This window comes from Amblyraja radiata, chromosome 1 (genome assembly GCF_010909765.2).
Source record: "Amblyraja radiata isolate CabotCenter1 chromosome 1, sAmbRad1.1.pri, whole genome shotgun sequence".
In the NCBI taxonomy this organism is placed as follows: Eukaryota; Metazoa; Chordata; class Chondrichthyes; order Rajiformes; family Rajidae; genus Amblyraja; species Amblyraja radiata.
The window spans coordinates 140,513,127-140,657,305 of NC_045956.1; the positions used below are offsets into that span (position 1 = coordinate 140,513,127).

Sequence of the window (144,179 nt, forward strand, 5' to 3'; positions counted from 1 at the left end):
AGGTCATAGATAGGAGTTACAGGGAGGTGGTCACTCCAAGACCACGGGAGACAGAAAACTGGGTCACAGTTAGGAAGGGCAACGGGCAGAGGCAGGGACTGGTGAGTACCCCGGTGGCTGTACACCTTGAAAATAAGTACTCATGTTTGAGTAAAGGTGGGGGAGACAGCCTACCTGGGGGCAGCGACAGCGGCCGGGCCTCTGGCATAAAGACCGGTCTTGTTGCTCAGAAGGGTAAGGAAAAGAAGGGGAGGGCAATTGTAATAGGGGACTCTATAGTCAGGGGGTCGGATAGGCGATTCGGTGGACGCAGACAGGAGACCCGGATGGTAGTTTGCCTCCCTGGTGCCAGGGTCAGGGATGTGTCTGAACGTGTCCAAGAAATCCTGAAATGGGAGGGAGAGGAGCCCGTGGTTGTGGTACATATAGGTACCAATGACATAGGTAAAAAAAGAGAAGAGGTCCTGAAAGAAGAATTTAGGGAGTTAGGTAGAGAGTTAAGGAGAAGGACTGCAAAGGTAACAATCTCAGGATTACTGCCTGTGCCACGCGACAGTGAGAGTAGGAATGGAGCGAGGTGGAGGATATATGAGTGGATGAGGGACTGGTGCAGTGGGTATGGATTCAAGTTTCTGGATCATTGGGACCTCTTGTGGGGAAGGTGTGACCTGTACAGAAAGGACGGGTTGCACTTGAACTCGAGGGGGACCAATATCCTGGCGGGGAGATTTGCAAAGGCTACTGGGGAGACTTTAAACTAGTATGGTTGGGGGGAGGGACTCAAATTGGGAAAGCTAGCAGTCAGTGTGTGAGGCAGGAGGCAGAGAATGGTAGCACTCTGACCCAAAATGTAGGGGAGAGAGAAGAAAAAGACAATAAACAGAGAATAAGAGAGGGTGGGTTTCTTAAATGTGTATATTTTAATGCTAGGAGCATTGTAAGAAAGGTGTATGAACTCAGAGCCTGGATTGACACCTGGAAGTATGATGTTGTGGCGATCAGTGAAACATGGTTGCAGGAGGGCTGTGATTGGAAACTAAATATTCCAGGATTTCGTTGCATCAGGTGTGATAGAATTGGAGGGGCAAGAGGTGGAGGTGTTGCATTGCTTATCAGGGAAGATATTACAGCAGTGCTTTGGCAGAATAGATTAGAGGGCTTGTCTAGGGAGGCTATTTGGGTGGAACTGAGAAATGGGAAAGGGGTAGCAACACTTATAGGGGTGTATTATAGACCGCCAAATGGGGAGCGAGAATTGGAATAGCAAATATGTAAGGAGATTGCAGATATTAGTAGTAAGCACAAGGTAGTGATTGTGGGAGATTTCAATTTTCCACACATAGACTGGGAAACACATTCTGTAAATGGGCTGGATGGGATGGAGTTTGTAAAATGTGTGCAGGATAGTTTTTTGCAGCAATACATAGAAGTACCTACTAGAGAAGGAGCGGTGCTGGACCTCCTGTTAGGAAATGAGACGGGTCAGGTGGCAGAGGTATGCGTTGGGGAACAGTTCGGGACCAGTGATCACAATACCATTAGTTTCAATATAATTATGGAGAGGGTCAGAACCGGACCTAGGGTTGTGATTTTTGATTGGAGAAAGGCTAACTTTGAGGAGATGCGAAAGGATTTAAAAGGAGTAAATTGGGACATTTTGTTTTATGGGAAAGATGTGGAAGAGAAATGGAGTACATTTAAAGGTGAAATTTTAAGAGTACAGAATCTTTATGTCCCTGTTCGGTTGAAAGGAAATAGTAAACATCGGCAAGAGCCATGGTTTTCAAGGGAAATTGGACACTTGGTTCGGAAAAAGAGGGAGATCTACAATAATTATAGGCAGCATGGAGTAAATGAGGTGCTTGAGGAGTATAAAGAATGTAAAAAGAATCTTAAGAAAGAAATTAGAAAAGCTAAAAGAAGATATGAGGTTGCTTTGGCAAGTAAGGTGAAAGTAAACCCAAAGGGTTTCTACAGCTATATTAATAGCAAAAGTATAACGAGGGATAAAATTGGTCCATTAGAGAGTCAGAGTGGACAGCTATCTGCAGAGCCAAAAGAGATGGGGGAGATATTGAACACTTTCTTTTCTTCGGTATTCACCAAGGAGAAGGATATTGAATTATGTGAGGTAAGAGAAACAAGTAGAGTAGTTATGGAAACTATGAGATTCAAAGAAGAGGAAGTACTGACACTTTTGAAAAATATAAAAGTGGATAAGTGTCCAGGTCCGGACAGGATATTCCCTAGGACATTGAGGGAAGTTAGTGTAGAAATAGCAGGGGCTATGACAGAAATATTTTAAATGTCATTTGAAACGGGAATAGTGCCGGAGGATTGGCATACTGCGCATGTTGTTCCATTGTTTAAAAAGGGGTCTAAGAGTAAACCTAGCAATTATAGACCTGTTAGTTTGACGTCAGTGGTGGGCAAATTAATGGAAAGGATACTTAGAGATAATATATATAAGCATCTGGATAAACAGGGTCTGATTAGTAACAGTCAACATGGATTTGTGCCTGGAAAGTCATGTTTGACTAATCTTCTTGAATTTTTTGAAGAGGTTACTCGGGAAATTGATGAGGGTAAAGCAGTGGATGTTGTATATATGGACTTCAGTAAGGCCTTTGACAAGGTTCCTCATGGAAGGTTGGTTAAGAAGGTTCAATGGTTGGGTATTAATGGTGGAGTAGCAAGATGGATTCAACAGTGGCTGAATGGGAGATGCCAGAGAGTAATGGTGGATGGTTGTTTGTCAGGTTGGAGGCCAGTGACTAGTGGGGTGCCACAGGGATCTGTGTTGGGTCCACTGTTGTTTGTCATGTACATCAATGATCTGGATGATGGTGTGGTAAATTGGATTAGTAAGTATGCAGATGATACTAAGATAGGTGGGCTTGTGGATAATGAAGTAGATTTTCAAAGTCTACAGAGAGATTTATGCCAGTTGGAAGAGTGGACTGAAAGATGGCAGATGGAGTTTAATGCTGATAAGTGTGAGGTGCTACATCTTGGCAGGACAAATCAAAATAGGACGTACGTAGTAAATGGTAGGGAATTGAAGAATGCAGGTGAACAGAGGGATCTGGGAATAACTGTGCACAGTTCCCTGAAAGTGGAATCTCATGTAGATAGGGTGGTAAAGAAAGCTTTTGGTGTGCTGGCCTTTATAAATCAGAGCATTGAGTATAGAAGTTGGGATGTAATGTTAAAATTGTACAAGGCATTGGTGAGGCCAATTCTGGAGTATGGGGTACAATTTTGGTCGCCTAATTATAGGAAGGATGTCAACAAAATAGAGAGAGTACAGAGGAGATTTACTAGAATGTTGCCTGGGTTTCAGCAACTAAGTTACAGAGAAAGGTTGAACAAGTTAGGGCTTTATTCTTTGGAGCGCAGAAGGTTAAGGGGGGACTTGATAGAGGTCTTTAAAATGATGAGAGGGATAGACAGAGTTGACGTGGATAAGCTTTTCCCACTGAGAGTAGGGAAGATTCAAACAAGGGGTCATGACCTGAGAATTAAGGGACAGAAGTTTAGGGGTAACATGAGGGGGAACTTCTTTACTCAGAGAGAGGTGGCTGTGTGGAATGAGCTTCCAAGGAAGGTGGTGGAGGCAGGTTCGTTTTTATCATTTAAAAATAAATTGGATAGTTATATGGACGGGAAAGAAATGGAGGGTTATGGTCTGAGCGCAGGTATATGGGACTAGGGGAGAATACGTGTTCGGCACGGACTAGAAGGGTCGAGATGGCCTGTTTCCGTGCTGTAATTGTTATATGGTTATATGGTTATATGGATGCTATGAGAATGCAGGGTGACTTGGACATGTTGGGGGAGTGGGCAGATGCATGGCAGATGAAGTTTAATGTGGATAAATGTGAGGTTATCCACTTTGGTAGCAAAAACAGGAAGGCTGATTACTGTCTAAATGGCGTCAAGTTGGGAAAAGGGGAAGTACAACGGGATCTAGGGGCCCTTGTACATCAGTCTATGAAAGTAAGCATGCAGGTACAGCAGGCAGTGAAGAAAGCGAAAGGCATGTTGGCTTTTATAACAAGAGTAGTCGAGTATAGGAGCAAAGAGGTCCTTCTGCAGTTGTACAGCGCCCTAGTGAGACCAAACCTGGAGTATTGTGTGCAGTTTTGGTCCCCTGATTTGAGGAAGGACATTCTTGCTATGGAGGGAGTGCAGCGTAGGTTTACAAGGTTAATTACCGGGATGGCGGGAATGTCATATGCTGAGAGAATGGAGCGGCTGGGCTTGTACACTCTGGAGTTTAGAAGGATGAGAGGATATCTTATTGAAACGTATATGAGATTGTTAAGGGTTTGGACACGCTAGAGGCAGGAAATATGTTCCCGATGTTGGGGGAGTCCAGAACCAGGGGCCACAGTTTAAGAATAAGGGGTAAGCCATTTAGAATGGAGATGAGGAAACACGTTTTCTCACAGGGAGGTGTGAGTCTGTGGAATTCTCTGCCTCAGAGGGCGGTGGAGGCCGGTTCTCTGGATACTTTCAAGAGAAAGCTAGATAGGGCTCTTAAAGATAGCGGAGTCAGGGGATATGGGGAGAAGGCAGGAACGGGGTACTGATTGGGGATGATCAGCAATGATCACATTGAATGGCGGTGCTGGCTCGAAGGGCCAAATGGCCTACTCCTGCACCTATTGTCTATTGTCTATTGTCTATATTATGTTTTGCATAGACATTGTGGGCCGAAGTGCATGTTCCTGCGTGATACTGTGTGATACTGCGTGTTCTATGTTCTCTGTTCGGTAACGTGGAAACTATCAATCAGGCTGAACAGTAACATTGTGGACATTGTACCTAAGGGAAAGACATAGCGTTAGAAACTGGTGTAATTTTAAAGTTGAAATTGCATTGGGATCAGAAAATCAGCACAACATCCTACTTCAGTGACGTGTCACCCGTTAACTAATAATTCCAAGTAGTAGTCTAATACTTGGAATGGACATGTTGTTCCTTTAAGAGAGGTTTATATCTACTAAAGTTTAGAGGGGAAACTTAATTAAAAATACAAGATCCTGAGGGGACTTGACAGACAGTAGTGGAGAGGATCTTTCCCCTTGTGGAAAAATATAGAACTATGGGTCACTTTAAAGGAGGTACAGTGGCGCAACAGTAGTGCTGCTGCTTTAGATCAACAGAGACCCGGGTTCAATCCAGACTATGGGTGCTTGCATAAGAGTTTGCATGTTGCCCCTGTGACCGTGTGGATATTCTCCAGATGCATCGGTTTCCACCCACATTCCAAAGATGTGCAGGTTTATAGATCAATTGGCTTGTCCCTGGTGTGTAGGATAGAACTAGTATATGGGTGGTTGCTGGTCAATGCGGACTCGGTGGGACTTAGGGCCTGCTTCCATGCTGTACATCTAAATGAAACTAAACTGGTGACCTGAGTCCCCGTTAAAGTGAAGGGCAAAGCAGTAAGGAAGCTTGGCTGACGAGGGAAATTGAGACGTTAGTCAAAAACAAGAAGGATGCATGTGACACGTATAGGCGGCTGGGATCAAGTGCATCCCTGGAGGAGTTTCGGGAGCTAAGGTGTAAAATAAAAATCAGAAGGGCAAAAAGGGGCCAGGAGATAGCTCTGGCGGGTAGCATTAAGGACAATCCCAAAAGATTTTATAAATACATAAGGGGGAAAAGGGTAACTAGAGAGAGAGAATGGGATCTCTCACAAATCAAAGCGGTCACCTCTGTGTGGAGCCACAGGAGATGGACAAGGTCCTAAATTAGTATTTCCCCTCTGTATTTACCGAGGAGAAATACAGTAGGATGGGGGAAATTGGAGCAGTCACTGGAAGTGTCTTGTGAGCAGTCAGTGTTACTGTCGAAGAAGCACTGAAGATACTATCGTGTTTGAAGGTAGACAAATCTCCGGGGCCTGATCAGATATATCTGAGGACATTGTGGAAAACTAGAGAGGAAATTGCCGGAGCCCTGGTTGAAATTTACGAGTCGTCCTTTAATACAGGAGAGGTGCCGGAAGACTGAAGGGTGGCAAATGCTGTGCCTCTTTTCAAGAAGGGCTGCAGGGAAAATGTTGGGAACTATAGGCCGGTGAGCTTAACATCTGTAGGTGGTAGGTTACTGGAGAGTATTCTGAGGGATAGGTTAAACAAGCATTTGGATGGGCAAAGGCTGATTAGGGATTGTACATGGGAGGTCGTGTCTCACAAATCTGATGGATTTTTTTGAAGACGTGACCAAAAAGGTTGATGAGGGCAGAGCTGTAGATGTTGTGTACATGAACTTCAGTAAGGCGTTCAACAAGGTTCCGCATGGTCAGCTGCTCTGGAAGGTTAGATCACATGGGATCCAAGGAGAGATAGCTGAATGGATAGAAAATTGGCTCCATGGAAAGAAGCAGATGGTGATGGTGGAAGGTTGCTTCTCAGACTGGACGCCTGTGATTAGTGGTGTGCCTCAGGGTTTGGTGCTGGGCCCGTTACTGTTTGTCATCTACATGAATGATTTGGATGAGCACATTGGATGGTGGTTGTGAACGAATGCAGCAGGATTTGGATCGATTGGCCAGGTGGGCGGAGGAATGAGTTGATGGAATTTAATACAGAGAAGTTGCATTTTGGGATGTCGAACAAGGGAAGGACCTACACAGTAAATGGTAGGCCTCTGGGTAGTGTTGTAGAGGAGAGGGATCGAGGAGTACAGGTGCATGGTTCCTTGAAGGTCAAGACGCAGGTTGATAAGGTGATCAAAAAGGCTTTTGGCACTTTGGCCTTGATCAGTCAGAGTATTGAGTATAGAAGTTGGGAGGTCATGTTGCAATTGTATAAGACATTGGTGAGACCGCATTTAGAATATTGTGTTCAGTTCTGGGCACCATGTTATAGGAAAGATATTGTCAAGCTGGAAAGGGTTCAGAAAATATTTACAAGGATGTTGCCAGGACTAGAGGGTGTGAGCTACAGGGAGGGATTGGGTAGTCTGGGTCCATGGAGCGCAGAAGAATAAAGGGTGATCTTATATAGGTGTATAAGATAATGAGAGGAATAGATCGGGTAGATGCACAGAGTCTTTTGCCTAGAGATGGAGAATCGAGGACCAGAGGACATAGGTTCAAGGTGAAGGGGAATACATAGAAACATAGAAAATTAGTGCAGGAGTAGGCCATTCGGCCCTTCGAGCCTGCACCGCCATTCAATATGATCATGGCTGATCATCCAACTCGGTATCCCGTACCTGCCTTCTCTCCATACCCCCTGGTCCCCTTAGCCACAAGGGCCACATCTAACTCCCTCTTAAGTATAGCCAATGAACTGGCCTCAGCTACCTTCTGTGGCAGAGAATTCCAGAAATTCACCACTCTCTGTGTGAAAAATGCTTTTCTCAAAAATATTGTTCTCAATGGAGAGAGATGAGGAGAGAACAGGGTTACAGGCACGGAGGAAACACAGGTGAGGGTTTAGTCATAGATGCAGTGTAGAAACAGGCTCTTCGGCCCAACTTGCCCACATCGGCCAACATGTCCCAGCTACACTTGTCCCACCTGCCTGCGTTTGGTCCATATCCCTCCAAAGCTGTCCTACTAATGTACACAAAATTGCTGGAGGAACTCAGCGGGTGCAGCAGCATCTATGGAGCGAAGGAAATAGGCGACGTTTCGGGCCGAAACCCTTCTTCAGTACCTTGGTACTCCCCAAATTATGAAGTGAAAACATATTCAAAACAATGGAAGAATATTTACATACTGTATATCATCTGAACTGTTTATACAAAATACTGGTCTTAGTCAAAACACAAACAACAGGCACATGAGGCAATCTGCAGAACAGCACCTGCGCACATTGCAACTGCATTCACAGGGAACAGGTCTCTCCTGTATACTCTCCATCCTGTTGCGATTTATTGCTTGCTGACAGCGGCTTCAACCATTTGTACGAAACTAGCTACATTCTTGGGTAACCTGAGATTCTGACCAATAAGTTAGAAATAAAAGGTGCAGTTATTATGGAACCAGCTGACTGGGAAACCAGGTACGCCGATGTGGGCAAGTTGGGCCGAAGAGCCTGTTTCTACACTGCATCTATGACTCTATGACTAAACCCTCACCTGTGTTTCCTCCGTGCCTGTAACCCTGTTCTCTCCTCAACCCTGTTCTCTCCTCTCCTCTACTAATGTACCTGTCTAACTGTTTCTTAAACGATGGGATAGTCCCAGCCTCAACTTCCTCCCCTGGCAGCTTGTTCCATACACCCACCACCCTTTGTGTGAAAAAGTTACCCCTCGGATTCTATTAAATCTTTTCCCCTTCACTTTGAACCTGTGTCCTCTGGTCCTCGATTCCCCCACTCTGGGCAAGAGGCTCTGTGCATCTACCCGATCAATTCCTCTCATGATCTATAAGATCACCCCTCATCCTCCTGCGCTCCAAGGAATAGAGACCCAGCCTACTCAACCTCTCCCTGTAGCTCAGACCATCAACCACAGGGTCAACCTGTGGTCATCAATGGTCAACCACAGTGGAGGGAAATGTATATCACATCTTTGCTAGCTATTCTGAAATTATAACTGAGGAGCAGTGGCAAGAATAAATAAATGGAATGGCCTGGCAGTTTCCCAGTCAGCTGGTTCCATAATAACTGCACCTTTTATTTCTAACTTATTGGTCAGAATCTCAGGTTACCCAAGAATGTAGCTAGTTTCGTACAAATGGTTGAAGCCGCTGTCAGCAAGCAATAAATCGCAACAGGATGGAGAGTATACAGGAGAGACCTGTTCCCTGTGAATGCAGTTGCAATGTGCGCAGGTGCTGTTCTGCAGATTGCCTCATGCGCCTGTTGTTTGTGTTTTGACTAAGACCAGTATTTTGTATAAACAGTTCAGATGATATACAGTATATAAATATTCTTCCATTGTTTTGAATATGTTTTCACTTCATAATTTGGGGAGTACCAAAGCCTCCAGTCCAAATAAATGTTATTATCCTCATATTTTCTAAATTTATCATACACAAATGCTGCTTGAAAGACACAGTTAAAGGAAAAACCTTGGGCATATCTGGCGTGCAGTGCAGTGACCCAAATACAGCACCATATGACAAAAATAGAATAATAGATTTAGAAAAAGAGAAAAATAAATTTGAAAAGGGCAATTCATTTTCAGAGCAATTCTTTAGTTTTTGTACAAGTTTCAATGAGAAGTCTGTTGCTAACGCGGTCTGGGCACATGAATCGAACACTCAGAAAGTTTTGCATTCGGTTTCTAATGTCCACTGAGCTAAATGATGTTGGGATGTGATCACTGACTCGTGGACTTAAGAAATAAAAATGAACCATATTACCCACCATCTAAAGAATACATTTGGAAAATATCCCATGTTCATCGTCTGAGTTCATCTATAAAGAGTTTCTTACCGTACAAGGTTTTGCTGCACAGCAAGTGTCTGTGGATCTGGCTACGAACAGAAAAACAAACTGTTCAACTAAAGACAGACACCAAGTGCTGGAGAAACTCAGCGGGTCAAGCAGCATCTCTGGAGGAAAGGAATAGTTGATGTTTTGGATCGCGATGCTTCTTCAGCTAAACCTCTCTTTCTCATGGTGGTCGAGCAGTATAGTTGCTGCCTCACAGCGCCAGGGTCTCAAGTTCGATCCTGACTACCGGTACTGTCTGTACTGAGTTTGTACCACGTGGGTTTTCTCCAGGTACTCCGGTTTCCTCCCACACTCCAAAGATGTAGAGGTATGTAGGTTAATTGGCTTCAGTAAAAATTGTAAATTATCCCTTCTGTGTGGGGTAGTGTTAGTTTTCGGGGATCGCTGGTTGGCGCGGAGTCAGTGGGCCAGATGGTCTGTTTCTATTCTGTGTCCCTAAAACTAAAAATCTAAATATGTTATGAGTATTCTGTAAATACACAATTGATTTTTCACTAACAACAGGCGGCCACATAGTATTTCAGTGGGTTTCAAGATGGCCAATGCAATTACATAGAACATAGAACAGTACAGCACAGGAACAGGCTCTTCGGCCCACAATGTCTGTGCCTAACATGATGCCAAGACCACCCCTGGCAATGCGTTCCAGGCACTCACCACACTCTGTGTAAAGCGTGTGCAACAGCGACACGGTGGCACAGCGGTAGAGTTGCTGCCTTACAGTGAATGCAGCGACGGAGACCCTGTCACGGGTACGGACCTCCCCACCATCAAAGGAATCTACAGTTGCCACTGCCTCAAAAAGGCAGCCAGCATCTTTAAGGGCACCCACTCCACCCTGGCTGCACTCTCATTTCACTCCTGCCATCGGAAATAAAATATAGGAGTGAAAACCGTAATGTCCTGGTTAAGGAGTAGCTTCTTCCTATCAACCATCAGGCTCTTGAATACTATGGACACCAACTAAACTTTGAACTATGAACTGTCTTAGTTGCACTGGGGACTTTGGGTTTTTGTTTTGCTTTGCACTGATATTGGCTTTCTTAATTAATTGTATTTATTTTTGTTTGTTTTATTATGTTTTATCGAGTACTGTGTTTACAGACCTGCTATGCTGCTGCAAGTAAGAATTTCATTGTTCCGTTTTGGTACAAATGACAATCAAGCACTCATGACTCTTGACCTCTTCTGCACCCCTTTCAAAGCCTCCACATCCTCCTTCCTGTGTTGGGGTGACCAGCGCTGCACCAAAGTGCTGCATCATCCTGACTCACACCCAATGAAGGCAATGAAGACAATGAAGTCCTCTTTATCACTTTATCAACTTGTGTTGCCACTTTCAGGGCATTATGGACTTGGACACCAAGATCCCTCTGCACATTAATGCTGTTAAGGGTATTGTCATCAATTGTATATTTTCCCTTTGCATTTCAACTTCCCAAAGTGCAACACCTCACACTTGCTCGGATTAAACACCATCTGCCATTTCTGTATCTGATCTAAATTCTGCGACCCCAGCAGTCTTAGTGTCATCTGCAAATTACTAAGTTTGCATAGTTCATTTTCCATCACGCATTGTCCAGTTCTTTCTTAATGGGTGGAATTGTCATAGGGTCACAAGGTAATAAGGAGTAGAATTAGGCCATTCGGTCCATCAAGTCTATTCTGCCATCTAATCATGGCTGATCTATCTCTCCCTCCTCACCCCATTCTCCTGCCTTCTCCCCAGAACCTCTAATTCCTGTACTAATCAAGAATCTCTCTATCTCTGCCTTCAAAATATCCACTGACTTGGCCTCCACAGCCTTCTGTGGCAAAGGATCCCACAGAGTCACCACACTCTGACTAAAGATGGCCATCCAAATATAAAGCCAGCCACTGAATGGCAGTGTGCTTAGTCATTGGATGAATCCACCAGCGGAACACTTCCGTACCGAGATTACGAATGCCTATGCTCCTCGTCCACAGGAGTCCATGAGGCTTTCAGTAAGCAGGTTTGGTCTTCCAGATCTCAATCGGTTACTCGTGGGCAACAGGTAAAGGCAACTGGCCTCATTCTGCAAAATCTGGGTCAATATTTCTAGTTCTCGTCCTCTAAATTTGTCCACGTGGTGATAAATGAGTCTGAAAGCAGAGCTCCACCTATATTTATTTTGTGAGAAAAAGCTAATTAGTGAGAGATTTACTTGCTGCATCTCCTCTGCACTAGCGACATGGGTTGGTGGTGAAAGGTGAGGACCAGGGGAACTCTTATCCTGGATCCGTCTGGGGGGAGGGGAAGCAACAGCAGAACTGCGGGACATGAGGGGTTCATCCTCAACAACTCAGGGGAATCACTCACGAAGGCGGACATCTAACCCTGTGAGCAAATGCGGCGGAGTTGGAGAGATTGAGTACAAGGGATGGCATCATTGCAAGAGGCAGGATGGGAGGAGGTGCAGTCTAGATAACTGTGAGAGGCAATGAGTTTGTTGTGGATGTCAGTACATAGTATGTCCCCTATGATGGGGGCAGAGAGATGAAGAAAGGGGAGAGAGGGTCAGAGATAGTCCAAGTGAATTTGAGGGCAGAGTAGTGGAAGTTGGTAGAAACATTGATTAAATCAATGAGTTCTGCATGGGTGCAGAAAGCATCCCTGAGCCTTACAAAGAGCAGTGAGTGGTACTGGAGTATGCTTAGAATAAAGGATGTTCAGCATAAAATAGGCATAGCTGGGCACATACAAGGGCATGTTTAAGAGGGAGTTAGATGTGGCCCTTGTGGCTAAAGGGATCAGGGGGTATGGAGAGAAGGCAGGTACAGGATACTGAGTTGGATGATCAGCCATGATCATATTGAATGGCGGTGCAGGCTCGAAGGGACAAATGGCCTACTCCTGCACCTATTTTCTATGTTTCTATGTTGCTACACATTTGACCTGAAGAAAGTTAGGAGCCAAAAGAGAAGTTGTTAAGGGTGTGCACAAGGGCTCCATCAGGGGAAGGAGTCCCACAGAAGGGTCCTGACCCAAAACATCATTTGTCCATTCCCTCTGCAGATGCTGCCTGACCCGTTGAGTTCCTCCAGCAATTTGTGTTTTGTGCATTGGTGATCACTTCGCAGACCACCTGCATTCAGTGACCCCAGGCGCCCAGTTGACCACCGGGTTAATTATCCATCCCAGTCCCACAGCGTTGCAGCTTTCTGTGGCCTTCTGCACCCTCATACCAAGGCACAATGCAGGCTTCAGAAGCAGCTCCTCATCTTCCATCTGGGAACAATGCAGCGTGTAGTACTAATAATGAATCCTCCTACTTTATTCTCTGACTCTGGCCATTTTGAGCAGCCGACCGCATGTGATTTTGTGTCACTGTTGCCCCACTATTGGAAACACTTATCACAGACAAATGCATTCTATTTCATATTGGTCATCCCTATCAGACTATTCCCTTTGATCTACCCTTCCATTCCCTACTCTGCTACTGAAAAATAACTTGTTTTCACTTTCTCTCTGAGTTCTGATGAAAGGCTATAGCCCTGAAGCAATTACCTGGTTTCTCTTTCCACAGATGCTGTCTGACTTGCTAAGATATTTATTTTTACATATGCTCTGCGTCTCGTATTTTCTGTTTTGATTCTCCGTTTTCAGCATCTGTGGTTGTTTTGATTGTAATCTCCAGATTTGCCATTTTCTCCAACTGTTTCAGAAACCTCTACCGTGTCTTTTCTCACTTTTTATTTTGAAAAGCTCCGCTTTCATCAGGTTTCCCTTAAAACAAAGATCGCAGGCACTAGCATGCGGACCAGCATCCTTGACATGGATTGGAATATAGCTTTTACTTTTCAGTAGATTTGATATTTAGAATATGTGTTTTACTTTGAGCTATGACGGTGGGTTTGTTGGCATTGATTTGTATTGTTCATATTATTCTTGTAAATAATTGATCCAATTTATTTTTGGTTAAAAAAAAGGATGTGAACCAGCATCCAGGACACCCAACGATGAATGAATGGAGTCAGTCCGCCCCTCAAATGTGGCTGAAGGCTTTAAAATTATAAGGGTAATTTAGTATTTTTTCAAATGCCAGTGGCAGTCGGGGAGACTTAAAGTCACAATTTAAGTAATTTTAAAAAAAACTAGCACTTTAACATAAAAATTAAAAGTCTCAACCAAAACATAAATAATTAACAACATTAAACTGGAGCAAAATAATTAAAATAGTTTACCTCATAAATCACAGTTCTATAATTCCCACTGAAATCACCAGGGTCTCGGTCGTGACACAAGGTCAATGAGTTGATTCATAGCTGGACTCCTAGCGAATTGTAATTAGATGGAGCAACACAAGGCAGCATGTCTGACGTTCTAAATCTGTCAGTCAATACCAGACTTTTGCTCTGATGGTGCTGGTGTGGAAATGCATAATTTACAACCGTTTAAGTGACGAAACCCTAATGGCGCTCCCATTTTAAATGGCTGGCTGCAACCAGTGAGGTGCAGCCCATTTACTGTAAGTAAAAGTTACCCTTGGATTAGTCACTTCTAAGATCTGCTATAAATCACTGACAATTGCAAACAGCCGGCAGGATGTGCTGTTTCATTGCCTTCATCTTGAGCACGGGGAGCAAATGGAATGTTGGCATAAATGTGTGATAGAAATTTGTTACACTCTAAATACAAAAATCTGTAGCGTGTCAGATATGTTACTGAATAGTTAGCACCTTAATAATAACAGAATTTCAAACTGTTCCAGGTACTTTAAGCCACTCTAAATAATCACAAATAAATGCTAGGGCATTTTATTTTAGTTTGACATTTTCTGTTTTTTTAATTCCATTAATTCTTTAAGTGTCAGATTTCAGTATTAGCCTGAGCAAGGAGAGTACAGGGCCTATAACACTGGTTGAAGCTGGGTTGCTGACAGCATTTATGAAGTGTCTAGATGGACACTTGAATCACGGGTACAGAGGGCTATAGACTAAGTGATAAGCTCTGGGGGTTAATACAAAAGTGTCTCCACTGGTCTGTATTAATGAGTTGAAAGGCCTGTTTTCATGCTGTATAACTGACTACATGCTAATTTTCAGAATAATACACCACTGAATGCAAGTATTTGAGAAGGAATATTGTGATCATGTTTAGTTTAGGGTTATATTCCATTTTGCAGCTCCACCGAGTATTGAAGGAACTTACTTTGCAGGGAAAATGTTCCCTATATTGGGGGACTCCAGAATCAGGGGTCACAGTTTAAGAATAAAGGGTAGGCCATTTAGGACTGAGATGAGGAAAAATCTTTTTCACCCAGTTGTGAATCTGTGGAATTCTCTGATACAGAAGGCAGTGGAGGCCAATTCACTGGATATGTTCAAGAGAGAGTTAGATACATCTCTTAGGGCTAACGGAATCAAGGGATATGGGGATAAAGCAGGAATGGGGTACTGATTTTGGACGATCAGCCATGATCATATAGAATAGCGGTGCTGGCTCGAAGGCCCCGAATGGCCTACTCCTGCAGGAGTAGGCCATTCGGGGCCTTCGAGCCAGCACCGCTATTCTATATGATCATGGCTGATCGTCCAAAATCTTTCCTATTTTCTATGTTTCTATTGACAGAAATATAAACAAATGCCCTTCATTGCCTTCAGGGCATTTTTAGTGATCTAACAAGAGTTTTTATAGCTTTCTCTATCCGAAAAGAATAGAGAAAATTGTTAGCTATTATCTAATTGTGAACATCCTTCCTGAATTTAAGAAGCATGCCAAAGAAAACAAGGATCTTCTTTGTCAGAAAGAATGGGTCGGAGCAGCAATTTCTCTTTGATTGCTCCTACAGCAGTTGTGTTTTATTCACTTCAAAAGAAACATATCACACAGATTACACCGATAACCAATTTTCCAGTTTTCTCACTAACACCTGGTATCCTCTTCCAGAGGACATGTTCAGTAAACATCTGCTTTGGTGCTTCCATAAAATGAGTGTGCCTTTTTCCCTCTTCTCTCATTTGAGACTGCAGAAACCAACAGCAGGTGAAAAAGAGACTCCAGCAAAGGCCTGAAATTGTCCTGTTTTATTCCAAGTTTGGAATGTACAATGCACAGATTGAATATGGCTGCTTCACTCACGATCAATCCACTTTTATTGTTGTCACTTAAGCGCTGTAGGTTGCCCAATGAAACAGCCACAATTGACATCCACCACCAACGATGGACACCAGGCAGAGAAAGATGCAGTGATGGAGGAGGCTGAAGGAAGAAGCACACACTGCCTTTCTTGGGTGCCAGAATTTGGCAAATTACAAATTACAAAGAGACTTAAAACAGTTGATTTAACAGGTTTAAATAAGACAGTTATTTTGCCGAGTTTGCATGTTGTGGTTTCTATCAACACAAATTGTGCAGGATAAATGGATGCATGCAAGATTTACTCTAAGATGGCGACAGCGGAAGGTGAAAGGGAAAAGGCGGCAGTTGTGAACGTTTCGTGAACCCATTTCCCGCATTTCCTGAAAGCGCCCTGAAAGAGGCTCTGTGATTTGCTCAGGAGGTGGGGCATGGTGACCTTGGTGCACGGAAGTGGACAGGTGGCTACTGAAAGTGGTGTACATCGCCGTTGCAGAGGTCGTGGGGTTGGCGGATGCAGTCACAGGAAGCCACAATGCAGCTGGATGAGCGTGGGGATCGAGTGCAGCCTGCAGCAGCAAGCAGGGAGTAAAAGTGGATGGAGCCAATGGCCAACCCCTGCTTCATCAATCCAATTGCATGACAACGTGAGAATATAAGTTAGGGTGGAATAGCGAACTTCCAACCTACCTCATTGCAGGCGTTGGACTTTTTTCTCTGGAACTATAATGCTACAATGGTAAGCAATATTCTGCACCCTGGTATTTTTCTCTTTGCACTACCTGTTGGTATCCGATTTGATGGGATAGTGCACAAAAGCTTTTTATTGTACCTCAATACAGGTGGCAATAACAAACCGAGATTGGACTTTTCCGAGACTTAGAAGTTGCAAGATGGCACTAGAACAGGGCAACTCTGCTTGCTATTTCTTAAGGGGATCTCGTACTCGTGTGTAGGATGATTTGACCAGATAGAATAAGATTTTCACTGATAATAAACTAAGATAAATAAATAGCAGTTCTCATTTTAGTTTTTAATACAAGCCCAGTTCTAGGAATTTATAAAACCAAGATAGCAGTGACATGTGTTCCATGGAATTGTGACTAACAAAACTATTTTATTTTTAAATCTTTCATAAATTAATGGCTTTGGCTGCTTTTAGTTTAGTTTATTTAGTTTAGTTCAGTTTAGAGATACGGCGCAGAAACAGGCCCTTCGGCCCACCGAGTCTGCACTAACCAGCGATCCCGCACACTAACACTATCCTACACACACAAGGGACAATTTTAAAAATATTTTACACCAAGCCAATTAACCTACTTGGTGTGTGGGAGGAAACCGAAGATCTCGGAGAAAACTCACTTGGTCGCGGGGAGAACATACAAACTCCGTACAGACAAGCACCTGTAGTCAGGATTGAACCCTGGTCTCTGGCGCTGTAATGCAGCAATTCTACCACTACGCCATTATGCCGACCTATCCAGCAATAATCATCAGAATCAACTTTCAATGAATGATAGTCTAAAAGTGCTTGTTTACATTAATAAACAAAGATAGACACAAAATGCTGGAGTAACTCAGCAGGACAGGCAACATCTCTGGATAGAAGGAATGGCTGATGTTTCGAGTCAAGACCCTTCTTCAGACTGAGAGTCAGGGGAGAGGGAGACAGATAAGGAAGGGTAAAGTGTGTGAAACCAAGACATCAAAGATACTGATCAAGGAAAATGTAGAATCGATCATTGTTAGCCAGGAGGTGACAACAAAGCAAACTGAGATAAAATGTGATTGGGGATAGTGAGACTGGTCGGAGATTGGGGAAGGGGAGGTATTGAGAGGGAAAGGAAGGGTTACTTGAAGTTAGAGAAGTCAATATTCATACCGTTAGGGTGTCAGCTGCCCAAGGGAAATATGAGGTGCTGTTCCTACAATTAGCGCTGGGCCTCACTGACAATGGCCGAGGCACAGGACAGAAAGGTCAGTGTGGAAATGAGAGGGGGAGTTAAAGTGTTTAGCTACCGGGAGATCAGGCGGGTCTAGGAGGTGTTCAGCGAGACAATTGCCGAGCGTTTACTTGGTTTACTGAAAAGACGGTCATGATCCTTAGACAGAGTTGAGGGGGGAGGTATAGGGACAGGTGTTGCATCTTCTGTGGTTGCAGGAGGAAGTACCTGGGGAGAGGGTGGTTTGGGTGGGAAGGGACAAGTTAACCAGGGAGTTGCGGAGGGAAAGGTCTCTGCGGAAAGGGGTGGAGAGGAAAGATGTGGCCAATAGAGGGATCCCATTGGAGGTGGCGAAATTGTCGGAGGATTTATGTGCTCCGGCTGCTGGGGTGAAAGGTGAGGACTAGGGGAATCCTGTCCCCGTTACAACTGGGGGGAGGGGGAGCAAGAGTGGAGATGCCAGATATCGAGGAGACCCTAGTGAGGCCTCATCTATGAAGGAAGAGGGAAACCCTCATTCCCTAAAGAATGAGGACATTTCAGATGTCCTATTATGGAACACCTCACATTGGGCACAGATGCGGTGTAGATGGAAGAATTGGGAGTAGGGGATAGTCTTTTCAGGAGAGGGTGGGAAGAATTGTTGTCTAGATAGCTGTGGGAGTCAGTAGGTTTAGAATAGATGTCAGTCGATAGTCTATCTCCTATGACGACGATGGTGAGAAACAGTAAGGAGATGTCAAAATTAGTAGTGAAGTTAATGAAGTTGGTGACTTCACCATGGGTGTAGGAGGTGGCATGTAGCGGAGATCGAGTTGTCATCCAGAAGAAACTCATGCGGTCACAAGGGTGAACGTGCAAACTCCAAATATGCATTTTGAAACAGCTTGGAGAGATCAGTGCACTTTCTTAAATTCAACTCCAATTACCATCAGTAATGCTCTGGAAATAGTCAACACTGCCCATTGTACAGGTATCTGTACTATAATAAAAGCAGCGGAGAGCTGCTGTTTTGACTGCATGTTTTGGAATTCACATCAAATAATAAACTCAATGTAATCATTATCATGGTGACTAAACCAAATTAATTACTGTTTGGATTCCTAAACTCTTAGAGGTATTCACAGAATTTGTTCAAAGTTTTTCCCCCCTAAGGGCACAATTATCTTGCCTCTTTTACTGCAGTTAAAAGATGTCTGCAACCTTTCTTTTTGAAGTTCTGTATCTCTATTTTTAGAACGATCAGTGATTTATCACCTTAATGGAAGCATATTTTACATTGCATTGTTGACTGAAGAATTTCAAACAGTTTTTCCATATTTAGAGAATTCTAGAAAGATGGATTTTTCACATGAATCAAACTGACAAAGATTTGAGAATAAGAGTGAAAATTTTAATGTGTGCAAAGCAATTTTTTTGTAAAAGGCTTACGTTAGGATGCAGGGAAACTCATCAACAATGGACATTGGACAAATGAAATGCACGAATTACAGGAAAGACTGGAAATGGCTACAAAGTTTACATTAATAAAACAGGATATTAAAGTGGTTTTAACGGCACTCAAGACAGCAACAAATGATGGATTAGAGTTACAAGATGACAGGCGAATTCCTTGGATGCAATAAAAGAAAAAACGTAATTGAGAACTCAACTATCTTTTGCGCCTCAGCGAAGCATTTCAATTACAGTAATAAAAGGCTTTAATATTGTCCAGCCTGAAAAGATTAACTTACTATCAGCTACTGATATGAAACAATTTTGATATGCACTGCATCTAATCATGTACTTTGCAAGCAACCTCCTGTTTTCAGTTGAAAGTTTGCCAGTTCTATTTATTTAACTTTTAATATCCAGATATTTAACTTTATATATCAATATTCCTTTAAACAACCGGTGTAGCATGATTGATGCAGTATGTCAAATAAGAATGCGTTTATGCAGAAACAAAGAACTGCAGATGTTGGTTTATACCAAAGATAGACACAGTGCTTGAGTAACTCAGCGGGTCAGGCAACATAGCAAATTTATGTTACTTAAGCATTCAAAGAATTTAACAGAATTATTCTGCTGTGGGGAGTCACTGAGGAGACTACAGAATCCTCACCTTTTATGATAAAACCAGCTGATATATTTCAACTTTTTTCTCTCCCAACATCAGCTTTTCCCATCGATGATTGTTTAATGAGAGATTGCATTTATGCTGACCGACGTTTGATGGAATTATACAGGCTGCAAGTCCCAGATACCCCGGATAGACAGTCCCTTCTAAACCTGGACATTAGCAAGGTTGCTTGATTAGCCTCAAGCATCTCCCAGTTCTGAGAAATGGTGGAAAATGAGCCTGAAGAGGGGCACATTATGTTAATGGTGCACATTGTCATCAGAAAAAGCCTACTGGAAACTTGATTTACATAAACTAGATACTATGGAAGTTATATAGAAGAGCACTTAATTGAAACATTTATCATAGCACAGCTATTTTACGTAATCAGACATCAGCTTATTTTATTTAGCCTCACGTGATTGTTAGCCATTTAGCAGCACTTAATTAAATCAATTATCTAGTAATCAAGACACTAAACATGTTACTTATTTCTACTTTTGCATCTTTGTATTCTTAATAAATACATTTGTATCTTTGTACTAAACTTATAAACTAATATGTAACATTATAATATGGTGTGTGTAACCTTGGCAGTAGCTAAAATATAATGGTGGAAAAGTAAACATAGCTGGGAGATGAGGGTAACAGTTGAAATTTAAGGGTGGCAAAAGAGGAAGAGATATGAGGGGAAATGTAAAGTTTAATAAGACTGAACCAAGGTCGGAAGTTAATGATGGCGAGACAGAGAATATTAGAATCGAAGATAGATTGATGCGAGAGGAGTACAGCATGCAAGATAGGGTAGAGAAGATATGGCTGGAAAACTGTAATAAAAAGCTGCCTGTTTCTGTAGTCGGAGGGCAATTAGGGAATGGGCAGGTGGTGTCATCTCTGAATGTTCCAGCCGATGTTTGCAAATAAAGGTTTTCGTCTTCTTGAAGAATTCTCCGTGTCTGTGTCATCTTATCCAACCCTGAGTCCCTAAACCACGATAAAATTGGCGCTGCGAGCAGGGTCGATAAGAGATCGTTAATTAAAAGACAAACAGCCCTGGGCGCTTCCCAGCACCTCTGTGGCTCCTAAGGACAACAGGCAAAATGGTTAGCCACCCATAAAAATTATGCGGTTTTCCACTTCATTTGGACTAATAACCTGTTGTACATGAGAAGCCATTGGGGACACAGAAGTGCCTAGGTAGTTAGAAGGTCTCTCCGACCCAAGAATCTGGCACTAAATTGTTCTAAAAAGGGAACCCGGAGGATTGTCCGAGAAGGCTGCGCTGTGTGGTGAGTAATAATATTTGTGATAAGAAAGTACAGCATTGCATTATGTGATATTATTAAGAGTTTATTGAGACCTCGTGGATACCACCCTGAGAGATCAGGGGTTGCACGGATGAGGCAGGTATTAAAACCTCGTGGATACCACCCTGAGGGATCAGGGGTTGAATGGACGAGGCAGGTATTCTGTGGACACCACCCTGAGAGGTCAGCGGTTTGTAATAAAGTATTTTGTGGATACCGCCTTGGGTGACTAAGGGTTCGTACGGGCAAAATACGGATTTAAGGTAAGTGGGTAATGGAAACAATGTACACGGTGATAACATATTGTAGAATAGCAGAAAGTAGAATAGCAATAAGAATAGTGTAAGGTAATATAGTGACAAGGACGGAGGAGGTGTAAGGACTGAGTTTCTTAACTGTTTGTGGAGACAACTTGCTGCATTCTCTCTGCTGCTTGGTCTCTCAGCATTCTCTCTGCTGAGAGACCAAGACGAAATGTGCTCCCTTTGTCTGGAGATTGATGGGAGTGGGGTGTGGTCAGATGTTGAGTGACTAGGAGTTTGATTGGTTGTGATCTTAGTGGGGTGTGGTTAGAATTTGTGTGACGGTGAGTCTGACTAATCATGGCCTGAATCAATGTCCAATCACAGCGCTCAGGATCATGACTGATAGGGGATTAGACCATCCTACTTTAACATAAAAAAAGGGAGATAAGAATTATATAAATGTGTATTTTGAAACTGTAATGTGTGTCGAAAATTGCATAATTTCTTTGAAGAATGAAACATGTGATTTGTGTGTAAAAACCAGGTTTGAATGAATGCAGAAGTTCATATATGTGATGTCCTTTTTTTTGTTGTAAACCACATGTTGTAAGGGTAGGTGTGTGTGTCCCTTTACGAAACTGTAAGCAATGGGGGAGGTTACGCACAGCTGTAAGGTAACGCTTAATGCTCTGTTTCCTCTCAACTTAAAAGGGGAAAGTTGGAAAATGTAGGTTGCTTGGTTTTTGTGATGTTTCTTTTATATTTCTTTTCACTAAGTTAATTTGGAAAATTGTTACTAGAGAAATGGAAATTAAAAATAGTGGTGAGAATGGATTGAAATAATTGGAATTAAGTTAATTGCTGAAACACGACCAGCTTTTATGGTTTGTTTAGATAAACATTCTGGTTGGAGAAGGGTAATAAATCAATGGAGCCCAGGAAAAGATGCAAACAGTATCATGTGACAATCCAGCTGAGACGGGGACACTGAGGTCTTTCGAAGTGAATTGATCTGATTGTTTGCTGAGATTTTCAGAAACAGACAGTGTATAGGATAGTATGGAGAACTACAGAAGGGGGGCAGAATAAGAGTACGAACAACGACTGGATTGATTGATAAAGTGCACAACACAAGATAATACAATAAGTAAGGTTACTGCAGTTGAATTGCTAAGTAAAACGCTTCCTGTATATAAAGAGGATATTATAAAGCACTCTGAGGAATGAGGAAAAAGGAAGGAACGTTGTGAGGAAGTAGCCCAAGGAAGGTACTCTCAAGATAAATGTGTGACAAGATGGAAGTGTTAATTATATGCCCACAGATAAGTTGGAAAGGTGGGAAAAGCGGAGAGGAAAGGAATTAGATGCACTTAGGCAGTTTAGAGAGAAAGGGGAGCGAGGCAGTGAGGCGGCAACAGAAGTAGGAAACAACAGGTGTGAAAGTAATGAATGAATGAATGAATACGTTTATTGTCATTGCACAATACTGTGCAACGAAATTCCATTACATCTCCTCCGGTTAAAAAAATACAAACACGACAACCATTAACACATATGTACACTTATTAGTAAAAAATAAATAGGTATTTTAAAAGAATTTAAAAGAATTTGGCGGCATTTCTTAGAATTACATTTTGCTTCCCCAGCATTCTCTGTTGGAATTTAGCTCTTTTATCGCACATGGGTAGAAACTATTCTTTAGTCTACCGGTGCGAGCCTTCAGAGTCCTGAATCGCCTCCCAGAGGGTAGCAGAGTAAAAAGGTGGTTGGCAGGGTGGGATGTGTCCTGCTTGATATTTGGAGGAGTCAGTGGAAGATTTTAAAAGGAAGGTGAATGAATTTGCAAAGGAGGCTAGAATATCTGAGAAGAAATTGAGTTTAGAATAAGAAAGAAGGCATACCAAAAAGGATTAAAAGTGGGTAGCAGAGGGATAAATTGATTAGACCGCTTTAAAAAGAAAAGAGCAGGACAGACACAGATTATCCTTTGGGGCACCCATAAACTGAGAGGGCTAAAAAATACCTTACCCAATATTCCTGATGGAGTAAGAAATGGATTAGGGCTTTGGAGGAGGAGAACACTGGACACTTATTGGCTTTGGGAGATTTGAAGGCACTGTTGGTGAAAGTGATAGGAACCACTAAACTGACAGAACTCCGGAAGATGGCTGATATAAAAATGCTGTGAATAATGCAATAAACAATGGCATGCTGTTTGACACAGTCAGGCAGAGGGTATGGCAGGCCCTCAGACAATGTTACCCACTTAAGGTGGACCCCAAGGAATAAAGGGGAGATCCACTGGGAGAGGCAACTAATCCAGCAGCCTATCTGGAGAACCAGCTGAAAAGGTGGAGACTCGAAACTGAACAAGAAATAGAAGGCAACCAGTTAATGAACACAATATTCTGAACCACTGTGGTGGTTGTCATTCCTCCTCAAGTTAAGTCTAGATTGGAGGAGGTGGTGGGATTGTCATCTATGTCCCACCCCCGATTCACCGATTATTTGGTCAATGCGGTCGAGAAATATCGCAATGATAGGAAGACACTTGCAGACCAGCAGGAAGAGGTGCAGAGAAAAATGATGCAAATGTAACTTGAAGAGCTCAAAAAGGAAAGATAATGTTGTCAATAACAACAGACCTGGTTGAAAAGACTGAAATGTGATGCACCGACAGTGAGTCCGATGACAGAGCCAAACGGGGGCCAGAGAATTCTATGACAATAATAAATGTCTTTGGGGGAGCGTTTCCTCAAATGCCCTATCAGGAGTGAAATAAATCAGGATATAAGCCCAGACAGGACTGGGGTCCCCAAGGGAGGGTGGGATCTCAAGGAGGAGGTCAAGAGAGGCTAGTAAGGAGGCAGGTAATGGATAGGTGTGTTGGGGATGTGAACATGTATGGTAATCAGGAAATAATAATTATTATATTAAGATAGTGGAGAACATAGCTATGGTAAGAACATTAGGTTTTCAAAGTCTACAGAGAGATTTATGCCAGTTGGAAGAGTGGGCTGAAAGATGGCAGATGGAGTTTAATGCTGATAAGTGTGAGGTGCTACATCTTGGCAGGACAAATCAAAATGGTAAATGGTAGGGAATTGAAGAATGCAGGTGAACAGAGGGATCTGGGAATAACTGTGCACAGTTCCCTGAAAGTGGAATCTCATGTAGATAGGGTGGTAAAGAAAGCTTTTGGTGTGCTGGCCTTTATAAATCAGAGCATTGAGTATAGAAGTTGGGATGTAATGTTAAAATTGTACAAGGCATTGGTGAGGCCAATTCTGGAGTATGGTGTACAATTTTGGTCGCCTAATTATAGGAAGGATGTCAACAAATAGAGAGAGTACAGAGGAGATTTACTAGAGTGTTGCCTGGGTTTCAGCAACTAAGTTACAGAGAAAAGTTGAACAAGTTAGGGCTTTATTCTTTGGAGCGCAGAAGGTTAAGGGGGGACTTGATAGAGGTCTTTAAAATGATGAGAGGGATAGACACAGTTGACGTGGATAAGCTTTTCCCACTGAGAGTAGGGAAGATTCAAACAAGGGTACATGACTTGAGAATTAAGGGACAGAAGTTTAGGGATAACATGAGGGGGAACTTCTTTACTCAGAGAGTGGTGGCTGTGTGGAATGAGCTTCCAGTGAAGGTGGTGGAGGCAGGTTCGTTTTTATCATTTAAAAATAAATTGGATAGTTATATGGACGGGAAAGGAATGGAGGGTTATGGTCTGAGCGCAGGTATATGGGACTAGGGGAGAATACGTGTTCGGCACGGACTAGAAGGGTCGAGATGGCCTGTTTCCGTGCTGTAATTGTTATATGGTTATATGGTTAAGAAGAGGTATTAGATACACCTAGGCTAGGATGCCGCAGGGATTTAAATACTCGCCCCATGTTTTTAATCAGATGTTAAAGGCAGATTTGTAAGGTGTACCCTTAGAAAGTATTTGATACAGTATGTGGATGATTTGTTGGTTTGATCCACAAGTGAGAAGCAATTTGAGCGAGACATTTTAATTTTCTTGGAAAAGATGGCATAGGAGGTCATAAAGTATCAAGGGAGAAGTTGATTTTTGTCAGCAGCAGGTAGAATATTCAGGACGAGTAATGTCTAAAGAAGTAAAAGCTATAGCGCAGGATCAATACAATACACAATACAATACAATACAATTCAATTTATTGTCATTTGGACCCCGTGAGGTCCAAACGAAATGCCGTTTCTGCAGCCATACATTACAACAAATAGACCCAAGACACAACATATTTTACATAAACATCCATCACATTGCTGTGATGGAAGGCCAAAAAAACTTCTCTCTCCACTGCACTCTCCCCCCCCCATGTCAGAGTCAAAGTCAAAGCCCCCGGCGGGCGATGGCGAATTGTCCCGTGGCCATTAAACCACGCCGGGTAATGCAAGTTCGCGCGCCGGGTCTTGGTGTTAGAGCCCCCGGTGCGCGCTCGCAGCCTGCCGCCATTCCAAGCCGCGCGGGGCGGTGCTGTAAGGCCCCGCTCCAGGAGCTCTTCAACCCCGCAACTCGGGCGGGAGAAGTCGCCGTTGCGGAAGCCCCGAAAAGCGGTCTCCCCCCAGGGACCCGCGGGCTCCCGGTGCCGTCCGCCAAACCCGCAGTTGCAGCCACCGAATCTCCGGGGGTCGGGCCGCAGCAGCGTCCACCACAGCTCCACCCGCTCTGGACTCGGCCAGCTCCGCGACGGTGAGGTGAGTGTCGGCACTGGAGCCCCCGGTTTTCCTGTTGGAGGCCGCTCCTCGTTGCAGCCCCAATGACAACGGAGACCCGACAAAGAAAAGGTCGGGTCTCCCGTGCAGGGAGAGATTTAAAAGTTTCCCCCTCCCCCCCACACCACCCCCACCCCCCCACACACATACCCCAACAAAAATAACAAAAACTACATTAAAACATAGACATAAAATAATAAAAACGCAGACGGACTGCAGAGGCCGCTGCTGGCGAGAGCCGCGCCGCCTATCAAATTGAAGCAACAAATAAAGCTCCCAAACCTCAGACAATAGGACAGATGGTGATGGTCTTGAGAATGGCAGGATATAGTTCAGACTAGATTGGAAAGTATAACCATATAACCATATATCTCCAAGTATCCTTTGCATTAATTTGCCCACTGACGTCAAACTAACAGGTCTATAATTGCTAGGTTTACTCTTAGAACTCTTTTTAAACAATGGAACAACATGCGCAGTATGCCAATCCTCCGGCACCATTCCCGTTTCTAATGACATTTGAAATATTTCTGTCATAGTCCCTGCTATTTCTACACTAACTTCCTTCAATGTCCTAGGGAATATCCTGTCAGGACCTGGAGACTTATCCACTTTTATATTTTTCAAGAGTGTCAGTACTTTCTCTTCTTTGATCCTCATAATGGTGGCAAAGTAGACATAGCTGGGAGATTAGAGTAACAGCTGAAATATACGGGTGGCTAAAGAGGAAGAGATATGAGGGGAAATGTAAAGTTTAATAAGACTGAACCAAGATCAGAAGTTAATGGTGGCAAGACAGAGAATATTAGAATCAAAGATAGATTGATGCGAGAGTACAGCATGCAAGGTAAGGTAGAGAAGATATGGCTGAAAAACTGTAATAAAAAGCTGCCTGTTTCTGTAGCTGGAGAGCAATTAGAGAATGGACAGGTGGTGTCATCTCTGAATGTTCCAGCCGATGTTTACAAATAACGGCTTTCGTCTTCTTGAAGAATTCTCCGTGTCTGTGTCATCTTATCCAACCCTGTCTCTAAACCATGACAATACAAGGTCTAGGTAAATCCAGTTTCCACAAAGGCTTTTTCTGAACTTTCAAGTAAACAATTAGCTCCCCTCAGTTACTAGAAACAATTTTGATGTGAACTCTTATAATCTAAAGATGCAATAATGTGTAGTAATATTAATTGTAAGGATATGAAGCATAGGAGAGATACCTGCTCCATGTATAATGGTATAGTAAGTTCTTTATATGTAGGCAGTAAGCTCTACTGCAAGCATAAAAATAAGACACATAACATCAGGCCTGGCTGGAATAAATATGTAGCTGAGTATCATACTGAAGCCCGTGAAGCCACTAAATCATGGGCTATGGCAGGTAGACCCAGACAGGGGCCTGTGTTTGAGTACAAGAAGCTCACTAATGCAAGATATAAGTATGCTGTTCGCTTCATCTGTAAAAATGAGCAAGCTATGAGGGCTGATTCCATGGCTAAGACGCTGCTAAGTAACATTGATACTGATTTTTGGTAAGAAGTGAGAGCACTTAACAGTTGCAAAACATGTCTACCATGTACTGTAGATGGAATCTCCAGAACAGCTAATCTCATGGAGTTATGGCAACAACATTATAGTACTTTATTTAACTGTGTCCAAGATGATTTGTATAGGGTGGACAATATTGAGAGTAATGACTCGATGGCGATTATGTCACATGAGGTGTATCATGCCATGAACAAGCTGTCCAACAACAAAGCAAGTGCCTTGTATCATATTTCTGCTGAACATGTTAAGTTTGCTAGTGTGAGGATAGCTCCTCTCCTTGCTATTTGTTTTACTGGCTTTATTATTCATGGCTTGTTACCAGACTCAATGTGGTCTGGTCCGCTAGTGCCGGTCATTAAGGACAAAGCCTAAATAATTACAGGCTTTAGCCCATAGCTTTAGCCAGCATATTGTCAAAAGTCCTAGAAATAATTCTGCTGGATAGAGTAAACGAGTTTGTTAACTCCACAGATAACCAGTTTGGTTTTAAAGCTAAACATGGCACCGACTTGTGCATACATGCCCTAAAGGAGATTGTAAACAAATATAGAGGTAAATACTCTTCAATTCTTATGTGCTTTATCAATGCTTCCAAAGCCTTTGATCGTGTTAAAAAAACATGCGGAGGTTATGGCCCCAACCACGGGGGAAAATGGAGGACTGACTATATTCACTGCAGTCCGTCTGTCGTTTTTTTTTTTTTTTGCGTTTGAATGTAGTTTAAAGTGCTTTTTAAAAAAAACTGGGTATGTGTGTGGGGGGCGGTGGGTGGGGGAAACTTTTACAATCTTTCCCCTGCACGGAGAACTCGACCTTTTCCCTGTCGGGTCTCCGTTGTCGTTGGGGCCTAGCACCGTGGAGCGGCCTCCAACCGGAACGACCTGGGGCTCCAGTTGCGGAGCCTGCGGACTTACTTACCATCGCGGAGCTGGCCGAGTTCGGAGTGGGAGCTGTGGTTGCGCGCTGCTGCGACCTGACCCCGGGGATTCGGAGGCTCCAACCGCAGGTCTGGTGGACAGCAACACCGGGAGCCCGCGGGTCCCTGCTGGGAGACCGCTTTTCAGGGCTTCCGCAACGGCGACTTCTCCCGCCCGAGTTGCGGGGTTGAAAATTACCTGGAGCGGGGCTTTACATCATCGCCCGGCGCGGCTTTAAATGGCCGCGGGACTTGTTAGCGCACGCCGGGGGATCCAACACCAAGACCCGGAGCGTGGCCTTGCATCGCCCGGCACGGCTTTAATGGCCGCGGGACACTTACCATCGCCCGCCGGGGGATTTAACTCTGACATCGGGAGGAGAATGAGGAGTGCAGGGGAGAGATATGACTTTGCCTTCCATCACAGTGAGGAGGAGATTCACTGTGATGGATGTTTGTGTAAATTGTGTTGTGTCTTGGTTCTTTTTCTTGTGTGTATGTCTGCAGAAACCAAATTTCGTTTGAACCTCAATGGGGTTCAAATGACAACAAATAAATTGTATTGTATTGTACTTTCCACCACAGTGAAGAATGCTGTGGTGGATGTTTGTGTTACATTTTTATTGTGTATTGTGTGTTCTTTTTTATTGTACCGCTGCTGGCAAATTCATTTCACTGCACTTTATTGTGTATGTGATGAATAAATCTGATCGATTGATAAGAGTGTGGAAACAGACCCTTTGGCCCAATTTGCCCACATCGGCCAACATGTCCCAGCTACAATAGTCGCACCTACCCGCATTTGGTCCATATCCCTCCAAGCCTGTCCTGTCCATGTACCTGTCTGTTTCTTAAACGTTGGGATAGTCCCAGCTTCAACTTCCTCCCCTGGCAGCTCGTTCCATACACCCACCACTCTTCAAATACACCAGTTAGAATTTACTACTTGGGTGCGCAATTCAGCAAGCCAAGGCTAAAGTGCTACTGAATCCGATCTTACATGAAGCATTAATTAAAAATCAATGGTTGTCATTGGAATTAACCTGTTCTTGTATCAATCAGCAATTTAAAACAAAAAACTTTACAACTCCTTGATATGTACTTTCCCTTTGAAACTATGTATTTGTTTAACTTGCGCTCAAAGCTGTCATTTATTCCAGAGCATATCACCTCCAAAGCAGTACTATTGGCCATTATAAATTTCTGCAACACTGCTTTATTACTGATCTACGTAACAATCAATTAATTGGATGTTATACTTTTGTGAAATTGTAAAAAATGCAAATTATTTAAAATGTATGCTGAACACATCGCACAAAGATCAGAGCTTTTTTTATTCCGTCCCTTCCCCCCAGCCATTGCAAAGTTTTAAATTCTAAAGAGGCTGAATGCTAAACACAGATGACAGAGGAAACTCGGGAAACTGCCATGGAAACAGATTAGTTAAGAGTTCTGAAATGTTACTGGTTCAAGATTAATCAAAAACAGGCCAAATCAAGCATGGTACAAGTTACAAATCAGATCTGCTCCGTTAAAACTTCCAACTTGATGAACAAGTTATGTATATTCTTCCCCCCATTCACTCCATGTAATTAGACTCTGGAATCCATGTTAGATTTAGTGTGGCAAGGCATTATGTGGTTCTACAATGGTTCTACATAATCACCCAAAACACAATGCTTCATCTCATATCACCTTAATTTCAGGACCCATCAACATTATTTCATGTTAATGTATTAAAACCCTTCATCTATTTTAATCTGCATCCTCTAGACCATCAATGCTCTATTGCAAATATATCTCTGGATACTACAAATTCCTAACTCATGCTCATTCCTAATTTAAATCACTCGTATCCCTCTCATCAGCTCAACATCAGTTGTCCTCAACAATACACCCCTGTGCATCTGATAAGTCCATCCACAAAAGAGCGCATAATAAATTAAAAAGGCTCCACACTTTCCATTACAACCCCATCTCAGGGCAAAAATTGTATAAACAGTTTAAACTCTACAAGGCTGTTCCAACTATATACTAGGTCAGGCTTCATTGTCCACCCAGCTTATCAAGTGACTAGTTAATCCATAAATACAATCAAATGCCCAATGTGTGCTAGGTTTGATCACAACCACTTTCTTTTTGTCAGGAATGCTGTAATTCGCATCAACTACATCATGAAAGGGGAATGGAATGCAAAGACAACCATTTTCTGCATTAGGCCACTAATGAGAATCTGGATGATTGCAGCTGCAAGGATTGAATTGAAATGGAAAGCAAGTACCATAATCACTGCCCTATGGGGAGTGCACGGAAAGAGTGGCAAGAAAGCAATCATTGATTAAAGTGATAAAAACCTACAATGGTTATAACTTCAATCTGGCAAAGCTCACTAAAAAGTGTTCACTAAAAACAACTAAAAGCAAGTTGATTTTTACAATAGCTTCACTTGCGCTCGATCCAAGAATACCTGCAGGATCTCCCAGTGGCTATACATTTTAACTCCTGTCTGTTCCCATACTGACCTTTCAATCAGTGGTCTCCTCCTGGTGCCAACGTGAGACCACACGCAAACTGGAGGAACAGCACCTCGTAGTCTACTCAGGCAGTTTACAATCCAACAGTACAAACATTGAATTCTCCAATTTTAGGCTACTACATAACCCTCCTACCTCTACCATCTTATCCAAATAACACCCAGCCCCCACCCATCACATCATACACTTCATGCATGTTGACCCGTGAATTTCCAGGCTTTGTCCAGCCCCTCCCGTCTTCCAACCTTCTTCAAACCACGCCCCCCACCCACCTCAGTCTTAAGGCTCCGGACCTGAAATGCCACCTATTCATGTTCCACTGAGATGCTGCCTGACCTGCTGAGTTACTCCAGCTCTGGCTTCATTCATAACCCAACATCTGCTGTTCCTCGTTTCTACAGAAAATAGGTGTTTACAGTCTTTTAAAAAAATGTTGGATACTTTTACCTTTACCTGAAGGGCATTTATTCTCAATGTGCAGTCTTGTCATCATGTTCTGCACACACATTGTGGGCCAACGGGCCTGTTCTTGGGCTGTACTGTACAATGTTTTATGTCTATTGCACTGCACAGAGATATTTTAGTTTCAACTGATATTTTAAGGTGGCACACTGATATGGTGAGCTATGAGATTTTGGACATAATTTATTTGGGAAGATGGCAGTGCATTGCAAAATAAACTGAAAAGTTTGAATTTCCTTCCTTTAGAAGATGTGCAATCAGAATCAATGGGTTATGATTATCACTGAAAAGCATTTCAGGAGACATTATGCACAGATTTGAAATCAACACCGCTACTTGAGATAATTTTATTCCAAAGTTTAATAAACCGTACAAATAATGAGCTTACACATAATTGCATAGGATAAAGTGGAATTCCAAGGACATTCATAGGGAGAAGAAACTGTTGCATCACAGAAGAGCAAATGGTTGTTAAAACTCCATCTGTGCTCAAAATTTAAATCTATGTCAAAAATGTACATATTTTCACAATTCCAACTATTTATGATATAAAAGGTTTACAATGTCATGGTGGCATCTCCATTGATTTAAAAATGTAAGTCAATAGACTTTCCATTAGCAATATCTAGTGACAGTTTTATTGTCTACAAGCAGTAACCTTGGGTCAGTATGATACATTAACAACATTTGCCAATAATTACCAGTGTGGTCCCGATATCAGAAACCAGGCCTTGCCACGTCTTTACAAGCTTTGACTTTTTCATGTGTGCTAATGAGGCACAAACCACTATTAATTAACAAATTTGAAATTATCTCAGATTTCTGAATTGCAGCAGATTAACACTCAGGAGGGGGTGGAGTGGGTGGGGGGCTGGAAAAGAAAGTGGTGTGCATTCTTTTCAATTTTATTTGTGTTATCCAGCATCTTGTCAAATACTCTTAAATGCATTTATGGCAATAGTTTGTTTCACCAATACATTTAGCACACAAAAAAAAAAGCTTGTGAAGAATGGAAGCCATCAAACAGAGATTTGAAAGTAAAAGCAAATACAGTTATAACAACTACATCTATGGCATAAGTGTCAAAATCTCTCCATTTATTGTGGTGGAGAGGGCAGGACAGTCAACAAGAAAAAACGTTCCCACACTGCGGTTAAAGTTTTAAAAGAAAGATTTTCCCCTTGCAATTTATTGGTTTCAAGACAAATGCTGAGCCTATATTATTTTGTTGTTCTAATCCCCATGCTGTGTGTCACACTTTGGCTGGTGGTTTTCAGTGCTTACACAGAAGATGTTATACCATGGGCACTCGTGGCATGTAAAAGCTTTTTTTATTTTTTTCCCCCAACTATTATAAGTGGCTCAGATCCACTAGAGTCTGCTCAAGCACCTGATGAATGCCCACATTCTCTTCTTTGGCCCGGGCCAGTTTGTCTATTGAATCATGGAAAAAGAAAAATGAGAATTGAAATTTAAATGAAAACATGAACAGTTTTTTTCAAACAAAAACACAAATGCAAAACAATTCACAATGTTAACATTCTCACAGTAACATTAAACACTTCAAAGCAGGCAATTTAGAACCGATTAACACGTTTGTGAATCACAATAGAATGTTTTAAAATCACAAACATTTTGTTATTTTAGTTTCTTCCCCCTTAATGCACCATGCTACATTTCCTTTTGCAAGCAGAGCGTCACTTCATCTTCACTCAATTACACAACCGTGTTGTTAGCCTGAGGCCAAAACATTTTATAACTTGGGCTGCAAAAATGCACAGATCTTTATTACTCCAAGGATTTCCCAAATGTAGAAAAATTCTAAACGGCTGCATTTTATAATGCACATACATTTTATCTGGCAATACAGAGTGCAGGAATGTTTATTTTACAAGAACACATTTGAAAGAGTGAGCCTCCGGATAGATTAATTAAATAAAACTGAGTGGTGGCTTGTTACCGCACCCCACGTCACATTTGCGTTCACTGCGCTGATATTAGTCTTTCATTCAAGAGAAACAGAGTTGACAGAAAAGCAGAATCAATTCAAAACCCACTGTTGGATCATTCGAGTGCAAATAAATGTCGTTTCTATTTCTTTAAAGACAGACATGCAAAATAATGCTGTGAGTAGGTATGAAACAGAAATAGTATTATCATTCATTAAAAAATGTTAGGCAAGACAGCAGAACAAGTTTTTTTGGCATATCTTCAAGATAAATAAAGTCAGTTGTTAAGTTCATTCAGGACAACCCTGAGTTCACTATTGAGAAGACGATTTCTCTCTACCTCCTGTCTGAAGCGTTCTATTGAAACACCATCAGTGATAGCAGACGAAAGAAGAAAGAGGAATGTTAGTCATGTGGAACAGATCACCTGTTTTTAAGAACAGGTTTAAACTATTCATAAGAAAGAAAAGTACATATACAAAAGAAAGCATTGTTGGTTAAAAGAATAGAATCTGAAAGATACTTCAAAAGAGAAAAGTCTTTGGCTGGACTAGGTCTACAACTAACCTCTTGCATAAGTTTACCGAGAAATTCATCAGGGACACAAATCCAGAGAGCACAATTTCACCATGAGTTGCATGGGTGAAAAGGAGGATTTTAAAAGTTTGTGTTGGCCATCTCCTTAGTTACATTTATTATTACGTTATCAGGCGAGATAATTGTTTCCGTACTTTTAGACCAATTGAATTTCTCCTCACCTCATTTCTTACCCCCCCCCCCCCCCCCCCCCCCTCCCCCTTTCTGTATATGGAACAGTAACTCCAACACATTTCAAATGCACTGCAAGCATTAAGAAATGGTTTAAGGTTCTCTTAAATTAACACGTTCTCCATAAATGATCTTACCATTGAAAGTCCAGAAAACAAAAATCCACTCAATTAAAAACAATTCAGTCATTCAAAATGTGCAAAATACTTATTCAAGTATAGTACAAGTGTTATTGGAAGGGCAATCTTATATATAATAAATTGTGTCCCAAAACATATTACAACCACTAGAGTGCAAGTGAAAATAATCTCAAATTCAAAAAGTATTAATGACGCCCTAAACAAAAAAGTTGATGCAAAAATCTGGTTTACTTTCATGCTTTGGGAAGGAAATGTGTTATTATTACCTGTACACAATTCCTGAGCTGCAATAATCTGCTTACCTGCCCTCTGAAATGGCCTGGCAAGCTATTGGGTTGCATTATAGTCATAATAGTAAAGCAAAGAACAAAACTTACATCAATGGGTACAAATTACCAACACAAAGTTGCTCCAATTGAGGTTGTGAAGTTGAGAACAATCCCACAGGTAGCATGGCAGATCCTCCACTGCAATCCCCCCTTAATATATCAGTCTCACAAGCAGAATATTTCTTGCGAGGATGGCACAAGAGGATACAGGCAGCCCTCAACATGACTGTGGTCTAGAGTACATTAGATCTACCATGGGCAAGGAAAACCAGCACCTGGTTTTTCCATACCGTGCTTGCTTAGTTGATGAATCTTGGCTCCACCATATCACAAGATTTGGACACATCACCAAATAAATGGATATTGAATTCCTCCTGGAATGGACAAGCTTCAATGGACACTGACTCCAACTTGGCTGATAGAATTCTGAAGGATTTAATTATATGACTGACTGCAACAGATGATTAGCAAACCTAAACATGGTAACCTATTTGACCTTGGGCCTGCCAATCTTGCAGCTGTAAATACATCTGCAGACAAGAATGGTAAGACAGTATCATATTGGGTGAGCAAAGTGCTGTCCTCATACCAGCTACTATATCATGGATATCAAATGGGATATACTCAACCAAACCATCAGCCCACAGCCAGACACCCATGGGGATTTGTGAACCATCAGTTTAGTAGTTTTTCATTTTAGAGATACAGCGCGGAAACAGGCTCTTCGGCCCACCGAGTCCACACCGACCAGCGATGCCCAAACGTTAACACTAGGGACAATTTTTTAAAACATTTACATTTATACCAAGCCAAATTAACCTACAATCCTAATCCTGCACATCTTTGGAGTGTGGGAGGAAATCAAAGATCTTGGAGAAAACCCACGCAGGTCACGGGGAGAACATACAAATTCTGTACAGGCAGCACCCGTAGTTGGGATCGAACCCAGGTCTCTAGCACTGCAAGCGCTGTAAAAGGCAGCAACTCAACCGCTGTGCCACAGAGTGGCGCACAGGAGATATCAGCAAATGTATCCCCAGTCCAGGATAACCAAAACCACTAATCCTGGTTCAATAAAAATTGCACTAGAACATGTCAGGAGCAGTTTTAAAATTAGAAACCAAATTTGCAAAGGTGTACCTTAGGGCCACATGCACTAATTTTAAAAGCAGCATGCAATAGATAGAGCTATGTAATCATACAAGATCAATGACCCCCCCTCATTCCTACATTAATGCTGGATAATTAAATAGCCAAACAGAAGTAGACAACCAGAAAAGCATTCACATCCTGAACAGTTGGGATACCAGCATACAAATGTGAAAGCAAAAGTGAAGCATTTGTAACCACGTAGAACCAGGGACTCCGGTTGATCAACTTCCTTCCTAGATCCCTACTACCACAGAAATCAGGTTACAGAAAATTTTATTAACTCCACAGGATACCAAGAAATGATTGGATACAGCAGGTAAAAACTATGGGATCAATCAAAATCTTGCTGCTGTAACGAACACCTTCAGAATTAGTTTCTATCAGAACTGTACCAATACTGGTATAACACTGGCATCTACCTGACCATGCAGAAAAATTCATCTTTTCTTCACAAAAACAGAACCGATCCAATTTGGTTAATTGCAACCGTGTTTACTCTCCTCCGCAGGGACACTTCATACTGCTTGATCAATGACCATCCAATCATCATTGTCAGAAGTGGAAATATTTATTGAATAAAGCTAGAGGTATGGTCTTGCAGTTATTCATTGATAATTCTAAAAGTTTAGTTCCACTCAAATATTAATAAATATATATATTAAACTTTAAGTAAACTAAGAAGATAGCACAAATAAAGTTTATGAAGCAAAATATTACCTTCCAATTCATCAATTGCCTTCTCCAATTTTGCTACAGATCTTTCAGCAAACTCGGCCCTCGTTTCAGCCTGTAAGAGAGGTTAAAGACATTGCTTTTGATACTTTGCTTCTTCTTTGTTATCCATTGATCTCCCAACCGTCTTAATTCACTCTGAAAACAATGCCGGCAGATTGCCACATGCCACAGCCTGTTCAACAATGCACATTACAATGGCAAAGAATTCATGGACTTGCCCAAGAAACCTTGATGGGAAAATATCAAAAAGGTTCAAGGCCAGTGAACAGGTGAACCTTTTCTTCACGTTGGAAAGTGACACTATTACCACATGATTATGTTCCCTACAACATTTAACTGCATTGAGTTTAGTTTATTGTCACGTGTACTGAGGTATAAAGAAAAGCTTTATCCTATGCATTTGCACTGATGTTGTAGAATTTAAGCACAAGATCTTAGAATTTTCCTTAATTTGTCAAATACCAGGCTTATCAGTATTTGGTCAAATACCAGGCTTATCAGTATTTAGAGTCACAGTGATACAGAAAAAACTGTAGGGCAGTGGAGGCCAAATCACTGGATGGATTTAAGCGAGAGTTTTAGGGGCTGGTGAAATCAAGGGATATGGGGAGAAGGCAGGCACGGGTTATTGATTGGGGACAATCAGCCATGATCACAATGAATGGCGGTGCTGGCTCGAAGGGCCGAATGGCCTCCTCCTGCACCTATTTTCAATGTTTCTATGGAAACAAGCCCTTCGACCCAACTTGCCCACACTGTGGAAACAGGCCCTTAGGCAGAAAACTTGCCAACACCGGCCAACAATGTCCCAGCTACACTAGTCCCACTTGCCTTTGCTTGGTCCATATCCCTCCAAGCCTGTCCCATCCATATACCTGTCTAACTGTCTCTTAAACAATGGGATAGTCCCAGCCCCAACTACCTCCTCTGCCAGCTTGTTCCATACACCCACCACCCTTTGTGTGGAAAAAGTTATCCCTTGGATTCCAATTAAATCTTTTCCCCTTCCCCTTGAACCTATGTCATCTGGTCCTCGATTCCCCTATTCTGGGCAAAAGACTATGTACATCTACCCGGTCTATTCCTCTCATGATCTTACACACCTCTATAAGATCACCCCTTATCCTCCTGCGTCCATGGAATAGAGACCCAGCCTACTCAACCTCTCCCTAAAGCTCACACCCTCTTGTCCTGGCAACATCCTCGTAAATCTTTTCTGAACCCTTTCAAGCTTGACAACATCTTTCCTATAACATGGTGCCTAGAACTGAACACAATATTCTAAATGCAGTCACCAGCGTCTTATATAACTGCAACATGACCTCCCAACTTCTAGACTCAATACTCTGTCTGATGAAGGCCAAAATTCCAAAAGCCCCCTTTGAACACCTTATCTACCTGCAACTCCACCTTCAAGGAACCGTGCACCTGTACTCCTAGATCCCTCTGCTCTACAACGCTACAAAGGCGCTGTTTTAGAAAAGAACCCAGTCTAGGCGGAAATCCATTGTTTGTATACAGTTATAACATTGATGGTTAGATCCGCAATCTACGCCATCAGATTTCAGACAAGCCCCCATTTGGAAAATGTCATCCTGTGTTTCGGCTTCCCTCACTGTGGGAGGGGAGGGGGGGGTAGCAGTAAAAATTCTCTCAGCACCATACTTGCAGCCAATATTATTCTGTGAATGTGACTGGATTAGATTGCACATCACTCACCTCTTTTAGCTTATCTGTTAACAGCTTGATTTCTTCTTCATATTTATCTTCTTTTGAAGCATACTGGCAGATAAATATACATTTAAAAGAGATGAGATAAATTACAGCATTATATGACTTTTTAAAGGGAAATGGAATAGCATGCAGATTTAATCAAGCCCCACCAATGCCTCCCCAATTCCCATTGAAATAAATGCATCATTTTAGAAACATAGCCCAATACGCCCTCGATGCTAAGGAAGCAGTTTTACAAATGCTCGGTGTCAAACATGTAAACAATATTACAGTTCTGAAATCATCATTAACAGCTCTGTGCCATTCTGCTGAACAAGCAAATTGATAGCATGGCATTGGGGCAGGAAGGTAAACGAATGGTGGAAACCTTTACAGACAAACATTAGCTACGACTCAGGTGGTAATTTTATATTTTTGGGGCATGGGGAAACTTACAAGTTTACGTTGCTGGTTTCTCTCTGGGATGCACGAGGTAGAAGCTGCCACAAAATTTAGTCTTTTTGGGATTAGCTCTCAGTTTAACAATTTGCCTGCATTAATTTTAAATCAAATACTTTATTCAAGAGTCCTTTTCCACTGAATTGATATTGAAAGCTTACATTAGCTGTAACAAATGGCATGAAGCAGTAGGTGCGCAAGGACACCTGAAGGTGATTCTCAAAGCTACTCAATACTGAATAATCACTTCATTTACTGTAGACCCCTTGCTAGTTAGAATATCTATAGGCAAGTTTTCAATCCGATCTTAACTTCAGAGGTGTAGTCAATGTTTATTACCATGTCAGGGAGCAATGATTTAAAGAAAGATCAAATCAAAAATTATTGATGGTACCGTGTGGGTCCATTGGCAATTTATTGCACTGGTTATTGAAAACACACAACTTGTGCAGGGTAAAAAAGAAAAGAAAATAGGGTTTGATGCACATTATGGATCGAGATACTGCTGATAAAATATGAAGGACATGGGAATCAACACAGAGCTCAGTGCTATATTGCTTTTTCAGTCAGAAATTAAACAAATTGCAAACATTTAAAAACATTACATAAGAATACAGAAAGGAGGTGAGAAAGGACAATGATGGTTTGAGAAATGTCCAGGGCATTTCAATAAACACCAATATTGAATCAAATCACCCCAAAACAGGGTGACAAATAAAATGGCAGAGATTCAGGAAATTAAGGTGTTATTTTGTTCAATTCAGCCCTGTGCTGTATCCCAAGCCAACAGAACTGCAGATAAACATGGATTGAAGGAAAAAGCTAACAATTTCTCCATTGCTCCAAAGGTTTTAAATCAGCTCCAAGATAACTAAAGCATAAGGTATCCCCATATTTTAAAAACACATTTAACATATCAACCACGCTTCACAACTTTGACTACAACATGAACATTTTATACATGACAATTTTGTATGGCCACTCTTGATACCTTCTGCATTGGTTACATTATGGAAAACTATAAATATTTAGAGTAGTTTAATAGCCGAATTGAATATATTGCAATAAAAACAAATGATACCCCACATACAAATTCCATTTTGGTTGCTACTGCTCTAGAATCAAGACTGCATGTAGTTGACTGTGTGGTGAAGATTACCACAAAGAGTATGGAAGATTAAATTTCACTTCTAATTTTGGACATTCTCTAGTAATTAGTGAAGTTCTGTTATGAATAATTAGCCAATAATGACTCTAGTATGTTCATTCTTATCCTGCACCTCCTCCCTCACCACCACCACCAAGTAACCCAAAAGCCCGTCCAAGTCAAAGAAGCACGTGCACTCCTACAAGCTTGTATACTGCATTCAGTGCTGCTAATGTGGTCTCCCCCACATTAGCGAAACCAAGTGCACATTAGGCACCCACGCCACCCACACTGCCATTCTGACCTCCCAGTGCATCCAACTTCAAATACCCTTCCCATCTCCATATTGACCATCTGTCCCCAGACTTCAATTTTGAAACCAGTGTAGAAATAGGGATACCTTGGCTTTAAAAGCAGTTGTGTTTGGAATGCTCCTACCTTTTCAGTTTGTGCTTCCAAAGACTTCAGGCTGTTGGTCACATTTTTCAATTCTTCTTCAATCTCAGCACATTTACTGTTCAGAACAAGATAGTTTGGTTTGGGAAAGAAGGAGGTTGAGAATGTGCAGAAAGTAGTAAGAAACCCATAGCAAGCAAACATTACTGGCTCTTAGAATTTAGGCCCCTACTTACCAAGCATGTTCAAAAACTAAATAATTGGGATACTTACCTGTCATATATAATGATGGGGACAAAAATCAATTCATAATTTTAACTAATCGGTTCAATTTCCACACTGTTAGCAAATCTCAAAGAATTGACATTTACCAACTCCAATGAGTAGTAACAAGGCCCAAGACTACTGAAAGGCCACAGAAAGTATTGAAGCCACATCTTGATTCCAGAATTCAGCTGCTATGGGTCTCCACTGGGGGAAAAACCAGTAACACACAAACTATCAGGGAAGCAGAACAGCAGCAGCAGAAAAGAATGCAAAGAATGTAGCTTTAATATTTTCCTCACAGAGAAAACAAAGATAGAGAGGAAACAGGAAGTAGCTAGTTGATTTCTGGGAGTAATACCTCTTCCTCCGAGGCCATTAACGATTTCAAGCTCTGGTCCATTACTTTAAGTTCCTCGTCCATATGCCGGCCCCGACTGGGTTAATCCACAATAAAGGGGGAAAATCCCAGGGAGTATTCAGCATGCAATTCAACAGGGGAAAAGAAAACCATGTGCCCGCTGTCATTAGTACATTCACCAAATTATACAGAATAACATGGGAATTGAAATAACTACTGTAACAGATCCAACATTCGAAATTAAACAAGAGTATTTACTAATTCCTGGAACACCTAAAAGATGCATTAATTTTGTTGCACAGGATAGTAGCCCAAGGGCCACACGCCATCATACAACGACTTAGTTAATTTGAAACTTGTTCAGTTGAAATGAATTGCATTTGATCCAAATCAACTGTAAAAGTACTAAGTTTGAGAGACAAACAAGTAATATGTAAATTAGGTATTACCGTGTACCACAAGAATAGAAAAAAAGATACTTGGGTTAAGTCCAATTACATTTTCCAATAACTTAAGTCAATGAATGCAGAGCAGGTACCATGTTTGATCTGGACTCTGACTAGAGTCGACCAATTGACAGAACTGAACAATTGCAAGTTGGCAAGACTTTCCAAGTTGGCATTGAGCCAGCTCAGGACTAACCACCAATAAAATTTGAAAAATATGCTGGCACTTGGGGAACCACAAACTAATTTCCATCCTGAAATATGGATCTGGTAACATGGCTGAGAGAGAATGAAAAAACTGGGGCTACTATCATTACCCACAATATTTACTGTGGAAATAAATGATCAATCCAGTCTTGCTGAGCAGCATAACAGGCATAAAGACTGAATGACCCCATCTTGTCTCTACCATTCAGGATTCATTCTACAGTCTCCTAGTAGCAGGATCAAATTGTATTAGTTTAAACGGCGATGGAAATTTAATGTCAAATAGAAGTAGCTGGCTAATTAACTGAAATCTGCCAAAATCAAAGCAGAACAAGTATTACATTTTGAATTGTGATAATATTGTTTCAACTTTTAAGACGAGGGGGATCTGATGCAATAATTATTTCAATCATTATCCCGGAAAGTAGTTAGATCAATAATCCAATAAAATACAATTATAATGTCAAATATAAAACTGTCACAATTACACCCCTCGTGCTTCAATAAACTACCAGTAGACGTCAAAACACAAACACCATTTCAAATCATGTTAATCATCATAGCTTCCCTCGCATTCATTTGCAATAAAATAAAATCTTGCCACCTTTTCTCCCCCACCAGAGTTCAGATGGAGCATGCTTCAAGAATAAAAATATGGACGAGTGGATCAGTTTCACAGAAAGCTGTTGAAAACACACTTCAAATTCTCTACCCGTGGTTCAGGCAGCACTTTCCACTCCTATTATCAGCTCATGCAACATTCTCCAGCTGATATATTATCCTACATGCAAGACAGGTGGAGGGAGAGAAGAGCAGTAGTGCTTGCTTTCATAGCAAAAGGATTTGAGTATAGGAGCAGGGAGGTTCTACTGCTGTTGTACAGGGTCTTGGTGAGACCACACCTGGAGTATTGGGTACAGTTTTGGTCTCCTAATCTGAGGAAAGACATTCTTGCCATAGAGGGAGCACAGAGAAGGTTCACCAGACTGATTCCTGGGATGTCAGGACTTTCATATGAAGAAAGACTGGATAGACTTGGCTTGTACTCGCTATAATTTAGAAGATTGGGGGGAGGGGGGGGGGATCTTATAGAAACGTACAAAATTCTTAAGGGGTTGGACAGGCTAGATGCAGGAAGATTGTTCCCAATGTTGGGGAAGTCCAGAACAAGGGGTCACTGTTTAAGGATAAGGGAGAAGTCTTTTAGGACCGAGATGAGAAAAATATTTATCACACAGAGTGATGAATTTGTGGAATTCTCTGCCACAGAAGGTAGTTGAGGCCAGTTCATTGGCTATATTTAAGAGGGAGTTAGATGTGGCCCTTGTGGCTAAGGGGATCAGGGGGTATGGAGAGAAGGCAGGTACGGGATACTGAGTTGGATGATCAGCCATGATCATATTGAATGGTGGTGCAGGCTCGAAGGGCCGAATGGCCTACTCCTGCACCTATTTTCTATGTTTCTATGCTACACCGAGTTACATGACAATTTATAAACATACAATGGTTAAACAAATCTATCTAGCATGAAGCTGAACCATGCTCGCAGGAAGGTCCCAAGAGCAATAGATTTCTGGGCACCAAAAATCAGAGGATCATGAGATAAAATGGATAAAGTATCCATCACGATGTCCATTAAACGTCAAACCTAACTCAAGATTATATTGTCTTCCATTTCTTTTTACATCTGAGCAAGATTGGTGAAAAGGGAATTGGGTGAATGTGGGTGGAAATGGGGTGCAGATCCCATGGGGGGGAAAAATCTAATAAAGCCAGCCATTGGTTTTTAGATATCCGATTGCTGTTCGGAAACGCGCCATCAAGCAGCAGTATCAGGTGCTCTTCTCACCAACACTGTAGCTGAATGACACACTGTTTACGCTTTGATCAATTGTTTTGTGGGAGTGGGGAAGGAGAATAGAGTGGTGCAGGGATAATTACTTAATCAGTGAAGCAGGCGGTATGGTGGCACAAGAAAGATGGCAGGGAAGGAATACATCCATAGATGACATATCCACCCAATACAATCTCTGTCTCAGAACACAGATAAGTGTTTAAAAAGAACCTGTTGATTTTGAGTCATACTGCAGGAAAAACAGGCCCTTTGGCTCGCCGGGTCCATGCTAACTATCAAACACCCTTGTTCACAGAATGAGCGAGTTCAGTGGACTAGGTCACTGCTTTCATATCAAACGCCATCAACTTTCTGCTTGTACACTATACAGTGCTTGGTACACTTGTGGAACCTCTTTCTAACAAAAGTATGATAAAAGTTCACAGAATTCAAAGTTACCTTTCCGAGTGCTCAGCCCGCTCCTCAGTTCGCTCCTGCTCACTTTCAAGGATGATAAGTTTCCGTGCTACCTGCAAACAAAACCTTAATATAACTAAAAAACACCACATAGCATTTGGTCCAACTTAACACTACACGCTTAATACTAACAGTCGACAGAAATCAGGCCCTCCAACAACAGGCGCATGTCACATGAACAATGCCAAAGTTCCAAGATTGCATCCATGAAATCCAAAAATCCAGCTAAATCCTGTCTGCATAGTTAATAAATCTCAGCTTTCGGTGCCAAGGCCAACTGTAATACAATAAGCAGGAAAAACAAAACTAGTTGGCATGGTTCCTCAAAAGGAACATGCTGTAGATATTAGTAACTGCTTGGAATGAACCTCCCCACAGCTCCAAACTCATCAGCAGGCAAAAAGAAAACACAGAATTAAATCACTGCATTATCTCCAGAATGGCGTGCCAAATTGCACATTAACAATATTTACCTGGACGAGTGTTACATATAGAGGACAGACAAGGCAGGGAAAAAATTCACCTCTTCATATTTGCGGTCTGCTTCCTCGGCAATATGTTTAGCTTCCTTCAGCTGCATCTCTTGCATTTCCATTATCTCTTCCGCTTTTAAGACTTTACTCTCCACGACCTTCATTCCCCTGCAGAGAAAAAAAAAAAAGACATGCGTCCAATTATAAGATGCCGCCATAGAAAAAAATGTAAGAATATTCAAATGTTTTTGCAGACCATTGAAAATTTGAGAACATGCTAAAAATCTTCTGACGGGTCTCGACCCGAAACGTCACACATTCCTTCTCTCCAGAGATGCTGCCTGTCCCGCTGAATTACTCCAGCATCTGTGTCTATCTGTGCTAAAAATCTTCGACTTTTTAAATAAATATTTGATCATGCAGATAGATTACAGCAGCTTCTCTGCAGTCGAGCAATGCAGATACAGATCAAACATTAGCATACAAATTATATAGGCAATTGATCCCTTGCAACCTGTCAACAATTCTCGGTGAATGGAGACAAAAATTATTCTTTCTTCTGGCTGACAGAGAGCAAGAACATTGATTACCGTTTACAATCCAGCAACACCAAAGCACAAATGACAGACATTTTAGGGTACTGTATTCCATTGAATTAAAAGATAGCTGAAGGAATCCAAACCCATTTTTATTTGGCCAACATTTTTTAACCACCTCAAGTTTTTAACTTGCAACTGCACTAACATCAATTGCCTTTGGAAGAAAAGAAATTCAACTTTGGCCACATCTGCATGTAAAAATAGATCTCTAGCCTTAAAAGACGAGGCAATTCTATGGTGATCAATATATCACCATAGAACATATATCACTATATATTATGTGGTCCTAGTGCCTCGTGCTCTTTTGTTTGTACTGTCTAAAGTTGGCAATTAGAGTTCCCATGAAAGGTCAACATTTACTCCACAGGTGACCTACAAAGCACTGGTGTTTTATTTCAAGATCTCCGACACCAGTAATATTTAGTTTTCCATGGTTACTATCCTTAGCCTGCAAACTGAGCGCAAGGGGGCTTTTTTTTTTTAATGCAGTATGCCACAAATTTACAACTCCTGGATAAGCCTACAAAGCAATTAATACTGAGCATCAAACTTTTCCAGATAGGAAGGGAATTTAAAAAAAAGCAGATTTGGGCCTTCTCAGATTGTTAACATAGCTACCAGTTGTCACGGTTGTGACATGTCATTTATCTCTTACCGTTCACTTTCATCTGCGGATTTTTCAGCTTCATCTAGTTTTTGCAGGGCAGTAGCCAGACGTTCCTGAGCACGATCCAACTCTTCCTCAACCAGCTGGATACGCCTATTCAAGGAGGATACATCAGCTTCCGCCTAAACAAAATAAACACAATTGAGCAACTATTCACAAAATAGGAGTTATCCACATAGAGAATATTAAGGCACTGGAAGGCATTCTTCCGAATTGGACAAGGTGGCACATCAACAGCAGAGATATATTAATATACCGTACACATCGTCAAAAGAGTCAAGCATCTTGATAATTGAAGGATTCAAAGTGTTTGGCAAATCAATAGCATGCAAGTTGGAAAGTAAATCTATGTAATTACTACAAGCAATGATTTACCCAGGAAAAATTGTTTTGCTAATTTTCCGTATAAAGGGAAACAAACAGGACGTGCATTTAGGCAATTTTGAATGGAATGAAAAGTGTTTTGCAAGTCTAATTCTCCAAATGACATATTGGACAGAAAGGTCAACAAGAGATTGAGTAATCTGTATATCCTAAGGATGCAGATGTATAGCTTAATGAGATACAAGGGGAAAACTTACAATACCAAATTAGGAAAGAGCAGTTTAAAAGTATACAATAGAATTTTCCAAGCGATATGGAGCCAGATGCAGTGAACTGCTGCAAATTGGCAACATAAATACCTGCCGAGTTTAAATGAAAAATATAATAAGGATGTTATATGAATAAGCAGCAAACTTTGAAGAGAATTAGATCAGGAAAAAAATTGAAGTACATCTGACAAAAGGTGTGGATGGCAAAACTGATAACTATGGCTTAACTCTGAGACTAACAACCATTAAAATATGGATTGTTGCTAGATGCTAGCTCCCATAGTTTTCTGTGTTAACATAAAGATACACCAAGATGCTAACAAGAAAATAATGGTAGATGGGACTAAGGGAAAAAAATTGTTCGGCACGGACTTGTAGGGCCGAGATGGCCTGTTTCCGTGCTGTAATTGTTATATGGTTATATGGTTTAGATACATGGTAGAGTTGTGGTTTACAAAGTGCTGAGAAATAGCTGAAGCATTTAAAATATGTTGAATAGTATCTTTCTAACTAATTCTTGTTTGCTCAAACAGTTATAACATATTTCCAGTTAAGTGCTGTTCGATAAACATAAATGGCACAAGTAATAAGGAACATTAACAGACTTGTTTTATTTTGTCATGGTTGAGTAATCAAGATAGAACGAGTCTTCCATATGTCGAACATTCATTCCAACTCAGAAAAATAGAAAATAGGTGCAGGTGTAGGCCTTTCGGCCCTTCCGAACCAGCACTGCCAATCAATATGTTCATGGCTGCTCATCCTAAATCAGTAAGAAAGAACTGCAAATGCTGGTTTAAATCAATGGTAAGGGTCTCGACCCGAAACGTCACCCATTCCTTCTCTCCAGAGATGGTGCCTGTCCCGTTGAGTTACTCCAGCATTTTGTGTCTACCTTCATCCTAAATAAGTACCCCGTTCCTGCTTTCTCCCTATATCGCTTGATTCCGTTAGCCCAAAGAGCTATATCAAACTCTCTCAAAAACATCCAGTGAATTGGCCTCCACTGCATTCTGTGGCAGAGAATTCCACAGATGCACAACTCTCTGGGTGAAAACGTTTCTCAGCATTTCAGTCCTAAATGGCCTACCAGTTATTCTTAAAACATGACCCCTGGTCTGGACTCCCCCAACATTAGGAACATTTTTCCTGTATCTAGCCTGTCCAATCCCTTGAGAATTTTATGTGTTTCTATAAGATCCGGGTTACATTTTAACATTTGTTTTCTGGAATATCTTATTAGACAGTCCCTCAGAATCACAGATGACACAGGCTTCCAATACAGGCCCGAGGAGAGAAAGGTACTTCATTTTTGAAAAAACTTGGGATAGCTGCTGCAAACCTTCTAAAATGCAGTCTTGACAGAGCAAGATGTTGACCAATGGCATGGAGATCTAATATGACAGAGCACAAGGATTTCACAACAGACAGTTTTCTTTCCCCTAACCACAAGCTTGCAACAGCACAGAACATCAAGCACTACAAAAATATTTAAACAAAGCTGCAAGAAGAACAAAAGGGATTCATTTTGAACTGACCAAGGAATGAACCAAGAGAGATAGATAACAGTGTTGATACTATAGGCAGCTAAATGAGGTGCAGTGTCAAATTACATTGGAGGACATCCAAAAGTGTTCAGTTCATCAGCTGACCAATTACTAAGAACATGGGGCACATGAACAAAATATTCCTTCCGCTTAAAGGAATTCATTGAGCATAAAGGCAAATGGTAACAAGTTCAGTCATCCCAGCAAAATGCTGACGAGTGTCTTTTTTTTCTGAATAGATTTTATCCAATTATCTTGCATCACTTTATATAATTTCCTCTTTTTTGTGCGCTGAAAAGTCATGGAAGTAAGTTTAATTCGTGAAATATTTAAACAGTTGAGATTTTGGCGCCAGAGCTGTGGCACAAAATAGAAGCACTAGTATTTTAGCAAAATGCTGGGCACCAAGGGATTACATGCAAACTGTATGGAATTGTAGAGTGGCACTGTAGCACAGCGGTAGGAGCTGCCACCTCACAGCACCCGAGACCTGGGTTTGATACTGATTATGGGTGCTATCTGGTCTCCCTGTGACCATGTGGGCTTTCTGCTGGTCCTCTGGTTTCCTCCCACATTCAATGATACTTTATTGTCACATGTACCCAAGTACAGTGAAATGCTTACAGCGAAAACATGTGTAGGTTAATTGGCCCTAGTGTTAAGTGGCCTTTCCGTAAATTGCCCCCAGTGTGTAAACAGAGAAAGTTGGATTACATAGAACTAATGTACTTGTGGCTGAAGGGATCAGGGGGTATGGAGAGAAGGCAGGTACAGGATACTGAGTTGGATGATCAGCCATGATCATATTGAATGGCGGTGCAGGCTCGAAGGGCCGAATGGCCTACTCCTGCACCTAATTTCTATGTACGGTGATCAGTGCGGACCGAAGAGCCCGTTTCCACACTGTATATCAACTAAATTACACAGACCTTTCGAGAAGATTCAACTGAATTAATCATACATCTGTACCAACTGATAAGATGAACAGGGAATTAATCTAAATACATGCTGGCATTGTTAAGAATACATGACAGTTCCTCAAATTTCCGCAAGGTGAAGAGTATTTATAATCATGAATGCTACGAATCCCAGCTGTGGAGACAATGGTATCGTTGTCTCGTTGTAGGACATTGATCATTCTTTTAATCTGGATTTTTAACTCATGTATTGTGTTTAAAAATATATAATTTATGATGCTTTTATAAGTGATATACTAAGATTTTATATGTACTTTATGATATTTTTTAATATGCAAAGCATTTTTAATGTAATGTTGCCCATTGTCTGGACCTCGAGTCCGTAATAAAGTTTATTATTATTATTATTATTATTATTAATCACACATTCACTATTGGCTGCAATACTCAACTGGCTTCTGGATTTCTTTCTGCATTCACATACAACATTTAAAATACTCAAGATAGACACAAAATGAGACCCTTTTTCAGGCAAACCCGAAACATCACCCATTCTTTCTTTCCAGATGCTGCCTGTCCCGCTGAGGTACTCCAGCATTTTGTGTCTATCTTTGGTTTGAACCAACGTCTACATTTCTTTCCTACACATTTAAAATACTTAATTAGGAATAGATTTCCCCCTAAATTTTCAGCACAATGGAATCCAGCAGGGTGCTATAATCCGTACCAGCATTCATACCTACCTCCTCGTAGATCAACAATGGATTCCCCAAAATAATAAATCACAGTAGTTTAATATTGCAGATTTATAATACTTGAGCTTTTCAAAGTAGCAGAGCTAGTTGAAAAAATGCAAATACTGTAAACTTAAATTTAAAACAGAAAATGCTGTTAGGAAGCATCTGTGGGAGGGGGAAAAAAGTTAATGCTTCAGGAGGAAGACCACTCATCTTCAACTGAAAACATTAACTTTCTCTTTCCATAGATGCCTGACATGCTGTGTTGCAATATTTTTCTGCTTTAATTACCAGACATGGAAAACTCAATCTTTAAGTATAATGTTGGACTAAACAGGATATCCGAATTCATGAGTCTTCCAAACACCACTATAAATGACGTAATGGAAAAGTAGGTTTGCACACAAATATTTCAGCTCACTGCCTTTACACCAGGACTTGTGCTCACTCCCACTTCTAGACTAGACGATAGAGGTTGAATGACTCAACTCTTGTCACCATTCGTGCATTCAGCCATGTTGCTGTACAACTGCCAGCTATCAGAAAAACAATGAGACTTGAAGGAATTTAAAAAAAGTTTTACTTGTGGAATAGATGCACAGCAGACATTTTTCATTCCTCATAATAAACTTGTATTTAACAAATCAGTCATGTTTTGCTCCTTGCTTCCCCAGCACATTTTCAGCATGATAGGAAGCAATTACCGATAATTGGTAGCTTCTTTAGTACTTCACCTACTACTGACACATTAGAAATATCCAGCTTAACAGGTTTCTATTTTCTACTCTGAAATATATTGTGCTTGAAAAATCCCAAATAAAAGGAAACCACTTCAACCTACTTTGCTACAACTTGGAACATGGCACTAGAAATGCACCTTTCCGAATGGCCTTTATAATAGCAGAGATATTGTTCTAGTCAGGTAGTAATGGGACATTAATGATTCAAACTGAAGAAAATAAGTCCTGGTTACTTCTGGAGTTGACAATGCTGTCAGAGGTGATGGAGTAACTTAACAGGTCAGGCAACATCTCTGGAGAAATCATTTTGAAGGATCTCGACCCGAAGTATTGCATATACAGATGCTCCCCGATTTACGATATTTCGGCTTTACGATAGGCAAACGCTTGGCAACTGCAGCGAGCCGCACGTCACTTCCATTCACGTGATCACTATGTATTAAATGCGTTTTCGACATGTGATATTTTCGATTTACGACAGGTTTATCGGAACGTAACCCCATCGTAGGTTGAGGAGCAGCTGTATATGTTCTCCTGAGACACTGCCTGACCCACTATATTACTCCAACACTGTCTCTCTCTCCCTCGCTCTCTCTCTCTCTCTGAGATGGTCTCATGAATGGAAGATGAATCACAGCTACCAGCAACCAAAGTATTACGGAAACACACGGCACTGCAAATGCTGGAATGTTGAGAAAAACAATTTGCTGCAGGTCAAACAACATCTGTGGAAGGAATGAATAAGCATCTCTGAGTCCAGACCCTTCTTCTTCAGATTAACATGGAACTGTGTTCATGGGCGATTGTTAGCCAGACTGGAAAAGAATAGTTGCTTTCCTGGAGGACACGAGAGACCCAGTAGATTGTTTTCTAATTCAATCCACTGGTTGATGGTTTCTAATTCAATCCACTGGTTAACAGTTTTAAAAATATCAAATGAATTAATGATTTGCTTCAAAATTCCCCAGCTCCTCTCATCGATTTCAGACTATTGGTTGGATCAGTTGGGCAGAGTTCTATTTTAGGAAGGAACGGCAGATGTTGGTTTACACCGAAGATAGACACAAAATGCTAGAGTAACTCTGGGGACAGGCAGCATCTCTGGATCGGAATGGGTGACATTTCGGGTTGAGACCCTTCTTCAGACCAGAGTTCTGGGGTTTCTCATCCACCAGCTAAACTGTAAGATTCCAAAAGATAAGTGCTGAAAATACTTAAAACAGACAAACAATTATATTGCTCCCAATTTGTATTATAGAAATACATAAGTTGGCGTCGGAAACGCGAGGACTCTTCAGTGTAATCTACCATTCTTACATTCTAGTACTTGGGTATGGTTGTGCTTATGCATAGTAAGAATTTTACTGAATAGTGTGTAAAAAAATCTACTGTATCAAGGGTCATGTGACAATAAAGCACCATTGCACCATTGATTGAACCACTGTATCATAGAAGTACAATAACATTTACAAACTGACATCTCATGTTCAAACCATCAAATATATGCATCAATAGTTCAGAATTAAGAAAAACTATTTGCAGCTTTGATTGAGCAATTAATGTAAAATATGCAGTGTGTAGTTTTTAAGAAAGATGTTCAGGAGCCTGGCGACTTAAAGGTTTCAAGCAAGCCTAGCAGAGAACAGCATAAACCATAAGACAAATCTGACTGTATCAAATCAATGTTTATTTACTCCGGAGTTACTTTGGGAACTATCAGGTGTATAAAAGTTCCAAAATGGCAGTGCCATGATCAGTGGAATGGTTCAGGGCAAGGAGTTGCTTCAAGCAAGCACTTCTATTTGTTTAGATATCAGGCACAAAATGCATGACCGGGCAGCCAAACTGGTTTGGTTATCTTATTGAACTGTAAAAAGCTTTGGAGCATTCTATCTGATTAACACATTAGACGCCTCCCAGCCAGTCTCGCAGTAGCCGAGGCTGGAGCCCCCGTTGGGCGGTGTCTGCGGCCAAGGTTGAAGCCCGCACGCTGAGAGTCGGAGTCGTGCGGCTGGGGTCTACATCCGCGCCACGGAGAGGACCCTGCAGCATTAGTGGAGATGTCGGTGCGATGGTCAATGGGGCTTCGACCGATGGATGAGGAAGCAAGGATGCCGCTGCCGGTGGAACCAAGGAGGACCCAGCGTGGGGAGACCGTCTTGAGGGGGGTGGGGGAGGGGTTATTGGACAATGGGGACCCGGTGTGGGGAGCCATTGTGAGGTGGGTGAGGGAGAGAACAAAGGGGACCTGGCGTGGATACTGCATATACTTTGTAACTTTGTTTGTGCCTTTATGTGGTGACTATTTGCATACCATGCATATGCAAGCAAAGAATTTCACTGTGACTTGTCACATGTGACAACAAAATATTAATTAATTCACATTTGCTGCACTCCTTATACACATCATTACCTGAACCATGAGAGTACAGGCTCCAATGATGTGCAAAGATCCTCAATTAAACTTGAGTTGAATGTGTTGCCTTCGGACTCACTCCTTGACATCACACTGCATTAATTCTTAAATGTTATCGTACAAATCTAAGCTATCAGGAAAACATGCAATGTTTGAAGTCTAGGATGTAGACTCAAGACATCAAGAATATGACAAGCATAACAACACCTTCCAAATCTACTGACAGTATAAGCAAAACAACAACAGCATCATCTTCTTCGCCAAAACCGCCAACACAGATTCTTAATTATAGTCTGCTGGCAGATGCTGTATAATGTGGATAAATGTGAGGTTATCCATTTTGGTCGCAAGAACAATGCGGCAGATTATCTGAATGGTGTCAGGTTTGGAAAAACATTTTCACCCAGAAAGATGCGAATCTGTGGAATTCTCTGCCACAGAAGGCAGTGGAGGCCAATTCACTGGATGTTTTCTAGAGAGTTAGATATAGCTCTTGGGGCTAACGGAATCAAGGGATATGGGGAGAAAGCAGGAACGGGGTACTGATATTGCATGATCAGGCATGATCATATTGAATGGCCAAATGGCCTACTCCTGCACCTATTTTCTATGATTTTAATCATGGAGGATTGAATGGTAATGTCATTTGCATGCCCAACACCAGACTCAACACAGCTACCACCCCCAAAGTTCTGACAGGGTAAAAGATTGCTCTTTTTTTTCTCGCAAGGCCTCCATTTGGCCAACATAGATGAATCTGCAGCCCACAACTAATCAAAATAGAGCAGCAACGTTTGGAACAGAGAGAAAAGGAAAATCCTACGTTGCATGATCAAGTGCAAGCAAAAGCCAAGCACAAATGAATACACCGGCAGTGGCGGCGCTGTTAACAGCTGCGGCTCGCCTGCAATCCGTCTGTTTTTACTTTTTTCTGTTGTTTTTTTGTCTTGTTTTGGTTAAGTTTTAGTTTGTTGGGTTGTGTTAGAGGGGGGGGGGGGTGAAACATGTTCTCGGTCTCTTCCTTCGGGGGAATGCAACTTTTTCGTGTCGTATCCCCCTTCTCTGCCTCCGTCTGTGCTGAGGCCTAATGGCGGAGCTGGCGGCCTCCAGCCTGCGACCGACCCCGAGGCTCCGGAGGCAGAGCCAGCCAGGACTTACCAATGAGAGGCTGGCCGTCTTCGGGGCCGAGGCAGCGGTGGCCCGACTTGCTGATGCGGCTATCTGGCTTTCGGCAGCGGCCTGGAGCTGATGCAGCGGGGCTCGGAGCTGGGGCGGCTGCCCGGAGCTGGGGCAGCGGCCCGGAGCTGGGGCAGCGGCCCGGAGCGGAGACTGCGGGACCCGGAGCTGGGGCGGCAGCCTGGAGCTGATGCTGTGGCGGGCCGTCTCAGAGCGGAGACAGCGTTCCGGCTTTCGGCGGCGGCACCATGGAGGTCCGCTGGACTGGAGGGCGGCATCTCCGGCCTGGATCGCCTCAGCGCAGAGGGAGAACAAGGAGGGAAGAGACGGAGACTAAGACTCTGCATCCATCACAGTGAGGATGTGCTTGGTGAACTCACTGTGGTGGATGTTTAATTTGTGTTTATTGTATGTTTTGTTTTTATTGGTTCTGTGTATGACTGCAGGCAACATAATTTCGTTCAGACCGAAAGGTCTGAATGACAATAAAGGAATCTAATTCCATCTCCAATGCAATCCTTGCCCACTGTCAAGCTCCTCCTTCCCCATCTCTGGCACAGACTATAAATCATGGCTCCAGTCAACTCAGAACAATCAGAACTTTAGTTGATGCAAGTCATCCTTGGCTGTAAAGAGCTGCCTAAAAACTGCCAAATTAGCTGGACCCAATTAAACCACGAGAAAGCTGCTTGTTAAGATTCAAGGGTACTACTTTGTTAGAACACAATCATTATACAGTAATTGAGCTCAAAGTTATAACTTTAAGCAATCCCTTGGCTGTGAAGTTCACTAACTTTACTTATTCTATTCACCAGTTTTTAGGATGGCTGTTTCTAGTGTCACTCCACAATACATCATATAAAATAAATGTCTAAGAGTCAGCTACTTGCAGAAATAAAACCTTAATCCTCCCCCAATCTACTTACAATTCTCTGTACATTTAAATACATTTCAATAAAGTCAAACGTCACAACTTCTTGGCATAACCCTCCAGATAATGATATCTGAACCCATTTTATTAGTCGTTTAACTGCTCCAATGGAGCGTAATGAATGAGGAAGGGGGGCTGATTTTTTTGATGAGGGAGAGCATCAGTGCTATTCCTGAGGGATTGTCCAGTGAGGCTATATTTGTGGAATTAAGAACTGTAATAGATTGTACTAAAAGCCCCCCAGTAGTCAGGAGTTAGACGAGGGAATATAAGCATATCACCAATAGCTGCAAAAAAGACCAGGGTTGTAATGCTGGAGGGATTAACTTCCCAAATATTGATTGAGGATTGCCCTAGTGCCAAGGGCTTGAATGGAATGGAATTTGTCAAGTATGTTCAGGAAAATGATCCCATTATGTAGATGGCCCTGCCAGACAAAGGGCAAAACCTACCCTCTTCTTGGGAAATGGGTGAATTACCTTTAGTAGGGGACCACTTTGGAACCAGTTACTCTGGTTCTATCTGTCACTAAATGGATAAGGAAAAGGATAGGATTGGTCCAATTGTTAAAACCATAAATTGCCAATTTTGACAGTATTGGCCAATTTGACAGTATTGGACGGAGGTAAGGGATGAGAGAAAGCTTTGGCAGATATGGCAAAGGACAATCATAGAAACTAGGTGCAGGAGTAGGCCATTCAGCCGTTCGAACCAGCACCGCCATTCAATGTGATCATGCCTGATCATCCAAAATCAGTACCCCGTTCTGGCTTATCCCTCGATTCCCTTGGCCCCAAGAGCCAAATCCAACTCTCTCTTGAAAACATCCAGTGAATTGGCCTCTGAGGAGCGTTGTGGAACAGAGACACTGAGGGGTGCAGATGGAGTTTCATGAAAGGAGTGACAAGATGAAGTCATCGTTTGCCTTCAGTCAGGGTATCAAGTTGGGTTGTCATGTTGCAACTGTACCGATACAAGGCAGGTCACCGTGCTGTAGAATAGGTGTTATTAATTAGAAAAGGTGTGAACAGGATTTACGATGTTGTTAACAGGTCTGGCGGGTTCGCATTAAGGAGAGACAGGCTCTTTTTTCCCTGAAGTATAGGAGGTCGAGGGATGACCTTTCAGAGACATATAAAATTAGGAGGGGGAAGGATTGGGCAAAAACACTGTAGGGAGTATAAAATTGGAGCAAATGCAGATGGAATCAGGCTTAGGACAAGTCACTTACAAACATGCCACATTAGAGTTTATAAAATGAACAAAACATTCAGCATGATTTGAAACCAAGCCATACACATTTAGTGTCAAATTTCTGGTCTCTGCTAATTTAACACTATTTTAGCTGAGAGGAAAAGCAGGGAGCACGTTCAAGTCTCAAAAAGTTAACATTCTTTTTCTAATTACTGAAACATGTTGGAAAAAATCCACATGCAAAAGAAATCTCAACCCAATCTCCGAATAACATGTGGATAATTGCAGACCACGATCACTGGTTACCATCTGTAACCTAGCCGTGAACCCATTCACTGCCAGCCACATCTACCTTTTCTTTAAAATGTGGTTCATTCTAAAAACACACCAATTCACCAATAAGAGATACTGAATAGTAAACCACTTATTTGACTCGATACCTTGAGACTTCAAAGAATCAATCTCAATCCTGTGGACTGTCAGGATCACTCAAGCCCTCTGTTCACTTGCCCTGCTGGTTGGCTAAGCACCATTGAGGAATTGTGATGAAGCCAACATTCTGAATGCCTTCAAGTTATAACTCGGCAACTGTGATGCATCAGACTGTTGTTCCATTAGTACAAGGAGCTTCCTCCAATTTAGATACCAATCCCTCAACGTCTGCAAGGAAGACTCTGTACTTTGCCCTGTCCAAATCTGGTGTTCATCCATGGATGACCATGAATTAGATGAGCTCACATTGAATTAGTTTATATCAGTAGCTCTAACTCAGGATTAAATGGTTGAGATTATGATTGATTAGGAATATTACTCAGCTAACTTCTTTCCAAAACATCGTCTACTGACATTTACCCATGACAAGCTTTAAACCCATTCCTCCTCAGGAAAATGTTATACTAGCGATTTCAGTAGCGATTTCCTAGTCCCTTTTCCAGGCAAAAGAATCAAGAGTGTTTCAGTGACTTTTGAAATTAAATGAATTTTTATCTGCTGCAGTTTTACAGGGCCATTGACAAAAACTCAATACTATGAATCAGTAACACTGGACAATCAGACCATAATTCAGGTCCACCCCCGATTTTCCAGCAACTGGTGGTCTGCCTCCCAGTTGCAGGCTGGTATCTCACACCCCATCCTCCCCCACTCCCCTCCCCCAAGTATGTAGTGCAACCAAAATAAACCATGGCACGTCATTTGCTGAGGTAGGACTGCGCAGCAGCCGAATGGCTGCAGGAAAGCAGCAATTCTAGAACCAGGAGATAGTTCGCAAGCTCCTGTACTTTCTTCCCGACGGTAGCAGCTAGATGAAACAATGACTAGGTTGAATGGGATCTTCGGTATATTGTCTGCCTTCGAGGCAACGCTTCTTTTACATCCTTTGGATTGTGGAGAGGTCAATATCATTATGGACTGGGCAATGTCCACCACTTTCTGCAGCCATCTTTATTCCTGGGCATTCGAGATACCAAACGAGGCCGTGATACAACTAGTGTGTCTCTACTGCACACCTGTAGGAGTTTTACGGTGGGCGGCGCGACTTTCGTCAGCAGCGGCCTCTGCAATCCGTCTGCGTTTTTATTATTTTATGTCTATGTTTTTATGTAGTTTTTGTTATTTTTTGTTGGGGTATGTGTGTGGGGGGGTGGGGGGAGGGGTTAACTTTTAAATCTCTCCCTGCACGGGAGACCCGATCTTTTCTTTGTCGGGTCTCCGTTGTCGTTGGGGCTGCAACGAGGAGCGGCCTCCAACAGGAAGACCGGGGGCTCTGGTACCGACTACTCACCTCACCGTCGCGGAGCTGGCCGAGTCCGGAGCGGGTGGAGCTGTGGTGGACGCTGCTGCGACCCGACCCCCGGAGATTCAGAGGCTGCAACCGCGGGTTTGGCGGACGGCGGCACCGGGAGCCCGCGGGTCCCTGGAGGGAGACCGCTTTTCAGGGCTTCCGCAGCGGCGACTTCTCCCGCCCGAGTTGCGGGGTTGAAGAGCTCCTCGAGCGGGGCCTACATCACCGCCCCGCGCAGATTGGAATGGCCGCGGGATTCTGCGAGCGCCCGCCGGGGGCTCTAACACCAAGAACCCGGTGTGCGACCTTGCATCACCCGGCGTGGCTTTAATGGCCGCGGGACAATTCGCCATCGCCCGCCGGGGGCTTTGACTTTGACTCTGACATCGGGGGGGAGAGTTCAGTGGAGAGATAAGTTTTTTTGGCCTTCCATCACAGCAATGTGATGGATGTTTATGTAAATTATGTTGTGTCTTGGGTCTATTTGTTTGTAATGTATGGCTGCAGAAACGACATTTCGTTTGGACCTCAAGGGGTCCAAATGACAATAAATTAAATTGAATTGTATTGTATATGTGATATTCAGTGACATTATGAATTTCTTCAATCTTCTAAGGAAGTAGAGATGGTGCTGGGCCCAGGACAGACTGTCAAGAGGCATGTACGCCCAAAAACTTTAAACTGTGACGCTATCCAGGAGGACAGGTTCATGGATCATCACTTTCCTAAAGTCAACAATCAGCATTTTGGTCTTAGTGTTGAGACCAAGACAGATAATCTGTTTGAATGGTACCAGAACAACAATCTCTAGGTACCCTTTGTTGCCTAATTACAAGGTCAGAGTAGGTTAGAGTTGCAGAAACATAATGAAAAAGATCACATTTTCCATCTCCTAAAATTTAAACACCAATTTCCATTTTCCTTACTGATGGGCATTAACCTCATGCCAAAAATACATTCATCACTCACGATCTTATACATCTTATACAGGAGATAACGCATACAGGAGATACAAGGAACTGCAAATGCTGAAATTATTCTAAAGGGCTGGAATTTCTAACAGAAAATTATTCAAATCGTTAGATAAAAGTACATTTGATTTCCTGAATGTAAAATAGTTTTCTAAAAACACGGCAGAAACGAGAGCGAGGTAATGATCACTGAAAATGTAAGACAGAGCATGCAATTTTGTCCATTGTTATGTCAAATGCCTCCAACATAAGGTCAACAGTCCTGCAGATTCAACTGCACTGTGTAAATATGATGTAAATTTCTGTCTCTACATCCCTTCACACAGAGCTCCAGAAATCCCACCACCCTTTAGACAATCTGCCACGCTCTGGCAGAGCACCAAACCATATAGCCTTGATATTCAGCGGTACCCCACTGTCAAGTCTCACACCATCAACATCTTAGGCAACAAGCACCAGCCATAAACACTAGCCACAGGAATAGGCTATAAGCTTGAGTATCGTGCAGCAAAAAATTCGCCTGATACCAGAGGGCCTTTTCATCATCTTCAAGGCCCAAGTTAGGAAATTCAAAGCGTTCCACTAACCTGAAAGAGGATAGATGCAAACCATCAAATTCAACATTTTGCAGGTCTAAACAGTTCACTCGGTTGACGTCCAACCCACCTGCTTAAAAATCTTTCCCTCTACTCCAAGTGCATAGCTAGCGTAGTGTGCACCATCTGCAAAGTGTACTGCAGTATCCTGGTGAGTAACTTCCAACAGCATTTCCCAAACCTACAAAGACGACAAGATCTACAAGCACCAGCACTCAGTTCTCTTCCAAGTTGCGTACCATCCCAAGTAAACATATCATTCACTGCTCCTTCATGGACTTTGGGTACAAAGCCTTAAACTTCCAATCCAAGGAGGTTTGCAGTACTTCAGGGTGGTCAATAAATGCTTCCTCTACATGCAACACCACATCTCATTGAAATAAACAAAAACGGATTTAAAACTGCAGTATTGGAATTGAAGTTACAGATGTTGCTTAGAAATTAAATTCTCCCTTCTCCTTTAGTTAAATTAAGCAAAAATCATAATTGTGAAAGAATTTGGGAAGTCTTCTGAATTTCAATTGATTCCAAGTTCTGAATATTAATACAAACTGCCTTGTTAGTAATCAAACAAATGCAGCTGGGAATCATGTCAGCATCGGATCAGAGAAAAATCCCTCATCTCTGGAGTTTAAATAATAAAATACTAATGAAAACCCAGACAATTGAAGCATTGATTAGCAGATTCCTGAATGTAATGGGATCTTTTGTTTGCTGAAATGGCTGCAGTCAGACATTAGGCAATTCTTTGGCTGCAACCCAGCAGTTTTAAGACGATGCCTTTTAAGAGAGTGGATGCGTCATCATTTTTCCACATGGTTCTTTCAAGCATTGAACAGCACACCCAATTTTGTGGCACTAATTCAATGATTTAGAAATGATTTGACACCTTCAAATGACAGGGGCTGTTCCATTGATTAGGGCTGATATGGTCTGTTGTAGCCATGTGCAATATTCCACATAACTCTACATCCTGAACAATGAACATATCCAATTTGTGACTTGAGACAGCCATTCGCCCACTTTCAGGTTAATTGGTTACTGCAATAAAGGGCTGAAGAGAAATAGCAGACGTGGTTTGCTCTGTTGGCCTATCCGCATGTATTTAGTATGCAGAAGTAAACCAGAGCACCAGAAGGAAAACCATGTCGTCGCCAGGAAAATGTGCAATCTCCAAACAGCAAATATTAACACCCCCACCCCCCCGATCAGGATCGAACCAGCTCCCCAAAAATAAAGCAGCAACACCAGATCACCCACGTTGGGCTACTCATGAAATAGGGGGGGGGGGGGGGGGGAGGGAAAGAAAACCCACATAGAGGGCTCATGCACATGATTATTCTGTCTAAGTGCATAATCTTGAAATCATAATTAAATAGATGCATTATTAAGAGATGTTAAAGGAAAACACCTTAGCAATTGCAATAACTGCAGAATGAAAATGCCTTTCACCATTCAGGTGCCAAGCAGAGCACGATGCTCAGCTTCCTTTTTCTGATGCAAAACACTGGATAGAGATAGTATGTTTAAAATTAACTTTACACTGTCATTGGAGACATAAGAGTGCAGATGCTAGAATAGAGTTAAAAAAGACATTCCAAAACAGGACCCTTCTTCAGAGTCGAACATTTATTGTTTGTTGAAAGCAATACACCACTCACAATAACAGAACTACAGGAGCAATTAAATGGCTCTTCAAATGCAAACTAACCTGTAATCAAACTGAGCCATTATTGTATTTTCAGTAAATATTCATCAAAACAAATAGTACCACATGACTACCATTGCACAATTAATTTAAAAGGACCTGTAATTATATAACCAATTCAATAATAAAAGACTATTAAGGTCGCACTTTTAAAAGTGTTCTCTGATCATGTTTCAGGAATAGTATCAGGGCGAGCTGGCTTCCACTTACTACTGAAGCGTGCACTCATTTTCTCAGCTTTTCAATAGCACGTCATTCATTTATATTTAATAGAAAATGGAATGATGGAGAGGGCACCAATTAACAGCTTCAGACTCTGCCCGTTTAGGGATGGTTAGCTCTCAGAATTCAGTATGAAGCACATTTGTTCGCCCTTATTCAAGCAGTCAACCAAACTGTACATTTTGAGCATAAAAATAAGTGAACTGTGGCAAAACAGCAAGGCTAAGACAAAAACTAATAACTCCTTCAATAAGTAGTTTGTAGGCTTAAGCCAAATATAGCCCCTAAGCTGTAGAGTTCAATAATAAGCATCAATGCTCTTGGGGAGAAAGAAACATCCATATTTTCAATGCAAATTTGTCAGTGATAGATATCTTCCTCATGAGAATACATTTAGCCAACTTCAGCCCAATGTCTGTGCTGAACACGATACCAAGATAAATTAATGTCAGCTGACAGCACATGATCCATATTTCCACCATTCTATGTATATCCATGTGTCTATCCAAAAGCCTCTCAAATGCCCAGTCATTCCTTCATCCTAATCCCACCTGGCAGTAGACACAGAAGATTGAAAGTACGTTCATTGCTGGCTTCTTCCCCTTGGTTAACAGGCCTTTGAATAGTCCTTCCATACGCTAGGACATTGATCAATTCATCTCATGCCATTGAAGACATTGGACTTGTCTACAGAAGTGATGTATTATAATGCACTAAAATACTGAAATGTAAAATCTTTGCTCTTTATCTTCCCCATTGCTCTATCTATGGCAATCAATTTTAAACTGATTGTATCCATGTAGGGTATATCTTACCTGTTTAGATAACATGCAAAACAAAGCTTTTACTGTACATTGGTACGTGACATTAATAAACCTAAACCCACCAAGTTCAGACATCCAGTAACAACAACTCTTGAGAGGCTGAGCATTCAATCATAGAGGTTACATATTCTATAAATCTGGAAATAGAAAGGTTTCAATTTAAAACTAATTTTCTGGATAATGTAGAACATAATAAAAATCGGCATAAGGTTTAGATAGAATCTGAAAAAAATATTGGATACGTGGTATACGGGTACGTGGATAGGAAAGATTTAGAGGGATATAGGCAAACGTAGGCATGTAGGACTAGCTCAGATGGGGAAGCTTGATCGGCATGGATGAGCTGGACTGAAGGGTCTGTTTCCATGCTGCAAGACTAATAGTCTGAAGAAGGGTTTCGGCCCGAAACGTTGCCTATTTCCTTCGCTCCATAGATGCAGCCGTACCCGTTGAGTTTCTCCAGTAATTTTTTCTGCCTGCACGACTAATATCTGACCTAGTTTTTCCAAAAGTATTTTTTTTAATTATGGTGCTCTCTCAGAATTCACTAGGAAAGTGGTAAAATATCTGGAGAGAAATGAAAACACACCACCTAATTATCCCCCTCTAAATTGTTCCAGTTCTGCTGGCACAATTGACACAAAATATTAACCTTGGTTTTATGCTCCCTCTAAACTTTGCCCAAAGTTGTATACCCAGTATATTTATATTTTGGATTTCTAGTACACACAGTATTGCTTTTACATCATTGGGCAATCAAGCAGATTAGGTGATCAGTTTGTTGAAGAGCTTTGTTCAGTCTCCAAATATAATAGAACTTCCAGTGTCACATCAGGAGGATCCGTGCATCCTCCTCCTCCTGGTGTGTCCAAATTCACTTCAATTTCAAGGAACAACTCTTCTGCCTCGGTATACTATTGCCTCTAAGCTCAACACAAGGAGTTCTAAACTTACAGATAAAATACATGGCAGAAATTTTCCAAATTCCTCTCAAAACTTAAGACAATTGCCCTACTTTGTCATCTCCAGCACCTGGACTTTTTCCACATCATTTCCTTTATTTAACACCCACTTTTGCCACTTTATTTTGCATCTTAAAACAAGCATCTCTTTAACTATTCTTATTTCTAGTCAAAGATCAATTTGAAGTGAATATTCCTTTTCCTGCAGATGCTGCCTGTCCAGTAGTAATGACAGGCTTCTCAACTTTTCCTTCTAATTTACATTACAACCTCAGATCGAAGCTTATATAAGCAAATGTCACAGCATCTGCATTTGGATAAAAATTATGGAAAGCAAAACATTTATTCCAGACCATTTTAAATCCCAATGTTCCTTTCTTTCTACTGAATAAAGTCGCCAGTAAGTCCACTTATATTCAAGTGATCACGAAATGCTAATTTAAATGTTTTAAAAAGGATGCACACTGCAAATTAATTTACCTGCATCTCCTTTACAATTACTGTGGAGCACATCAGTCATCCATTCACTCCAATCCTATCATTCAATGAATGGACATTTGAGTGAGACTTTGAATCCACAATGTCCCATCCCCCAGGAACTGGTACTTGGTTGAAAATGCAAGTTAGTGGAACGGCAGCAATTGGTAGTTTCTAACTTCTGAAGTTTAGTTCAAAGTCAAACTTTGAACATGCCTATTGCTTCAAGTCAATGAAATAGTTAAATTATAATTTGTTTTGATGAATAGGCCAATTCCAATGAAACCACACTTATAATAAATAAGAGCAAATGAAAATTTCAGCTAAAATGGTTAAAAAAAAAACTTACAAAAAAAAAAAAGATTCAAATGTAGATTGACATTAACTTTGAAAAGATAATGTTCTATCTCACATATAAATAAAAATAGTTTTCCTTTTTAAAGCATTTGAATAAATGTGGATACTAGAAGTGGAAATAGTTTCATGCAGCAGGTTCCAACTTCTGGAAAGAATGTTTTACAAACTGATTAAGGATAGATGCAGTATGTTCACTCTCATATTGGAATTTTGACTGTGTAACATTAATTGTAACAAATTATGGCTTGGACTTGTCTGTCCCCTCAAAAAACACCTCCACAAATCGCATTCACTTCCCACACCTGTACCAACCCACAGCAGCACTACTAAACAGATAAAACATGTTTGCATGTGCAACAGCTGATATGGGCCACAACTTCAGAACAGAGGTTACATAGAAAACTCCTTTGTCCAATTTAATTAAAATAAAATGCAAGGAAAATTTGAAAGATGGTGCCACCCACTCTTCAGATCAGTATAATTGAAATAATTAGATAAGCAGGTTTTAAATGAAGGTTTATGATCATTGGTCATGCAGCTCTAAAAATGTCTCAAAGCTAACTTGAAAAGCAAATAGTAATGGATCAGTTTCCTCCCCCCATCGAGCAAACATTGCCAACAGCGTGCACTGCAGAGTAGGTTACTCAATTCTTGCACATTTTTGTACACAGCTATACAATGCCACATGTGGCCAGCACATTGTTTCATTTACTTCCCCCCAAAGAACTGAAGAATTCATGCAATACAAGATATTCTTAATTTTAGTAAAATCTAAAAGCTGCATTTATTTTTTCCCCTTAATCCCCCACAACCCTTTACAAAACAAGAGCCACTAAAGCTGTGATCAATTAAACAAAAGTCAACAGCAAAAGGTGCAATACAAAAACAGTTACATCTCTAGAATACTGCAAATACCATTAACATGGCTCTGTGCAACTCAAATAAAGGGTGCTTTCACATGTTTCCATGATAAAGGGCAGAGGAGAGACAGGAAAAAGGAACATTTATTAATGGTGTTACAGTCTCTACAAGATATACAAGATCCAACATTGAAAGAAAACGTGGTAGATTTCCTCCCACATCCCAACGATGTGTGGGCTTGCAGGAGCATGTTTACAAACAGGGTTTGTAAAATTGTCCGGAGTGTGTAGGGAGTGGATAAGAAAGTGGGATAACATAGAACTAGTGTGAACAAGTGATTGCTGGTCAGCAAGGACACTGCGTTGGATCCCTAAACTTAATGCTTTACCTAAATGACAATACAATCAACAATGCAGGGCTCCCTCAGTACCACCCACCCGATCATGTGGACAAGACTCTGAGATAGAGCAGGAACCCACTAATGTCTTTTTCAGATATCCCCACAGATATGGTTGACATGCATCTCCATCTCAAAGATATAACATGGTTATAAATTGGGAACCCAGGTTCAACCTTGTGTCAGCTTTCAATCTGTGCTGAGCTAATAGATATCAACAGAACTTACAATCTACCTCAGAACCACAAGATAATCGAAGTGACAAGTGAATTAATCTGTAATTATTTATAGAGTTTTAAATGGGTGCCAGGAGAGCACACAATGGACATAGTTAACAAGTTCTAGGAGCAGAATTAGGCTATTTGGCCCATCGAGTCTACTCCACCATTCAACCATGACCGATCACTGCCTCCTAATCCCATTTTCATAATGGGATGAAAGGCCCATTTCTGTACTATACAACTTTGATTATGATGGTTTACAGGTGTGTCCAACCTTAACCAAATGCCCTACGGCAATGTACTATACTCCCCAAACAAAGTGACATTAAACAACTGGAAGGCAGCTAATTTCTCTGGTCTGACTGTGGAAGAAACTAAAGAGGCAAAACAGGGCAAGAAAGTTTTCCCTACACAACTATTATTAATGTTATCATACCAAAGTGAAACTTTAAAAAAATCAAATGCTGCCTATAAAGAGACGACTCACTGCTCTTCAGCTGAAAAAAATAAAATCAGAAACAACTTTTCAGATTATCCACAAGCTCTTAATATTGCACTAAAATAAGAGGGGGGGAAAGCACCTCATAAAATGCAGGTGCTATTCAACAGCCAGATGCTTTGCTTCTTCAATGTGGGAACTTATTTTAAATAAGATATGCAAACCTTGCCCATGGACTGACAAGAGTTAAACCATTCAGCAGCATAATTTTGTAATTTTGATATAATCATTAAACAGCCCATCCCAATGCATGCTTCACTATAGCTAGAAAATGCCCAAAGTATCGTCAAAACTAGATGGTTTTAACAGGCATTCCATACATAGGACAGAATAGAAATTGGTGAAGGGGAGAGACATTGAAGATGGCAAAACTAAACTTTGTCCACACCACAGCATTACCCCTTCACATCTTGTGAAGTTCTTCCCTCCAGCCATCAGGCGATTAAACACTACAACCTCATAAGCTATGAACTACAATAGACTATTATTATTGTACTCTTGTTGTTTGTTCTTTTTTCCCGAGTTTTTGTTCTATTATTTATGATGATTACATGTTCTGTCGTGCTGCAGCAAGTAAGAATTTCATTGTTCTATCTGGGACATATGACAATAAAACACTTTTGACTTAAATCTATTGGTAGCATTCGTAAAACTACGAACAGCCAGGGCTATTCAAAGAGTCACAGGAGTACTCGCATCTTTTAGTGTTTGTTTCTTGCACTTTAACTGTGCACCCATGTTAACTCCAGCGTGCCCTACAAAGATGGTGCTATGTGACCATAATTGCATCCTTAATTCACTTTATAGCATTCCTTTGAGCAAAAGTATTTTATTTAAACTTACTCCAGTTAAAATATTCTGATGAAGAGTTACACCCAGGTCAACAAGCATTCTTGCAATACAAGAACAGTCAAGGAAATACTGAACATACAAAAGAACATCCAAGAAAAGATGAAACTTCAATTGCACCAAATATAAATTTATCTGGAAATCACTTGGTAGGGAGGAGAGGTGGAAGTTAGAAGTAAAATTACAAAACATTACTTGCAACCACTCAACAATTGCAGTGTTCAAAAGGGAACTGCAGATGCTGGAATATCGAAGGTACACAAAATTGCTGGGGAAACTCAGCGGGTGCAGCAGCATCTATGGAGCGAAGGAAATAGGCGACGTTTCGGGCCGAAACCCTTCTTCAGACTGATGGGGGTGGGAGAAAGAAGGAAAAGGGGAGGAGGAGGAGGAGCCCGAGGGCGGGCGGATGGGAGGAGACAGCTAGAGGGTTAAGGAAGGGGAGGAGACAGAAGGGCTAGCAAAATTGGGAGAATTCAATGTTAATGCCATACGGACGCAAGGTCCCCAGACGGAATATGAGGTGCTGTTCCTCCAATTTCCGCTGTTGCTCATGGAGGAGACCCAGGACAGAGAGGTCGGATTGGGAATGGGAGGGGGAGTTGAAGTGCTGAGCCACCGGGAGTTCAGGTAGGTTATTGCGGACTGAGCGGAGGTGTTCGGCGAAACGATCGCCCAACCTACGCTTGGTCTCCCCGATGTAAATCAGCTGACATCTAGAGCAGCGGATGCAGTAGATGAGGTTGGAAGAGATACAGGTGAACCTTTGTCGCACCTGGAACGACTGCTTGGGTCCTTGAATGGAGTCGAGGGGGGAGGTGAAGGGACAGGTGTTGCATTTCTTGCGGTTGCAACGGAAAGTGCCCGGGGAGGGGGTGGTGCGGGAGGGAAGGGAAGAATTGACGAGGGAGTTGCGGAGGGAGCCGTCTTTGCGGAAGGCAGACATAGGGGGAGATGGGAAGATGTGGCGAGTGGTGGGGTCACGTTGGAGGTGGCGGAAATGGCGGAGGATTATGTGTTGTATTTGCCGGCTGGTGGGGTGAAAGGTGAGGACCAGAGGGACTCTGCCCTTGTTGCGAGTGCGGGGATGGGGAGAGAGAGCAGTGTTACGGGGTATGGATGAGACCCTGGTGTGAGCCTCATCTATGGTGGCGGAGGGGAATCCCCGTTCCCTGAAGAACGAGGACATTTCCGATGCCCTGGTATGGAATGTCTCATCCTGGGAACAGATGCGGCGTAGGCGGAGGAATTGGGAGTAGGGGATGAAGTCTTTACAGGGGGCAGGGTGGGAAGGCGTCTGAGAGAGTACCAGATAGCCATGTGAGTCAGTGGGTTTGTAATGTATGTCGGTCAGGAGTCTGTCCCCTGCGATGGAGATGGTGAGGTCAAGGAATGGTAGGGAAGTGTCGGAAATCGTCCAGGTGTATTGGAGTGCCGGATGGAAGTTGGTGGTGAAGTGGATGAAGTCAGTCAGTTGTGTGTAGGTGCAGGAGGTGGCCCCAAAGCAGTCGTCAATGTAACGGAGGTAGAGGTCGGGGATGGGGCCCTGGTACATCTCGAACAAGGATTGTTCAACGTACCCGACAAAGAGGCAGGCGTAGCTGGGGCCCATGCGTGTGCCCATAGCTACGCCTTGTGTTTGGAGGAAATGGGAGGAGTCAAATGTAAAGTTGTTGAGGGTGAGGACCAACTCCGCTAAGCGGAGGAGAGTGTCAGTGGCTGGGTATAAGTTGCTCCTCTGGTCGAGGAAGAACCGGAGGTCTCCGAGGCCACCCTGGTGGGGGATGGAGGTGTAGAGTGACCGGACATCCATGGTGAAGATGAGGGGGTGAGGGCCCAGAGAGTGGAATGCGTGGAGGCGGCGGAGAGTGTCTGAGGTGTCTAGAACATAGGTGGGGAAGGATTTGACCAAGGGGGATAGGATGGAGTCAAGGTATGTGGAGATGAGTTCGGTGGGGCACGAACACGCAGAGACAATGGGTCTGCCGGGAGAGCCGGGTTTGTGGATTTTGGGGAGAAGGTAAAAACGGGCCGTGCGGGGCTGGGGAACCATGAGGTTGGAAGCTTGGTCGGGCAGGGCGTGGGAATTGATGAAGTCGGTGATGGTGCTAGAAATGGTGGCCTGGTGCTCGTCAGTGGGGTCATGGTCCAAGGGTAAGTAGGAGGAGGTGTCCGAGAGTTGGCGCGTGGCCTCAGCTTTGTAGAGATCGACGCGCCAGACTACCACGGCACCTCCCTTGTCGGCTGGTTTGATGACTCAATCTGGGTTTTTGCGGAGTGACCCTCTAGCTGTCTCCTCCCACCCTCCCATCCGCCCGCTCTCGGGCTCCTCCTCCTCCTCCCCTTTTCCTTCTTTCCCCCCCCCCCCCCCACCCCCCATCAGTCCGAAGAAGGGTTTCGGCCCGAAACGTCGCCTATTTCCTTCGCTCCATAGATGCTGCTGCACCCGCTGAGTTTCCCCAGCAATTTTGTGTACCAACAGTTGCAGTGGTTTGGGGATTAATAGTTTACGTAGTATAATTCTTGAACTATCATGTTGGTTGACGTTTATAACTCTTTTATTTGCTTTTAAATCCCTGAATGGTCTTGCCCCGCCCTACTTAGCTGAGCTTCTACACCCTTATACACCAGCCCGCTCTCTCAGGTCAGATAATCAGCGGCTCCTGAGTGGGCCTAAAACTAAGCTGAAGCTCAGAGGGGACCGTGCCTTTGCTGTGTCGACACCCAAATTATGGAACGATCTGCCTCTCCACATTAAACAGGCCTCTTCTCTGTCTGTTTTTAAATCACTTCTTAAAGCCCATCTCTTCTCCGTGGCCTTTGATACCCAGTAAGATGTCGACTTTATTTACTTGATTTAATTTCTTATTTTGATTGCTTTTATTGCGTGGCTATTATTTTTACTTATGTTTTATGTCTTTTAATTTATTGTTGTATTTCATATGTAATTTTTGCACCTCATGTGAGCTGTTATGTTGTCTGTTTATGATGTCTTGTTTATTCTTCTGTACAGCACTTTGGTCAACATTGGTTGTTTTAAAGTGCTTAACAAATAAAGTTGGATTGGATTGGATTGGATTATAAATATAAAGGGTATATAGCTTTGGGCAAAGTTTAGAGGGAGCATAAAAGCAGGGTTCATATTCTGTGTCAATTGTGCCAGCAGAACTGGAACAATTTAGAGGGGGACTAATTAGGTGGTGTGTTCTCATTTATCTCCAAATATTTTACCACTTTCCTAGTGAATTCTGAGAGAGCACCATAATTAAAAAAATACTTTTGGAAAAACTAGGTCAGTCCCCCCCCCCCCACGGACAAGACAGAGACTGGGAACTCACACACCCATTATCCAAAGTAATCCGTGTAAATAACGCTTGCCAGCAGTAAACAAGAGACAAGTTATAGTGAATAGGCTGAATATACCAGCAAAGAGAAATGGTGGATGTCAACGCCCAAGAAATCTTCCAAATTATGCAAATGTTCAATTTTCTAATGAAAACCCTGCATGCAGCAGGTTCAAACCACTTCGCTGGTTGCAATTTGCATACAATTTAAAATCAAGCTAACCCAATAAAAGGAAAATCAAGTTGCGGCAATACATTTCTATAACTTATATAATGATATATAATTTAAGCCAAACTGCATAATGAATACTGAAAAGGGGGAAGTTGCCAACAGTCCAACCAACTTATCCGTGAACACAGCTGTGAGCGTATATGACAACTATTGCAGCAGGAAAATCACAACCGCACCCTGCAAGAGCAAAGTCACATTAATAATCACAGTCCAGCTGTGAACACTACTTCCTGACTCCACGTAATATGAAAGTGCTGTACTAACTACAAAACAACTGAAACATTGCTAGTAGAGGACAAAGAAAAATAACGTCAACATTTTTTTTAAAACAATTGTTACCATGTCATTTTGCATTCTTGGGAAAGAAAGATTCTTAAAATCAAAATGATCACATCCAACACCATTGGAACCGAGAATTGATTTCATTAAATATCAACCCCTGGTTAGAAACACCCAGTTATAGAATGGGCATCAAAGAATGTGAGGGGAGATTTAAATTTGGTGATGTTGTTAATAGTAATGTAGTCGAAGAGGAATTGTATGTATTGTATGTCACAGTTTAAGAATAAGGGGCAGGCCATTTAGGACTGAGATGAGGAGAAACGTTTTCACCCAGAGAGTTGTGAATCTGTGGAATTCTCTGCCACAGAAGGCAGTGGAGGCCAATTCACTGGATATTTTCAAGAGAGTTAGATTTAGCTCTTAAGGCTAAAGAAATCAAGGGAAGATAGGCACAAAAAGCTGGAGTAACTCAGCGGGACAGGCAGCATCTCTGGAGAGAAGGAATGGGTGACGATTCAGCTCGAGGGAAATGGGGAAAATGCAGGAACGAGGCAGTTCTTTTAGATGATCAGCCATGATCATATTGAATGGCGGTGCTGGCTCAAAGGGCCGAATGGCCTACCCCAGCACCTATTTTTCTGTTTTGATTCTTGGCAGGATCTGAACATTCGTGGTTAGTAAGTGTAATTAGAAAAACAGCATTAAATGGCACGAGTAGCCTCCTGTGCTGCGTGATTCTATTGTTAACAATTCCCTTTAAAAACATAGGTAGAGGTGATTATTTTCAACTTCAAGAAAATAAGCTGCTTTTCTCACCGCAACAAGATCCTGACAGGCACAAAACACTGACATGCGATTCACATTGTTAACTACAATCCAAAGATTAACTTCAAAGCATTCAACAAACACTAATTGTTTATTCAAGTTAGACTTGTCCTTTCAAAAAGATGACCGACAATCCACATTTACAACTTGCTATTGTACTATTAATTAAAAACTAATGCCACCAGCAAAATATTTTAATAAGGGAACAGGGCTCCAGCGCAATCACAAAGATGAAAAATTAGCAATATGAAACATTAACCATTCCTTCTTCACAGATGCTGCCAAGCCCATGAGTATTCTCCAACATATTCAATTAACAAACAGACTACCGGTAGCCTGCTCTGTTACCAGCTTTAACTGAATTACAGCTGATCAAAAGGGTCAAAAAGTCATGTTAAAAATGTAACCAACTTCATTTGAGAAATTAAATATAAAAATGGTACCACTGCACCACAGCCCTTCAGTCACATAAGGGATTTCAGAACTAATTTCTACCTTTGATATTTCCAGCATCTGCAGTTCTTTCTTAAACATTCTGCCAAAATATGTTCAGCCTGGAATGAAATGGAGCTGTAGATCTAATGCACATGGCATTGCTAGAATTTCAGAGTGAACATAAGCTTTATAATCTTTGCTTTTCCAATTGTTTCCCATTCGCCCTCCATGTAATTTTGTGCTTATGTTACACTCACCACCTCTCCAATGTCTTTAGACTCAGTTTCATGTGATATGTTATGTTCACCAAGGTGACAGAGTGACAAGAATACCACCGGTGACACTTAATCCGGTGTTGCATTACCATACCTCTCTTCCCAGGCCAACTTTCTTTAATGCCTTCATCTACTTTATGAAGCAGCAATACTTCACATTCAGGCGAGATCAGAGATCATACTGACCAAGGAATACAAATGAAGTGCTCTTGAAGCACGTGAGTGTGCAAGCGAGTATATTCAAGAAAGAGCAAACATTGCTTTGTCAAAGTGGCGGGGTTCTGAACAGCGAGGCTGTCAGAAGATACAATGGGATGTAGGTCAACTGCAAAAGTGAGCGGAGAAATGGCAGATGGAGCAGTTGTGCTGCTGCAAGTAAGAATTTCATTGTTCCGTTTTGGGACATATGACAACAACAAAAAATCACTCTTGACTCTTAACTCGAGCAAGTGGTGAAGTGTTGCACTTTGGAAAGATGTGGAAGCTTTAGAGGGTGCAGAGGTGAGTTACCAGAATGCTGCTGGGATTTGAGGGTTTCAGCTAGAGGGAGAGGTTGGATAGACTTGGATTGTTTTCTCTGAATCGGAGATTATGGGGAGGCTTGATAGACATATATAAAATTATGAAGCATAGATAGGGTATCAATCAGAACCTTTTTTCCCCAGGGTGGAAATGGCCAACACGGTAGAGTTGCTGCCTTAAGAGCACTTGTAGCGCTCGAGACCCGGGTTCGGTTCTGACTACGGGCACTGTCTGTACGGAGTTTGTTCATTCTCCCCCGTGACCGCGTGGGTTTTCTCAGAGATCTTCAGTTTCCTCCCATACTCCAAAGACGTATAGGTTTGGCTGGCATAAGTGTAAATTGTCCCTAGAGTGCATAAGATAGTGTTAACGTGTAGGGATCACTGATCATTGCAGACTCGGTGGACCGAAGGGCTTGGTTCCGCGCTGTATCTCTAAACTAGAGGGCATAGCTATGAGGTGAGAGGGCAAAGTTTAATGGAGATTTGGGGGGCGTTTATTTAAAAATACATAGAGCGGCGAGGGCCTGGAACGCATTGCCAGGAGTGGTGGTGGAGGCAGGGGGGGGGGGGGCTGCAGCTTCACACACACAATAACCACCCCCCACGCACACACAGGGGAGGGAGGGGGCCTGCACAGCTCGCAGGAGTAGAGGCATTGTCACATCTGAAACGTGCAAGAGTAGATGATGGTCAATAGGATGCCTTTAGCTCAACACTCTGCTGATCTGCTGAGTTACTCCAGTTTTTTGTCTATCTTCACCCTACTGAGATGCCACGCTTGCCCACCCAAGCGAAGACCAACAGGCTGCCGGGTTCCTTCCAACTAGATCGCAGCCAAGGGTCCATGTAGAAAAAAGCTAAACAATCCTTCAGATGTTCTCCAAGAAAGAAAATCAAGTTGCTACCTAATCTACTTCCCATGAATGAGGTATTACACATTTAATTTATAAAATATGCCAAACACACATTTGATGGGAGAACTGAATCCAGTCTTTGAGCATCCCCCGAATAAAATGTGCGTCAAGCATAGAAAAATCTCTCGCATTGCAAAAGTGAAACTCACTTTAGAACCAATGCTGTTACACTACAATTCCTTTCTTTCAGTAAAAACAAAGGCGTCATCTTCAACAGTTCAAACCCAACTCAAGGCAGCCCTCATCTTGGCAATGAAAATGCTTTATATCAGGAAACTGCCAAAAATAGGGCATAGTAAATTACAGGAAGTGGGAGGGGGGCAGGGAATGGTGGGGTTAAAGGGCTTTCTCACGGTGAACCGGCCATTACATTTACAGTGTTTCAAGTAGTTGCTGTCTCTGTTGTCTCTCCCCCCCCCCCCCCCCCCCCCCCCCCCCAATCACACACAAGCTCATTTTCTCAATGCTATGAAGGTTTACTTGATAAACTGGTGATACATAGGTTGAACAAGTGGAACAAGTATTTAAAATATATTAAAAACCTTTAGCAGGCTGTTGAATCATGAAATATTTGTTCCCAGCATTTAGAACTGCAGAAGGGATTGCAGTCAAATTTCTCAACTGCACAATGAGAATTTAAAAGACTCATCTGCCCCCTTTCATTGAAGAATAATAGTCTATGTTGCTATCCAACCAGAGGCAGACCATGGCAAGCTCATGGCATGTTATAATATAACTAGGCTTTCCATTCTTTGAAATAGACAGAAGAGATCCTGCAAATTAAAAGTATTTTAATGACAAATGGGAATTGATTATCCGGGCATCGTCAACAATCAGTAAAAGAATGATTAATCTTCTCTCTCAACCCAATCTTCTATGACATCCCTTTACGAGGATGTTGCCAGTAGAGGGTGTGACCTATAGGGAGGTTGAGTAGGCTGGGTCTCTATTTCTTGGAGCGCAGGAGGATGAGGGTGATCTTACAGAGATGTACAAAATCATGAGTGGAATAGATCGGGCAGATGCACAGAGTCTCTTGCCCAGAGTAGGGGAATCAAGGACCAGAGGACATAGGTTCAAGGTGAAGGGGAAAATATGTAATAGGAATCTGAGGGGTAACTTTTTCCACACAAAAGGTGCTGGGTGTATGGAACAAGCAGCCAGAGGAGGTAGTTGAGGCTGGGACTATCCCATTGTTTAAGAGTTAGATAGGTACATGGATAGGACAGGTTTGGAGGGATATGGACCAAGCGCAGGCAGGTGGGACTAGTGTAGTGGGGACATTGTTGGCTAGTGTGGGCAAGTTGGCTGAAGGGCCTATTTTCACACCATGACTCTCTCCCAAACATCCCCAAACCTATTAATTTCAGTTTTGAAGAGACAAACTGCCAACTGTAGTCAAGACCTTCCACTTTTGCAATCCTTTGCATGAAACATATTTCTCAATTCTAAAAGCTCAATCATTATCCTGACATTGATCATTTGATCTCAACACCTTTGATAGTGGCAACATTATTGCTAGAAACATCAAAGACTAGTGCCTGCATCAACATTATACAGTGCATAACTTAAAGATATCTCAAAAGCATAACCAATGAAACTGCTTTAGAGGGAAAGTATAACAATCCTCCAGACAGTCTAATTCCAGCTGCAGCCCACAAATAAAAACGTAGTGCTGACCAGATCGCATGTGCTTATTTGAAGAAGTGATCACAAACAAGTGATCAGGAAAACTCCTTTGCTTTTCAATTAGTGCCACAAAACTTTGTGCTCATTTGATAGGACAGCGAATTGACTGAATGCCATGTCTGAAAGATCACATGGCGTCTTTATGGTGTGTCGGAAGGAACTGCAGATGCTGGTTTAAACCTAAAAGCTGGAGTAACTGAGCGGGACAGGCAGCATCTCTGGAGAGAAGGAATGGGTGACATTTCCGGTCGAGACCCTTCCTCACCGAAATATCACCCATTTCTTCTCTCCATAGATGCTGCCTGTCCCGCTCAGTTACTCCAGCTTCTTGTGGAATCTTTATGATACTTCATTGCCTTGCACCATTCAAACTGATAGTTTAGATTAGTTATAGGATCTGGAGGGCACTCACACCCCAAAGCTGATGAGACAAGCTTGCTAACTCAGCGAGGCTGAATCACAGAAAATAAACAGGCATTCGTTGGAACTTTCAACTTCCATATAAAAGGTCTTAATCAACAGTAATGCAGCACCAGTTTATCTAAACCAGTCAATGCACAATGGAAGAGCAGGAGCAGGATGATTGCAACACAGATTATAAATTAATTACAGTACCTCAGTTTGATTGTTAACTAAACCAGAATAAATACTGTTGCTCAAGTTATCTTTGAACAAACTCCAATTGCAATGAAACTTGGGGGCAAGGCAAAGCAGTTTCCACACTCATCCCCCAATTAAAAAATCTTTTAAAATGCCAAGTAAGTAAAGCAAAAGCAGTTTAAATGTTAAATAAACATGAGGCCCAATGCCCTCTTGACAAGAACGTGGTGTCCTTACCCAGAATAAAAAACACAAAATGCCAGAGTAACTCAGCAGGTCAGGGAGCATCTTTCGAGAACATGGATAGGTGACGTTTCAGGTCAGGACCCTTTTTCAGACTGTCCTTACTCAGTCTGGACATCATATTGTGATAATTAAGACAATAGTGTAAGATGACAATAAATAATGATTCTACAAGACCTAAACAACAAATGAAAGACTGCAAAAAGAACATAAAGCCAAATAAACTAGAAGGTAAAAGTAAAGCTTCCACTCACATACAAATAGTAGCAAAGGTAGCAAAGTTAAATGTTACTTTAGAGTTAGCACCAAAAAATAATTTAATGGGAAGAAAATTGCTGAACCAAATATTGTATCTGCCTTCAGCATAAAAAGCGAGTTGTAATTAAACCTTTGAGTTACCTACGGTGAGGAATTTAAAGTAATCAAACTCTACTAAGTAAATGATAACAATTAAAAAATAATACAAGTCCTCCGATCTCAAAAAGGAGGTAACTACATTTATGATATTCATTGCAGAATAACTCCCACCAAGGATTGGTCAGCATACTGAATTCCCATGCACTAGCAACTTTAAAAAAAAGCCAAAATTGATTGTTAAAGACATGATTGCATTTTTTTTTTTGTGTTCAAGAGGGCAGACAAGATGAAAAATTAAAAGCATTCCCATGCAGTACATGTTCAATGCTGCCACATTAACATTGATTGAAGATTGTGCAGATGATACAAACCAATTTAACAGAAAAAAGTAAGTATCTCCATTTTCAGACAGTCATGTAAAGGCATATAGATGTACAAGTGATGCAGAAAGCACACAGACAGATTAGACATTTATTTGCTTAAAGACAGACAATTAAGGCGGCCCAGAAAGAATTAAAACAACCTTCCACAATTCATTTGTGTAAGAGCTGCTACACAAATCGAACACCATGAGAATGCAATTCTTCAGACAGAAAACAAATTTATTTCAAACTTCTTCCAGAAGAATGGCAAAAGAGACCAAAAGCTATAATAATCCTGCAGGTGAACATTACAATTCAACAATATAATTTTCTAGTATTCTTTTAAGATAATATCAAAAGAAAATAACATGCTGTAAACCATGTACAATGGTTGTGGCTACACAACATATAGTAATGTTAGGGTACAGGGGCAAAACAAGAAGCAATTGGTTAGTTTGTCATGTACATGGTTATCAACGTATACTTGCAGTTTTAGTCAGCTTAAAACCTTTTAATGGGAAATGTTTAATAATTATTGACTAACCTCAATAAATGTGATAGTTTCAGATATGATAGAGGGAAAAGAATGGAGTTGTGCTACTAATCAGGACAAAGGACTTGGCGAGCTTTAGAACGGAATCTCTGGAGGGTTTGGCTGCTGAGGTGACAATGGGAGAGCTAAAAAATAAGAAACGTGCAAATACTCATTGCCATAATGGGGAATTTTAACTTTCCCAATATAGACTAGGACTGTCACAGAGCCATGGGCTTAGACGGGATGGGCTTTGTCAAATGCAGTCAGGAAAATTTCCACATGTGAAATGTAGAAGGCCCTACAAGGGAGAGCAAAGCTTGATCTACTCTTAGGAAACTGAGGGCAACTGACTGAAGTGTTCGTGGGCGAGCCTTTTGGGACCAGCAACCACTGTTCTAATAACTTTTAAAATATTATGGATTAAGACAGGACGGGCACACAAGTTAAAATTCTGAACTGAGGCATGGCCAATTTAGATGGAATATGATGGGATGCTAAAGTGATTGGAATAGATGGTTTACTGGAGGGTATTTCTCCTCTGTTTTTAGTGTGGAGAGAGGCATGAAAACTGGGGAAATAGGGACAGTTAATAGGAATGTCTTGAGAACAGCCCATGTTAAATCTCTTGGCCCTGATCAGATACTGTGCCTGCCATAATGTTTGGGATAAAGACCCATCATTTATTTATTTATTTGCCTCTGTACTCCACAATTTGAGATTTATAATAGAAAACAAATAATCACCTTAATGCAGGTATAAGAGAGCTCTCAGCACCTAGTCTTTCCTCCAATCTTTCCATCACCTTTGTAAACCTTTATCGCTATTTATCAACATGAGGACCAAGGTTGTGCCAATGAAAGTCAAAGAAGCCATTATGAGACTGAGAAACAATAATAAAACTGTTAGAGACATCAGCCAAACCCTAGGCTGCCCAAAATCAACTGTTTGGAACATCATTAAGAAGAAAAAGAGCAGTGATGAGCTTACTAATCACAAAAGGACTGGCAGGCCAAGGAAGACCTCCACAGTTGATGACAGAAGAATTCTCTCCATAATAAAGAAAAATCCACAAACACCTGTCTGACAGATCAGAAACACTCTTCAGGAGTCAGATGTGGATTTGTCAATAACCACTGTCCACAGAAGACTTCATGAACAGAAACAGAGGCTACTCTGCAAGGTGCAAACCACTGGTTAGCCGCAAAAATAGGATGGCCGGGTTACAGTTTACCAAGAAGTACTTAAAAGAGCAACCACAGTTCTGGAAAAAGGTCTTGTGGACAGATGAGATGAAGATTCACATATCAGAGTGATGGCAAAAGCGAAGTATGGAGGAGAGAAGGAACTGCCCAAGATCCAAACCATTTGTGAAGCAGTGGCGGGGGTCTTATGGCCTGGCATGTATGGCTGCTGAAGGTACTGACTCACTTATCTTCATTGATGATACAACTGCTGATGGTAGTAGCATAATGAATTCTGAAGTGTATAGGCACATCCTATCTGCTCAAGTTCAAACAAATGCCTCGGGCAATGATCCAAAACATACTGCTAAAGCAACAAAGGAGTTTTTCAAACCTAAAAATGGTAAATTCTTGAGTGGCCAAGTCAATCACCCGATCTGAATCCAATTAAGCCAAGTCAAGTTTATTCGTCACATACACATACGAGATGTGCAGTGAAATGAAGAGTGGCAATGCTCGCGGACTTTGTGCAAAAAACAACCAAACAAACAATAAACACACACATATTCTTTTACATATTAAATATTGGAAGGAAAAGCGTTCAGTAAAGTTAGTCCCTGATGAGATAGTTTAGTCCGAATGGCCTCTGGGAAGAAACTCCTTCTCAACCTCTCCGTTCTCACAGCATGGCAACTGAGGCATTTGCCTGACCGTAGCAGCTGGAACAGTCCGTTGCATGGGGTGGAAGGGGTCTCCCATGATTTTATTGGCCCTGGAGTTGCACCTCCTGATGTATAGTTCCTGTAGGGGGGCGAGTGAAGTTCCCATAGTGCGTTCGGCCGAACGCACTACTCTCTGCAGAGCCTTCTTGTCCTGGGCAGAGCAATTCCCAAACCAGATGGTAATGTTCCCGGACAAGATGCTTTCCACAGCCGCTGAGTAGAAGCACTGGAGGATCCTCGGAGACACTCTGAATTTCCTCAATTGCCTGAGCATGTCTTATATATGCTGAAGAGAAAACCTAGCCCCCAAAACAAGCACAAGCTAAAGATGGCTGCAATACAGGCCTCGCAGAGCATCACCAGAGAAGACACACACCAACTGGTGATGCCCATGAATTGCAGACTTCAAGCAGTCATTGCATGCAAAGGATATGCAACAAAATACTAAACATGACTACTTTCATTTACATGACATTGCTGTGTCCCAAACATTATGATGCCCTGAAATGGGGGGATTATGTTTAAACACTGCTGCAACTTCTACACGGTGAAACCAAAATGTATAAAAATGGCCATTATTAATATCTGACAATGTGCACTTTAACCACATGTGATTTTTTTCTATTACATCTCAAATTGTGGAGCTCAGTGGCAAATAAATAAATGATGGGTCTTTGTTCCAAAGATTATCGAGGGCACTGTATATTGCAGGACACTGGGAAGCTAGAGAAGAAATAGCAGGCTAAGACATATGAATCATCATTAGGCGTGGGTGATAATAAGACTGGAGGGTGGCTAATGTTGTGCCTCTACTTCAGAAAGCCTGCAAGGAAAAGATTGGGAACTATAAACCAATGAATGAGCCCAAAATCTATGGTAGGCAAGATTCTGGAGAGAATTCTGAGGGACAAGATATATGTGTGCATTTGGATAGACGGGTTGATTAAGGATGGTTATCCATGTGGGAGATGGCGTCTTACGAATCTGATTGAGTTTTTTGATGTAAGGAAAGATTGAAGAGTGCAAAGTTGTAGATATTGTCTACATGGACATAAGCAAGGCATATGATAATATTCTGCATGGTAGGCTACTCTGGAAGGTTTGGACATATGGGATCTTGGTAGAGCTAGAGGATTGGGTTCGGAATAGAGAATGGGCATCATGGAAGGAAGCAGAATGTGATTGTGGATGGTTGTTGTCCGGACTGCAAGCCCGTGAGGTGTAGTATGCCTCAAGGATTGCGTTGAGCCCTTTGCTGTTCATATCAACAATTTAGATGAGAATGTAGAAGTGTGAGGTGTGTAAATTTGGGACGTTAATACAGGGAAGGACTTGCATACCGAATGGCAGGGCTCTGGGGAGTGTTGTAGAGCAAAGTGATCTCAGAATGCACTTTCAATGCCTTGAAAGCAATATCACAGGCAGAGTAGGTGGTCAAGAAAGCTTTCTGTACATTGGCCTTTATCAGTCAGGGTACTGAATATAGAAGTTGGTATGTTATGTTACAGTTGTACAAGGCATCAAATACTAGAGGGCATAGCTTTCAGATGAGAGGTGCAAAGTTTTAAAGGAGGTGTGCAGACAAGTTTGTTTTCCACCCACAGAGGGTGGCAAATACCAGGAACGTGGTGGAGGAGGCAAATTCTGGTATGCCTTGAATTAAGTAGTAGAAGCAGATACCATAACATTAAACTGGCATTTTGGTCAGGTATGTGGATATGAAACATTCAGAGGGATATGGGCCAGTCCAGGGCAAATAGATCGGATGGTTCACTTGGTCAATATGGACAATTTGGACTGAAGAGCCCGTTGCTATATTCGATTTCCTTAACAAATGCAATCTAACTAAATACAGCCTCTTTGCGCTGATAATTGCTATCCAAAGCTAAAATTTGCCATTGCACACTGTTTAAGAGCCCATTCAATCCCACTAGCTGGGTTTTGTTTAAAGATACAGCAATAGAAACAGGCCCTCCTCCAACCCACCGTCCATGCCGACCATCGATCACCCATTTATGCTAGTTCTATGTTATCCCACTTTCTCATCCATTCCTTACACACTGGGGACAATTTACACAGGTCAATTAAGCAACAAACACGCACGTCTTTGGGATGTGGGAGGAAACCGGAGCACCCAGAGGAAACCCATGCAGTCACAGGGAGAATGTGCAAACTCCACACAGATAGCACCAGAGGTCAGGTTCGAACCCGGGTCTCTGGCAGCAGTTCTACCAGCCGTGCCGCCCATGACGGCATTGCAGCTGGTGACGAGGGGGGGGGGGATAGATAGGATGGATAGTAAAAATCCTTTTCCCCATGGTGGATGTGTCCAAGACAAGAGGCTACAGGTTTAACATAAAAGGAAAATGGTTAAGAGGGGATCTGAGAAGTCTTTTTTCCCCACACAGTGGTTGGAGCCTGGAACGTGCTGTCTGAAAAGGTGGTGAAGTCAGAGACTCTCACAACATTTGAAAAACATCTGGACATGTGCCTGAATCGTCATGGCATTGAAGCCTGTGGATTTAATACAGGTCAATGGGGTTATTGTAAATAGGTTCAAAGTGTGGCGTGGACATGGTGGGCTGAAGGACCCGTTTCTGTACTGTATGGTTCAATAACTATGACTCAATGGCCTGAGAAAATCACACATTGCTACCATGTTTTTGTTTTGATGAATTTTCACCCACAATATCCTGACTTTATATAGGAACTATAACAGCAGAGCTGCCACGTTTTGTCAAAGCATTTCATTATTCTAGTACCTAAAAATCAATATTTTGCTGAAGAAATCAGTATTTTTACGCAGTGCCATTTCGCTGAAAAAAATGTTTTTTTATATGCGGTCATACCCATGTAAGAGTACAAGAATGCATAACTGTGCTACCAATTGACATGTCTTCTACGCACCTTACTTGACAGTGCATTCATTGCCATCTCTTTGTATACTGCTGTTTGAACGGCTGCTTCCTGCTTTTAGCACCAGATGATGATGTAGAAGCAATTTTGGAAGCCTCCCTCTCCCTCCTTCTCTTCACCCTTTTCTTCCTACCCTCCCTCTCTCCTCCCTTTTTTCTCCCTCCCTCTCTTGTTAGCTCCCTCCCTCCACCTTGAGCCCACCCACCGTTCTGTAAAATCAAGGCCAATCCCAATGTACCTGCAATCCCACTGGTAACCTTTCACCACTAGGCTTATCCAGAATTCTACCACTGCCAGATAAATAATCAAAGGCTCAACTTCCACTGAATTGTTATATGAGAAATTTCCCGAACAGCCTGTGACCCATAGTGCTGTGGCCACAGCGCCATGTGTAAAACCCATAGCTTTCCAGCCAGTAGCGCTACATTTAGAACCCATAGCACTGCAGCCGACAGCTCTTTGTGTAATTTCACACACGTTAAACTGACAGCGCTCTGTTTAAAGCTGGAGCTGGACAGGCAGCGAGATGGTATGGGCGACGTTTCTGGTCAAAACCCTTCTTCAGACTGAACTCTCGTCGGTGAAAGTACTTGTGATCATCTGAAGAAGGGTCTCGACCTGAAACGCCACCCATTCCTTCTCTCCGGTCGCTGCCTGTCCCGCTGAGTTACTCCACCTTTTTGTGTCTATCTTCAATTTCAGAGTAAAATATAAAAGACAGAGTGCTGGAGGAACATAGCGGGCTAGGCGGCATCTGTGGAGGGAATGGATTAGGAGTTGTTTTGGGCCAGGTTCTTCTTCTATGGGAAGGAACTGCAGATGCAGTTGTCTTCGCAAAACGCCAAATGGTTCCGGGGAAAAAAGGAGAGAGGGAGTGAGAGATCGAAAGACAGAGATACAGCGAGAGTGGGAGGGGAGGGAGAGAGAGAGCGAGAAAGAACGAGAGAGATTCCAGCCTCTTAACCACAAGCACCGTGGTAGATCAACGCTTACAAAAATAATTATCCAGATCTTGAAATTTAAAATACTAATAAATCTGCTATAATTTTTAAAGGTACAGTATGACTTTTTATATCCTTGCATTTTTTAAGCAGCAAGATCTTAAGACAATTTCACCGGGTTATTACTTTTCCATTGGCGAGTGGTGTGTTAATGAATCAGGAAGTCGGGCCTATCTCGGTTATTCCCACCGGCCCGCTGCACCTCGGCCGGTACAGCCATGACTCCGTTACGATTATCTATGGTCGGATTTTAAAAAAATCCGTATTTAACAACGCAAAATCGTACATCAGTATTCTTATCGCATTTCTGTACAAAATCCGGAAAATCCGTACTACTTGGCAGCTCTGTAACACCAGCTGTGTTCTGAGGCCACTCACAAGTTCTAACAAAGTAACACCCAAAACATGTATACCCAAGAGCCCAAGACAAGACATTAGCTAGGAAGCACAGGTCATTAGCATGTCATGCTGCAATCCAGTCCAGAAGTTCATAAACTTACTTGATAGTCCCTGGGGTTCATCCATGCTAGGAAACTATATTGTGTCAAACCAGAGGTCAAGTGAATAGAACACACCTATTCCCAAAACAGCGACACACCCACTCCAAATCTCCTGCTAAAATGTAGACAGATTGAAGACTTGAATTTTCTATTTTTTCTCCATCCTGAATAACTAGATGAAAAATATTTTTTGCAATTCTTCTCTAATCCTTCTTCTGATTTATTTATATGCATGTCCCAGGTATTCATATCCCACTACTGAGCGAAACAGGCACTTCCCATTTACTCTATCTAGGCTTCCAAATTTTAAACATCTCAATTACGTCTCCCCCTCAGCTCTTCTGTTACAAAGAATACAAGCCGTATATATCGACTCATTTCTTGGTGACAATTTTTCACTCTTGGAACAACCCCAGATCTAGGTACCATCAGAACGTCCACAGTGTTATCCATTGGAGTTAACTGCTGGATGCCCACATGTGGACTTTCAATAGCAATGCTAAAATGGTTTTGGACATTCACAGGTTCATTGCAATTGACAACAATTTGAATCTGACCACTTACATTAAATATTCACTTCAGATCCATCAAGTCAGTTTGTAGCCAATTCATTAAACACAAAAAATCCTCTAAAAACTTCCACCTTACTTTCAAGTTCTCACTAAACTTGTTTAAGAGCAGAGGTTAGCACCTTGGGTCTTTTCCAGTTGGAACATTCAAGACAGTTGTTCTTGAAAGGGTATAGCTGATGCCCAGCTGCTTGCCTCATTTCTTGGTCCAAAACACTGACAAGTTACTTGAACACAAACCAATTTATCAGATACACATCCTATTGCACATTTTCACTCTTACATGTAGGTTACCGGTGATCTTGAATAGCAATTATACAATTCTCTCTCCACTTCTAATTTTTTTTAAACTAGGACACTGAAACCAGATGAAGACTTCCAGCTTGGACCCAAGCCATTTAGCATTAACCAAGGCATGCCAGGACAATCTTATTTTCACACAGATACATATCAGACTCGGCATCAGAGGGGCTAAACATAACACAGTATATAGCACAGGAATGCGCTTTTGCCCCACGATGTCTGGGACTACTATGATATCAAATTAAATTAAACCTGCCTGTGCACGATACACACAACTGCATTTCCTGTGTTGTGTTCATGTGCCTGTCTAAATATCTCCTAAATGTCACTATTCGGTTAACTTCCATCATCGCCCCTGGCAGGACATTCTAGGCATCTTCCCGTCTGTAAGAAAAAGCACTTGCCCAACACATCCCCTTTAAATTACACCACCCCCCAAGCCCTCTAGTGTTTGGCATTTCTACTCTGGCAAACAGACTAAATTCACCTCACAATGTTATAAACTCATCTGGTCCACCTTCAGCCTCTGACCCTTCTGAAAACAATTCAAGTTTCCTAAATTAATTATGTTGCAATGGCCTTTGGTGATCTCTGACTAAGGATGGGCAAAAAAAAAAAATCAAAGGTACAGAATGATGTAATGCAGAGACTCTATAGGGAGGTTTCACGGCAGTCGGGTCATGACCCATGCTGTTGCTACACCACTCCAAATGGATTACACACGATGAACTGCAGGTAGGCACTTACCATTGTTTCCAGCGTAGCGGGCCCGTTAAAACCCGCTGAAATGGTCAATTTTGCGCTGTAAATAATTATGGAAATCGGGATAAGCGTGTGAGGCATTTAGCATACTTCAGAATTCCAAAAGTGAGGAGAAATGACGGCAGATAGAAGCGAGAGCTGAAGGGACAACAACAGCCAGAGTGCTTGGCGAACATTGGCTGTTTGCTCACTGCATCTCATCAACAGTAAGGCATTATTTGTGTTTTTTCTTGATTCCTTTGGCATCTAAAAAGTTTCAGAAGTGATAAATTTGGCTGTAATTTTTTGAAATCGGCCATGGTTCTCGTGGGTTTTTACATACAAAATGAAAACGCATCTGAAGAAAAATTTACAGCCAGATTTATCACTTCTGAGAATTTTTAGATACCAAAGGAACCAAGAAAAAACACAAATAATGCCTTACTTGATGAAATGCAGCGAGCAAACGCGATAATTCACAATATTTTCAATGTTTACCAATCACTTTAGCTGCTGTAGTCCCTTCAGTTCTCGCTTCTCTATACCTTCATTTCGCTTCACGTTTGGAATTCTAAAGTTGGGTACATGTCTCTCACACTTACCCCAACTCCCACAATTTTTTTCAGCGCAAAAATTCAACATTTTGGCTGTTTTTAACAGGTAGGAAAGTACGCGTTTCTAGCATTAATAGTATATACCGGAAGTGACGGATGTCCTCCAGTTGGATTTAGCGGCTCCGTGCGTCGAGCCCTATGACCCAGTGACCTTTCGTGCAACCCCCCTATAGGCATTTAAAGTACTGTGAGCAAATTTGGGCTCCATATCTGAGGAAGGATGTGATAGCTCCGGAGAGGGTCCAGAGGAGGTTAACGAGAATGATTCCGGGAACAGGCGAGTTAGCATATGAAGAGCGCTTGACAGTACTGGGCCTCTACTCGCTGGAGTTTAGTAGGTTGAGGGGGGACCTCATTGAAACTTACAGAATAATGAAAGGCATTTTCACACAGAGTTGCGAGTCAGTGGAATTCTCTGCCTCAGAGGGGGGTGGAGGCCGGTTCTCTGGATACTTTCAAGAGAGAGCTAGATAGGGCTCTAAAAGAAAGCGGAGTCAGGGGATATGGGGAGAAAGCAGGAACGGGGTACTGATTGGGGATGATCAGCCATGATCACATTGAATCGAAGGGTCAAATGGCCTACTCCTGCACCTATTGTCTATTGCATTGATAGAGTGGATGTGGAAAGGATGTTTCCAGTTGATCCGTGGAGGCCAAGTCAGTGGATATTTTTAAGGCAGAGACAGACAAATTCTGATTAGAACGGGTGTTAAGGGTTATGGGGAGAAGGCAGAAAAATGGGATTAGGAGGCACAGATCAGCCATGATTGAATAGCGGAGTAGACTTGATGGGCCAATGGTCTAATTCTACTCCTATAACTTGTGAACTCAGCAGGTCAACAAAGCATGGTTCCTTTCCCAGCTAATATGTACATTCGGAGATGGTACGCACGACTTATGACATTCCAACACTAATGTCCAGGTTTACACCCAAGCACCACTATTTGTAGCGGGATGGCAGGATTGACATATGATGAAAGAATTAATCGACTGGGCTTGTATTCACTTGAATTTAGAAGGATGAGATGGGATCTTATAGGGACATAAAATTCTTAAAGGATTGGACAGGCTAGATGCCGGTTCTCTGGATACTTTCAAGAGAGCTGTGGATGATCAGCCATGATCACACTGAATGGCAGTGCTGGCCTGAAGGGCCATATGGCCTACTCCTATTCTCCAAACAATTCGTCCAGGACAAGAAATTTTTCTAAACATCTTTATGAAGGCAGTCATTCCTATCCATGGTAAGATTAGAAAACCATTTTCGATCAGAAGCTATTCCATCATTTGAGACAAGTGGCTGATTCTGTACCACAGTTTGTACCTAATTTGAGGAAGGGCATTCTTGTGATTGAGGTTCACGAGATTAATCCCTGGGATGGCGGGACGGTCATATGAGGAAAGATTGAAAAGACTAGGCTCGTATTCACTGGAGTTTAGATGGATGAGGAGGGATCTTATAGAAACATATAAAATTATAAAAGGACTGGACAAGCTAGATGCAAGAAAAATGTTCCCAATGTTGCGCGAGTCCAGAACCAGGGGCCAGTCTTAGAATAAAGGGGAGGCCATTTAAGACTGAGGTGAAAAAAAACTTTTTCATCCAGAGAGTTATGAATTAATGGAATTCCCTGCCACAGAGGGCAGTGGAAGCCAAGTCACTGGATGGATTTAAGAGAGTTAGATAGAGCTCCAGGGGCTAGTGGAGTCAAGAGATATGGGGAGAAGGCAGGCACGGGTTATAGATAGGGGACGATCAGCCATGATCACAATGAATGGTGGTGCTGACTCAAAGGGCCGAATGGCCTCTTCCTGCACCTATTTTCTATGTAGTTCTATTTATCCATTCAGTGCCTCATCCCGTTGCTGGAGAAAAACAAAATCTCATCAGCTAATTAGGAAAGAAATAACAGACTAGAAATGTTGTAGCCCCCCCCCCCCCCCCCCCCCCCCCCCCCCTTTCAAGGCAAAAATGGCTGCAATCCTGGTGCTAAATTTACTGTTTCCCATTCACAGCCAGAGAGAAACACCTTGAATTTATACTTGCTACATCAATGAAGCTACTTAATATCCTTGATATTTCATTTGCACCAAGTAGCAATCTGACCATACACTGAACGGTGACAGCACACATCCCAGAACTTCCTGCATGTATGTATGTCTGCACAAAAAAATATATGGGGTTGTGGCACAGAAACAAGAAATGCATGTCACAAACGGCACTTTGTCATGATTTAAATGACGCATCTTGTTTGTTCAGTCCCACAGCAAAACATTCATACTGGCCAATAACTGGACCAGACATTTAGAAAACTAAATATTTCTCTTGCTCTCACATTCAAACGCTTGCAAAAACATCTACCCGTAAAAACAGATTGGGTAGAAGACCAAAAATCAATTTCCCTCCTGGGATAAATACAGTTCTATCGTGTCGTATTAACATTCCCGCAATGGTGCACGTCGAGAACTACAAGTGCACGACAATCCTGGAGGGTGCTTATTAAAAGAGTAGCCCACAGAATCATCTGAAATACTAGGGCTCCCATTAAAAAAAAACCTGCTGGCGTGGCTACCAACAAGAAACTAAATGGTCGAAAATGTTGGAATGTTCTCATTACAGTCAAGCTCACACCCCGCCCATTCACTTCAGTGAGCGGAAAGTGATTTTGAGCATGTGGGGAGAGACTGGTTGGTGCCGGTGGCCAGCAGGTAACTCCCCTCCCGACTGCTTCACTCGCTGCTCTGCGGCAGCGGCCGGACAGCCGAGGGATCTCTCTATCTTCATCGGATTTTTTTTGGGTGGGGGAAATTAAAACACACACACAACTCTTCGCAACCACGTTTAGTTTGGAAGGGAATGAAACATGCACAAAAAAATTAAGTGTTTTAAGATCGACGACCCGTCCCTCATCTCAAAGTCACGTCACACTTGTTCCTTACTACCGATCAGCAGCTTGAAAAGATTCAGATGTTGCATATTACAGAAGGATCTCCCTAGAAGTGAGGGACGGCAGCAGTGACCTGCAGCCGAGGATGCAATAAATGCCGAGCTGAATTTACAGCAGCCCAACCAACCAACCAACCCTTGGCCAACACCCAGCCTCCACCATTTTGAATGAATAGTCAAGAGCCACATTCAACCTTTGTTTCAGTGCAATGCAACATCTCAGTTTGGTTTTATCTCGTCGCGTTACATCTCGGAGCTTTGGGCGAGTCTTCGCCACTTTTGTATCCGGGCTCGGGAGGAAGAGAAGGGGGGGGCTCGGTACTTAATGCAGCACCAAGACTTGCCGCGAAGGACGGTCATTGCAATGGGGGGGAAGAAAGCCAAGGATGCAGCGACCACTCGGCAACACGTTAGGAAAATGCTCACCCTTTCCCTCGCCTGCCGCTCGCTGTCCAGCTCCCTCTGCAACCGCTCAGCCTTTTCCTCTGCCTCGTCCGCCTGCTGCTGCAGGAACTGGATTTTTCTCTTCACGGTATCAATCGTCGCTGAATTGCTACCAGACATGACTGCTTTGCTTTTCTTTTCGCCTTTTCGGGAAGGAATCGCAGGCGAAACGTGGAACAGGCTCTTGAATGCAAACAATTGCAATGTAGGGAGGGCGAGAAACTGGGCGAAGTCCGACGGCTGCACGGAAAGACGAGAGCGCAGTTCCTGCAAGCGCTGGGGCAGGTAACTAAAGTCACAGAGCACTCGCTAGTCCACCAGCAAGGGCGTGAACCGCCGGAAATTCCTGCGTAGCACTTATCCAGACGGCCCTCGGAGAGGAGGGAGGGAGGGACTGGAGGCTGAACGCTTCAGATCCGGCCGCTGGGCACACACGCCTCCTTCCAGCGATCCGGCGTAGAGATGGAAGTGAAGGCAGGACCGGCTCAAAATAAATTAGGTCATCCCATGCAACGTTACAGCGCCGAATTAAACGTGGATTCAATGAAATGTACTCTACTACACCTTTACCTGCTAACATTCAATACATATTTTTAAAGTTTTCATGTTTTCCACGAGCATCGTGAGAGAACATCAACGTGATGGAGGAAAGCGGGGGCGAGCAGCATCAGGGGAATTACATGGGCAGAGGACGTTTCGGGTCGGGACACTTCTTCAGTCTAAACCTTTAACAGTCCATGATGAAAGATCGATTCACATTCCACTTCCCCATCTCCGTCCCTTTCTTTTCTTCACAAATACTTTATTTAAAGTGTACAGGATTTATTTTAAAATCCCATCTGCCTTTATCAGATTGTTCGGGTAACGTAACTGATTTGCAAAATCAAATCTGCTAAATCACTGCCTCGGGTTTTGTTTATTGTTTTAAAATGAAACGACTGTTTTGTTTTTTTTGCGTCGCGGAGGGGTTGACATTGTTTTAGCGTATCTTAAATCTCCCAGTTTACCTTGTTGGTACATTGTGAAATTATTTTCCCTCTGTAGTTTAGTTATAAATAATGTGATTTATACTGTGAGCTGATCTTGGACGCTGCTCTAGGGGAGAAACCAAGGAAAAATAACCCTGTTCCAGAGTTCACGTGGATGCTGCCTGGGTTTCAGTGCTATCCTCCGATGCTACTGGTGCTAACCAAAGATTATAGAGGAGCTCTTTGGTGCCAACGTCATAGACCTCAAATCCACCTTGACATTTTCAGGCATAACTGCACTACAGGATAAAGGAATATAACTGCTGCACAGTGGTTACGTTATTGGATATAATCCAGAGATCTGGAATGTAGAAACAGATTCAAATATCACTGCAGCCGTGGAATTTAAATTTAGGTATAAATCTGACCTTTTTAGACAAATGCATCTTAAAAATAATGACTATAAAATTACCTTCAAAGTCTCTCTGGTTTATGAATATCCTTCATTCTTCTCCAGCCTGACACATGTGTAACTCTTAAATTATCACCCAAATCCTGTCCCAACAGCAGTTCTGACCTACCAGAGAGTGAGTGTAGCCCTGTGAGTCCTCAACATTGACTTGAGTCCCCATTGAATACATCAGATCAAACCTAGGTAAGAAATCCCCCTCCTGCTTACAACCTGATTTCCTCCCTCAACTGATCATAGTGTGTTCTTCCATGTTGAACAATGTTTGCAGGAAACATTGACATAGAATGGATTTTGGGTGGAGACTTATTTGTCCATCACCAGGAGTAATGCCAGATACCTGAATGGTCTGTGGTAACTATTGAACAAACACTGGAGAGAAACATATTTGACCTCTTTCTCACTGATGCCCCTAGAGCAAACCTATCTGGCCATGACAACATTGGTAGAAGTGATCTCCACGCAATCCTTGTGAAGACAGTCCTGTTTTCATGTTGAGGACATCCACTATCTTTACATGTGATACTATAATAGTGCACAAAGGGATTCCTAATAGAGCCATAGCTCAAAACTAGACAACCAAGGGGCATTATGCAGCAGCAGATATATACACAAGCACAAATTATGATCCCGTAGCCTAGTATTATCCCTTACTGTCGATACAATCAAAATGGTGGATCAGATTTGGTTCACTGGGGGGGCAAAATGGCATAGGTGTTTAAAGTTGAGAGGTTGACCTTGTGAAATTCTAACAAAAAACTGTGTGTGCATTTAAAAGCAGCATGCAATAAACAGAAAAAGACACAACGTGCTGGAATAACTCAGTGTGTCAAGCAGCATCTCTGGAGAACTTGGATAGGTGGTATTTCGGTTTGGGACCCTTCTTCAGACCGGATGCAATAAAAAGAGGTAAGCAATCCCAGATCAACGGATAACATCAAAAGCCCATTCCATTCACTCCAAGTGATATCAAGAAGTGGGTGAGGCTAGAGGATATGACAAATGCTCAGGGACCAGATAGAATGCAACTGATGCAAAGACAGGTTCAGTTGCTTCCAGACAAATGATTGGAGTCATGCATTGCACAAAGGAAGTTGGTTATGATGGTTGAAGGTCAATCATCCCAGCTCAACCATCTTCATCAATTACCTTCCATTGTTAGGTCGGAAGTAGAGATGTATGATGCTGATTGCACAATATTAAGAATAAGGGATAGGCCATTCAGGACTGTTGAGAAAAAAAAATTTCACCCAGAGAGTTGTGAATCTGTGGAATTCTCTGCCACAGAAGGCAGTGGAGGCCAATTCACTGGATGTTTTCAAGAGAGAGTTAGATTTAGCTTTTAGAGCTAAAGGATTCAAGGGATATGGGGAAAAATCAGGAATGGGGTACTGATTTTGGATGATCAGCCATGATCATATTGAATGGCCTACTCCTGCACCTATTCTTCTATGTTTCTATTCCATTCCTGTGCAACTCCTCAGTAAATCACCAAATCCATTCCTGCAATACTGTACAATACAAACCTGGACAAAACTCAGATGTGTCAAAATGGTAACTAAAAAGCTTTTAAAATGATATTCAGCCCCGATTCCTTTAGATCACACCTGCTGGCTGGTCTTGTAAACCTCACCATAGTTCTACTGCATTATTATGCAGGGTTTTAAAGGAGTCAGAGAAAGAGAGGGGGTTAGAACAGGAATTGCAGGACATGGGAAGGCAGTGTAGCTTGCAGCCGGGGTGATAAAGAGATACATAAAGAGGTGGATTCAGAGTGTTGTAATATCAGTGGAATTGTCATCTGAGAATTCAAAATCAGAAACTCCTTGGTCACTGACAGGATGATCTAGTTGCAAATAGTATGACTCATCAAGGAAGAGGATGGTGTTAGCAATGAGAATACAAATATATACGGGTGGAGTCATGGTTGACAATTTAGTTTCTTCCTCGTTTATCTAATGGAAACAATCACTCATCCAAATCTGAATATCTGAAAAACAGTCTAGTAGTACTTAGACATAGGGAGAAGTTAAACAAAGTTACCTATGTGACAAGATTTGAGGACAGTTGTTCATTTGGAGAAAGCAGAGTCAACTAGTGTGCTGTGATGGCAAAGGGGATGAAGACACAATGGAACACAAGAAGGTGGGCACACAAGTGCAGGTTCGCCTTATTTACAATGCAGTGTCTGGGGAACATGATGACAGGAATTCAAGACTTGAATACCCTTTCTATGTCCAAGGCACAGAAAGTATCCTGTAACACTCTCAAGAGACTTCATGAAGGCATGGTGTGATTGGTGAGAGCAACCGTATGTAGTGGGCCACCCCTAGATACCCTCAGTGAGGTCACTGTTTACTAAGCTTATGAGCTTCTTGCAAAGTACACAAGAAAACATCAATTTGGCATTAGATAATATTGTATTTAAAGGAATGAGTAGGATGTACAAACATTTACATTATACGATTTTCACTCTTATTGTATCACATCTGGTTAAGGAAGAGAATGAAATTAGAAATGAGATGGTATTTTTAAGAATTACTGTGGAACAATAAAGGAAGGATGTTTGTAGAAACAAGGAATTGCAGATTCTGGTTTACAAACTGCTGGAGTAACTCAGCAGGTCAAGCAGCATCTCTGGAGAACATGGACCGGTGACGTTTTGGGTCAGGACCCTTCTTCAGACGGTAAAGCTGTATACTATGCACTGTTTCATTATATATAATCATATTAAAGTGCAAATGCAGTGGCTTAATATGAAATGCTACAGGAGTCATTTAAGTAAACACAACATCTCAAATGTAACAATAAATACTGTAGGTCCCGACCTGAAATGTCATCTGTCCCTTTCCTCCAGAGATGTTATCTGACCCGCTGAGTTACTATAGCACTTTGTTTCTATCTTTTATATAACCAGCATCTGCAGTTCTTTGCTTCTGCAATGAAATAGTAATTGAATTTGCAGTTGAGGGGCCATGACCTGCAGGATGACAGATCAAATGCTGGAAGGTGGGATTAGTTTAAATCTGTGTTTCCAACCAGTGCAGACACAATGGCCCCAACAATCTCTCTCTGTGTCAGAAATTTGCCACTGTTCTATTCTTGTCAACTCTGTGGGCAGCAAATGCATGAATGTGCGTTTTGGCACATGATAAGTTGAGGCGGGGTGGGAGTCACGCTGTGTTACATATATTGAAGTTGGTATTCTAGGTGATGGGATCAATATGATGTCAGACACACTAAGGGTAAAAAACAGTTTGATTTGCCAGAGGATATAATGCAATTGGCGGCTGGGTAATGGGTCGTGGTCGTATTTAATGGCAGGGTATGTTTGAGGGGCCAGGTGGTTTGCTCCTGCTCCTAATATCTCATGTTGTGAATAATGGAAGAAAGTCCATGGGGTGTTGGGGGAGGAGGGGTGGAGAGTGAGGCTGGAGAATATTTGATCAAACATGTCAAAGGATAAGGGGTTATAGTTATGCTAACAAGAAATTTCACCTAAGTCTGGTGTGAGAGAAAATTAGGTTAGAACTGTTAACAAGATGCACACATATTTTGTCCGTAACAACGTATCAACGAATAATTCAGGTTTTAACGACATTGATCAGGGAAATAATTTTTGATTAAGGGATTGGTGAAGATTATAAATCTAAAGATAGTGGAAGCAGCTCTACAGCCAAATAAAACAAAAAGTTATCACAGCAATGAGAGGCAGATATGGAAACAATTGGCCAACAATTTGAGTGGAATATATTGAGGGTGAAGGTGGTAAGGTGAAGATGAGTTTAAAGAAAGGACATTTAGTGATACGATCTAAACCAAAATGGAAACAGGGTTGGAGGACCAAAATAATAAGGGGATCTTTGGCCATGAGGAAAGGAACTAAGCAGCAGAGGTAACCACAAGTACTTCCTGAACTAAGCAGCAGAAGTAACAAAAGCAGAAGAGTAGCACAGTGGTGCACAGGTGGAGCCTCTGCCCATAGTGCTGGAGCCCCGTGTCAATCCTGACAACAGGTGCTGTCTGTGTGGAGTTTGCACGTTCTCCCTGTGACCACATGGGTTTTCTCTGGGTGCTCTGGTTTCCTCCCACATTCCAAAGACATTAGGTTAATTGACTTCTGCAAATTGTTCCTTGTGTGTAGGTTGTGAAAGTGGGATAACATAGAACTAGTGTGAATGGGTGATCGATGGCCGGCGTGGACTGGCTGGGCTGAATAGTCCGTTTCCATGCAGTATCTCTAAACTAAACTAAACAAACTGATGACCTCTGTCTAGATGACCAAAAAGTCCATAAGGTCCTTTTCATTACAGATGGCAGTTGGTTTAAGAAGATAAGAAAAGGGCAAAGATTAGGGCAAAAGGGCCACTGTTGAACAATGACTGTTTTGGCAAAGATATCAGAACCTGATGCATCTTTTATATTTACAAAACAGATCTCCATCACAGATATATAATCATAGTTATTGTCCATCATATATATTCAAGTTTGTATCCATTGGATCTAATGGAGCAAAGAGTGGGGGCTTATCATGGGCCGTGACCAGGAAAAATAATATCAAGGGGCATCAAAGTTAGAGGAGATTGTGTGATTGGACGCAAATGTCATCATGATCAGCCAATCAATAAATTTGTTGCTTGGATGGCAGTTACTAGATGGTTTCAGATAATTGATCATTATTTACAATTGTAACTGATGCAATCCTTCACACACTAACCTATCACAAAGCTTTATTTTTGATATTATTTCAATTTTCAACACATTAGAAGTTGAAGCCATTATTGATAGCAGAAATATGAATTGAAATATCTAGTAGAGGTTGACGTCAATGGAATTACTTCCAAAAATAACTCCTATTATATTCCTTAATTTTGCTTACAATTCTGGTTGTCTTTTAATTGGAAAATAGGTGGTTAATTTTGTCTTTAACATTGTATAAAAAAACATTCCAAGATGCCCTTAATGGAGGACATGAACGGTCATTGGAACTAAACTAAAGAAAGAAAGAAAGAAATAATTGATGGTGTAGGTAGATGGCAGCTTTGGAAGTTAGCTGGTAGGCCGAGGGATAGTGGGACATGGTAATTAGTGGCAACTAATTGGATGGTCCTACAGTTAATAATGACGACAACGATAAATTTGACATATTTGTAACTGGAGGTGATGGACAAGAAGATCAGTAAGTGAGGTTTAAGAGGATCATTTGGTGCAGAAGATACCATTCCATTGATGAGCCGAATGATAGATTAGATACATTTATTTGTGCATATTTGTAGTAAAACCGTACATATATAAAAACAATTAATATCTCACTATATACAATGTATTCTGGAAATAGACCCCCACAGTGCAGATTCGGCAACAGTGAATTGATTAAATGGACTGAGTTATCAATAGGTTTCCATTTTGTAAGCGACTTCCATTAATTCAATTGTATAGATTTTTGGTTGTCATTGGCTATTAATCAGATTCAACAGTATTGATATTTCCAGCATGCCAGTGAAAATAATGGATATTCCCGAGAGACTTAACTAGTTCAGGATGGATGGGGTTAGATTTTGAGACTCTCTTCACAGCTGATTGTTAGTAAACTAATAGGTGGTTGGGCAATATTTTTTAATATTTTGCAGAATAGTATGTTTGCTTCTGCATTAGCTGTATATTAGCAACTTTTGGAAATTTTGCAATGTCCCCTTTTGAACCAAGAAAATACATTTATTAAATGTGGTTCTATAAACTATTGTGTCAATTAGGAAAAGTGGTCCAACCATGACTTTCAAGAGGAATGCTTTACATGAAATGAAAAGGCTTATAAAGTATCCAAAAAAGCAATATGCCTAAGGATTGGTAAACTTTAAATTCTACAAAGGTCAAAGATGTTAAGAGGAAATGTAGAAAATGAGAGTAGGTTAACCAAAAACATTTTTTTTTTTAACTGCAAGAGCTTCTATTGACATATAAAAAGGAAATTAGAACCAAAGCTAATGTAAGTCCTCTACAATCAGAGATAGATGGAGAAATTATATTGGGGAATAAGGAAATGGCAGAGAAATTAAACAAATGTATTGCGCACAGAGGGTAAAGCAGCATCTATGGAATGAGGAGAGAGGAAAAAAAACAGAATTCATGTTTGGAATCAATTAATTTAATTGTTTTTCTCTTCACAGAAGACTTGCTAAGTATGCTTGAAAATCCCCAACCCGGGGCCCCGCATTTACCAGCTTCTGTCAAGGGGAAGGTCAAATCAGTCGGATGAAACAGAGCACCAGGAAGAAATCCACAGTCTGCAGAGCATCAGCACCCTACGGAATGTGGCAGAAGTTTCAGGCAACAGTCTAAGACACAACCAGGTACATTGTAAAGTGGAGAACATGCAAGGACGTAAGCCGTTGGTGAAATGGCCAAAGTCTAACAGCAAGGAGTGGGATACCATCAATGCAGATATGAGCCTAATCTTAAGTGGAATCAATGGATCAGCAGAAAAGAAGTTGGAAAAGATGGGTGACCTAGTCTACAACTATGGAAAGGATAAATTTGGTGAGAAGGGACAACTCAGCAGGAAAGATAGGCCTCCTACCCCCAAGTCCCGTCGTCTCCAGGAAATCCAACGACTTGTTAAAGAAAGAAGAGGCCTGTAGAAGGTGTGGGGAAAAAAGCAACAGCAGAAGAAAGGGAGGGCATCATCCTCCTTCAAGAGGACCTAAGAGGCTCTTAAAGCTGCGCAGAGCAGAGAATTTAAGGAACAAAGCAAAAAGAAGGAAAAAGCAAGAACAGACTTCTACAAAGATCCCTTTAAGTTTGTGAAAGGCGTTTTCACAAAAGAGAAAAGTGGCTCCCTGAAAGCGTCAAAAAAGGAGGTTGAAGGACACATCAGAACCATCCACATTGATGAGTTAAAAGATGAACCGACTTTTGTTCCCGCTGACATCCCACAACCACACCCCCACAACATCCATTTGACATCAGCCCTCCCAAGCTGAGTGAGGTAAAAGAAGTAGTGAGGAAGGCAACAACGGCCTTTGCACCAGGCCCTAATGGTGTTCTATATTGTGCCTACAAGAATACCCCGGATATTCTGAAATTCCTCTGGAGGAACATGAGGGTTGCATGGGGAAAGGAAGTTATCCCCAAAGCCTGGCGAAGAGCAGGGGAAATGCTGATCACAAAAGGAAAAAAAATGGCCACCATCAAAAATTTTCGGTAAATAATCCTTCAACATAGAAGGCAAGATCTTTTTCAGTGTGGTGGCGAAAAAACTTCCAAAGTATCTGAAACAAAACCATTTCATTGGTACATCAATCCAAAAGGCTGGCATAGCAGGCTTCTCGGGATGCCTTGAACATACCAGCATCATATGGCATCAAATCCAGACTGCTAAGAAAGAACAAAATAATCTGCATGGTACACAAAAATGCTGGAGAAACTCAGCGGGTGCAGCAGCATCGCTGAGTTTCTCCAGCATTTTTGTGTACCTTCAATTGTCCAGCATTTCTTGAACAAAATAATCTGCATGTCTTGTTCCTCGACCTGGCCACTGTGTTTAAGAAGCATTTCAGCTGCCGCCTTCTGAACGCTGATCACGTCTCCAGTTTTGAACATCAACTTATCATAGTTGGTCTAGTCTGTCCGCTTTTGATTGTTCTTGTGTATCGCCCACCAAAAACGAATAAGGACTTTATCTCACAATTTGGTGATCTTATCGCTAGCTTGTTGCCCAAATTTGACCGGGTCCTGATTCTTGGTGACTTTAACATTCATGTCTGCTGTCCCACAAAGCCTCTTGAGAGTGAATTTATGAACCTGGTTGAGTCCTTCAATCTGTCTCTACTCACCACTGGACCCACGCACAAGCTTGGCCATACACTCGACCTGGTGCTATCGTGTAGTCTCCCAATTTGTAATACAGATATTATTGATGCCTGTCTGTCTGATCATAGTGTTATTATATTCGATATATCTCTGCCTTTCTCTCCCTCAAAATCCCATCTCCGTGCTCGCTACTCCCGCTACGTAAACTCCATGACGGCCAGTAAGTTCTCTGAGGCTCTCATAGCTGCCCCCGACATCTGCACTATTGAGGCTTCTCCCCTCCATCTCAGCACCGACTACCTAATTTCTTTATTCAATACTTGCTCTTCCATCCTGGATTCTGTTGCTCCTCTTAAAATGAAAAAGCCTAAGCCTAAAGGCGAGCCGTGGCTCAATGACACCACCAGAGCCCTAAAGAGCGAATGCAGAAAATCAGAACGGAAGTACAAATCTGATAAGCTTCAAATTTCCTTTGAACTCCTGAAAAATAATCTTCACAAATACCAGGAAGCGGTAAAATCTGCTAGAACAAAATACTTTTCCACCCTTATCTCCAAAAACGTTCATAACTCCAAGGTCCTTTTTAGCACCATCACCTCCATCATATGTCCTGCCCCCAGCACCAGCTTAACTGGGTCCCCTGCTAAGTGCGAGGTATTTACTACATTTTTCACCAGCAAAGTAAAGAACATCAGAACAAATATTTCTCCTTCCATTCGTGAACTAGCTGTCTCATTGGTCTGTTCTTCAAAATTAGATTGTTTCCAACCTGTTACTCTACCCTACCTTGTAAAACTGATCACCACCATGAAACCTACTACCTGCCCCCTCGACACTGTCCCCTCTGCCCTCCTAAAGTACGTCATTACAACAGCTGGTCCCAGCATCCTCGCCATCTTCAACAGCTCTCTGGCCACTGGCACTGTACCTACCTGCTTCAAGCATGCGGTGGTCCAACCCCTCCTGAAAAAACCTAACCTCGACCCCACCTCGCAAAGCAACTACAGACCCATTTCAAAACTGCCTTTCCTTTCAAAAGCCCTTGAAAAGGTAATTTTAAGTCAACTTATGCCTTACCTTCACTAAAATACTATCTTGGAAACTATCCAATCAGGTTTCAGGGCTCACCATAGCACAGAGTCAGCCTTGTTGAAGGTACCTAATGACCTCACCGTTGACTCCGGCGACTGTGCAATCCTGCTCCTTCTCGACCTCAGCGCAGCATTCAATACTGTCGACCACACCATCCTAAATGACCGTCTCCGGTACGGGGTTGGTATTGATGGCACTGCCCTGAGCTGGTTCATCTCCTACCTCAAAGGTAGGAGTTTCTCTACTAACATAGGCAACTCTTTCTCCTCCCCAGCTAGCCTCTGCTGCGGGGTTCCACAAGGTTCCATCCTTTTGTCATCAGAGCCACTTATGATGTTCTACCATCACGCCAGAACCTGAAGCAGTGGTTCGGAGAAGACCTTTGCCAAGCACCTGCATCACTAAGGCACATTTTAGTGCCTCTCCCCCACCATCACCTCCACGAGGCAGCCCCCCCAACACCACAGCTGCAGCACCTCCTATGCCGGCATCTCCTCAACTGTTCTTCACGGCGGACGAGGTGAGAGCTGAGCTGAGGAGGTTGCGCCCTGGTAAAGCAGCTGGCCCTGATGGTGTATGTCCCAGGCTACTGAAAGACTGTGCGGCTCAGCTGGCGGAGCCGCTCCAGACCATTTTCAACCTGAGCCTCCAGTCAGGGAGGGTACCAGGTCTGTGGAAAACATCATGTCTCGTGCCGGTTCCCAAAGCAGGGCGGCCGACCGAGATCAACGACTACAGACCGGTGGCCCTCACATCCCATATCATGAAAACAATGGAGCGGCTACTCATTCGTCTCCTGAGACCACAAGTCGAGCACGCACTAGACCCACTACAGTTTGCATACCAGGAGAACATTGGGGTGGATGACGCAGTCCTCTACATGCTGCACCGGATCTACTCCTTTTTGGACAAACCCGGTGGCTATGTGAGGATTATGTTCTTCGACTTCTCAAGTGCGTTCAACACCATCCAACCCCTGATTCTGAATAACAAGCTTAAGAAGATGGGGGTGGATTCCACATTTATCTCCTGGATATACGACTACCTGACGGGTCGACCACAGTTTGTCAAGCTGGGGGACAGTGTCTCTGGCACAGTTGTGTACAATGTTGGAGCCCCACAGGGAACGGTTCTGGCCCCGTTCCTCTTCACCCTGTACACAGCAGACTTTAACTATAAGTCTGACACATGCCACGTACATAAATATTCAGATGATACAGCGATTGTGGCATGTGTAAGGAACGGGCATGAGGAGGAATACAGGAACTTGACCAGTTCCTTTTGTGCCTGGAGTGAAGAGAACTGTCTCATCCTGAACACAACTAAGACTAAAGAGATGGTGGTTAACTTTGGCAGGTCCAAGCTCCCCCTTCAGCCGGTCAACGCTGCAGGGGCTGACATTGAGGTGGTGCAGACATATAAATACCTTGGAGTGCACCTTGATAACAAACTGGACTGGTCTGTCAACTCTGACGCCCTCTACAAAAAAGGCCAGAGCAGACTCTTTTTCCTCAGAAGGCTCAAATCCTTCAATGTGTGTAATGATATGCTGCACATGTTTTACAACACTGTGGTTGCAAGTGTTATTTTCTACGCTATTGTCTGCTGGGGCAACAGCATTATTGCAAAAAACAACAAGAAGCTGGTCAAACGAGCTAGCTCAGTGCTGGAGGGGAGAGTAGACTCTGGGATGGATGTGCTTGAGAGGCGCATGAGGCACAAGGTGCAGGTCATCCTGAAAAACCCCGGGCATCCCCTCCATGTAATTCTGGAGAGTCAAAAGAGCACTCGGAACAACAACCGGCTCCTCTCCCTGCCCTGTAGTAGGGAGCGGTTCAGGAGATCCTTCACCCCTGCAGCCATTAGATTTTATAATTCGGACCGCTAGGCTGTAGGGGGATGCATTTTGCAATTTTTAATTTTTAATTGTTAATTATTGGTCTTTTTAAGTATTTATTGCTCTCAGGTGGTGTCCACATTGTATTCTATGTATTTTCTGTCTGCGTTCATTTTGAATCTGTGGGTTTGTTGGTTGGGGGCTTCTGGACATCTGAATTTCCCTGAGGGGATCAATAAAGTATTTATTTATTAACAGGATGCACTATGAGCCTCGCCTTACACTTGGCGGCATAACCAAGTTCTCAGACAGCTGACATCAATCCTGGAATGATCACAAGTGCTTCCCCACAAACATCGGCAGGAAATGTCCACATCACAACATTTGTACCAGCAGGCCAACCTCCAGAGCACCAGATAACATCAAAGGATGCAAGCATTCTGTAGCCTGCTCGGGATTGGAAAATGGAAGTGGACTTGGGAAAAAAACGCTTGTGTTTACCCCAGACATTGTAGCTACAACACTCCGGCCAGACATGGTCCTGTGGTCTACAACAGCCAAGTTAGCATACGTTGTGGAATTGACAGTTCCATGGGAAGATGGTGTAGAAGAAGCTTATGAGAGGAAAAAGACCAAGTACTCTGAACTGGCAACTGAAGCTGCCCAGAATGGCTGGAAAACCAAGATTTTCCCTGTAGAATTGGGATGCAGGGGATTTGTTGCTACATCTACGACCAGTCTATTAAAGAAAATGGGGGTGAGGGTCGCTCCCTCCAACAAGCAATCAAGTCATTATCAAATTCTGCTGAAAAAAGCAGCAATTGGCTTTAGATCAAAAGGAAAGATAACAATTGGGCTGCAAGATGAAGACAGGAGGGTGTGGAATTGAGGGGGATGTACCTGGGACGCCAGGTATCACCGTTGAGCCCTCTGGAGATGTTGTGGGCTTATCAATGAAACGTCATAGGAGGGTGCCCACCTGATGACCCCGATGTACCTACACTACCTTTCACCACTCCAATCCCACTGCAAATATCAAGAGTGCCGACTTATGACAGGGGTTGAAACATCAAGTCCTATTAGCTCTACTACTATGTATTTGCTGCTTTTATTTCATATTTACAGGACCTGTATTTATTTTATTTTCATAGAAATATATTATGTTGCTCCTCGCTGAAGAAGGTACGGAAAACCTCCCAGAAATAGTGGAGGATTAACAGTGTAGGGTGAATAAGGTGCTCAGGAAATTAGCATTAAATAAAAAAGAAGAATTAGAATTGGAGAAGTTAATGAGACTTTGAAAGGTATTAGTGTTCACTGGATAGATTCCTGGGATAGGAGGTTTGTCATATAGAATATAGAACAGTACATCACATTTACTGTTTAACCCACAATATCTCTGTTGAACATGATACCATGACCATTCCATATAATCCAAAATCCATATCCCTCTATTCTCTGCATATCGTATGAAAATACATTAGACTCGGCCAGTACTTTAAAAGAATGAGAGGTGATCTCAACATTCTTAAGGGCTTGAGAGGGTAGATCCAAAGTTGATGTTTCCTCAGGTTGGGAGTCCAGAACTATCAGTTAAAGTCTCAAAATAAGTGTTGACCATTCTGGGCAAAGATGTCAGAAGAATTTATTCACCAGATTGTGGTGAAGCATTAGACTTCACTGCACAAGAAGGATAGACAATAGGTGCAGGAGAAGGCCATTCAGCCCTTCGAGCCAGCACAGCCATGACGTGAAGAAAAGTTGCTGAAATTATTCAAGAAAGAGATCAATAGATTTTAGATGTTAAGGGAATCAGGAAAATGTGGTTTAATACAGAAAAATAGCACAGAGGTAAAAGAGGAGTCATTATCTTATTGAATGCTGGAGCAAGTTTAAGGGCCCATATAGCCAATAACCTTTTCTATTTTTTATATTGGTTTGGGGGAAGATATTCCACCCAAACCATCCCCACGCTGGTTCAATCATCTGTACCTGAGGATTTCGTTAGCTTCCCGATCTAGAACAGCATCCATGGCCTTCCAAGAAACAGTATATGTGCATATGCCACTGGACAAGGAAAAAGGCCATTTAGACTATGGACCAAATATTTAGTCCATTGATGAGCAGAATGATAGAATAGATACATCCATATCAACCAAGATGCCCATTTAAGCTAGTCCCATTTGCCAATGTTTGGACCATGCTCTAAACCTTTCTCCGTCATGTACTTTCCAAATGTCTTTTATGTGTTGTTATTGTACCTGCCTCAGCCATCAACAGATGTTAATATTACCAGGGATAAAACAGTCATTGTTCGCTGGGACGTGCTGGTCCCAGAAGTGGACTAAACTATAACCTCTGCGGGCTGAACACTTTCATTAAGTTGTTATTGTGGATTAAAGAATGCACAGAAGGAGCTGGTGCAGAAGTGAGATTGACAAGATTGACTACTGGGAAACATCAATAAATAGAAAAGTAGCAAACACTGTAGGAGGAAATGATTAATGTTTATTGACAATAGCTCACTGAATTTAATATTTTAGATCATTGTTTAATTTTTGAGATTATTGATTCTGCATTTGTAGTAATTATCCCATTTGAAATTAAAACCTACACAAAATACAGTCATACAAAATAATTAGCCATGCATGCCTTTCTGTGTCTCATAGTAATAGTAAAGAAACAGTTCCTTGTCTTACACTGTTGCTCAAATGTATCTCAGTACTCAGAGTAAGAGCATACCATGGCACAAAAACAGGCAGAGGAAGGAATTGATGATAGTGAGTCTTCAGGAAGCATTTCTATGAGCAGGAAGCAATGGAAGGGAAAGGCTGAGGTTGATATGGAACAACAGGAATGGAAGGAGAGGTTCGTATGGTTTTGTTTAAAGAGGCAAGCAGGTAGAAGCAAAATTGGATTATTTTTGTTGAGGTCCAGTCAAAGGCACTGTAATTCCATTTCATTTTCATCTCCTCCCTGGCAACCCAGTCAGGCTGAATCCAATACAATCTCAGCTCTTTACAAGCCTGAACCAAACTTCAGAATCACACCCTATTTCTCAGATTGCGTAATTCAACTTTTACAAATGGCACACATCTGCTTTATCCTATCATTACAAACACTGAAATGTCACTGTTGTCTTGATCACCCCAGACTTGGCTTCTGCAACCTACTACACCCCACTGTATCTAAACTGCATCTCACCCAAAAAATTGTCATATGAATATTGTTCCATAGACAGTCTTGTTTAACTTCATTGATATTCTTTTATTGATCACCTTCTTGCAATTCCCTTCCTCAGCTCATAACTGAAGGGAAAATGTTAAACTTGTTATGATAACTTTTTTTCCTTTCCTTCTTTCCCTTCCTATTTTCAGAAACCATCATTTTGGTGACCATAATTCTTCCAGCATGTTCTCTTTCTTTGGTAAAAATGGTTTCCTCCCTGCTGTCACAGATGGATGTCCTGTGATCCATAGTTCTATTCTCCCTCCCCCTCCCCCTAGATGGAACAAGCATGGAGGTCCCCTGGTCTTCACCTTTCACCCCACCAACCGCATCCAACACATCATCCTCCAGCATTTCCATCACCTGCAACATGATCCCACCACAGTCACATCTTCCCACCGCCACCCCTTTCTGCCTTCCACAGAGACTGCTCCCTCCGCAGCTCGTTGCTTCACTCACCTCTTTCCACCCAATCCATCACCTCCCCAGGTACTTTCCCTTGCAACCAAAGAAGATCTCACTGGTCTTCATACATCCTCCCTCGCCTCCATCCAGAAAACCCCAGTAGTCCTTTCAGGTGAGGTAGAGGTTCATTTGCACCTCCTCTAACCTCATCAATAGACAATAGGTGCAGGAGTAGGCCATTCGGCACCTTTGAGCCAGCGCCACCATTCACTGTGATCGTGGCTGATCATCTACATTCAGTACCCCATTCCTGCCTTCTCGCCATATCCACTGACTCCGTTATCTTCATCCATTGCATCCTCTGTTCCCGATGTGGCTTCCTGTACATCATTAAGACCAAGGGTAGACCCTGTGACCGTTTTGCAGTACACTTGCACTCGGTCTGTGGAATTCTCTGCCTCAGAGGGCGGTGGAGGCAGGTTCTCTGGATGCTTTCAAGAGAGAGCTAGATAGGGCTCTTAAAAATAGCGGAGTCAGGGGATATGGGGAGAAGGCAGGAACGGGGTACTGATTGGGGATGATCAGCCATGATCACATTGAATGGCGGTGCTGGCTCGAAGGGCCAAATGGCCTACTCCTGCACCTATTGTCTATTGGTCTGCTAAGGCCTACATGGTCTCCCATTTTAACACCCCTTCCCATTCCCATACTGACCTTTCTGTCCTGGGTCTATTCCATTGCCAGCGAACAGCACCTCATATTCTGTTTGAGTAGCTTACAACCTAACAGTATGAACATTAAAATTTAAAATCTCCAATTTTAGGTAGCCTTTAGCAACCGCACCCCATCCCCTTTCTCCCCTGTGCACCACCTGGACCCGAACCTATTTCTCCCCTCGCCTCCCCCTCCACCGACTTTCCGATTTTCCCGTTCACAATTTGTAATTCTTCAATCCTTTTGTCTCTCACCTTCTTTTATTTTCATCTCTGGCCTTTGTCCAACCATCTGCCTATCACCCCCCGTCCCCCAATCACCTGTGTTCACCTATTACCGGCCATGTTTTGTTCTGCCGCTCTTCTTTTCCAGCCTTCCCCCCCCCCCCCCCACCCCCACAATCAGTCCAAAGAGGGGTTCTGATCTAAATCGTCACTTTTTCAAGTACTCCAGACAAGCTGCATGACCTGCTGAGTTACCCCAGCATTTTGTGTTCTTTTTTGTAAACCAGTTTCTTGTTTCTATGACTTTTATTCTACTGTTTTTGTCTTTGTGGATTTATCCCATATTTTTTCTTACATTTTTAAATATTCCTCTCCTTAAAAGTATTTTTCAATTCCTCATTGAAACTACTTTCCTGTTTCTGTCCTGGTGTGTATTGCAAGCTGGTCATATATGGTGCATAGCAAAGGTTTTTCTTGTATGATCTCTGATTCTATTGCCAATCATCTTTAAACAGTGCCTTTCTGTCTTTGGAAACAGTTTGTCTTTATCCTAGTGCTTCACATTTTCAATAAGTCACTGCTTAGTTTTCTGATGTTTCAGTATTGCAATTCCTTCTTTTCCAGTCTATCCACCAAAACCTTATTCCTCGGTCCTATTTTTCACACAGAGAGTCGTGAATCTGTGGAATTCTCTGCCACAGAAGGTAGTTGAGGCCCGTACATTGGCTATATTTAAGAGGGAGTTAGATGTGGCCCTTGTGGCTAAAGGGATCAGGGGGTATGGAGAGAAGGCAGGTACAGGATACAGAGTTCGATGATCAGCCATGATCATATTGAATGGCGGTGCAGGCTCGAAGGGCCGAATGGCCTACTCCTGCACCTATTTTCTATGTTTCTGGAACCATTCCTGTGAATCTTATTGTAAACCTATCCAAAGGCTCCATTTCTTTTCTATGTTATGATGACCAGCTAAGACTGAAGTGCAGATTTAGAACGTTCCTCACATTTGTATCCTTTTGGAAATATGTTTGTTCATTCTTTCACACTTCCCATATAGTCGTATTTGCAGTAGTAAAATTACAACAGTAGCAGTAGTACAAGAACCTATGAGCATAAAAACAGGAGCCAGATTAGGTCTCTTAGAGCTTGCTTTGTGGTTCATCAAGATTATAGCTATCTTGAGGGGTTTTTTTGCGACCCTCAATTCCCATGTACTTTGGATGCAAAATTTATTACCATTGAGATCCATCTCTTTCACAGGAATATCCAGCCGCAATCTATTAAAACTGCATTGGAAAATCCAAAATAGGAAACAAAAATTAAAGAGACAACTCCCAATGGGTTAGGATCAGAAAGGAGCATGGGAAAAGGTCACTCAACCACAATTATCCCATATATGGAAGTTGAGAGAAAAGATTATTTTTCCAAGTTTCAAAGTCATGGGGGAGGGGAGGAGGTATGGAGAGTTAGCGTGAACTGCATTTTTGGATTTATCTTAACTTTTATTGATGGGGTTTGTTAATTCTTCTAATAAAACATGCTTATTTGTTTCAATTTCAGAAGGTTCTTTATGTATATTTGTGAGTTAACTGAGAGCTGACAGACTGGCATTAAAACTTGCTGAATGTAATTGATAGCAATCATCTGTTTCTACGTGTTACTGTATATACTCATTGTACATACAAACAATGCAGGAAGCTTAATAGCTCTTTTCCTGTTTTAAAATATCTGATATACTGTATCTGAGTCAATGTGAGTTTGGAGAGGCCTCTGTACTATTTATAGACATATCCTGGCTGCTCATTATGGAGAGGGGTGGGAAAGCTACCAGATAACAGTTTAGACGTTGTATGGAATTGCTTTTGCTGCTGGTGTTGTGGGGTGGTACGGAAGGGAACCCACATGAACATACTTCATAACCAATTTCATAACCGATTTCTAAGGGATATAGAAGTCCATGGGCACAGTGGTAAACCCGAGACCTGGGTTTAATACTGATTTCAGGTGCTGTCTGTGTGGAGTTTACACGTTCTCCCTGTGACTGCATGGCTTTCCTCCGGGTGCTCCGGTTTCCTCCCACATCCCAAAGACGTGCGGGTTTAAAGGTGAATTGATCTCTGTAAAATTGCCCCTAGTGTGTTGGGAGTGGATGCAAAAATGGGATAACATAGAACTAGTGTGAACGGGTGATCGATGGTCAGAGTGGATTCGGAGGGCTGAAGGGCCCATTTCCATGCTATATCTCTAAAATAAATGTTGAACTGAAATCCTTCCCTTCACTCTTTACTCCAGTTCCTTAAATAGTTTTGGGAACATATCCTGGAATCCCCTGCTTAACACCATTCCGTGAGTAGCATGAACACTAACACTTCAAGAGGAGAAAAAGCATTCTCTCTCCTTCTATGGACCATTAAGAATAGCCAATGTGTATTTTTCCATCTTTGCCCACATTACAGCCTTATTTCTTCTAACAACATGCTCCTCATTTCGGAGACACAAGACACTGCAGATGATGGAAGCTTGTCAAGAACTAAAGTGGTGGAAGAACTCAGTGGGTCAGACAGTATCTGTGGAAGGATTGAACAAATGGTGATTTGGCTCAGGACCCTTCTTCAGACAGATGCTCCTGATTTTGATGGCCTGACATCTGCCTGCCAAAGGCACATCTGAAATTATTGGGCAAAATACCATGTGCTGGAGTAACTCAGCAGGTCTGTAAAGCAAGTGGATAGGGGCCTGTACCTGAAGAAGGGTCCCGACATGAAATGTCACCTATCCATTCCCTCGACAGAAGCTGCATGACCTGTTGAGTTACTCCAGCATGTTGTGTGTGCTCAAGATTCCAGCATCTGCAGTTCCTTTGGTCTTTTTCTGAGATTATTGTCCTAGTCAGCTATAAAACCCAGTCCGAGAGAGAATTTTTAACTTCATGTTGGGATGTCTTGAGATTGTGCAGGCTAAAACTTGAAAGCAGCAATATGAGTCTCAACACATTATATCCATCAATAGTTATCTGCTGTCCCACTGTTGATTCAAAATTACCATTCACGGGCAGCTAATCAGCTTTAAGCGTATAGAAATTGAGCTTTTCCTGTTGAAAAGCTGGGAGTTTGGTCCTTCCAGATAAACAAACACATGGTGGTGGGTATATGGAACGGTTTGCCAGAGGAGGTAGTTAAGACAGGGACAATCGCAACATTGAAGAAACAGTTAGATAGGTACATGGACAGGACAGGTTTTGGAGGTTTGGAGGGATATGGGCCAAACGCGGGCAGTGGGACTAGTGTAGATGGGACATGTTGGCCAGTGTGAGCAAGTTGGGCTGAAGGCCCTGTTTCCATACTGTATAACTCTGTAAAGGGTCACATTTGAAGAGGATGAAACCCTTCTCTATAAAGTTCATAGGGAACAATGACAATGTCACAAAGCAAACAGTTAAAAGAAGGCTCATCAGCAATCCCCAACACCTGGGGCACGCAATCTTCTTGCAACCATCTGCAGAAAGTACAAAGGCTCGAAGTCCGACACCACCAAATACGGCAACAGCTGCTTTTATACAACACGTCGGGTTCTTGAGCCGAACTGCATAACCCTAATCCTACTTCAGTCATGGAACACTACCATGGATTTGTTTTCTATTTGTGTTTTGAACTAATGTCTTATTTTTTATTTTCATTATTGTAAAATTTCACGTTCATAAGTTATAAGAGCAGAATTAGGCCATTTGGCCCATCGTCTACTCTGCCATTCAATCATGGCTAATCTATCTTTCCCTCTGAACCCCATTCTCCTGGGTTGGTCATTGGGCTACACTGACATTTGACATGGTGGGCCTGCACATAGGGTCACCGTCGGGAGCATCTGCTTTGGCAATTTTAAATCCCACCCCAGGTAAGTCCATTTTACCTAAAATACTAATCCAAAGTAGCAGCTTTCCCTCAGAGCCCAAAGCACTTTCCTCTCCCCCAACCCACCACCAACCAAAAGCAACCGTGCCCTCACTATGACCGATGGCCTCCTCCCAACTTGCTCACCAGTCTTCAGTCCAAATCTTCAGTCAAAAGGACTATCACGAGTAGTAGCTCTACTCAATAACCAAAAATCTGTAGCCACCATTTGCTCTGGTATTTTATTTAATTCACATGTTCAATCAATAATATTTTATTATTAATGATTAATGTTTTATATATCATTCTTAACTGTTACTGTATGACATGTTGTCACTTGCAGGCGGAGCACCAGGGCAAATTCCTTGTACAGGTATGTGAATACTTGGCCAATAAACTTATTCTTATTCATAATGCTCCCATTACTGACACAATTCAATCTTCATGGCTTTGATCCCATTGACTCGTTCCCTTTACTCTTTGTCCTGCCACTGGTGACCTCTCCCATAACCTAGTTTAGTTTATTATTATCACGTGTACCGGGGTTCAGTGAAAAGATTTTGTTTGCATGTTATCCAGTCAAAGAAAAGACCATACATGAATATAATAGAGTAATCTAGTAATTTGAGGAACATTCTTGCTATTGAGGGAGTGCAGTGTAGGTTTACAAGGTTAATTCCCGGGATGGCGGGACTGTCATATGCTGAGAGACTGGTGCAGCTGGGCTTGTACACTCTGGAGTTTTGAAGGATGAGAGGATATCTCATTGAAACATATAAGATTGTTAAGGGTTTGGACATGCTAGAGGCAGGAAACGTGTTCCCTATGTTGGTGGAGTCCAGAACCAGGGGCCACAGTTTAAAAATAAGGAGGAAGAAATTTAGAACGGAGACGAGGAAACACTTTTTCTCACAGAGAGTGGTGAGTCTGTGGAATTCTATTCCTCAGAGGGCGGTTGGGGGCAGGTTCTCTGGATGCTTTTTAGATAGGGCTCTTAAAAATAGCGGAGTCAGGGGATGTGAGGAGAAGGCAGGAACGGGGTACTGATTGGTGATGATCAGCCATGGTCACATTGAATGGCGGTGCTGGCTCGAATGGTCGAATGGCCTACTCCTGCACCTATTGTCTAATCCAAAGTGCATAGATAAAAGATAAGGAGTAAAGCATATAGCGCAAGATATAGCATTGAAATCTGACAAAAGTCCAGTTAAAAAGATAAATGAGAGGTCAGGCCCGCATTCCAGCTGATAAGAGGGTTCAGTGGCCTGATAACAGCTGGGAAGAAAATGTTCCTGAATCTGGAGGTATGCACTTTCAAACTTCTGTACCTCTTGCCCGATGGGAGAGGGGAGAAGAGAAGAGAAGAGGAGACCGAGGTGAGACTGGTCCTCGATTATGCCTAGAATTGAGTGCCTTGATTAACCTAGAATTGAGACTTGTTTGTTTCTATGTGTGTATAAGGCCCATGAGTCCACAATTTTGCAGCAGTGAGTTTATGTACAAAACACCTACTGGACTGGCACTGACTGCTAGTTTAATCCACTATCACAAGTATTACTCTTGGCCTTAAAGTGTGAAGACAGGAATTGTATACTGGTGGATTTCCTTGTTTGATGATATTTTACTTACCACATTATAAATGCATAACCTCCCAATGAGGAAATAGTTCAGAGTGACATCAGTTTTTAATTAAACAAAGACAGGGTAATTGCTTTACAGACAATATCAGCATACCTCAGTTTGTTAATGCCTCTGGTATAACTAATAACATTGGCATGCCTGGATATGTTAATACTGACTTCATTTCAAGTCAGCAGTATTGCTTGAAAAGTAAACTGATGATTCATTTCATGCAGTGGTTGGGGCAGGGAACACTCCTAGTTATTGCTTGACATCACTTTACCATAAAAGGAAAAGTATGGAAAGCATGCTGCAGTTTACTCATGCATAGCACACTGCCTAGTATTTCGTAATGTGAAGTAAGATCTGCACCCTATTTTGCTTAAAAAGGTAAAATCTATCATCTCTGAATAATATTAGACATCAGAAATAACATCTCTATCAGGCTAACAACATATAACAGAAACTGGAACAAAAGGCCGAACAGTCACTATGCATTGCAATTGTTAACCCTTAAGGCAGCTCTCACAGGGATTCCTCAGATTGCCTTCACCTTTCTGAAAGAATGAAGGTCATGAACAATTTTACAATTATTGCAACAGCGCCCAATATTCTTTCTCCTTCCGCCACACATGTGCTTCCATAACTATCTGGCAAATATGATTAGTGTAAGTGGGCAGAAGGGACAGCATGGGCATGGTGGGCCAAAGGGCCAGTTTCAGTGCTCTATACAATGACTACCTCAACCTCTTCTCTTTTGAATTACCTTTTCATCCCCTGTATCACCACCCTTCCCACATGCTGCCACACAACTCGCCTTTTGTTCGCCAAATAAACCCTTCCACTTTTCCTTTTGCCATTTTTTGACTTTTCAGACACACTTTGATACAAATTCAGCTATGATATTGTTGTTGGGAGACCTGCTTTATGAAGCATAGACATGCTCATACTGGAGCGAGCGAGAGTGAGTGTGTTCCTCATACTATCCACTGTGTGAAACGTCTACTTCTCTTCCTGGGGTGGGATAAAGAAACATCTGTGGGCGAGAGGGGTTTTCACTTAAAAATAGATATTTCATGGGACTCACGCCTCACAACAAATATGACTGTTTATAGAGTTAAATAAAAATTGCCTTGCATGGTAATTTTCTGGCTCTGGTTCCCGTTACCTGCTTGTTAGACCTGGAAGAAAGTTACTACATTCCTCTGCTCAGGTTCCAGGTTCAAACAGTAGATCAGGGCTCGCTAAAAAATTAAGACCCAATCTGCACATTTAAAGAGGTTTTCACCAGCTTGGTGCCTGCATTTTGTCAGATCATGGCAGGAAAAGAGTAACTAATTTCTCTCCTTCATCTTAGCGATTTGCATCCATCAGGTCCTGATTATAGAAAGCATAGTCAAGCAACATTTTGCCGCATATGTTTCACAGATTAGGCTTGAAGATAAAAACTTCATGCAATATAGATTCAGTTATTGACGAAGTGGAGTGTCGTCGGAGAGAGGAGGAGAACTTTTTCAAAGGAGAACTTCTGAAGAAGGGTCTCGACCCGAAATGTCACCCATTCCTTTTCTCCAGAGATGCTGCCTGTCCCGCTGAGTTCCTCCAGCTTTTTGTGTCTCTCCCAAGTCAGTTGAGTTGTGAGGCAGCAGTTCTACTAGTTGCCCATAATTATTAATAAGAAAACCAAGTGAACTCTATTGACTGTGATAGACTGAGATGTGCAAGCTTTTAATATCTGGTGGTAGTTGTATACTGTGGAAGTGCTTGGCTAGAAATTCCATGCAAAACCTTTTCAGAATAGAATACAATGAATATTTCCCAAAAGTCTGGCCACAAGAGTAGGCCAGAGATAAGGAATCATGTGGCACGCAACTCACCTCCAGCTGTCCACCATCTGCAAGTCACAAGTCTGGATGGAATGATGAATCAGGTGATGGAATGAATGCTCTTCACTTACCGGGATTGCTGCAGCTTGGACAACACTCAAGAAGATAGTTGCCATACAGGATGTAGCAGCCGGCTTGATCGGCTCACCATCCACAACTCTTCCACCACCGAAGCACGATGTCAGCAGTTTCTACCATCTGCAGGATGCACTGCAGCAACTCACCAAGACTCCATAGACAGCACTTTCCAAACCCACGACCTCTACCAGCTGGAAGGACAAGGGCAACCAAAGCAGGGGAACACCACTAACTGGATTAGTCTGAATATCTCATTTTAGGTTGCCAATGAATGATAGTCCAAACTGTCTTCCTGAGTGTTGGGTTTCCATAATTTTTTAGCCTGGTGACTCTTTCAGGAGGAGACCTGACCTACCTCGAAGGAGTGGGATAAAAACAAATCTGTGGATATGTTCATTCCTATTTGGTGTCCAATGGCTATTGCGTGAAGGTGCTGTTGTATGAAAGGACGATGATGCTTTCTGCCCTGCCTAACACAGTCATGGATAGCCACTGGAGTGAGTGGACATCCGTAACACATCATGACTCAGTGCAGAGGGTGAGAAACTGGTTAAATACCAATGGGTAGATTTTCAAAACTGATTTTACAGAGAAAAATAGACATCTTAACTCTGTCAGGCTAAGAACACTGATATTGATGCAATATTGGCGTGAGATCTTGCTAATTATCAACATGTTAAGGATTTCTTCAGGACTTCTCCTGCACCACTGTAACTTTGGAAGTTTCATAAAATGTAGAATGCATATTATGGCAAACCACAGGCATTTGGAGTGGGAGAGCAGAAGCAGGAACAGAAAATGCATAAGCATAAACTCGTTCTCCTGTGCAAGCAGGTTTGGTCACTTATAGAAACTGTGGTTTCCCTCCGTTCCATTATCAACTTGTGTTTTCATACGGTGCCTGAAGTAGTGGTGAACAGACAGAATGTTTCATTTGCTGCAAACATGACAAGAAGGAATTACACATCCTTAAAGAAGGCCATAATTATAAAAATCTGATCTTGGAAAATGGCATAGAGCCCAAATGCTTCCTGGTGTTAGAAGGATCTGCATTTTATCAACTAAATTCTGGACAGACCTCATTTGGGATTAAATGTACTGCTTATTATTTCATTACATATTTCATGATTATTATATTATTGTTTATTGAATAATTTGAGGGGGGTATTTTGATTTTAAGGAAGCTAGTCATATTTGCAGGACAGAGCTCAAAAGAGCTATTCAGATTTGGTTAAAATGGTAGATTGATATATGAAGTCAGTATTTTCTGTTCCTGTTGTTGTTCGTGGGTAGTTAGATCATCCCGATGTCGCTAAAGATTTTTATTCATGAATCTATCTGTGATTTTCCGTCTGATTGAGCAATAACTAACACCCTTCCATGCACATAATCTGCTCATGTAAAATGAGGGTCTATTGTCAGAAAACGACTTCAGAGCAATGCAGACTTCATAGAACTAACATGGACACATCTCCGATTAAAAGTGTAGGAAGGAACTGCAGATGCTGGTTTAAACCGAAGATAGACACAAAATGCTGGAGTAACTTAGCGGGTCAGGCCACATCTCTGGAGAGAAGGAATGGGTGACGTTTCGAGTCAAGAGCTCTGTCTGAAGAAGGGTCTTGACCCAAAACGCCACCCATTCCTTCTCTCTAGAGAAGCTGCCTGTACCGCTGAGTTACTCCAGCATTTTGTGTCTATCTCTGATAAAAACGCTGTTCTTCTAAACTGGCTAAATGCCACACATCTGCGGCAATTATCTCTAAAGCTTAACATTAATTCTTTATGAACAAGGAAAGTGGTAAAAAATATGAAAGGTGCAACTATTATAAACCCAAGACATTGCAATTAAGTAAATTAGGAAAAAAATGTACAAAGTCAATATAGTGGAAAATAAGTTTAAATGGATGACAAACTTCTCATAATGTTACACGAAGCACATCAGAGCACACACACACACTCTCTCACACTCGCACGTCTACCAACATCATGTTGCTACTACCGTCTCTCTGTCTCTTTTCTGTTTCTGAAGAATTTTGGTATTAGAGTTTCACATTTCAAAAAGGGTGTATTGTCCTTGGATAGGTGTTGAGGGATTTATTAGAATGATACCCAGTCAAGAATGATGGCATTATGACTATGGGTTTCATAGACTGGAATTTCGAAGATCTGGATCTGTTTAAGATGATTAAGAAATATGAGAGAGTAGAGAGAGAAAAAAAACTATTTCCACTTATATGGAGTCTAAAAGAAAGGAGCATAAGCTTAAAAAAAAATAGGCCTGTGGCACGATAGTCAGAAGCCCAGCTCATCCGTCTCATTAGCTTAAAGCATTTTCTAAAGCTTACAGAGTGCACAAGTTACAACATTTGAGTAATGAGATTATTCTTTGTCCTCATTATTCTCTCATGAAAGGAAAAACATTTTGGGGAAAATGAATTAGATTTTTATTAGAATCCCCTCTGATGCAGAGATTGTACTGATGTGAATAAACTGAGGCTTGGAAGAAGTGTCCTATGGGGCAAAAACACATGGAACATTTGGGCTGAATAACCTGCTCGTGCATTATTGTGTACTTTCTGTGTATTAAGTGATGGAGGCAAACATGGAATAGCAGGGAAAATGGAACTCCCAGTAATCTCTAAACGTGTCACATGCAGCGTGTGTTTAATATGATCCTTTCTGGGACGACAGATGGCACAATGGGCTAAGTGTTCGGCTGGCGACCGGAAGGTAGCCGGTTCGAATCCCGCTTGGAGTGCATACTGTCGTTGTGTCCTTGGGCAAGACACTTCACCCACCTTTGCCTGTGTGTGAATGTGTGTGAATGTGTGTGAGTGATTGGTGGTGGTCGGAGGGGCTTTAGGCGCAGAATGGCAGCCACACTTCCGTCAGTCTGCCCCAGGGCAGCTGTGGCTACAGAAGTAGCTTACCACCACCGAGTGTGACTGAGGAGTGAATGAATAATGCGATGTAAAGCGCCTTGAGTATTAGAAAGGCGCTATATAAATCCCATCCATTATTATTATTATCCTTTACAAGCAGTTAAACTCCTGCCCAATCCACTACTTCTATGATATGCTTACACTATTCCTCAGATGTCCCTGTGATACCAGTGCTGAAGAGAGTACTTAGGAACTAATGGCAAAGTGAAGTGCGACATACCCACGTCATCTATCGTCCTTGTAGCTTTCAACAGGATATCACTTTCCCTGCAGTCTGTGACTGAACATTGGCCGTCTAGCTGTATATCACTTTGACAGAAGGTGCTAACTCATGTGATAACTATCTATCTAAACCACTGGAAAATTCCCAAGGTTTTTTTTTATCATCATTTGTTTTTTTTACCAGTTTGCAGCTTCTATCCTGAACACAATAACTCATTATTTTGATCTTTTTGGGTACAATGAATTCAGCCAAATTGTATCCTGATCCAGGAACCAAACGCACTCATACTGCCGGAAGTCACTCACAATTTATTAGGCGATGGAAACATGGATGAAACCGCAATTTCCCAAATACCACTCCAACTGACTCAGCACAACCCAGGGGTTGGAACTCAGTGGCTTGTACTGTCTTGTTTCATTTTCAGAAATATGTTAACCAAAGCATGCAAGCTTTTGAGAAGTGAAGTAAAAATGAATATGCTAGAAACCCAAAACTAAAACAGAAAATGCCTGAGGTACTCAGACAACGTTACTAGGTCGAAAATCAAAATCAGTGCTTCAGGTCAAGAACCCTTTATCAGAACTGGAAATGTGAGAAGTGTGTTTTAGGTTGCAGAACAGAGGAGGGATGGAAAAACAAAGACAATGTCTGTGATAGAATGGAGCACAAAGCTGCCAGGGTGACAATTTTAGGAATGTTCATTTTCAATGAGACCTGCTCAATTACTGTTATAGAGATTGAAGAAACATATTACTTTGTTGATTAATTGTCAGGTTTCAGGAGCTCACGTTTTCAATTCCAGTTTAAATTAATAACCTTCATCTGAACTTGGGCAATATTACAAAATAATATTTATACGCCTCAGCCTTTATCCACAGATTCACCATATTAAGCCTGACAGTGGCACATCACAAAAGGATATCGAATGAGAGACAATTTCAGTATTTTGTTTCTTGTTGCTTATCCAATGGACTGAGGAGACAATAGGCATGTGTAGCCACCAGCTACCTAGTTCTCGTAATTCAGAACAAACCTTTTTACCAATCAGGTGAAATCCAAACTACAGATTTGAAAGTTCAGATTAGTGTCTTATAATTAGGGAAGATTAAAACCAAGGCTTTATATATATGGTTGACTAATACATTTTCTGAAGTTAAAACTAGATGGGTTTTAGGAGTTGATTCTTGGATTTTTTGACAACATTCTCTCCTTACACTATGCTGTATCCAGTTCTCTCTTAAATTCTGGAAACTTTCAATACTGAGATACTGCACTTTTAATTTTCCCTTCATAATTTCTTACTGAAAAAAATAGGTTAGGACATTTTGGCACGTTCAATGCCTTGGACTATGGCTCAGATGATGGGCAGCGTTTGAAGGCATCTTGAGATCCATCATCCTCTAACTTGCCCTTTAATAGCCAATAGACAATAGGTGCAGGAGTAGGCCATTCGGCCCTTCGAACAGCACCGCCATTCAATGCAATCATGGCTGATCAACCCCAATCAGTACCCCTTCTGCCCATATCCCCTGACTCCGCTATCTTTAAGAGCCCTATCTAGCTCTCTCTTGAAAGTATCCAGAAAACTGGCCTCTACCACCCTCTGAGGCAGAGAATTCCACAGACTCACAACTCTGTGTGAAAAAGTGTTTCCTCGTCTCCGTTCTAAATGGCTTACCCCTTATTCTTAAACTGTGGCCCCTGGTTCTGGACTCTCCCAACATCGGGAACATGTTTCCTGCCTCTAGCGTGTCCAAACCCTTAATAATCTTATATGTTTCAATAAGATATCCTCTCATCCTAAATTCCAGAGTATACAAGCCCAGCCGCTCCATTCTCTCAGCATATGACAGTCCCGCCATCCCGGGAATTAACCTTGTGAACCTACGCTGCACTCCCTCAATAGCAAGAATATCCTTCCTCAAATTAGGGGACCAAAACTGCATACAACTCTCCAGGTGTGGTCTCACCAGGGCCCTGTACAACTGCAGAAGGACCTCTTTGCTCCTATACTCAACTCCACTTGTTATGAAGGCCAACATGCCATTCGCTTTCTCCACTGCCTGCTGTACCTGATTGCTTACTTTCATTGACTGATGAACAAGGACCCCCAAATAATAATAATCTGCCTTCAGTCTGTGGATAGGCCATTACTCTCCTTTACCTCCTGATCAGAGGGCATCAAAGGTTATAGGGTGAAGGCAGGCGAATGGGTTTGAGAGGGAAAAGTAGATCACTCACGCTCGAATGGCAGAGAAGACTCGACGGGCCGAATGCCCCAATTCTGCTCCTATGTCTTACAGTCTACACCGCAGACACAATCACAGCCACAAAATCGCTTTTCTGCTATTCTGTAGAATTGTGGGTCAGAGGGTCAATAATTTTGTTCCATAATCCTGTCCTATTAAACTTGTTTTATTTCAATGGTTTATAGAAATCAGAAGCACCCATGAGAAATGAAGTTGCCAAAGTTGCCAGTCCTTATTCCGCTGCCACTGCCCTCTAGTGGCTGAAATGTAATTAAACACATGGCAGGCAGTGGACATCCAACCATATTCATTCATACTGCAGCACAGACAATTTACTGCCCACAGACCATAATCATAACCCTGCATTTACTTTCTATGAAGAATGCTCCCTTTTGCATGAGAGGGCAGAGAGGAGATAATGAAATGATTAATTTTTAGCTGTCCGTCCAGGTATGGTTTGCTGGGGAAGTAGTTGTAGTTGCAAATGTAATTGCTTGGGAGTTGAATTCGATTTATCTGTTTTGGGAAGTAACTTAGGGTACAACTATTTGCCTAAAAAGTCTGACTTACCCTCACATGAACAGAATGGTAGTCCCAGTGATCAAGAATGAAATGATGTTTCTAACGGCTGGCAGGGCTCAGTAAAATATCTCACAGAGAAAATGATACCACCTCACAAAATAGCATCCAGTGCCTTTGGTGATGGTGCTAGAAACATAGAAACAAGGTGCAGGAGTAGGCTATTCGGCCCTTCGAGTCAGCACTGCCATTCAATAAGATCGTGGCTGATCATCCCAAAGCAGTACCCCGTTCCTGCTTTCTGCCCATAACCCTTGATTCCATTAACCCTAAGAGTTATATCTAACTCTCTTGAAAATATCCAGTGAATTGGCTTCCATTGCTTTCTATGGCAGAGAATTCCACAGATTCACAACTCTCTGGGTGAAAAAGCTTTTCCTCATCTCAGTCCTCTGTGGCCTGCCCCTTATTCTTAAAGTGACCCCCTGGTTCTGGACTCCCCAAACATCAGGAATGTTTTTCCTGCATCTAGCCTGGCCAATTTTATATGTTTCTATAAGTTCCCCTCTCATCTTTCTAAATTCCAGTGAATATAAGACCAGTCTATCCATTCTTCAGGTGCTAAACTACCTTTGGTAATAACATCATATGAGGTGGGAACTAATCATTTCTGTGGAAGAAGGGTTATTTTAACAGGCATCATATTATTAGAATGACTCACATCACAGGCTTTCTTTTCTGCATTGTCCAGCTTTGCTTGAACTTCTCGCAAGGATTCAGAGTATTTGTCAGCCTCGTCTTCAATGGCTTTTTGCTTTCTTTGCAAGTTGCTGACTTCGTCTTCCAGCTAAAGTATCATCAGAAGAAAGTTTGAATAATTAAACAGGCCACAATTGTTCAATGTTTTTTTTAATACTTTATTAAAGTTAAATATATGAATTGTGACATTTAAGTTTAGGTTTTCAATTGTTGTCTTTCTTGACTGCCTATAGTTTAATATCAAACCAGTTGTCAGATATGACCTCAAAGCTCCTGAACTACAAAAAGGAAATTTTTGCTGACTAATCATCAGATGTAGGTGCCGGCCACAGAAAGATGGAAATGTAACTGTATCAGTCTGAAGAAGGGTTTCGGCCCGAAACGTTGCCTATTTCCTTCGCTCCATAGATGCTGCTGCACCCGCTGAGTTTCTCCAGCACTTTTGTCTACCTTGTATCTGGACAATATTCACTGCACCCTGGGCAGAGGAAGGGGGAAGGGGAGAGATTGGGAAGTAAATATCTCAGTTAAATATGGAACTATAGGATTACCTGCCTCAAAATATCTGAGTGAGGAAATACACCTCGAACAGAAACATGGGAGGGGATATGGGAACAATTAGTTAAAACGAGCTAGAATAGAAATCAACACCACCTATATAATTGGTCAGAAGTCGCATTTTTCAATTGTACCAAAGATGATATATGACTTAGCTAGGAATTTCGGAAATGCAACTGGTGCTTAAAGTTTCAACCTCCAGTGGACCCCATAGATCTTTTTAACAGCCTGCGTTAGCACGTCTTCTCGGGTAACACTAGACTTTCATTTGGAGACCAAACACAAAACCTTCAAAGTAACAAGGGGGAAAGTATTTCACGGCATAAACGAGTTAGCTGGAATGATTCGGCCGAGACTCATTTCTGGTAACCTACTACAAGAGGTATATTTTACTGAGCCCCGATGCTATTTAGGGATCACAGTTTCATCCTGATCTATCAACAGTTTGGACAAAAGGGGAGTACTGGGGGGCAGATACAAGCAATGAGACAAAAAGCCTGATTAAAATTACAAAGACAACCGGTAAATGACTTGAGTAAACACACTAGCATGTGGCATTTGCTGAGTCTCTCTGCACCTCAGTACAGTCTGAATGGCATCCCACCTGATTACACCTGTCTTCAGTCGCCTTCTTCTCAAATTCTGCCTGGTCCGCCTTGTCCATGGCATTTTCTTTTTCCAGTTTCAACATTTGCATCTTCTTCTTGAGGGCATCCATGATCTTGCGAACTTTTTTTGTTTTGCTTTAAAATAAATGGATCAGAGAGGCGCCTTTGGCGTTAGGTGCAGGGGGCAGTCGTGTGTGCTGGACTCGGGCTAGGCTGAAGACTCCCGGCGTGGCTCTGCGGGAGAAATAAAAGACCTGCCTTGGGAGTGGAGGTGGGAGTAGGCAGGATTTCCGGGGAAGAAACAAAAAAACAGAAATGGAATGACTTTTTTTGGGAAGGCAGAGAAAGCAGGATGGTGAGTGTGAGAGGGGGCGGCGCTGGGACGGGACGTGGTCTCACTCTAGTTGCGAAGCTGGCCGTCTTTGGCAGTCTGAGTCAGTCAGTCAGGCGAGAGAAAAGAATGCGCCAACTTCTCTCCCTTTTACACAAATTCCTGGCCGCAGTCAAACCTCAGGGCGGCCAAACTGCGAGGAGCAGCCTGTTTAACAGTGAAGCCGACAACTGGGCTGCCCACTCACACCAAGCAATGAATCAGCTTCAGACCAAACTGCCCCATATCCAATCCGTTTAAGTGTTATAAAGACACTTGAAAGTTTTCAGTCTAAAGTGCATATATGGATGCGCATGAATTTTCTTGGAATTGTAACTTTTTTTTCGAAATGCGTTTTGCAGTAATGTCTTGATTTTTTGGAAAGTTTTATTTTAATGTCTTGCAGAATTTCTGCCTAATATATATATATATTGCGTCTATGTGAATGTACAAGCATGATTTTCATAATATCTGTAGCTCACTGTACTTGATCATATGGCAGGGATGAAGGGCATCTGGTTTCTGTCTGTGAACGGACCATTCCCATCACTCCCATTCCTTCGCTGGTTCCCTGTGACCTGTTCTCTCTCGCACGACCATCGGATCTTCGCGTTCTCTTGTCACCCACCGACAGACACTAGGGGCAGCTCATAGTCGTCACATAACTTAGCAGCACAACAGTGGGGTATGGGACGAAACTGGAGCAGAGGCATGGTGACTTGAAGACTGAAAAAGGTGAATTTATTATGGGGAACAAGGAAATGGCAGATGAGTTGAACAGGTACTTTGGATCTGTCTTCACTAAGGAGGACACAAACAATCTTCCTGATATAGTAGTGGCTAGAGGATCTGGTCTGACGGAGGAACTGAAGAAAATCCACATTAGGCAGGAAATGGTGTTGGGTAGACTGATGGGACTGAAGGCTGATAAATCCCCAGGGTCCGATGGTCTGCATCCCAGGATACTTAAGGAAGTGGCTCTCTAAATTGTGGATGCATTGGTGATCAATTTCCAATGTTCTAGTGATTCAGGGTCAGTTCCTGTGCATTGGAGGGTAGCTAATGTTATCCCGCTTCTTAAGAAAGAGAAAACGGAGAATTATAGACCAGTTAGCCTGACATCGGTGGTGGGGAAGATGCTGGAGTCAATTATAAAAGATGAAATAGCGGCAAATTTGGATAGCAGTAACAGGATCGGTCCGAGTCAGCATGGATTTATGAAGTGGAAATCATGCTTGACTAGCCTGGAATTTTTTGAGGATGTAACTAGGAAAATGGACAAGGGAGAGCCAGTGGATGTAGTGCACCTGGATTTTCAGAAAGCATTTGATAAGGTCCCACATAGGAGAGTAGTGGACAAAATTAGGGCACAGGGTAGAGTGCTGACATGGATAGAAAATTGGTTGGCAGACACGAAACAGAGTAGGGATTAACGGGTCCCTTACAGAATGGCAGACAGTGACTAGTGGGGTACCGCAAGGCTCAGTGCTGGGACCGTAGCTATTTGCTGGGACCGTAGCTATTTACAATATATATTCATGATTTAGATGAAGGGATTACAAGTAACATTAGCAAATTTGCAGATGACACAAAGCTCTGGCAGTGTAAACTGTGAGGAGGATGCTATGAGGATGCAGGATGGCTTGGACAGGTTGGGTGAGTGGGCAGATGCATGGCAGATGCAGTTTAATGTGGATAAATGTGAGGTTATCCACTTTGGTAGCAAAAACAAGAAGGAAGATTATTATCTAAATGGTGTAAAGTTGGGAAAAGGGGAAGTACAATGGGAGCTGATGGTCCTTGTTCATCAGTCAATGAAAGTAAGCATGCAGGTACAGCAGGCAGTGAAGAAAGTGAATGGCATGTTGGCCTTCAGAACAAGGGGAGTTGAGTATAGGAGCAAAGAGGTTCTGCAGTTGTACAGGGCCCTAGTGAGACCACACCTGGAGTATTGTGTGCAGTTTTGGTCTCCAAATGTGAGGAAGGACATTCCTCCTATTTGGGGAGTGCAGCGTAGATTCACAAGGTTAATTCCCGGGACGGCAGGACTGTCATATGCTGATAGAATGGAGCAGCTGGGCTTGTACACTCTGGAATTTAGAAGGATGAGAGGCGATCTTCTTGAAACATTTATGATTATTAAGGGTTTGGACATGCTGGAGGCAGGAAACATGTTCCCGATGTTGGGGAGTCCAGAACCTGGGGCCACAGTTTAAGAATAAAGGGTAAGCCATTTAGAACGGAGATGAGGAAACACTTTTTCACACAGAGAGTTGTGAGTCTATGGAATTCTCTGCCTCAGAGGGCGGTAGAGGCCGGTTCTCTGGATACTTTCAAGAGAGAGCTAGATTGGGCTCTTAAAGATAGCGGAGTCAGGGGATATGGGGTGAAGGCAGGAACGGGGTAATGATTGTGGATGATCAGCCATGATCACATTGAATGGCGGTGCTGGCTGGAAGGGCCGAATGGCCTACTCCTGCACCTATTGTCTATGGTGATGGGGAGAACATACAAACTTAAAATGGACAGCACTCGAGTCCAGGATTGAACCAGGGCCAAGGGGAAATTTGCAGCAACTGTACTAACCACAGCACTGTCCAGAATAAATTGCAAGATTCTTAACCTCAATTTCCAATCCCAGGTATTTAAAACAGCTCACCCTATCCACAGTATCCCCATTTATCCTCAATGGTGTGTTCGTCCTCGGATGATGTGCCCTCCTAAAGTCCACGATCAGCTCCTTAGTTTTTTTGATGTTCAAGAGGAGGTTATTGTCCTAACACCAGAGTGCTAGATCAGCCACCTCCTCCCGGTATGCCTTCTCATCGTTGTCTGAGATCAGGCCCACCACCACAGTGTCATCAGCAAACTTGATTATCGAGTTGGAGCTGAACCTAGCCACACAGTCATGTGTGTACAGGGAGTACAATAGGGGGCTGAGGATGCAACCCTGGGGCGATCCTGTGCTCAGGATGAGGGACTTTGATGTATTCCCTCCCATCTTGACTACCTGGGCCTGGCGGTGAGAAAGTCCAGGGCCCAGGCACACAGGGGGGTGTTGAGCCCCAAATCCAGTAGCTTCTCAGCCAGTCTGGTGGGGACTATGGTGTTGAAGGCTGAACTGAAGTCTATGAACAGCATCCTCACGTAGCCCCCCTTCTGGCTGTCAAGGTGAGAGAGAGCGGTGTACAGAACCTGGGAGACCGCATCGTCCGTGGATCTGTTCGGACGGTATGCGAATTGTAACGGGTCCATGTTGCGAGGGAGGAAGGTGCAGATGTGTTTCTTGACCAGCCTCACAAAGCATTTCATGACTACCGAGGTGAGGGCCACTGGACGGTAGTCATTCAGACAGGCTGGGGAAGCATTTTTAGGTACTGGTACAATGATGGATCTTTTGAAGCAGGCAGGGACCACGGAATTGCCCAGGGAGAGGTTGAATATTTTCGTGAGCACCGGAGCTAGCTGCGTAGCACAGGACTTAAGTACTCGCCCCGACATGCCATCGGGGCCTCTATCTATGCCTTACATTATTCTGTAAGTTTCAGTGAGATCCTCCCTCAAACGTCTAACCTCCAGTGAGTAGAGGCCCAGTACAGTCGAACGCTCATCATATGCTAACCCACTCATTCCTGGAATCATTCTTGTAAATCTCCTCAGGACCCTCTCCAGAGCCAGCACATCCTCAGGTATGGGGGCTCAAATTTGCTCACAGTACTCCAAATGCGGCCTGACCAGCACCTCATAGAGCCTCAGCTTTACAGTGCACCTTTAAGTCAAAGTAGTATGCTTTCTTCAAGGGGAATGCACAGGTGGTGGCACTTCCATGAACTTGCTGGTCCTTATCTTTCTTGGTGTTGCTGATCCTGCCAATGCATTTAGGGTATCCTGTGTTAACATTTTTGGTGGTATTTCTCCAGTGGTTTGAGGAGGGACCTGATAGAAATATATCACATTTTGAAAGGCAAAGATAGGGTAGACAGTCCGAACGTTTCTCCTGGTATGGAAAGGGGCATAGTTTTAAATGGAAAGGGGCGTTTTTTTAATGCAGGATGGTGGGTGCCTGGAACGTGCTGCCAGGGGTAGTGGTGGAGACGGATACAATAGTGGTGTAGACACACAATGCTGGAGTAACTCAGTGGGACAGGCAGCATCTCTGGAGGGAAGGAATGGGTGCCGTTTGGTTCACGACCCGAAACGTCACCCATTCTTTCCCTCGAGAGATGCTGCCTGTCCCGTTGAGTTACTCCAGCATTTTGTGTCTATCTTCAATTTAAACCAGCATCTGCTGTTCTTTCCTACAATAATGGTGTGTTAAGAGGCTTTTAGAAAGGTACGTAGATATGTGGGGAAAGAAGAGATATGGATGATGTGAAGGCAGATGAGATTAGTTTTTCTTGGCATTATGTTCAGCACAGACATTGTGGGCCAAAGAGCCTGTTCCTGATCTGTACTTTTCTATGTTCGACGTTCTCCGTGGATTGTCACCTTGTCGTGGTGGAGAAGCTTGTGTGGTCCTGAGATACTGAGCGCAATGCCGTCTGGAGCTATGCTCCTGGTAGGGCCACCCATGGCGGTAAGGTCGAGGGGGAGAACTCTGACAAAGAGCAATCCAAACAAGACCTCAACGTTGGAACAGGCGAAGGACGATAGCAGACCTTAGTGGAGTGTCAGGGAAGTTGAGGCTGGGAATGCGGATGAAGACTGCAGCAGAAAAGGGTCTCCTGTCGTCTTGGACTCCATGCCACTGGATCCTGACCCAGATCTGTCGAGGACCGTGGGGTGGCTGTCTGTGCACCAGTCTCCCCACATTAAACAAAGGTACATACAGGCGTCCTCCAACCCTGGAGACACCCATGGTCAGCCATGGCCGAAGGGGGCCTAAGATCGTACAGTTAAAGATGGTTGCTACAGGTAGGCCAAGACTCCATTGTGTACAGGATATCTGCTGCCTAGTAGACCACAAGTAGACCACAAGCTTTGAATAAGCTTTGAGATCTTGATCTTGAAACACCATTTTCCTCAGAAAGCTATGGACTCCACTGGTAAACTAAGATGAATTTCACATTTGCTCGTTATCTTTGCTGAGATGGTCCCAACAAAATGGGAAGTGGCCCCACATGTCCCAGAGTCTTTAGAAGGGCTTTTATTTTTAAATAAGTTGAGTATGTGCAATTGCAGCAGATTTCTCTATCCGCATATGCAGCCCGACTTGATGAATGTGTCCAGCATTTTCTGATTTTGTTATTTTGAAACAGGTTCGCATTGGTCTTGTAGTAACAAAGAACTGCAGATGTTGGTTTACAAAATAGACACAAAGTGCTAGAGTAACTCAGTAGGCCGGGCAGCATCTGCGGAGAACATGGATTAGGTACTTTTCAGGTCAGAATCAGTCTGAAGAAGCATCCTGACAAGAAAGGTCACCTGTCCATGTTCTCTAGATATGTTGCCCTACCCGCGGAGTTACTCCAGCACTTTGTGTCTTTTTCTCCCATTCGTCTTATTTGACACCACGACAGTGGGAAACGTGTTGCAGCATTGTATCTGTATGAATTGTATGCAGCATTGCATCAACAAGGATTGAGAAAGGTCTGGTAGATGATGCATCCGAAGTTCATCTCAGTCTGCGGTTGGGTTACAAAACAATTTAACACACTGTAACTGCTCTCATTAAATGCTTTGGCAAAACTCTGCTCTCTGACTCATTAAACACAGCTCCACTCTCTCACTCACTAACTATTCCCACACCACCCTTCACCCTTGCTCATTAGGTACATAGAAACATAGAAACATAGAAAATAGGTGCAGGAGTAGGCCATTTGGCCCTTCGAGCCTGCACCGCCATTCAATATGATCATGGCTGTTCATCCAACTCAGTATCTTGTACCTGCCTTCTCTCCATACCCCCTGATCCCTTTAGCCACAAGGGCCACATCTAACTCCCTCTTAAATATAGCCAATGAACTGGCCTCAACTACCTTCTGTGGCAGAGAATTCCAGAGATTCACCACTCTCTGTGTGAAAAATGTTTTTCTCATCTCGGTCCTAAAAGATTTCCCCCTTATCCTTAAACTGTGACCCCTTGTTCTGGACTTCCCCAACATTGGGAACAATCTTCCTGCATCTAGCCTGTCCAACCCCTTAAGAATTTTGTAAGTTTCTATAAGATCCCCCCTCAATCTTCTAAATTCTAGCGAGTACAAGCCGAGTCTATCCAGTCTTTCTTCATATGAAAGTCCTGCCATCCCAGAAATCAGTCTGGTAAACCTTCTCTGTACTCCCTCTATGGCAAGAATGTCTTTCCTCAGATTAGGAGACCAAAACTGTACGCAATACTCCAGGTGTGGTCTCACCAAGACCCTGTACAAGTTAATTCATTTTTGTTGATGCAATTAATAGCTAAATATTGGCCAGGGCGCTAGGAGAACGCTCCTGATCTCCTTTGAACAATTCACATTCACTGAAGAATGCAGAAGGGCTCTTAGTTTAACTGCTCATCAGAAATCTGGCAACTCATAGAGTACTCGCTCACTGAAATATGTACATAGTATTTGAATGAGGCAATCTATAAACACCCAAACATGCATATTTTCACTAAGCCATCGATATATATTTTCCTGGAGATCATTAAAGGATCATATATTTATAATCATGTGTTTTTTTTGTGTATTTAATGAAGAGATCTGAGGGATAGGCTTTTCATACAGGAGGTGGTGAAAATTTGACATAAGCTGCTAGAGAGGTGGTAGAGACAGGTACTATTACATAGAAACATAGAAAATAGGTGCAGGAGGAGGCCATTCGGCCCTTCGAGCCAGCACCGCCATTCATTGTGATCATGGCTGATCGTCCCCTATCAATAACCCGTGCCTGCCTTCTCCCCATAATCCCTTGACTCCACTTGCCCCTAGAGCTCTATCTAACTCTCTCTTAAATCCATCCAGTGACTTGGCCTCCACTGCCCTCTGCGGCAGGGAATTCCATAAATTCACAACTCTCTGGGTGAAAACTTTTTTTCTCACCTCAGTCTTAAATGATCTCCCCTTTATTCTAAGACTGTGGCCCCTGGTTCTGGATTCGCCCCACATTGGGAACATTTTTCCTGCATCTAGCTTGTCCAGTCCTTTTATAATTTTATATCTTTCTATAAGAATCCCCCTCATCCTTCTAAACTCCAGTGAATACAAGCCTCGTCTTTTCAATCTTTCCTCATATGACAGTCCCGCCATCCCAGGGATCAATCTCGTGAACCTACGCTGCACTGCCTCAATCACCAGGATGTCCTTCCTCAAATTAGGAGACCAAAACTGTACACAATACTCCAGATGTAGTCTCACCAGAGCCCTATACAACTGCAGAAGAAATCATTTAAAAGGCATTTGGACAGGTACTTAGATCAAGTCAAGTCAAGTCAAGAGAGTTTATTGTCATGTGTCCCAGATAGAACAATGAAATTCTTGCTTTGCTTCAGCGCAACATAATATAGAAGGCATGAATACAGAACAGATCAGATAAGAACAGAATGGAGGAAAGGGAAGGCACAGAGTGCTATAGTATCTCAGCTGGTCAGGCAGCATCCCAGAACCTCATTAGAAACCTTTGAGCTATCTTTAATCAGACTTTATCGGACTTCAATGTACTGAATGTAGTACCCTTTGTCCTTTATCTGTGTACTGCGAATGGCTTGATTGTATTCATGTTTAGTCTTTTCTCTGACTGGATAGCATGTAAAACGCTATTCATTGTAGCTCGGTATACTGGACAGTAATAGTACACTAAACTGTCCATGTTATCCTGAGATGGCCCCATAGCAGAAGTCTCCACGTCACTGGGCTGGAAACTGGAAGTATCCTGAGCTGAAACTGCGACCACCATCATCTACTGCGATAAGTGATGGCTTCCACTGATTGTCGCCGGAAGCTTGCGTCCTTTTCAGGACGGACGATGACAGCGAGGCCAACATTTGTAACAAGATGGACGCGAAAACATGACGAAGATCCTGAGATGCTGCCTGACCTGCTGAGCTGCTTTAGCATTCTATGTCTTATTTTTATAAACCAGCATCTGCAGTTCCAAGTTTCTATATGGAAGAAAGAGACCTAATACTGACAAATGAAATTAGTGCAAACAAGCATCATTGTGGGTGAGGTGAGCTGTAAAAGCCCATTCCTGTGCTGTACCTTTCCATGGTTCCACGATATTTCTTAAACTGTGCTTTGCAAATTTATGCTGTGATGTTACATGAATATTCTAAGTACAGTACGCACAAGCAATCTCAGATTTCCAGATAGAGTCTATAAACAAATGTGTTTTATTTAATGTATGCTATTTTAGCATCCCATTTCAGTTACCTTAAAGTAATTCCATTACTTACAGGTCATCATATGGCAGAATAAAGAAATAAATTGACACTGAGGGATTGGGGTCCCCATCATTGGAGACCCCACAGAGGATGTGTTGTCATTGTGAGGACCGCTTGGTCACTGGCTTGTGAGACAATGAATGTTCCATTCAGAAGGAGTTACAGCATGGCCAGTTAATTGTAAAGTGCGAGTTGATGTGGGGATTGACCAGTGCTTCATGATGTTGGACAATCAGCAACACATCACATTACCATGTGAAAGCAGCCAACATGGCCAAGGACCAATTACACCCTGGTCACTACCTCTTCCTGCCTCTCCCACTGGACAACATTTTTAAAAGCTTGAAAGCACATATCACCAAATTCAGGAATAGCTGCTCTCCTGCTTGTCATCAGACTATTGAATGGATCTCTCGAAGGTTGTTTAGTTCAGTTTTGAGATACGGCACGGGAACAGACCCTTCAGCCTACAGAGTTCACGCCGACCATCGATCACCCGTTCAAACAGCTCTTTCTCATCCACTCAATGATACTTCATTTACTCCCTATACACTAAGCGGAGTTTGCAGAGGCCAAATAACCCCAACAAATCCGCACGTCTTTGGGATGTGGGAGGAAATCAGAGCACCCGAAGGAAACCTACACTGTCACAGGAAAAATGGGCAAACTCCACACAGAGGGCACCCAAGGTCAGGATTGATCCTGGGTCACTGGCGCTGTGAGGCAGCACCTCTACCACCATGTTGCCCACATTAGTAAACATTGGATCAAGGCATGCTGGCCATTGAATGGAATTCAGCTGTGATGACTTCTGAACAACTCTACCAGTTGCGCCACTGTGCTGCTCGATCTGGATTCCCGATCTTCCAATCTACTTTGTCGTAGACCTTGATCTTTTCTTATCTGCACTTTCTTGATACTATACCTGTAATTTAGCTGTTGCTATTCTCACTTGTTTATGTTCGCTTTGCAATACCTGTTGTATTTATGCATAGCCTGATTGTACTCATAATTGGTGTGGTTTGCCTCGATAGCACACAAATCAAAGTTTCTCATTGTATCCCAGTGCATGTGGAAATAATAAGCTATGCCATTGATTTGGGCTTCTAGTGAAGTACTGGTTGTGCAACCTTGCACAAATGAAACAAGATTGTGCCATATGTCCAGCCACCAATCAAATAAATGTATTAATCACTGAACTTATTCCATGATTGCTGACTTTTATGTTATAATAACTCATAATAATTGATACTTTGACAGTACAGGATTTGAAGCACAGGATTTATCACTGGATTTATTAGAAATAGATGTATTCAGCAAAGGTTGGTTGGAATGTATGTCACATTTGGCCAATGAAAAATATACTTATTGAGGATGATAAAAAGTCAATTCCTAAAATCTTTCAAATACTATCAGCATTTGCTCATTTTATTTTCAGAATTTGAGCATTCAAAGTTTTATATTTTGTCTCAAGCTGGTTATTTTGTATTTTCAGAGGAAACTGTAAACAAATTCATCTGTAGTGTGTTTGTCACGGGGTATGGAATCATGAAACGTTAGAAATACCAAAGGTGTGACACACAATGAAAGATGAGAAGCAGGAGATTGTTGCCATTCACGTAATTGTTGACGGGGCTTGTGTTACAGAGAATCCAGTCACAAATATTCACCTATTTAGTCTTACGTACGCATAAACACATTTTGAATCCCACATTTTAACTTTGACATTCAAAGGTATTTTAGTTAGTAAATCTTTAGCTACCAAAAATTAACTCGCTCAGGCAGATTCACAATAAGTGGTTTTGTTCTTAGTGCATTAAAGAAAAACGCAGACAAAAAGCATCGTCAGCTTGGAAAAGGGAACTTGAAATATGAAACCAACTATGCATGACTGAAATGTCGGAATTTAAAAATGGTAGTTTGCAACTCTTTGAATCCAATAAAATCTTAAACAATTCCAATTTTCAATTGTATTTTAAGGATTATTTTAGTATTTGTTACCAAGCTAAATTTAGAGGTTTTATGGTGAATTAGATATAAATTAATGTAGATTTAAAATATCTTTACCCAGAACCAAACTATTCTACTTTGCCAACTAACATTAAATCAATTATTTACAAATGCTACTAAATAAGGCACTTTCTACATTTAAGGTCATTCACATGCAAATTGTTTATTCAATGAGGCAGTATCATTTATTTAACCCATGCTGATTTGTTCTAGTCCCCTAATTTTAGCATCTGATAAATGGACATAGGAACAGACAAATAAACATCAATAGCAATAGGATTCATATGTCCTGTTATTGCAATAACTGTGGAATGCCGAAACTGATCCCAGTAATTCCTGAAGAAGGGTCTCGACTCAAAACGTCACCACTCCTTCTCTCCAGAGTTGCTGCCTATCCCGCTGAGTTACTCCAGCATTTTGTGTCTATTCCCAGTAATTCCAAGTTAAGTAAAGGAATTGTAATTCCTGCTTCTGATTCAACATCAAACTGTTTTTTTCTGGAAGCACAATTTTTTGTTTGGTTTAGAGATACAGAATGGAAACAGGCCGTTTGGCTCACGAGCACACTGACCATTGGTCACCCGTTCACACTAGTTCCATGTTATCCCACTTCAGCATCCATTCCTACATACTCGGGACAATTTACAGAGGCCAATTAACTGACAAACTTTGGGATGTGGGAGGAAACCAGAGCACCTAGACTCCTAGAGGAAACCCACATGACCACAGGAAGAATGTGCAAACTCCACACAGAGAGCACCTAAGGTCAGGATCGATCCTGGGTCACTGGCACTGTGAGGCAGAACCTCTACCATCGTGTCGCCCATATTTATAAACCTTGGATCAAGACAGGATGGCCAGTGAGTGAAATTCAGCTGTGATGACAATATCATTCTGAGTTGCACTCCCATGCCCAGCGCCTGTGTTTGCACTGGGAGGTCAGTAAGTATTATTATGTACCACCTGGTCATTATGCCTTAGATGGAAGGTTGTTAACACTGATTCTCTCTGCACAGACCCTGCCTGACTTTCTAACAATTTCTGGGATTGTATTTTGCTGATCTTTAAGAATACCATTCCACTAATGAGCATAGTAATGGCCCAAGCAAGGACAATGTTGAGTGGCATGATCTATACTACCCTAATTTGACAAAATGACGCAACTGACAATGTTGCCAACATTTAGTTATTGCTTGTTTTAGGGTATTTGAGATATGCTCTACATAATGGTGAACAAAATAAGTCTTCTCCGAGTACAATTTGAAAATATTTATACCTGAGAAGTAAGAAATTCCATCACAGAGAGCTGAAAAAAAAACACGTTTACAAGATAACGCCTTTCTGTCAGTTGCTTCCGTTTGTCGAAGTAGGGCAGTATACTGCCCAGACATACTTTGGCCTGCTGGATTACCATTGATTATTGCTCACCAACCTCTCTTCCTCGTCTTTGGAAATAGTGAGACCACTCCACTCCACTACGGTATGACCAAGTTGGGAGATCTGCCGCCTGCAGTAGTTAGGCAATAGTCTGACATGAATTCATACATTAAATAATATGTTAAGGAATACTCCATATGGCATGGAGCCCTTGACACGGATGTTGTGTGAAAACTCATGACTTCCCTGATCAGGCCAGGCACAGATTACTGGTGAATCATAAACTGACACTTTCCTGTTCGATTACTCAGGTACTGAGGCACGAGGAATTCACATTCAGCCAAGGATTTGATTCCCAACCTCCGATTATTCAACTGGCCCTGGTACTCTTGGGATAGGATGAGAGGGGTTGGGAACCTAAGATCTTTGTTCTTATTTGCCAATGAGTAACCTTGCCTCGTAAGGGGATTACAGTGCCTATGAGAGGAGGGGTTCAGCTCAACATCACTCCCCTGAAACAAGTTGGCATCAAACCCTTGCACAGTGCTGAGATTTCAGCAGAGGTTGAAAAAGAGTTGGTTTAACAAATATCTTATGATGGAATTATTCTCCTGAAAAGATGGCAGAGGATTTTCATCATGTTGATGCAAAACCTCAAGTCAAAAGCCAAGTCAGATTGAATGCCAAGAAGTGAGAGTTTGGAATCTCTAATGTTACTGTGTATGCTTTCTGCTGTACCATACAGTTCTTGACCATTTATGGTAAACTACCTGCATGCTGTGACTAGATTGTAAATTATGATCACAACCACATTTAGCACAGATCTGCCCAGCAGCCAAAACATGATGTAACTAGGCTGCCTAACTACAATGGCATTTCAGTCTTTTTTTCTAAACAATATTAGCCAATATGAATTAGATCAGAATTTACACTTAAATTAAGGAGTGGCATGCCTTCCTTCACTGGTAATTCAGGATGGTTGTACAGTGCATTCTTTGATTTCCAATTTAACTCAATTAAAAAAACCCCCCACATATTTTGTATATATGACTGTTAAACATTAAATCATTAGACATAGAAACATTAAATGATGTTGTTTATGGAGCAGGTTTGGGAATGAGTTGCTGAAATTAAAGAATCCTAGTTAAAGCATCACAATATTTTGTTTAACTAAAAAATAAATTGTGTTGGAGAAAGCCTGGTAAATATACTTTATATGTTAATCAAAAAACAAACAAAACTGTTGGGAATCTGAAATGAGAACAGAAAGTGCTAAACAGGCCAAAACGACATTTGTGGAGAGCTCATGGAATCAAGGCAAGTTTGGTAACATTGATTCAAAATGGGCTTGGTATGAGAAGACAGAGGGTGAAGACAGAGTCAAACGAGAAGTTGGAAATGGGAGGAGTCACTTCTCGTTTGACTCATCCTATTTCCTCCAAATACAAGGTGTAGCTATAGGCACACGCATGGGCCCCAGCTACGCCTGCCTCTTTGTTGGGTACGTCGAACAATCCTTGTTCAATACGTACCATTCTGAAACAAGTATGAAACAATCTTACTTGGATGACCTGAAATTAAAACATATAATTAGTTAGTTACCTAATTGTAGCTAATTACAAAATTCAATTACTAGATCTAAACATCTATCCATGTCTTAAGAAAAGGTTAACATTTTTAAATAACCTAAGTGTCCAAATAACATTCACACAAGAATTCACAATAAAACATGATTTTTAAACCTCATTGTCATGAATTTATAGGCCAAATAGAAGGCATTTAATGTTTAATTCCCGTAAATTAATGGGCATTTAAATCATCTTGCTTCTGGAACGCGATCGAGTGGAACATTGCGGTTGCGGTGAATTTGAACCTTGTATCGGCAGGAAAAACACTGCCGGTTCGTATGGGGCCATAATCACATTTTCGCCAAGGAAATTTTGATGAAAGTCATCCTAAGAAGCATGTTTATATGTAAAATAGACGAGTTACCCCGTGTTTTGTCCCCTAAGTGAGATCCGTCCCGTTGTAGGCATTGAGGTCGTTAGAAGTAGCTTTTTTTATTTTACTCCAGCAATTAAATTGTCCCGCGACTTTTTTTTTAAACTTCCGAGAACGGAAGTCGAAACGATTTTTCTGCATCAGCTGGGATGCTGAGGAAATCCATCTCCGACAGGCAGGAGAAAACGGCATTTTAATCCCGCCCCCCCCCCCCTCAAAGGCGCCAAAGTCGTGCATATGGTCAGTGGCAGAACTGCAGCACCGCTGAAGGTAAGTTTTGTAACATGGCTACTATATCCACAACACACTGCAATTTCTTACAGTCTTGGGCAGAGCTGTTCCCAAACCACACTGTGATGCAACCTGACAATATGCTGTACATCTGTCGAAGTTGAGAAGAGTCACTGGAGACATCCTGAAGTTCCTCATAGAAACATAGAAACATAGAAATTAGGTGCAGGAGTAGGCCATTCGGCCCTTCGAGCCTGCACCGCCATTCAATATGATCATGGCTGATCATCCAACTCAGTATCCCGTACCTGCCTTCTCTCCATACCCTCTGATCCCCTTAGCCACAAGGGCCACATCTAACTCCCTCTTAAATATAGCCAATGAACTGGCCTCGACTACCCTCTGTGGCAGGGAGTTCCAGAGATTCACCACTCTCTGTGTGAAAAAAGTTCTTCTCATCTCGGTTTTAAAAGATTTCCCCCTTATCCTTAAGCGTGACCCCTTGTCCTGGACTTCCCCAACATCGGGAGCAATCTTCCTGCATCTAGCCTGTCCAACTCCTTAAGAATTTTGTAAGTTTCTATAAGATCCCCTCTCAATCTCCTAAATTCTAGAGAGTATAAACCAAGTCTATCCAGTCTTTCTTCATAAGCCAGTCCTGACATCCCAGGAATCAGTCTGGTGAACCTTCTCTGCACTCCCTCTATGGCAATAATGTCCTTCCTCAGATTTGGAGACCAAAACTGTACGCAATACTCCAGGTGTGGTCTCACCAAGACCCTGTACAACTGCAGTAGAACCTCCCTGCTCCTATACTCAAATCCTTTTGCTATGAAAGCTAACATACCATTCGCTTTCTTCACTGCCTGCTGCACCTGCATGCCCACTTTCAATGACTGGTGTACCATGACACCCAGGTCTCGCTGCATCTCCCCTTTTCCTAGTCGGCCACCATTTAGATAATAGTCTGCTTTCCTGTTTTTGCCACCAAAATGGATAACCTCACATTTATCCACATTATACTGCATCTGCCAAACATTTGCCCACTCACCCAGCCTATCCAAGTCACCTTGCAGTCTCCTAGCATCCTCCTCACAGCTAACACTGCCCCCCAGCTTAGTGTCATCCGCAAACTTGGAGATATTGCCTTCAATTCCCTCATCCAGATCATTAATATATATTGTAAATAGCTGGGGTCCCAGCACTGAGCCTTGCGGTACCCCACTAGTCACTGCCTGCCATTGTGAAAAGGACCCGTTTACTCCTACTCTTTGCTTCCTGTTTGCCAGCCAGTTCTCTATCCACATCAATACTGAACCCCCAATGCCGTGTGCTTTAAGTTTGTAAACTAATCTCTTATGTGGGACCTTGTCGAAAGCCTTCTGGAAGTCCAGATACACCACATCCACTGGTTCTCCCCTATCCACGCTATTAGTTACATCCTCGAAAAATTCTATAAGATTCGTCAGACATGATTTACCTTTTGTAAATCCATGCTGACTTTGTCCAATGATTTCACCACTTTCCAAATGTGCTGCTATCCCATCTTTAATAACTGACTAGCAGTTTCCCCACTACCGATGTTAGACTAACTGGTCTGTAATTCCCCGTTTTCTCTCTCCCTCCCTTCTTAAAAAGTGGGGTTACGTTTGCTACCCGCCAATCCTCAGGAACTACTCCAGAATCTAAAGAGTTTTGAAAGATTATTACTAATGCATCCACTATTTCTGGAGCTACTTCCTTAAGTACTCTGGGATGCAGCCTATCTGGCCCTGGGGATTTATCGGCCTTTAATCCATTTAATTTACCCAACACCACTTCCCGGCTAACCTGGATTTCACTCAATTCCTCCAACTCCTTTGACCCGCGGTCCCCTGCTATTTCCGGCAGATTATTTATGTCTTCCTTAGTGAAGACGGAACCAAAGTAGTTATTCAATTGGTCCGCCATATCCTTGTTCCCCATGATCAACTCACCTGTTTCTGACTGCAAGGGACCTACATTTGTTTTAACTAATCTCTTTCTTTTCACATATCTATAAAAACTTTTGCAGTCAGTTTTTATGTTCCCTGCCAGTTTTCTTTCATAATCTATTTTTCCTTTCCTAATTAAGCCTCCTCTGCTGGTCTCTGAATTTCTCCCAGTCCTCCGGTATGCTGCTTTTTCTGGCTAATTTGTACGCATCATCCTTCGCTTTGATATTATCCCTGATTTCCCTTGTTATCCACGGATGCACTACCTTCCCTGATTTATTCTTTTGCCAAACTGGGATGAACAATTTTTGTAGTTCATCCATGCAGTCTTTAAATGTCTTCCATTGCATATCCACCGTCAACCCTTTTAGAATTAATTGCCAGTCAATCTTGGCCAATTCACGTCTCATACCCTCAAAGATACCTTTCTTTAAGTTCAGAACCATTGTTTCTAAATTAACAATGTCACTCTCCATCCTAATGAAGAACTCAACCATATTATGGTCACTCTTGCCCAAGGGGGCACGTACAACAAGACTGCTAACTAACCCTTCCTCATTACTCAATACCCAGTCTAAAATAGCCTGCTCTCTCGTTGGTTCCTCTACATGTTGATTTAGATAACTATCCCGCATACATTCCAAAAAATCCTCTTCCTCAGCACCCCTGCCAATTTGATTCACCCAATCTATATGTAGATTGAAGTCACCCATTATAACGGTTTTGCCTCAGTCTTATCAGGAACTGTGGAATGAGCTGCCAGAGGAAGATGTTGAGACAGGTGCTATCGTTATGTTTAAGAGACATTTGGACAAGTGCATGGATAGGATAGGTTTAGAGGGTTGTGGGTCAAGCGTAGGCATGTGGGACGAGTGTGGAAAGGGCATTTTCTCTCTGGAGCTGTTATGTTATAATGCTGACAACTATGCTCATCTTTCCCTTTGCTCTACCTATTGCAAATTAGTTTGGCCGGCACGGGCTAGTTGAGCCGAGAGGCCTGTTTCCACGCTGCATGACTGTAGGTGGTGGTGTGCCTTCCTGGCTGTTACTTCAATGGTTGGTCCATGATAGATCGTTAGTAATATTTATGCCAAGGAAACTAAAGCTCTCAACCATTACCACCTCCACACCATTGACGCAGATTGAGGCATGATTTCCGCCTTGCTTCCTGAAATCTATGAGGACTGGGTAACGGGATTGCCAGGTACTGCAGCTTTGTTAAAGGGATGTTCAATGAGAGCTAAATTAACAACTCGGATGAGGGAAAAACAAGAGTCTGCAGATAGTGGAATGCTGAGCGGAAAACCTGCTGGAGAAACTCAGTCAGGATCTGTGGAGGGAAATGGACAGTTGCTTTAGGTTGGGACCCTTCCTCAGCAGGCTCTGTAAAATATAAAAACTGTTCACGATCCCATTTCTTATCTTACATAGAACACTAGAGCACAGGAATGGCCCTTCGGCCCACAATGTTTGTGCTGAACATAATGCCAAGTTAAACTGATCTCATCTGCCCATGCATGATCCATATCCCTCTATTCCCTGCACTCCCATGTGCCTATCTAACATTCTCTTAAATGCCATTCTTATTATGATTTTGAAAACACCTCTTAAATGCGTGAGAGATACGGAAGTGGCGGCGCTGTGATACAGCTGCGGCTCGCCTGCAGTCTGTCTGTTTTTACTTTTTATGTTGTTTTTTTTTGTCTAGTTTAGTACATTTTTTGGTTATTAGGTGGTGTTATGTGTGTGGGGGGAGGGTGAAACAGGGCTTTCTGTCTCTCCCTTCGGGGGAATGCGACTTTTTGTCGTATCCCCCTTCTCTTCCCCCGTCTGCGCTGAGGCCTAATGGCGGAGCTGGCGGCCTCCAACCTGCGACCGACCTCGAGGGTCCGGAGGTAGAGCCAGCCAGGACTCACCAACGCGAGGCTGGCCGTCTTCGAGCTGTGGCGACGTCCGGGTAGCGGCACGACTCGGCGCTCCGGTGAGGGCGAAACGGCGCGGGGCTGAGACACTCCTGTGCGGCCGGCACGGCTACCGGCTGGAAGGCGCTCCCGTGTGAGCAGCCCGGTGCGGGGCTGAGACGCTGCCTTGTGGGCGGCCCGGTGCGGAGCGGAGACGGTGCTACGGCGGCTGAGGCGGCGGCAACCTGGATCCGGGGCTCGGCCGCGGGCTAATGTAGGACAATGTCGGGAGCTCGCAGGTCACAGGCTGGTGCCTGTTTTCCGGAGCACCCGTTGCAACAGCTGCGGGCAGCTTCGAAACCCCCCGGGCCGCGGAGTTTGAACCGCGGGACTGACTTACCATCGCCCGGTGGGGTATCGCCTCGGCGCAGAGGGAGAAGAGGAGGGAAGAGACAGTAACTCTAAGACTTTTGCCTCCATCACAGTGAGGAGGTGTTTGGTGAACTCACTGTGGTGGATGTTAATTTGTGTTTATTGTGTTTTGTTATTATTACATGTATGGCTGCAGGCAACAGCATTTCGTTCAGACCGAAAGGTCTGAATGACAAATAAAGGATTCAATTCAGATGAAGATTCAATTGTAGCTTTAGAAACTGAAGTGGATCGGTGCATGTATAAAAGCAGGATCTCTATTATAGAATCATACAATTGTTATAGCACTGGACGTACCCATTTAACCATTTATGACTGTTTTTACTGTATTTTAATGTTTCTGTTTCAACTGCACTTTTTAACTATGTGTACTGTTACATCAGGGACTGGATTGTTTTTATTGTTTTTATTAAGTGTGAAATATTTAAGTTTTATGTGCGATGCTCCGGTATTCCCTGGGAAACGTCTTCTCATTTTGCACTGTACAATTGTTGCTTTGCAAGATGGCAATAAAGGTTGATTGATTGATTGATTGATTGGATAGATATTTTGAGGTAAAAAAAAGGGAATGCCACCGTCTTGAATTCTTTAAAAAGGGCTAGTAGAGGCTGATTGGTTAAATGGGTGCGTCCAGTGCTATAATACTTGTCTGATTCTATAATAGACATACTGCTTTTATACATGCACAGATCCCGCTACTGTTCACTATGAGATTTGCCAACGTGTGCTGAAGGAAGTGAAACTAAAATAAAATATGATGCTCGCGTACAACCCTTACTGAAAACCAACTTTATTCACCAAACAAACCATAAAATAAAAACACAAGTAATCTTCCAAATTGTATTAGAAAGTTGGTATTCATTAAATGTTAATATTAGAAGCACATTGTATGAAAATAAAGTGATATTTAAAGGCAAAGGAGTATAAGTAACACATTTGCAGGATAAATGTTAATGTGAGGCAATTATGCAAAATAGCTGATGATTTACCATTTCAAAAGCTCTGGGAGAGGCCTTAAAACATTTGTGTTTCCGGTGGCATAATACAGTTCTTGATAAAAAATTTACACACAATTGTGTGAAATTCACATTAATAGAGGATGCAAACAATTCTAAGACAAATTCCAATATGAAAGATGTGCACAAATTACCCTCTATTATTGTGATTAAAAAGTTCTTATTTAAGGCATGGATGTAAGCACCTGAATGTTTTATGCCAAATGCAAGAAAATAGTTAAGGGCCTATCCCACCAGCATGTGATTGCATGCGTCTAGCGCGACCAAACATGGTCGCTTAAGGCGTTCGCAGCGTCTTGACGTCGTACGCAGCGTCACAAAGTGATGGAGTAAAGGGCCTGTCCCACTTGCATGCAACCGTATGCGTTTGGCGCGACCAAACGGAAGCGGAGTTCGCTCTAAGTTCGCGGTAAGTACGCGCTAAGTACGTGCAAAGTTCGTGCGTGACGTAATTTACGTCAAATTCACCAATCAGCTAGGCAGGAGGCGGGCTGACTGAATTTGGACGTCGCACGCCGTCGGGCGATGACTTCATCACGCAACGGCACGCTGAGCGGTGACGTCATCGCGCAACGTCACGCGCTAGGCATACGCCGTCAAGACGCTGCGTACGACGTCAAGACGCTGCGTACGCTATCAAGACGCTGCATACGCCCTCACTGCGGGCCGACAGGCCGTTGGCGCTCGGAATTTTTGGACAGTGCAGGATTATCGGAGCCCCACGTGATGTCGGGACCAGCCCCGCACAACTCCGTACGCCTCCGCGGTTCGAAGTGGGACCGGCCCCGCGCGACTGTACGCCTCAAGCGACCACGTTTGGTCGCGCTAAACGCATGCAATCGCGTGCTGGTGGGACAGGCCCTTAAGGCTTTAGTAAGAGGAGACCAATAACCCAAAGCTAATTGGTAATATATTAGGTAAAATATTTTTTTTGGTTAAATGCTGAACTTGTCACTGAATTCTCACTGAATTTGCAATTTAGTTATCTTAGTTAAAGCCAAATAGAATAAAAATTATAGGCAATGCCTTACAATATTTTCTAAACAAAAACTTGCATTTAAACTTTGAATTCTTTAAAAAAAGTTATTTCTCTCTTTACTGGAAACACAGCAGTTTTACAGGCCAAAAAAAGATTAAACACATTCTGATATTAAAGGCACCCTGCTGAAATACTGCATTATTCATGTACATCTGGTTAAAAAATAGAAAAAAGTTAGATAGTAACACTAATTCCCCCCCAAACAAATAGTATTCCTGACCTGTTTAAGGCAACATTACTGCTGCTGTTGTATGGAGTATTTTTTTTCCATTATGGAATTTTGTTGATATGTATCATTTAGCCTCTGAAATCTAGAATTCATGAACGTGGACACACGCTTCAGCATATTTCATTGCTGCTCTACCTCTCTGGTGACATTGGCTTTGCACCATTCTATTGGGAGGCACAGGTCTCGTGCATTTTCTTTGGAATTATCAAATATATCTCCCTACTTCCTGGCTTTCATAAACTTTAGAAAAATATCATACATAAGGCTTTACAGCAAATTTTTCATTGTCATCAGTACTGCAACCACACATTTCATTTATCTTATTATCGTATACATAACATGCAGACATTAATCATTCCCTTCAATGCTCAAGATGAAACATATGTTGAATGTGAATTAATATAGATTTATAAAATGCAGAAAAACTCAGGAAATGGATCGCCTATTGCACCTTTTGGGGAATTACAAACAAGCTATTGCATGAACATTAAAAAAAACTCTGGCCACATATTTATCTGGATTAGATCTTTTGCTGTTGATGAATAAACTAATGGCCAGGATCAGCAGTTAGCTGCTTTAGCTAGACTGCAGTTAATTATTGTCTGTGTCACAAAGTTCTGAGGGAAGGAATTTATACTGTTGCTGACGGATGATTGCAAGCTTCTTCCGAGCATCTTCAAGTTCTCTCTCCTTTCGTAACATTTCCTCCTGGGCTGCAATAATCTGCAAAGCAAACAGATAGATGTAATCTCTAAAATAACGGGAATATAGTGCAGGCACAGCACATTGGGTATACGTTGGGTAAGCAGACAAAGAATTTCACTGTGCCTTGTCACTTGTGACAATAAAGTATTCTATAGACGCAGTCTGAAGAAGAGTCTCGAGCCGAAATGTCACCCATTCCTTCTGTCCAGAGATGCTGCCTGTCCCAACGAGTTACTCCAGCATTTTGTGTCTATCCTTAATCACTCGTTCTGAGACTGAATGCCTGGGCAAGGGCAGATTTCCTAAAAGTAGTTCAGTTTGGAGATACAGCATGGAAAGAGGCCCAGCCCATGCCCGTCCACTAGTTCTATCCTACACACTGGGGACAATTTACAGAAGACAATTAGCCTACAAATCTGCACGTCTGCGGAATGTGTAGAAAACCGGAGCACCTGGAGAAAACCCACGCAGGAACAGGGAGAACGTGCAAACTCCGTACCGGCAGCACCCATAGCCAGAATCGAATTAGGGTCTTTGGCGCTGTGAGGCAGCAACTCGACCCTGCAGCACTGGGCCACAAAATGCTGGAAACACTCAGCAGGCCAGGTAGCAACCGTGGAAAGAGAAACATGAATATTAACTGTTTCTCTTTCCACAGGTGCTGCCTGACCTGACGAGTGTTTACATTATTTTTTGTTCCGATTTCCAGCAACTGTACTTTGAGGACCTTCATTTACACCAGAAGTTCCTGTACATTCCTCATTGTGCAGGGATGTTCTGAAATCTGTAAACCCTATCAGTGGACCAGCTAGATTTTCAGAGCAGACATGCAGCTTTGTGGGCTATTTTTTCTCATATAAATCTTTAGCTTTAACTCCTTTTGAGATTTTAATGACTATCCTTTGGCTTATTAGTCCAGCAATATTTATTATTTATCTCAATCCATTCACTCACCTGAGCGATACCGCCAACCATCTTGTTCTTGACCACAATATTTTCCATTTCGTGATCGTTAAATGATGCGGCCTTCTGTGCAGCTTTCACAAGATTGTCAGATGCTCTCTTCACAGCATTACCTGCAGTCTGCAAAAGAAAAGCACACCCAAAATCAACATTTAAATGGAATTAGGACTATGAGGTCTCCAAATCCAGCAGACAGGTTTGGAGAACTATGTTGTTCTAGAATTATGCTTGTGAATATTAAATAAATATAGGATGAAACAAATGCGGCAATAAAACTAAAGTGCAATCTTAGAGACAACCAGTTGATCTTTATATTATGCTGTGTGTATTCAATATGCTAGCCTGCCTTGCTTTGTAGTCAGTTACAGCTTGCCAGCCGTGCCACAATCTATGGGTATCAGTGCCATTGCCTCGAGACTCCAGCTTGGTATGGAATTCCCTCTTGGCACTCTTCATGGTTCTGCCAAGGTCATAGACAGATTTCTTATACCGCTTGAGATCATTGGACTTGTATGTTGCAGA

The 144,179-nt window shown here is 42.4% G+C and overlaps 2 protein-coding genes and 1 long non-coding RNA gene across 11 annotated transcripts in view; 1 reads left to right on the top strand and 2 right to left on the bottom strand.

Moving 5' to 3' along the window:
* Nucleotides 1-1,086: 1,086 nt before the first annotated feature.
* On the top strand, nucleotides 1,087-23,549 carry LOC116979793. Its single transcript, XR_004413776.1, has 4 exons — nucleotides 1,087-1,099; nucleotides 1,921-1,930; nucleotides 4,582-4,588; nucleotides 22,928-23,549. It is a non-coding gene; the product is annotated as an uncharacterized LOC116979793 (long non-coding RNA).
* An 8,104-nt stretch (nucleotides 23,550-31,653) lies between these two features.
* On the bottom strand, nucleotides 31,654-121,397 carry tpm2 (tropomyosin 2). Of its 7 annotated transcripts, XM_033031640.1 has the most exons (10): nucleotides 121,045-121,397; nucleotides 119,845-119,970; nucleotides 45,426-45,559; nucleotides 44,222-44,339; nucleotides 43,681-43,751; nucleotides 40,152-40,227; nucleotides 38,114-38,176; nucleotides 36,377-36,446; nucleotides 33,611-33,627; nucleotides 31,654-32,755 (listed from the first exon to the last, which is right to left on the bottom strand). In XM_033031640.1, exons 1-10 carry the CDS (start codon nucleotides 121,156-121,158, stop codon nucleotides 32,693-32,695), a joined length of 852 nt encoding a protein of 283 aa, XP_032887531.1. In that variant the 5' UTR covers nucleotides 121,159-121,397; the 3' UTR covers nucleotides 31,654-32,692. The 7 variants fall into 7 exon arrangements, with proteins under 7 accessions (XP_032887531.1, XP_032887571.1, XP_032887561.1 ...); XM_033031680.1 differs by lacking the exons at nucleotides 40,152-40,227; nucleotides 119,845-119,970; nucleotides 121,045-121,397 and adding exons at nucleotides 40,735-40,810; nucleotides 88,953-89,344; XM_033031670.1 differs by lacking the exons at nucleotides 119,845-119,970; nucleotides 121,045-121,397 and adding an exon at nucleotides 88,953-89,339.
* Nucleotides 121,398-141,646: 20,249 nt separating this feature from the next.
* tln1 (talin 1) overlaps nucleotides 141,647-144,179 on the bottom strand; it is a 245,220-nt gene continuing 242,687 nt past the window's right edge. For all 3 annotated transcript variants that reach the window (XM_033031712.1, XM_033031693.1, XM_033031702.1), the window contains 2 exons: nucleotides 143,649-143,777; nucleotides 141,647-142,712 (listed from right to left, as the gene is read on the bottom strand). In XM_033031712.1, coding sequence (XP_032887603.1) covers nucleotides 142,581-142,712; nucleotides 143,649-143,777 — 261 coding nt within the window. In that variant the 3' untranslated portion in view covers nucleotides 141,647-142,580. The remainder of the gene's footprint in view (nucleotides 142,713-143,648; nucleotides 143,778-144,179) is intronic.

Coding starts and splice junctions, on each gene's coding strand:
- tpm2 (XM_033031633.1), bottom strand. CDS start 121,158: ATGGATGCCCTCAAGAAGAAGATGCAAATGTTGAAACTGGAAAAAGAA. Junction 40,811..43,680: donor CGGGCTGAGCACTCGGAAAG/GTAACTTTGAAT, acceptor GGATTAACCCAG/TCGGGGCCGGCATATGGACG. Junction 36,447..38,113: donor TAACAGATAAGCTAAAAGAG/GTGAGTGATGTG, acceptor CCTCTCTTACAG/GCTGAAACGAGGGCCGAGTT.